The sequence below is a fragment of the Muntiacus reevesi genome, chromosome 7 (genome assembly GCF_963930625.1).
Source record: "Muntiacus reevesi chromosome 7, mMunRee1.1, whole genome shotgun sequence".
In the NCBI taxonomy this organism is placed as follows: domain Eukaryota; kingdom Metazoa; phylum Chordata; class Mammalia; order Artiodactyla; family Cervidae; genus Muntiacus; species Muntiacus reevesi.
In genome coordinates this window covers 32,981,201-33,125,379 of record NC_089255.1, presented here as the reverse complement: position 1 = coordinate 33,125,379, position 144,179 = coordinate 32,981,201, and the positions used below count along the sequence as shown (strand labels likewise).

The 144,179-nt window shown below is 42.4% G+C and overlaps 1 protein-coding gene across 2 annotated transcripts; it reads left to right on the top strand.

Moving 5' to 3' along the window:
• Nucleotides 1-61,411: 61,411 nt before the first annotated feature.
• RASGRP1 (RAS guanyl releasing protein 1) lies at nt 61,412-137,933 on the top strand. 2 transcript variants are annotated; one of them, XM_065941186.1, is made up of 17 exons: nt 61,412-61,642; nt 65,883-66,067; nt 102,775-102,880; nt 112,340-112,402; nt 112,827-112,958; nt 114,848-115,001; nt 116,048-116,221; nt 117,255-117,371; nt 119,571-119,846; nt 121,284-121,364; nt 124,522-124,626; nt 125,416-125,525; nt 126,297-126,441; nt 127,165-127,201; nt 127,927-128,079; nt 128,878-129,263; nt 135,380-137,933. In XM_065941186.1, the coding sequence occupies exons 1-17, from the start codon at nt 61,608-61,610 to the stop codon at nt 135,512-135,514; spliced, it is 2,394 nt and encodes a 797-aa protein (XP_065797258.1). In that variant the 5' UTR covers nt 61,412-61,607; the 3' UTR covers nt 135,515-137,933. The 2 variants fall into 2 exon arrangements, with proteins under 2 accessions (XP_065797258.1, XP_065797259.1); XM_065941187.1 differs by lacking the exon at nt 124,522-124,626.
• The last annotated feature ends 6,246 nt before the right edge of the window (nt 137,934-144,179 follow it).

Below are 144,179 nucleotides of genomic sequence, written 5' to 3'. Positions count from 1 at the left end.
AGAATGTATTTCCAGTCTGATGGGACTAAGTAGATAGCTTATTGTTACTTAGATGCATGCTACTAGTGATGTAAACTTTTCTTTAGGTATTTGTTACCATTTTGATTTTTCCGTAGTGAATTGTTTCTTCCATACCTTTTACCTTATTATTGTTAGATTATTTGCCTTTATTAATTTATGAGAGCTCCTCAAATATTATAAATAAAATCTCCTACATTGGAATGACATTTTTCCATATTTATTATTTGTTTCTTGATGTTATTTATGGTCTCTCTTCATTTCACTGTTATTTCTCTGTGTGCATATGTATGTATATATATTCTTATACTCTTTTATCTATTTTTTTATAGTCTCTGGTTTTCCTGTTTTAGTTAAGAAAATGTCCTGTATCTGAGATTATTCATGAAGTCTAGGTTTTACTGTGTTTCATTACACTAATTTTTTTGCATGTACATCTTTAATCATCTGAAGTTTATTTGACTTTCTGTAAGATAGAGCTAATTTTATCTTTATCCAGATGAAGAAACAGTTGTGCTGGGACCATTTATTTAAAAAACTATCATTTCCTCATTGAATCACCTTTGAAGTATATTAAACCCTCCATATATTTTACTTCTTTTCTAGTTTCTTTATTCTGTTATGCTAATCTATTTCTCTATTCTGAAAAGAACATCATTCTATGATTACAAAATGTTCCGATATCTTATAAAGTGAAACCAACTCAGAAAATCCCCCCTTCTTTTTATTCCCCTTTTTATTTCTATTATTGAACACTTATTATTTTATGTGATATTTAAGATTGCTTTATCCAGTTCTAAGAGGAAGGTTTATTGAGATTCTCATTGAAGTTTAATTAAATTTTTACATTAGTTCAAGGGAGATTTATTTATAGTTCTAAGCTTTTTTTAAAAGGAAAAAGGTATGTCTTTATAAATCTTTCATAATTATCATTGCTATTAAAAATGAAATATTTTCTCTGTTTATCTTAAGGATTTATGGTAATATGGAGAAAAGTTTATGATCTATATACATTTATCTTATAGATAGCCACCTACTTAATTCTTTTTTGAATTCTAGTATTTTATTACTGGATCTTCTAATTTTCCAAGTATACAATTGCATGGCCAGCAAAAGAGATTATTTTTTCTTCTCTTCCCAAAGTTGTTACAAATAATTTTGGTTGTTTTTAGTATCACTATACTAACTGTTAATAGAATCCTTAAGCCAATATTTAGTAATATTTTTCTTTATTCATTTGACTACATCAAGTCTCAGTTATGGCACATGGGATCTCTGTTACATCATGCAGGATCTTTTGTTTTGGTGCAAGAGCTCTCTCGTGATGTGCAGGTTCAAGAGCACACAGACTTGAACAGTTAGGTACACAGGCTTAGGTGCCCCATGGCATGTGGGATCTTAGCTCCCTGACCAGGGATTAAACCCACATCCCCTGCCCTGCAAGGCGGATTTTTAACCACTAGGGAAGTCCCCTTACTAATATTGATGGCAGGCAATCCCACTTGTTTCGAAGTTTACTGGAAAGGTTTCGGCAAGCTTGTATAATTTCAGAAAAGCATTCTGTCACTGTCTAGGATCTCGTTTCCTAAGTTCTCTTTATTTGCTGAGAGCTGCCCAGGGATTTCCTGGGGAGCAGCATATTGCTGCATTCCTGTAGGTGCATAGAGAAGGGAGACTCGAAAGGCAAGCAGAGGGAGCACCAAGAGTGGTGGAAGTCCTCCCTCCCTAAGAGAAAGGGTTCCTTTAAGGAGCATCACACTGTAAGCAGGAGAGAGAGCAGAGGCTCTGACCTGTGAGCATGAAGCCATCTGTGTCCCAGTAAGGAACTCTCTGCCAGCCACCACGTCACCAGCTTCTCCCCTTCCCTTCTTTACAGGATCATATTTTCTAGCAAACTCTTTCTTCAGTTCAGTTCAGTTCAGTCGTTCAGTCGTGTCCAACTATTTGCGACCCCATGAATCGCAGCATTCCAGGCCTCCCTGTCCATCACCAACTTCCGGAGTTTACTCAAACTCATGCCCATCGAGTCGGTGATGCCATCCAGCCATCTCATCCTCTGTCGTCCTCTTCTCCTCCTGCCCCCAATCCCTCCCAGCATCAGGGTCTTTTCCAATGAGTCAGCTCTTCGTATGAGGTGGCCAAAGTATTGGAGTTTCAGCTTCAGCATCAGTGCTTCCAATGTACACCCAGGACTGATCTCCTTTAGGATGGACTGGTTGGATCTCCTTGCAGTCCAAGGGACTCTCAAGAGTCTTCTCCAACACCACAGTTCAAAAGCATCAATTTTTCAGCACTCAGCTTTCTTCACAGTCCAACTCTCACATCCATACATGACCACTGGAAAAACCATAGCCTTGACTAGACAAACCTTTGTTGGCAAAGTAATGTCTCTGCTTTTTAATATGCTATCTAGGTTGGTCATAACTTTCCTTCCAAGGAGTAAGTTTCTTTTAATTTCATGGCTACATTCACCATCTGCAGTGATTTTGGAGCCCAAAAAAATAAAGTCAGCCACTGTTTCCACTGTTTCCCCATCTATTTGCCATGAAGTGATGGGACCAGATGCCATGATCTTAGTTTTCTGAATGTTGAGCTTTAAGCCAACTTTTTCACTCTCCTCTTTCATTTTCATCAAGAGGCTCTTTAGTTCTTCTTCACTTTCTGCCATAAGGGTGGTGTCATCTGCATATCTGAGGTTATTGATATTTCTCCCGGCAATCTTGATTCTAGCTTGTGCTTCTTCCAGCTCAGCATTTCTCATGATGTACTCTGCATATAAGTTAAATAAGCAGAGTGACAATATACAGCCTTGACGTACTCCTTTTCCTATTTGGAACCAGTCTGTTGTTCCATGTCCAGTTCTAACTGTTGCTTCCTGACCTGCATATAGGTTTCTCAAAAGGCAGGTCAGCTGGTCTGGTACTCCCATCTCTTTCAGAATTTTCCACAGTTTACTGTGATCCACACAAAGGCTTTGGCATAGTCAATAAAGCAAAAATAGATGTTTTTCTGGAATTCTCTTGCTTTTTCGATGATCCAGCGGATGTCGGCAATTTGATCTCTGGTTCTTCTGCCTTTTCTAAAACCAGCATGAACATCTGGAAGTTCACAGTTCACATATTGCTGAAGCCTGGCTTGGAGAATTTTGAGCATTACTTTACTAACGTGTGAGATGAGTGCAATTGTGCAGTAGTTTGAGCATTCTTTGGGATTGGAATGAAAACTCTTTCTTAGTTCACTCCAAACCAAACTTTTTATTTCACAAATGTGGGCCAGGAAAGCCAAGCCCCCTCCAGTTTGCCATAGGCTTTCCCTCCCATCACCCTCTGGACTCCTGATGTTTCATTTCTTCCCACAGGTGAGACACCTTGAGCATGGGTGTCACCGGTCCCTCCATTTACTATCCACCATTGACAAGTTCCTGCAGCAACAGACATTTTACTACAAATCTGCATGTAACAGCACCTGGCCACACAGGCATTGCACAGGAGGATATCTAATCATCATTAAAGAATTAAATCCCTAGATTTGACCACTGACAACTGGATAATTCTCTTCTGTAGAGGTCTTTCCTGTGCAATGTAGGATGTTTAGGCCCTTTAAACACCAGTAGCATACCCATTTTCAATAGTGACAACCAAAGATGCTTCTAAGCACTGTCAAATGGTCCCTGGAGGTGGGGGCAAAACCATCCTCAGTGAGAAAATCACTGCCCTAGGCTATGTGTCCTGAAGCATGCTACCTAGAGTTGCCTGTGTGTGAAATAGCTCATTTGCAAATCATTGCCCATAAGTTGAAGCATCTGCCCTTGTCACTTTCAATTTGAAACTTATTTGAAACTCCTGCTTCTTTCCTCTCTTAGAATCATACTGCTTATAGCTTGCTTCTCTCAACTGGCAGCCACCCTGGCCTCTTGTCAAAGGATGATGGCTCAGAGATCCTGAAAGTTAATTTTGTGTGTGCCACAGTGTGGTCAGTTCACAACAATGTTCTCTATTTTCAGTTGCTTAGTAGAGTTATTTTTATTTAGCCTGCTGGCATTATCACTCAGCATGAAGTATGCTTACTTTTGTTCCTATTGATGATAGAGATAAAATATGTGCAGCTTTCAGAATTGCAATTTTAAAAAGGAAATTAGCTTTCCCCTGAGTAGCCTGACACTGCAGTTTGGCAGATGACATCCCAGTAAACAACCTACAAACAAACTCTTGACTCTAGAAATAAGTAAGAACTATTTATAGGCAAGAGATGATTTTCAAGTGAGTAGGTCAAAGGGAAAAACAGGCCGAGAAAAGTCAGCAAGGAAACTCCCATTCACCCAACACCTTGAAGTGAGACACTTTAAGGCCATTCGCCAAAATGGAAAGTCTGCATCATTATTACTAATGGAGGAATGATGTTTCAGTGAATTTTCAACTTGTTGAAAGGGTCAGCCTAATTTTTTTTTTGACACAACCATAGGCTCAATTTAAAACCTAAAACATGAAGACATATCCTTAAGACAAAGGAAATAAAAGGATTTCATATGGGATCTTGAAAACATCAATCAGATGACATGTATCCTAGCAACAGGGATGCTGGTAAAAGGCTGTCTGCTGCGAACATAAGGCTCTCCACTCTAAGGCTATTGGAGATAGGTCTCCATGTGTGTGCATACACAAAGGCCATCAGCATTGTGAAAGGCTGTCATGTCACTGTTGCACTCTTTGCTAAGGAAAATCAGAAAACTTTTAATTGTGCTTTGAGGAAGAATTAATACAATCTGGGACAAGCAAGCAGCTCTGAGGTGGAAGGAGGCAGTGTCCTGAAAGGAGGGATCTGATGGGCTCTGCAAAGGCAAAGGTTGGTTCTTGAGGAGGTAGAGCTGTTCGGTCATTGGCCACAGACAACAGTCTCCATCCCAATCAGCCTTTCAGAACTGTGTCTCTTGGTGCTGACCCTATGACTCCCAGCTTCCCTAGAATTCAGGACAAAGCTCAAGGCAAAGAGCAGCAGCTGATGATGGGGAAACTGTGGCCCTTGGTTCCCAGACAACAAGGACAGATCTTGCTCTCTTAAGATGGCACTGAAATGAGCATCTGCGACCTCTATCTAGAATATACAGATACTGTCAATCTTGACCACAGGTCAGCTAACTTTTCTGTGAAGAGCGAGGTAGTAAATATTTCGGGCTTTTCGTGCCATAAGCTGTCACACTCAACTCTGCCACTGGAGCACCAAAGCAATGCTAGACAATACCTAAGAGAACAGTGCGTCTCCAAATAAAACTTTACTCGCAAAAATAGGTTAGTGGGCAGGATTTGACTCCCAGGACACAGTTTGTGAAAGTGAAAGTGTTAGTTGCTTGTCAGTCGTGTCTGACTCTTTGTGACCCCATGAACTGTAGCCCTCCAGGCTCCTCTGTCCATGGAATTCTCCAGGCAAGAATACTGGAGTGGGTTGTCACTCCCTTCTCCAGGGGATCTTCTTAAATGATTCTTTATCTTGATGAAAGACATCAAGCACAGCTTGATCTTCATCTGAAAAAGGTTCTCCTTCAAACCTGTCTGACCCCTGCCCTAGTTCAGGTCCTTATCTTCTTTTTGATCCCAGTCTTTCCCTTCTCCAGCAAATGTTTTCTGTTGCTGACAATATTAATATTATCCTCTTAGAATAAACAATAGGCCCTTGAACAACATGGGGGTTAGGAGTGCTGACCCTCTGCATATGCCCTCATCCCCAGATTCAACCCGCCACTGGTTGGATAATATGCTAGTATTTTCTATTAAAAAAGAAAAGAAAAGAAAGACTACACCTGTAAATGGACCTGCAGAGTTCAAATCTGTGTTGCTCAAGGATCAGCTGTATTATGAACCCATTACTCCTACCTCAAAACCCTCTACTAGCTCCCCAAGGCTTAGATTAAAAAAATCCAAATTTCTCCATACAATCTTCAAACCTTCCACAACCCACTCCTCTTTCCCACAGGCATCCTGAGTTCCCACCATGATGGCCAAGGTGCCTGTCCCCAAATATGCCAGGCAGCTGCTGCCTCCAGACTTTGTCCACACATGTTCTCTGCCCTGCAGGACCAGGCCCACAGTCCCTGCCTGCCTCATCCTTAAACCATCCTCATCCTTAAGTCATCCTCATCCTTAAATCATCACTTCTAACTCACCTTCCCAGTGACACCTTTCCCGTCTGCCTACTGTGTATGATTTACTCCCTTCCATGGGCTCCCATAGAGTTGATTTTATCCCTCTCTTAAACAGCATGCCTGGAATTTGAGTTCTTGCCATCTGTTGTTCCCTGTTCCATAAATCATATGCTTCTTGGCCATACCTTTTTACCCTCTATATAGACCACAGTATGCTCAATTCAGTTAGTCCATCGTTGATCCATAGACAGGTGTATTTGTGTACCTGCCGTATATTTTGTGACATTTTCAGTGCTGGGGAGAAAGCCACAAATTAGATGATATCTCTGCCCTCAGGCTTATAAAATAGTGGGGAAAGACAGATCAAAAGAGACAAACAAACCAATATATTAGGTCATTTCAGATTGAGATAAACACCACTGAAAAAACGCAACCCAGGGTAATTTGTTAGGCAAAGTGAGGGTGTCGGTGGGCACAGAGCTATTTTTGCTATAGGGGTGCAGGGGAGGTCCCTCTGGGAGGATGATATTTGAACTGATAACAAATATTGATGATGTCTTAAATGCTGAGCGAGGGGAGGCAACCACTTACACTAAGCTCTGCTGAGAGAGTATAATTTTTAATATCCTTTAAATAAATAACACATTCAAGTATTTCTAATATTAAATAAGTTATATTCATTAAAAAGTGAGGTAGGTATATGCAGATATGAAAAGATGTCTAAGATGTACTGTTAAGTGAAAATAAGAGCAACTTGCAGAAGGGTGTAAAATTTTAACTTTTCTTTGAAATTAAATAATTCATGTATACAGATGTTAATCCATGCCCCAGAGATTTCTAGAAGGCACAGAAGTCAGGGTTGAGAGCGGTAACTTCTAGGGGTGATACCAAAAGACTGTGATATACTTTTGCTATCCTTTCCACACCTGCCTAAACCATTTGAAAATTCTACAAGCAAATAACCCTTCGATAATTTTACATACAAAAAAATCTATTTTTTATGGAGAAAATTTCCCTTTATGAAGCCTTCTTCAGTTTTTGTTTTGTTTTGTTTTGTTTTTTAGTCTGTAAGTTTTGGGGGAATTTTCTCCTGACATACTGGGAGAATTCTTCTTGTTCTTCTTACTGTTACTGAAGCTTTTGTCTCTTTCTCCTCACGCCCAACAGCAAACAACCGCACCCCCGCAATACCCTTTATACACCTGCACATGTGCACATACACACACACACACACACACAAAGAGATGCTCAACCTCATAATTCACCACAGACATCTTTTTAGATATGCATGGTGTCCTGTAGAATTGAGATTTTCCCCATTTTAAACAGGTTAGTGTTGTCAGATAAAATATAGGACCCCCAGTTAAGCTTAAGTTGCAGATAAGTAGTGAGCAATTTTTTAATATAGATATGTCCCAATTATTGCATACTAGAAAATTATATTAAACAATAGCTCTTTGTTTAGCTGAGATTCAAATTTAACTGAGTATTCTCTATCTTTTATTTGCTAAATCTGGCGACCCTAAGACAGGCACATGTGCTGAATGAAAGATGCCGAAATCTTGGATGAAGGACACTAAATCTTTTCCATGAACATCTTTCCACTGAGTTAGAGGTGCGTTTTTCCAAACCCTAATTCTGTCTGAATATAGTCCCATTGCTCCTCTTTCATGGCCTCATCAGAAAAAGATCTACACATGACAAGACTTGATTGTTAACTTCAATATTTATTCAGTTGTCTCTCCTTGAGACTCATCTACAACCACACTGCTTTAGTTACAGAGTCCAGCAGAGAGCCCTTGTCCTCACACCCGATACGTGTCTTCATGATGGTGGACACAGCCAGGCCTCTACTTCCCCTCAGGCAGTGGTGCTAAACCCTGACAACACAGTAGAATCACTTACGTAGCTTTGCAGTGTACCCATGCCCATATCCACCCCAGATAAAGGGATGCAAAATCTCAAGCAGTGAGGCCCAGCCTTTAACACATTCTCAAGTTCCCCAGGTGACTCTAAGATGCAGCCAGCATTGTGAACAATTGCCATAATACATAAGCAGTCTGTACCCCACCCTCAAGCTTTAAGTTCCATAAAATAGTGCCTCTCAAACTTTTATGCATGCAGATAAGCTCAAGTGAAAGTGAAGTCGCTCAGTCGTGTCCGACTCTTTGCGACCCCATGGACTGTAGCCCACCAGGCTCCTCCGTCCATGGGATTCTCCAGGCAAGAATACTGGAGTGGGTTGCCATTTCCTTCTCCAAAATAAGCTCAGGATGCTGTTAAAATACAGATTATGATTCCATTTTTCTGGGGTAAGGCCTGAGACTCTGCATTGATAACAAGTTCCCAGGTGATACTGCTGGCCCTTGAGACACATTTAAGAGGTAAGGCCATTAATAATAATAGTGATAAAAAACAACAGGATTAAACCACTTTCAAATCATAGTCATTGCTGTCTTTTACTTTATAACCCATACTCTGGTTTCTCTTCAGATCTTATAAGTCTTTCGCCTTTTACTTTATAATCCAAATAATAAGCAAAATTTATGAGACTGGTAATGAAAACTTTCTTTGGATCCACAGTAATCCTAAGACTCGCACCATATGTGCACTCCAGTTTGAAGTTGCAACTTCTCTGGATTCATTTCCTATCCGTGGGAAGCGAAAGAGAAAATAACAGTGGTTCAAGTTTCAGCACACAGATTTTTTTCTAGACGCAAATAGTCACAAACCTCAGGCTGACATTTCCCGTCTACGGGTCATGAAATGCAATGCTCGGCTGTGCAATGCCTTAACTCACAGCCACTTACAAAAAGGACCCACCACGTCTTAGCGGACCGGCCACATGATACGCTCTTTGCAGGCAGGGAAATGGGCTAAGTGGCACAGAAGGGCCCTGCAGCCCTCCAGGAGCCGTAACTCTGCCTTTCCCCCTGGAATAGCCCCAGCTGGCTTTTCAAGGGAACTTTCCATCGGAGTAGGTGGAGCGCCCCTGGTTTGAATCTGCTCTTTCACTAACCTCTGTGATTTAGGACAAGTTACGTCACTTGCTTTAAGCCTTCGATTCCTAGATATCTTCTGTAACAAATGAATAAAGATTATAGGCTACATTTTTGGTTCACACAATGCATGGCACACTAGTAACATTAAATCCTAGCCATTTCATGTCGAGTTCTCCTCCATCTTTAAGTTACATGGAAATACAAGCCTCTCTGTCCCTTACAGAGAAAATTTGAAATCACTGCCTTCAAGTACGGCACTCACTGCCCTCAGTCCTGGCTTGAGTTCTAGCCTGTGTGAAGGACAGCAACTTGTGCCCACAGAGAAATACAATAATAGCTACATCATATCTGCGCATACTAGGAAATCCTATCAGGCTTGAACGCAAACAAAATCCAGCAGATTTTTCTCCCACTTCATGGAGAAGGAAGTTTGTCTTGTGACCAGAGCTACTTCCTTTTAAGGCCAAGGAAGAGAGAACTAAGGACAGCTTGAGTTACCCCTGTGCATCTTTTATAAGAGCAGAGACTTACAATGTGATGCTATTAGTGGGGTCTACAAATGGCAAGAGAGAGGAGCCAGTGAAGAGAAAAGTGCCATAGGCTTTTAATATGGATGAGAAGCTGCCTGCTCTTTCCTAAGCAAATGAGGAACAGAAGAAGTGAGGAATTCAACCCTATTTACAGAGAGTCTCTGGAATAAAGGGGTAAATGGGAGTGGTGATGTTCAGAACCATGTTTCAATGCAAAACCTACTAGTATAAAGTCTGGCTTCTGGAGGGCAATGTGTGACTTGTTTCAGCAGAGATGATTAAAATGTAAAAATAGCAGATAACCCTTGAAATGCCAGTGTCAGCCCCAAAGAACAGTTTCCAGAGATGTGAAGTGGGTGGACTTCCAGAGACACAGATTCAGAATCTAACTTTAGCCTGAACTTTCTGAAGCTGCTCAGCAGTACTGGGGGAAAGATTTGCTGTGAAGGCAGCTAAGAATAGCAGCTCAAATCAGACTATGGAATTAGATGAGTTTCAATCAGCCACATGTCCCCCCTGCCCCCCACCTCCCCATCTCTTACCTACTCCCAGGCTCAGTGGGACGTGAACACCCATAGTGCTGGAGAGTTAGGACTCCAAGAAATGGTACTCAGACCCAGAACAGTGATGACAAGAGCTGATATTTACTGAGTAATTTAAATTTGCAGGCCTTATGTTAAGTGCTTCCTGGAGACTGGTGCATTTAATACTCACCCCAGAACTAGAAGTATCTTCATTTTACAATGAAGGTACCTCATTTTACATGTGAGGACATTTATACTTAGAGATGTCAAGAAACTAATCCAAGGTCACTCGGCTTGGCAAAAGAATAATAAGTGCTGGGAAATGGAAAGAAAAACTGAAAGAACTGGAAGATCCAGGACTTTGACAAGGCAGGAGAGAACTTCAAGGAGAGAAAGGGCTAGATAACAGAGACATGCATTGTCCTTCCATTCTATGAGAAATGAATAGAGACATCTTACACTGCAGCAAGGGGTCAGGAATTAGGTTAGAGCTAAGGGAAAAAGATTCTGGATTGCACAACTGTGTAACATAAGAATTCATTGTTGAGGGACAATAAGAAGCTAGCTGAGTTTATTTAAAAAAAAAAACAAAACAAGGTGGTTTTGTGTTTCTCCAAGTATGCCCCACTGGAGAAGGAAATGGCATCCCACTCCGATATTCTTGGCTGGTAAGTTTCCCGGACAGAGGAGTCTGATGGGCTACTGTCTGTGGGGCCACAAAAAGTCAGTTGGGGCCGCTAAGTCAGACATGACTTAGTGACTAAACAACAATAAGTATGTCCCACAGAACACTAGTTCTCTAAGACATCAAATACTCAGGAAATATTGTGCTATATTTGAACAGGTTTCTCTGCTGGAGGAACTCTTAAGAGCTTCGAATTAGCTAATATATGTTGTGAGTCTCTAGTAGCAGAATGGAGTAGGTGGTGTTCCCCAAACTTATCTGACAAGAACACTTTTCTTAATAGTCTTTACTCAAACATGCATGGGAAAACCCTGGGTTTTCTAACATGGTCGAAGTATGGAACTTCCTGGAGGTTAGGAACTGGCCTTGCCACTCAAAGTATAGTCCATGCACTCTTGTCATTGGTTTGCATATCACTTAGGAGCTAGTGAGAAATGTGGAATCTTTACCCCACCCTCAACCTACAGAATCAGAACCTACCTTTAACAATTTGCCCTGGTGATTTATTTGCATACTAATGCTTGAGAAGCTCCAAATTTCTTCAAGCCTCAGAATTTAGCTGACAGCTAAATAACAAACCTGCTGCGTAACAAACCTCACCCAAGTTTACGAGGTCTTGAAACACTAATGATTTATTCCTCATGACTCTGTAGGTTAACTTGGCTGAGTTGGTAGGTTCTTCTGCTTCAGAAGTCATGGGCTGCATTTACAGCCTGAACTGCAGGGTCCCTTGTTTCACTCATGTACCTGGTACCTCGGTGCTCTTCCCTGAGACTTCTCTACGTGGATAGCTCAGGTTTCCTCAAAGCACAGCATTCTTGGGGGTACTGGCCTTCTTACATGGAAATTGACTCCCAAAAAGGATGAAACAGATGCTGTCAATTGTACCAGGCCTGGATTTAAAAGTCCCAGAATATCACTTCTGCTGTATTCAATTTATTCATCAAAACAAATCATTAGTCCAATGGGAATCAAGGAGTGGGGAAATGGCTTATACCTTGTGATGTGCGAAGTGGCATCTATATGTAAGGAGGAAGGAATTAGTGGAGGCTCTCTTTGAAGACCACCATACTGCCCCTCTTAGGTGATATTAGATGCTTTGCATGAGCTCCACCTAAAACTAAGTGCTTCAAGTGTGCTAATGTGTGTCCTGGACTGGCCCTTCCTCCAAGGTCAACAGACATTTCAACCCCCTTTACAAAGGAAAGGTATGTCCCATCCACGGAACCTGTCGGTACCAGAGTTGGAGTGGGAGAATGGGTTAAGTTTCATCATTTATCAACACCAACTATTTATTCTGGACCTAATTCGTGCCAGGAACTTAGCTCTCAATACATAACAGTGTACAATGCAGTTACAAGCCTGTTCTCTGAAACTTTCAGTCTAGTGTTAGAAAACAGTGGATAAACTAGTGAGTCATTAAATAAACACAATAATCTTAGGAAGTAATAAGGACTGTTAAGAAAATAAAATAAGGCAATGTGATCGTGAGAGACCTCCCAAGTTCACTTAGATAGGAGGTCACAGAAGATCTCAGGGGAAGTGTCATTGAGCTGAGACCAGGAGGATGGGAAGAAGGCAGTCATTCAAAGAACTGAGGTCAGAGTGGCTGAGGATACGAGTACAAAGCCCCTGAGGCAGGAACTTGCTCTGCATGTTCAAGGGACAGAAGAAAGGCCACGTGCCCAGAGCACATTCCTGAAAGAAAAAGGAACCGGGACGAAGCTGGAGAGGTGGGTGAAGGCCATGGCTTCAAAGAGCTCTGCACACAGAGTAGGAATATAAGAACCAGACCAGAGTAAGATAGCAATGTGCTCACATTTCCTGAATGCAGTGGAAAAACACTGGACAGCTTACTGCAGGAGCTGACATAGCTTGTTGTGCATTTTTATAAGAAGGCTCTGGCTGCTCTGCGAGAAACAGATTGGAGAGAACAGCAGAAGCTGGGAGGCTTAGGAGACTAAGGCAGCCAAACCGGATGAGAGGAATGGGCAGCTGGCCCTCAGTGGGTGGGCTGTGTGTGCTGCAGGGCCCTGTGGAGCATCCCTGCCCTTGCTACCCTCCTAGCATCAGGAAAGTGCAGCCAGCCCTCCTCCCAGCCTCTGCGGTGCCACTCCAGACAAGTACATCTTAACTGAAGCCTTCACAGAGTAGAATATTGCCCTGGATGTCTGTCTGTTTCATTTCATTGTGTTCAGGTGATGAGGATTAGAATGAAATTTTTCTGAAGGCTCTTCAATACCCAGAAAAAGGTACTGTGAGATGTTCCATTTTCTTCCATCATCTTCTAGGATCCTAACCCTAAAGCCCAGTTGGTCAGAAATAGCAGAAAGTGAGGCTGAGACAACAACAAAATGGCCAACTCTTTGCTACCCCGTGAACTATAGCTCGCTCCCACCAGGCTCCTCTGCCCATGGGATTCTCCAGGCAAGAATACTGGAGTGAGTAGCCATTCCCTTCTCCAGGGAATCTTCCTGACCCAGGGATTGAAACTAGGTCTCCTGCGTTGCAGGCAGGTTTTTTACCATCTGAGCCACCAGGGAAGCCCCCAACAGTTAGCTTCCCTAAGCTGGCAACACCAGCTTACTAATATGAATTCTGTTTGTTCATGCTTCACATACTTTGGTAGGGTCATCCCCTACAGCCACCTGAGACTAAACAGAAAGAAACTTCTATATGATTCCTGCTTCCAGCTGGAACAAAGTTAGCTAGTGCCCATGCCAATCCCGCAGCCATTCCTGAGTTGTGACTTCACTAAGTGACAACATTTGTATTTGCTTCTTCTAAGACATTACTTTTAAATCTTTTATGTGTTGCAGCCTCTGATTCTGCAAGCCATGAGCATGACATTACCTGTTCAATTTTCTGATATCACCCCAATTTGTATATACATATTCTTTTCAATAAAGGTGATCCACTTAATGCATAACAAAGCAACTTTTATAGTTATACTTTCATAATTTCTTGTAAGTTCCCAAATCAGAAACACCTACATGTCAAGGGTGTCTCCCAGTGTTGTTTCTAAAATACAATTATCATCAATAGCCTCTGTCTCTGAGGAAGTTGCAAGGAATGTATCCTTGTATATCAGTGAGTCCAAAATAAAATGCTCCCTGCGTACCCGCTATGTCCCAGGCCTATGCAATGTGCCCTCGAGAAGCTCGTAATCTAATGCAGCTCCAAGCATAATGTTCTAATCAATTAAAAATGTAATAAATGACCTTTGGTCATCACAAGCTTATCTTTCTACCCTGTTGGGTAGAAGTTGTAACAAACAGCCCAGGTAAACTGTGTGACAAGGAGAGAGGCCTGGAGAACAGAAGGATCTGGCAAAACACAATTTATTTCTGCCTTCCTTTATTTGCCCCAAAACCTTTTAAAGTTCACTGCTAAGAGGAAAACAAGCAGATGGATGCCCACTTGCTCAGGAACTGGTAAGAGAAATAGGTCTCAGTTCCAGAGCTTGGAATAACAGTTATATTTTGTGGACTGTTTTCCAGAAGCTATTTCTTGTATACTAAGGCCATGGGGTTAATGGTAGACTAGGCTGATCAGAGTAGGGGGAGGGAGAGAAAGAAAAGAAGGACAGAGAGAAGATGGTTAAATGAAGAAGAAGGGAAAGAACAGTGATAATAGAATATGAAAAGAAAGTGAGGAAATCAGGATCACAAAATCCCAAACCAAAAATACAAACTCATTTTCCCAACCCATTCTGAAAACAGAGCGACTGAGGGCAAAGTGCCACAAGGGGGACCAAAAGCCGGCTCTTCTGATGCTCAGAGCTTTTCCTCCTCCACGTTGCAGTTTGGGGGATTTTGTGAAAGCCTCTACTTAGAACTACATGCAAATAGCTCCTTGCAGTGTGTGGAACTTCATAAATATTTAATGGCACTCAGCCAGGTAGTGATGATAAGGGCAATCATATCAGTATTAGCACAAATGTTTCCCTGGGTCCCTCAGTAGTTTTCAATAGGGAAAAGTCAATGTCAAGGGCAACAGGCAGGGTACAGAGCCTTGTAAAAAGTCTGTGGTTAATTTTTAATTTGGAATTCCTCTTGGCCTCAGAGTTCTTTTCCCGTGGGATTTTTCTCCCTAGTAGTTACTGTGTGTGATACAGGTGGTTCTTAAGAATGAGGGAGACTTCTAGAGAAGAAGATAGAATGATTCTCAGCCACTCAGGGCTAATGGCATAGGTAACAAGTGAACCACTGGCAGCTCCTTGCTGAGTAACTGGACGCCTAGAGAGGAAAGTGCCTGGCAGAGGGCATTCTGTAAAATTTTGATGAGCAAATAAACAACCCTGCCTCCTGCTCCACCTCTCCATGATTCTGGGTACAGAGGAAAGGTTTAAACATACCGAAGAAGAAAAAGAATAATGTGGCAGTTTCTCTATTGCCTGTATGTCCCACTCAAAGGAGATCTATTTTTAATATTTATTTTATTTATTTACTTGGCTCTGCCAGGTCTCAGGTGTGGCACACAGGATCTTCCATCTTCATTGCAACATGTGGGATCTTTAGTTGCGGCATGTGAAATCTAGTTCCCTGGCCAGGGTTTGAACTTGGGCCCCCTACATAGAGAACACAGAATCTTGGCCACTGGACCCCCAGCAAAGCCCCAAGATCTATTTAAAAGCTAGGAGTGTCCCTCCTAAAACTGCTATTTAAACATCCAAGAACTGATGGTTAAGTACCCAGTGGGTGACTGAAGGTAAGTTCCAGCTATGACATGCAGGCAGAGTAACAAACATCAGATGAGTTAAGCCAAAGATAAAACACAGGAAAGAACCACTCCACATCTCCTGAGACCAAGGGATTCAAGGCCAGTAGTGAACTAAGGGCACCTGGATAAGAATTCCTGGCCTCAGTGGGGAAGAGGAGGAGCCAGTAAGGAGTTCCCTTAATCCCAAATCAAGATGCCAAGGAGAGGAGCTCTGCACCACAGTCAAAACATTGGCTAGAGTGCAGTCTCTGATACCTAGACCCACACAGAAAGGAGAGTGGAGGCTTAAAGGAGAAGGAAAAAAGGCAGAGAGCCGTGATTTGTACACAGAGATATCAAAAAACTCACTTCTGGCCCCTTTAAAAAGAAGGGGCTTGTCCAGTGGAAATGTGGCTATTCTTCCTTAGCACTGACATCTATTAATATAAGAACACATAGTCCTCTTGGTAATGCATCTCTTCTATGAGACAGTAAGTACCTTAAGGGTAGTTTAATTCAGTCTCTCAGTCATGTCCAACTCTCTGCGGCCCCATGGATTGCAGCACGACAGACTTCCCTGTCCTTCGCCGTCTCCCAGAGCTCGCTCAAACTCATGTCCATTGAGATGGTGATGTCATCCAACCATCTCATCTTCTGTTGTCCCATTCTCCTCCTGTGTTCAATATTCCCCAGCATCAGAGTTTTTTCCAAAAAATATGTTCTTCCCATCAGGTTACCAAAGTTTTGCAGCTTCAGTTTCAGCATCAGTCCTTCCAATGAATATTCAGGACTGATTTCCTTTAGGATTGACAGACTGGATCTCCTTGCAGTCCAAGGGACTCTCAAGAGTCTTCTCCAACACCACAGTTCAAGAGTATCAACTCTTTGCCTCTCAGCCTTCTTTATGGTTCAACTCTCACATACATGACTATTGGAAAAACCATAGCTTTGACTAGACAGACCTTTGTTGGCAAAGTAATGTCTCTGCTTTTTAATATGCTATCTAGGTTGGTCATAACTTTTCTTCCAAGGAACAAGCATCTTTTAATTTCATAGGTGAAATTACCATCTGCAGTGATTTTGGAGCCCAAGAAAATAAAGTCTGTCACTATTTCCATTGTTTCCCCATCTATTTGCCTTGAAGTGATGGAACCAGATGCCATGATCTTAGTTTTTTGAATGTTGAGTTTTAAAACAGCTTTTTCACTCTCCTCTTTCACTTTGATCAAGAGGCTCTTTAGTTCCTCTTTACTTTCTGCCATAAGGGTGGTGTCATCTACATATCTGAGGTTATTGATATTTCCCCCGGCAGTCTGGATTCCAGTTTGCGCTTCATCCAACCCAGCATTTCACATGATGTACTTTGCATATAAGTTAAATAAGCAGGGTGACAATATACAGCCTTGACGTACTCACTTCCCAATTTGGAACCAGTCCATTGTTCCAGGTCCAGTTCTAACTGTTGCTTCTTGACTTGCATACAGATTTCTGGGGAGGCAGGTAAGGTGGTCTGTTATTCCCATCTCTTTTAAGAATTTTCCACAGTTTGCTGTGATCCACATAGTCAAAGGCTTTGGCATAGTCAATAAAGCAGAAGTAGATATTTTTCTGGAACCCTCTTACTTTTTCTAAGATGCAACGGATGTTGGCAATTTGATCTCTAGTTCCTCTGCCTTTTCTAAATCCAGCTTGAATATCTGGAAATTCTCAGTTCACGTACTGTTGAAGCCTCTCCTGCAGAATTTTGAGCATTACTCGGCTGGCGTGTGAGATGAATGCAATTATGCGCTAGTTTGAACATTCTTTATTGGGTTCATCTTTGCATGAAATGTTCCCTTGGTATCTAATTTTCTTGAAGGGATCTCTAGTCTTTCCCATTCTATTGTTTTCCTCTATTTCTTTGCACTGATCACTGAGGAAGGCTTTCTTATCTCTTCTTGCTATACTTTGGAATTCTGCATCCAAATGGGTACACCTTTCCTTTTCTTCTTTGCCTTTAGCTTCTCTTCTTTTCTCAGCAATTTGTAAGTCCTCATCAGACAACCATTTTGCCTTTTTGCATTTCTTTTTCTTGGGGATGGTCTTGATCACTGTACCATGTCACGAATCTCTGTCCATAGTTCTAGGCACTCTGTCTAACAATAGAATGGGAAAGACTAGAGATCTCTTCAAGAAAATTAGAGGTACTAAGGGAACATTTCATGCAAAGATGGGCACAATAAAGGACAGAAATGGTATGGACCTAACAGAAGAAGAAAATATTAAGAAGACGTGGCAAGAATACATAGAAGAACTATACAAAAAAGATCTTCATGACCCAGATAACCACGATGGTGTGAAATGCTGGGCTGGATGAAGCGCAAACTGGAATTCAGACTGCCAGGGGAAATATCAATAACCTCAGATATGTAGATGACACCACCCTTATGGCAGAAAGTAAAGAGGAACTAAAGAGCCTCTTGATCAAAGTGAAAGAGGAGAGTGAAAAAGCTGTTTTAAAACTCAACATTCAAAAGCTAAGATCATGGCATCTGGTTCCATCACTTCATGGCAAATAGATGGGGAAACAATGGAAACAGTGACAGACTTTATTTTCTTGGGCTCCAAAATCACTGCAGATGGTGACTGCACGCATGATATTAAAAGATGCCTGCTCCTCGGAAGAAAACTTATGACCAACCTAGACAGCATATTAAGAGGCAGAGACGTTACTTCACTAACAAAGGTCCATCTAGTCAAAGCTATGGTTTTTCCAGTAGTCATGTGTGGCTGTGAGAGCTGGACCATAAAGAAAGCTGAGCGCCAAAGAGTTGATACTTTTGAACTGTGGTGTTGGAGAAGACTCTTGAGAGTCCCTTGGACTGCAAGGAGATCCAGTCTGTCAATCCTAAAGGAAATCAGTCCTGAATATTCATTGGAAGGACTGATGCTGAAACTGAAGCTCCAAAACTTTGGCCACCTGATCGGAAGAACCGACTCATTGGAAAAGACCCTGATGCGGGGAAATATTGAAGGCAGGAGGAGAAGGGGATGACAGAGGATGAAATGGTTGGATGGCATCACCAACTCAATGTACATGAGTTTGAGTAGGCTCCAGGAGTTGGTGAAGGACAGGCAAGCCTGGCGCGCTGTAATCCATGGGGTCACAAAGAGTCAGACAGGACTGAACTACTGAACTGAACTGAACTGAACTTGAACATTCTTTGGCATTTCCTTTGGGAGTGAAATGAAAACTGACCTTTTCCAGTCCTGTGGCCACTGCTGAGTTTTCCAGATTTGCTGGTGTATTGAGTGCAGCACTTTCATAACATCATCTTTTAGGATTTGAAATAGCTCAACTGAAATTCCATCACCTCCACTAGCTTTGCTTGTAGTGATGCTTCCTAAAGACCACTTGACTTCTCATTCCAGGATGTCTGACTCTAGGTGAGTGATCACACCACTGTGGTTATCTGGGTTATAAGATCTTTTTTGTATAGTTCTTCTATGTAGTCTAGCAACCTCTTCTTAATCTCTTCTGCTTCTGTTAGGTCCATAACATTTCCTGTCCTTGAGGGCAGACCCATGTCTATTTCTTCTCTGTATCTTTTAGTGTGGAGCTCAGTTCAGGAGTTTTGTACACAGAGGCCCTTTGTCTATTAAATGACTCATTTAATAGAGGAAGGCTGTTTCTGTAGGTTTTGTAAGAAGTCTCTCATCTTTCCCCTAGTCAATCCATATGTTACTCTGAAGCCAGGTTAATCTTCATAATACATGATTCTGAGTATCTCACATCTGCACTCGGATCTGCCTGTGGCTCTCTGGTGCACAAACTACATCAAGCTTATTGTCCCTGGCTGATGTGCACACCCACTGTACCGTGCCAGCCTTGTCTCACCCCATTACCCTTTAAACCCTCTGCTTCCCACCCTCTACCTGCAGCATTCACTATGTTCCCAACTCTCTCCATGACTTTCCAGGGTAGGACCTTCATTCACACCTGCCATCTGCCTGGAATCACAGCAGGAAGAAGATCAGACTTGAGGTCTGGACATCTGGCTTGAACTCCCACCTCTACTAGTTCTCTAACTGTGTGACCCATGGCACGATTTTTTAAACCACTGAGTCTCATTTCTCTACTTTTCAAATGAGGATCTTATGAGCCTTGCAGAATTGTCATAGACTGAGACAAAACTCAAATAACATTCGTAAAAGCAGCTAGTAGGCATAGTAGGTACCCAATAAATGTTTACTCTTCCTCTTTATGACCCTTCAGTTCTGAGTATAAGTGACAGCTCATTCCTGTAGGCAGAAGAGTCCCTCCTCCCTGGCCTGGGCAAGTAGTTATGGAGGATTTTCATGTCACAGTGAGGAAGGTGTCATGTCTAAGTCAGATGCATCCTCCTTGGAAACAGACAGGCTGGCAGATGACACAGCTACATGTCCTCAGATACAGATACCTGGAGTCGTGGTGCTAGAAAGTCCTTGCAGACTAACCAGTTTTCCTGAGTTATATATAAGGACATTGAAACACAATGAGCAGCTCAGCCTGGCCACCTACCTTTTCTCTTGAATCATCACCATGCTGTGAACAGGGGTCAGTACTCACTGAACCAGCCAGATGTGCAGGAGTGCCCTGGACTGAGCCTGGAATCACAGGCCAGAGAACTTCCTAACCAGGGTCTAGCCCACTGCAATATTCCAGACAAGCAGACACCTTCCACTCACCCAGCACTTACTGGTCACCTACAATGTGTCAGGTCCACACCTGTGAGGAGGATGTTAAGATTCCTGAGAGAGACACCATCCCTCCCTTAAGATTCACAACCTAGCCAGGGAGGAGTCACACGTTCTGATAATCCCCCTGCATCATAAGAACTGTGTCCACCCAGCAAGCATCACAGGGCTGGGCTGTGCTCCCTGAGAGAGCAGAAAACTTTCACAAAGGAGACAGACAAGTTGGGCCTTAGAGAATGAGCAGCTCACTGTGGGTACCAGTGTTGGCCAAGGCATTCCTTCTTGGTCAGTTTTTCGCTGTGCAAAGAGGTTCAACAGCACATGCTGGAGGGGAGGCTATACACCCATGTCCACTGGTGACTGTCCCATCACAACAGAAGACCTGGTTCCATGAAGGGCAACTCGGGACACGATCTGTGCCAGGGTCAGGGGTGTTTTTGAGCCAAATGACAATTACCCAGTATTTCCCCTCATTTATTTGTTTTACTCTGATTACTTGCAAAGGTCCCTTTTTACTCCTTTACTGCTGGAATTGAGGCGGGTCTACATTAGAGAAACCAGAGTCTCAGATATGGAAGTCTTCATTCAGGGAAAAGAAAGTGAAAATGAAAGTCGCTCAGTCATGTCCGACTCTTTGTAACCCCATGGACTGTAGTTCATGGAATTCTCCAGGCCAGAATACTGGAGTGGGTAGCCTTTCCCTTCAGATCTTCCCAACCCAGGGATCAAACCCAGGTCTCCCGCATTGCAGGCAGATTCTTTACCAGTTGCGTCACCAGGGAAACCCAAGAATACTGGAGTGATACCCTATCCCTTCTCCAACAGATCTTCCCGACCCAGGAATCAAATGCAGAAGTCTCCTGCATTGCAGGGGGATTCTTTACCAACTGGGCTATCTGGGAAGCCCCAAGTTGTCTTTTACCAGGGAAAAGAAAGACAGAAAAAAAGTTGTCTTTTATCAGGGAAAAGAAAGACAAACACAATTGGGAAAGCTCTCCAGTGATAAATAATAGGTAAACCTCTGAAGAGACAAGGTATTTTTGCACTGTGGGCTGGATGGGTACTCCAGAAACAGATACCTAAGACAGAGTTGAGAGTCCAAGAAATCTGTTGAAGGTAAGACCAATGAAAGAGAAAGAGGGCAAAAGGCTTCAGACAGTGATAGAGGTCTGACCCCCGACAGGAGAGGAACAGAAGAGAGGATTGGGTAGAATATTTGGGAGCTGACAGAGGTGACAGATTGCTGACAGAGGAGACATGATTGGCACTTGTCCCTGATGAGCTCAGTGATGGCTCAGGCTACCTGGCCACTGCTTAATTGGTTTCAAAGCTGAGGCAGATTGCAAAGGAACCTGCCATAACAGCATGTCTCATTACAAGTTCTCCCTTAAAGAGAGACCTGAGCAACACATCTCCATGGCTGCCAAACACATGTGTCATCCTGACATGAAAGAAGTTAGAGGGGAATCTGCTGTCCAGATAGGTGGCAGAAACTTGTTCTTCATGTGTGAGGACTAAACTCTGATCTTAAGATAACATATTAATTGTAGGTTCTATTTGTTAGTTAATTATTGGTGTAGCTGAAAGGAAAAACTCAATCACTAGTATTTCTGGCTGGACAGTTGAGGGTAGAGCTTTGCTCCTGGGGCTTTTAGCTCTCTAGGAACCGAATACTTTGATTGAGCAAGTCACTCAACTATCTGATTACTAAATGAAAAGAAGTGTAAACAATGCTCTCAGCCAGATAGAATAGTGAGAGAAAGAGGAATAATCCATGAGACTTTGAACACCATGAATATGGGATTCCATTGTCCCCCGCCCCACCTCTCCAGTGAATGGCTTGCTGATCCCAGTGTCTGGGATATGAAAGACCTCAAAAAATATGGGATGAATGAATCAATGGATGAAAAGATGAATGTTACCCACCTCCTCTAGATGAAACAGTTCTCTCTTACACTTATTCCTCCCCATCTTTAGTTTCTCAGACATATTTTGACTGTTTTTTTTCCTTATTGTTTTTTACATGCCATGCCGTATTCATCTGGGGTTCAGTGGTAGAGAACATAGTCCTTTCTAACTAGTTCAAGTAGAAGGGTATTTGTTTCAAGATAGTAAATGGCTTGTAGAATCACAGTGTGACCTGAAGAAACAAACTCCAGGGTAAGCTGTCAGGAAAGACTCCAGAGGTACACTGCAGAACCTGCCCATCAAGGGAGCTGCCGCCTCTTCTACAACCAGGAAGCTACCTCCACCAGAAGTACACTGCTGCCACAGCAACCAAGAGGCTTCTAAGACCTGGAATGCTCCACTACTGCCAGCCTCGGATTACAACACACCTGCTACAATATGAATAAATGCCCCATCCTCTGCCTTTCAGCACCCATGAAAGAAATAGACTCTGAAAATGTCCACATACTTTTTGGCCCTCAGAACCATGGCTCCTGACCCATGACTGCCTTCCAGATCTGCATGAGTCTCACTAATTCATCAAATTTGAATCCCTTCAGGAAGCCTACCTTCTAGGGAGTTGAGAAAATGTAGTTTTTAGACACTCAGCCTCTGCAGGATAGAAGAAAGCCCTGTAGGAGGAGGGCAGAATGAATGGATGAGCCATCTCACCATAATCTCCTTCGATGAAACCTCAGAGGTCTTATCCTCTTATCTTCTATCAATTGCAAAGTAAGCATCTTCAGGCCAACCCTGAGGTAGCATTGTATCCTTACTTGTGAAGAGATTTCAAACATCTGTTGTGTATTTTCTATAGACGTGGAAGAGCAGGAGTTATTGTTAGTTGTCTTCCACAAAGGAACATCATATAAGGATCTTGACTCCCTAGATACTCTACTCAAAGGCCACAAGGTCACTGATGGCACTCTGTAATCATGACTTTTTGAGGTCAGATAGTTAACAGCCCTTAAAGAGTTCATAGCAGCTAAAACACAACTTCTAGATTTGACTTTTGGTGCTCTTGTGATTTCTATGTCTCCATGTAGAGAGTTCTGGTACAATCAAACCTTTTGACATTACTCAGTAAAAAGATACCTATTGAACACTGGATGCAAGCCACGCACACTTTGCATATGTAACAGGCATGTTGAATAAATACTTATAATGTATTCAGAATTGGTTTTGTCTCTATTTTGTTGTTGTTGTTGTTGTTGAAGTATAGTAGATTTACATTATTGTATTAGTTTCTGGTGTAACAAAGTGATTCACATATATATAGATATAGATATATAATTTTACAGGTTCTCTTCCATTATAGATTATTATAAGATATTGAATGTAGTTCCCTGTGCTATATAGTAGAACCTTGTTATTTATCTTTTTTAAATACAGTTGTTCGTGTCTGCTTATCCCAAACTCCTAATTTATCCCTTCTACCTGTTTTCCCCTTTGGTAACCATAAGTTGATTTCTTTGTAAATCTGTTTCTGTTTTGTAAGCTCATTTGTATCATTTTTTTTTGGATTCCACATGTAAGTGATATCATATAGTATTTGTCTTTCTCTGACTTACTTCATTTAGTATGATAATATCTAGGTGCTTCCATGTTGTTGCAAATGTCATTTTTTCATTCTTTTTATGACTGTGTAATATTCCATTGTGTATGTGTGTGTGTGTGTGTATACCATATCTTCTTAATCCATTCATCTGTTGATGGACATGTAGGTTGTTTCCATATCTTGGCTCTTGTAAATTGTTCTGGTATGAACACTGAGTTGTATGTATCTTTTCAAATTAGAGCTTTGTCTGGATACATGCCCAGGATTGTTGGATCATGTGATAGTTCTATTTTTAATTTTTAACGGAAACTCCATACTGTTCCCGTAGTGGCTGCACCAATTTACATTCCCATTGACAGTATAAGTGTCTCCCATTGTTGCTTAATGGTTTTTCAGTGGGTTAACTTTTCCTGCCTCTAGATAAAAGCCTTGTCAAGTATTGTGGATTTTCTGCTCTCTCCTAGAGAACAGAACAGCATTAGAGTCACTTTAAATCACAAAGACATTCTCATGATAATGTCGTGATAATGTCCAATTCTCTGCAATAATCAAGAAGTTGAACTCGACTTAGTATTGAACCCCTTCTCATTGGGTCTGTCTCAAGCTGGGAGCCCAGAGTGGGGAAAGAGGGTGACACTTCAGCCTTCCACTTCATGATCTTCCTCACCCACTCACCCTCGTACCTAAAAGAGAGGAGGGAGTGGGGAGAGGTATGGGATAGGACAGTGTTTACTTGACGGGAGGGCTGTGTTCTCTGGGCCTGGCACTTGGCTAATGTCGGTGGCCCTGGGTAGGAGACCTCTCTCTCTTGGTTTATCTCCTCTCAGCCCCGTTTGACCTGGTGAATACATCTCTATTCTCGGTGACCTCTCACAGCTCCGCCCTCATCCCCTGGGCATTGGGCAATGCATCTCTGGCTGCTTTCAATGGAATTTGTCCTCTCTTCTCAAGACAGGACCTCTCTAATTGGACAGGAACTGAGATGGCTCCATCTCATCTCTCTCCCAAGTGGCATTCATCTGGTCCATAGGGCACAGGGCAATATTTACAGCAGACTGAAAAGTCTCTGATCCAGCTAAAGGAGTTGAAACACACGAGACACATCCTCAGAGTTATTTCTTCTGTACAGAGTGTGTGGATGTGGCAGGTTTGTTTCTTACTCCCTTTGGCAGATGATAGTTATTATGTTGGTACTTCATCACAACAGAGGTAGGGACGGTCCCATCGTAACCTCCTGTAACTATGCTTTCTAATGTCCCTTCACAGAGACCTGCCCTGACCCTCCCTTTTACAGAGTTCCTCAGCGATAGAAAGCACGCTTGTGTTGTGCCTCTCTCCCAAGGTCCATCTTGTCTCCCATTCCTTTGGTGAAGCACAAAGTCTTTCTGACCGTATAATGTTTCTTAATCTTTCTCATCTTTCTCAAACTTTCACGTGTTCCTGTCAAGTTTGCCTCTTGCATAAAGCACTGATCCACCTGCATGCCCCCTAACACATTTAACTCCCTCCTCAGACTCCCTTTGGACCTTTATATATATATATGTTACTACATTATAGTTAGATGGTTAGATAGCATCACCAACTCAGTGGACATGAACTTGGGCAAACTCCAGGAGATAGTGAAGAACAGGGATGCCTTGTGTGCTGTGGTCCATGGGGTTGCAGAGAGTCAGACACAACTTAGCCACTGAACAACTACATCATGTATTTTTCCCTCTATTATTTGCCTTGCGTAATTGCCTGAGAACTCTTCAAGCATAGCACCCACATATTACCCAATTCATACCTCTAGTCAACTCATACCTCCAACACCATATTTGGTCCACCAAAGACAAACAGTTCATTTATCCAACATGTGTTTATTGAGCAACTGCTACAAGTACTGAGGACACCATGATGAACAAGACAGATGAGGCCTTCACCTTCATGGCTCTTCACAGAAATTACATGCAAGGAGCATGTAGCGCCTCATAGAATGCCCCTCAGAGGTCGCATCTGTGCTGGGCCCCTCAGGGATGGGACCCAGTGAACTGGCACAGTGAGATTCTTCACTGCTTATCATGGAGGTCCACTGCACTTCTAAACAGTGCCACAAATACTTCTGGAGAACTCTGACTTGTTTTACTAATGTGGTCTCACTCATTCAGTGATACAGTTTATTCAAAAGAAGGCCTGCTATCCTGTAAGTCTAATATTGGGGACTATTTCATGCTCCATGAGAAAGGTGATGCTCCCTAAAGGGATGTTTCCTCCTCATGAGTTACCTGAGTACACACCCAACCTAGGGCTCCCCAACAATTACATCAAGTCTGTGCACATAGAGAGGAAGGAAAAAATATCTCTCACATACCAAATATTCTTGTCTTCACTTCTAGTAAGAGAGCATGGCCCATTGAAGTTCTCAGTCACAGGACTACTGTTTTGTTGCAGCTCTTTGTGAGGGCTGGGGAGGACAATGACAATAAGGCAGATCACACCTGGACATCGGAGGTAAAGAAAACCTGAGTCTGGATATGTTAGTGTTGACAAACACTATACATCAAACTCATTGACAGCAGACTCTTGAGAGTCCCTTGGACAGCAAGGTGATCAAACCAGTCAACCCTACAGGAAATAAACCCTGAATGTTCATTGGAAGGACTGATGCTGAAGCTGAAACTCCAATACTTTGGCCACCTGATGCGAAGAACTGACTCTTTGAAAAAGACCCTGATGCTGGGAAAGATTGAAGGCAGGAGGAGAAGGGACATCAGAGGATGAGATGACTGGATGGAATCACCGACTCAATGGACATGAGTTTGAGCAAACTCTGGGAGATGGTGAAAGACAGGGAAGCTTGGTGTGCTGCAGTCCATGGAGTTACAGAGTCAGAAACACTGAGTGACTGACAACAGCTCCTCACAGAGGACGACCTAAAGGCTACAGGGCCTGGAAGGCCCTCTACTGAGAAACCATTTCTCCCCTCCCTCCATATCACAAAGCAAGATAGCCTCACTGTGGGACTTCAGCTAAGGCAGGATATCTCTAGGCGCTCTGTGTTAAGACAGCCATGAAGATCAGTGAATATCAGAAATTCTAATCATGGTTGATAGTGTCAGTCCCTGGGTCCTCAACACTTTGATTCAGAGAGCAGTCATAGCCCCAAACTCTGTAGAATTTGCTATAACCTTTGCTATATTTGCCATAGGGCTTACTCTGCATAGATGTGATCTGAGCTTGATCTCAAATAACACAGGATAGGTGGGACCTGACAAGGGAAAAGTTGAAAGACCGTGTCCAAGCTCTGGGATAACACATAGAAGAGCACAGTGGGCAGAGCTGCGGGAGGCCAGGTCCCAGAGGAAGAGGCCCCTCAGAAAAGACAGACTCCACGTCAGACCAGCACACAGGTGGCTGGTCCCTGGGAAGAGGGGAGTCGGTAGCCCTGTGTTCACACAAAGCTATGTATAACAAAGACAGAGGGCCAGTGTTTCTGTTAAATATGTTCTAGCTTCTCAGAAGCCTTCCTGAGCTAAGACTCTTGTGTCCTCCATAAACCTGTCCTGTAGAGACTGTCAGCCCCACAAAACCAAGTGAGTCAGCTGAGCTGCCAACTTCCTGGAAGCCACCACCAAGCCCGAGGCTGGGCTCACATTGGCCTGAAGTGACTTTTCCGGGTATCTTGAACCAGCTAATCCAGAACTTTCTTGCAAAGATGAGGTAGCACTGCAGCTAACACCGCTGGTCCCCTTCTCTCACTTGGAGCTGGTTTTACTTTATGGCACAGACAGCAGAGACCAAGAGCAGAAATGAGACCTCCTCAGAGCTCACTCGAGGTTACCTCGCTTTACCACCAGGGCCAGCAGGAGCGCTGCTCCACCCACCTCACAAAAGGCTGCAACAAAAATAGGCCAAGATGGTGCTGACTCGGCAAATGTAAATGCAAAACGTAAGCATGCCACTCCACCTCAGTGGTTCTCCCCTTTGGGCCTGATGCTTCTGTTTCATAAGTCTTGTTACTTCATCCACTTGCCAGCCTTTAACAGGCACCGTGAAGAGGCCAAATTCCCTGCATATGCTCCTGCTTTTCTGGAATCTTTCCCTCTTTTATTTCTCTAGCTCACATCTTCTAAGATCCAAGTCTAACTTTCAACCTCCTATCAAGACATACTAGACAACTCTGAACCCCAGAAAGCCTAACTGTTTACTTCAACAGTGCTTCTGAATTCCAGGGCAAAGCAAATTTCTCAGAGGAGTTCTTTAAGTATTTATTATCCCCCTCCTCAGATTGTTTGGACTTGAAATTTTGGAAGTGAGGATGGGAAATATTGTCTTTTTCGTTTGGATTTGGATTTGCCTGTTTCTTAGTGTACCTGTAGACCTTCATTTAAGAATCGCTGGTCTCTAAAGAATCGTGTTGTATTTGATAAATACTGTCATAAGGGTTTTTATTGTTTGGAATTTGCCACTTTAGTTTTTCATACCAACCCATCAACTCTTTTGGCCAGAAACAGGGCTTCTCTCTCCCTCCTCTTCTCTCTCTCTCACTCACACATACACACACATGTGTATGTGTACACACACACACACACACACACACACACACACAAAGTCCAGTGAAGTATTGAGTACACAGTGAGGATATAATAAATCACTGATACTATATTGCCATACCTGATGAGGAAAGATGGAGATGAAGTGGAGGGAAGGTGAGTAACTTATATTGTCATCCTTTTATTGTGATTCTTTTTTTTTTTTTTTTTATTGTGATTCTATGAAGAACAAATCCTATACATGCCCCAGACCGTATTCTAAAGAGCTGATCTTAAAAGCGGAGGGTTGTGGCCAAATCCTTGACACTGACGTGATAAAGATGGAAATTAATAGGAGCTCTCTTCAGTACTTGTGGGAATGCAAAATGGCACAACCACTTAGAGAGATAGTTTATAAGTTTCCAACAAAACTAAACATACTCTTAGCACATGATCCAGCAGTGGTACTCCTTGGTTTTTACTCAAGTAAGTTGAAATTTTATGGACACAAAAACCTAAACGTGGATATTTATATCAGCTTTATTCATAATTTCATATGAGCTAAAGAGCCTCTTAATGAAAGTAAAAGAGGAGAGTGAAAAAGTTGGCTGAAAACTCAACATTCAGAAAATGAAGATCATGGCATCTGGTCCCATCACTTCATGGCAAAGAGATAGGGAAACAGTGGAAACAGTGACAGACTTTATTTTGGGGGGACTCCAAAATCATTGTAGATGGTGACTGCAGCCATGAAATTAAAAGACCCTTACCCCTTGGAAGAAAAGTTATGACCAACCTAGACAGCATATTAAAAAGCAGAGACATTAGTTTGCCAACAAAGGTCTGTCTAGTCAAGGCTATGGTTTTTCCAATAGTCATGTATGGATGTGAAAATTGGACTATAAAGAAAGCTGAGCACTGAAGAATTGATGCTTTTGAACTGTGGTGGTGGAGAAGACTCTTGAGAATTCCTTGGACTGCAAGGAGATCCAATCAGTCTATCCTAAAGGAAATCAGTCCTGAATATTCATTGGAAGGATTGATGCTGAAGCTGAAACTCCAATACCTTGGCTACCTGATGCAAAGAACTGATTCACTGGAAAGGACCCTGATGCTGGGAAAGATGGAAGGTGGGAGGAGAAGGGGATGACAGAGGATGAGATGGTTGGTTGGCATCACCAACTTTATGGACATGAGTTTGAGTAAACTCCGGGAGTTGGTTGGACAGGGAGGCCTGACATGCTACAGTCCATGGATCACAAAGAGTTGGACATGACTGAGTGACTGAACTGAACTGAATTATTCATAATTACCAAATCTTGGAAGCAACCAAGATGTCCTTCAGTAGGTGAATGAATAAATAAACCATGTTACATCTTGAAAGTGGAATGTTACTCAGTGCTAAAGAAGGAATAAGCTATTAAGCCATGAAAACACATGGAGGAAGCTCAAACACGAAGAGAAAGAAACCAATCTGAAAAGACTTCACTCTGTATGATTCCAACTTCCTGACATTCTGGAGAAGACAAAACTATAGAGACAAAAAGATCAGGGGTTGTAGGGAGGAAAGGATGAATAGATGGAGCACAGACAATTTTTAGACCAGTGAAAGTACTCTGTATGACACTATAACAGAATAAATACATGTCATTATTAATTTGTTCAAACCCATAGAATATAAAACACCAAGAGTGATCCCTAATGTAAACTATGGACTTTGGCTGGTGATGATGTGTTAACATGGGTTCATCAGTTATAACAAATGTGCCACTTTGGAGGAGGTTGGTAATGGGGAACGTTATGCATGTGTGGGGGAAGAAATATATGGGAAACCTCTGTTCCATCTAATCAGTTTTGCTGTAAAAATTAAGTTTGTTTTTGAAAAATGAGATAGAAGGTTATTGCTGTGTTCCTTGACAACTCATGCATTTCTATCGTCTCACTCTAGTAAAAGGAGGGTTATGATAAGTAAACAAGAGATGATGGAATCTTAGAAAATGAAATTAAGGCAAGCTTTAGGAGAACTGAAAATCCATCAGAAATAGTAATAATAATGATAATACCTGTTCTTTTGAGTGCATATCCTGTGCCAGGCACTGTGCTGAGCAATTTGCCTGATGCAATACCATCACTCCTATAAGATGAGGAAATTGAATCCTAGAGAAGCTAGGCAATTTGTCCATGTTCACAGATAACAGAGTCCAGAGTAGAACCCTGGCCTGTGAGACCCCAGAGTTGGAATGTTTAAGCAGTCTTGCCATTTCTTAGCTTCACATGGCTCTTTCCTTCTTTGCCTTGCTCAGTGGAAGAGCTCCTTCTCCTTTCTCATCTACTGGCTGCCTGATCCCTAGAGCTTTGGTGGATACGCCTATCTCTATGACTCTCAATCCAAATTCTTGAGTGTCTATGACTTGCCAATGAGTTGGCTGTGTTTGCATCAGGTATCTATCCAGGAATCAATTGACCATAGCCAGGAGAGTCACCCCAAAACTATGGGTAGCATAGGTCAATTGCCAGAAAGGTCCATCATTTGGGGACATCACTTATTATCCTTGGAAACAGAGCCCTGGAGAGGGCATCAGAAACTTGCTACTCTCCTCATGTCTAGAATCAGGCTAATAAAGGCACACCCCATGGTGCTATGCTGAGATTTAAAGGACCTAAACTATGGGAAGTGCATAGGACAGTGCCTGATACAAAGTAATTGCCATGAATGGCATTATTATTCAAGTTGTGCTACAACCATATTTGCTCTGGTTTTCTGGTATGCTATGCCCTTGACTCGCAACTTTGTTTACCTGACCCTCCTCTTTCAAGAACACATGCTACAAGAATTGCCAAACTCAAATGTCTCTGGAAACACATCCTGTTCCAGTGCAGGTTTGATGATACCCTTAGACAGCAGGGCTTCCCAGGTCCCGCTAGTGGTAAAGAACCTGCCTGCCAATGCAGGAGACATGAGACGCAGGTTCAATCCCTGCGTCAGGAAGATCCCCTGGAGAAGTAAGTGACAACCCAATTCAGTACTCGTGCCTGGAAAATCCTATGGACAGAGGAGCCTAGGGGGCTATGGTCCATTGGGTTGCAAAGAGTCAGACAGGACTGAAGTGACTTAGTACTAGTGTATTAGACAACAGAGGTGGATGATTTCCCATCTGAAAACATCCAGGGCCATTCTTAAGTGACCCAAACCAATGCTATCTTTGGGAAAGTAGTTACAAAACCAGATCTTGAAGGAAGAAAGTTGAGTTCACAGAAGTGATAGGCAGATATGCCTGATATCAAATTCTGCTCCTGAAGGCACAGGTTTTGCTCCACTGGTCCATTTAACAAGTAAATCTTTCATTAAAGACCATAAACGACAGGTGGAAAAAACCAGCAAACTTGTCCAGACAGGCAGAATGAGTTATTCATTTGTATTTGCATGATACCCCTAATTGATGACACCACACCCAGCTAGGGAATTTAAGCATTTCCAGAGGACTGCATAGCTCTTTTAGGTTCAGTGCAAACAGTGCTTTATGCAAAATAAGTATTCTGACTTCTGTTGATAATACAGAGTAGATTAAGAACAGAAACAGGCAGTGTTGCCCTGAGGCATCATCAAGAAAAAACAAGATAAGTGATTTCTCAGCCCAGGCACCACAACTGCCACCAATTTATGTTTGTGTTATTTCAGATTTTTCATTTGATTCCCAATCCCAACAAAAAAAAAAGTAAAGCCTCTACTCTCCAATTTTACAGATGATAAAATTGAAACCTAGCAAATTAGTACTCTTGCCCCTGCTGGTAAGAACTAGAAGGACTAGAAGCCACATCTCCTGACTCATGTGTCAATTCACTGCCCCATGATATCTCCCTGTGGTGTGCTCCTGGTTAAAATTATTAATATAGAAGTAACCTTCCAAATAGTGAAATCCACCTGCAGAGAAATAACCAGTCTATCTTAAAACATGTTCCTTATATCACTTTTGTGTCATGAAACTCCAAGAGTAAGCTTGGGAATTACTGTTCATTAGGTAGATCATCTTGGTTTATATAATACCCATCACTTTAATTAAAGGCCCTGAGCAATCTTACCACAAAGAAACCTAAATAGTTCATACTAACCCTGTATTCCTCAAAATTTGACCATATTCTGGGGTATGTTATTTATTAATATCTCATAGTGGGATATTCTTTGGAAAATGTTTTAGACCATGTTAAAAAACAATCATTCAGTGACATATGTAAGTTAGCAAAGGAAGTTGTGCTTCATTCTATTTTGCTTGAATCCTCTCTTAGTGTCAATCACTCAGTTATATCTGACTCTTTGCAACCCCATAGACTGTAGCCTGCCAGGCTCCTCTGTCCACTGGATTTCCCAGGCAAGAATACTGGAGTGGGTAGCCATTCCCTTCTCCAGGGAATCTTCCCGAGCCAGGGATCAGACCCAGGTCTCCTGCATTGCAGGCTGTTTCTTCACCATCTAAGCCAGTTGGGAAGCCCAGACTGATTTCTAGAAGTAATACTAGTTCTCAGAAAGATTTCTGGACAGGCAGCATGCTATTAGGAAGCTTATAAAGGGGGTAGGTAAAACTTGAAAGATTTGAAGCAGGCATTAAGAGGGCAGATTAATACAGAAATAGAGCTTCTATCTCCAACTTCTGGTGGAAAGTCCAGGTAGCCTTCTGTCTTCAGTTTTCCCCTCCACCTACATATTTTTCATTTATCTAGGTTGATGTCAGTGGTGTGAGCAATGAGATGATTCTCCTTCCTTCCTTCATCTTGTGCCTCCCCACCCCGCCCCAAAGAGAACTTTCTCTAATCCCCTGGGAGAATTGGCTTTCAGGAGATCAACAGCTACTTAAGATGGAATGGCCACCCTGTGATTGCCAGAAACAATGATGGTGGCGTTAAGGAAAAGGGGACTGTTAATTCACCAACCAACTGAAATCCACAGCACATGCAGAGGGAGGCCTTCTTCATCACACTACTTTGTCACAAGTAGTGTGACAAGTGGCATGACACTTATCAGTGGAGGGAGCTTCCCAGTTATCAACGCAAACAACTTCCCTCAGAAGAATTAATTTTGACATCCCTTGGCCCTACCCCTTTTACATCCAGATCAAACTCATTGATCCAATTTACTGCACACATTTCCCACTTGGGGAAACACTTGATCTTCCATGCCTGTGGCCATTCCCAGAAGCAGTCATATTTTAAGATGCTTTTTCTCATCTCTGTTCTCACCCTGGGTGGAGGGAGGGTGTAGGAGACTGGCTGCTTTCTGTAATGTGTTTTCCTTCTCACAAGATCCAGAATGGCCCGGGCCTCCCAGAATTTTTCTCCCCATCAGGTTCTCATCTCTAAAGGTTTCTTCTGTACTCTGGGAGCGGTTCTTCTAGAAAACAGTCTCAGTGTTTAAGACATTGAGGGCAGAGGGCAGCCCCTTCTCCCGCCTGCAAGCTTCAGACATCACTTCCTCAGTGGTCCAGACTGTCCTCCACAAACCACAAATGTGTTTCTTCTAGGAGGGCTTCTCAAGAGTGAGATTGCTTAGTACCCTCCTGAGTGCCCGCTGAGAGATGGAAAAGGGATTCCCCCTTTCCCACCACTTCCACCTTTCCCACCTCCACTCTCTCCAGGGCTCCTGAAGCAGATGTTTCCCAGCTCCACAGGATTTCTCTTGGGGAAACTGGCTGCCTGACGACTTCCCACTCCATCATTCGGTTGGCACTTTGCGGTTAACCCTGAGCACTTCTGAGTCACCTTACTGGGAAGTCCAGTCGGGTACCATCTCTTTTACCTCTCTTTTTTGCTCAGAGGAAGAGCAAAATTAACTTGCTAGACATTACAGAGTAAAGGATGCTTTCTTTTTTTTTTTTTTTTTGAAGGATGCTTTCTTGAGGATTTAACCACTCAGAGCAGAGAAAAGCACCTCTCCTCAAATGATTACCATTCTTCACTGCTTGTGATGTCCTTTGTACCATTTATATCACTCCACCTAGGTTAGAAATATTCATAATAGTTCTCTTAAAGAGTAAGAAAACACCTTTAACTAATAAATAGTTACTTAATAACAAAACCAAACATATACATGAAATGCACATACATACTTCATACATACTAATGTTCATATTTCATAAATATATTATTAATAAACTCACATAACAATGCTATGAGATAGGTACTCTTATTATGTCCATTTTGCAGTCTAGAAAACTGAAGAAAAGAAAGGTCAATTCCCTATTCAGCTAGTGTAGTGAGTGGCAGAGATGGTGTTACTTTTTTTGTCCCAGACTCTTTGTTTTGGTGTCCCCCTCACTGAGAGGAAAGAAAGAGCTTGGAGTTAAGAAGTTACACATCACCTGGAAATGGAACATAAACCTGGGTGGATGCTACCCTACCTCCTCCCCCTGCATTCTTTCTCAGTAGGGTGAGATGGGCTGCTGGGTCTGTTGTGCTCAGGATCAGTGGGGACTGAATCCAGGAGGGTCCATTGGATGGAAAATTAATAAGAGGAGATATCAGAGGTAGGGGTATTCTTGCTAAACTGGTCTAACAAGATCCTTACTTGGTCAGGCAGGCCAGTCACTTAAACATCAAAGATGGGGGATGAGGCACACCAGATAACAAGGATGTCAGGGGTTCTTGCTCAACTGACTCATCAGGATTCTTGCTAAAATCCCACCAAATAGGCCCGAGACAGGACGAGGTCAACACTTCCTAGAGAAAGGGACTTGGAGAGAGAGGTACCTGGCCAAAGTTTGGTCAAAGAGAGTCTTGGTCAACACACACACACACACACACACACACACACACACACACAGCAGGTTTGCCTCCTTGCACTCCCTCTAGTAGTACTTCTTTTCTAAGAAATTCGGGTAAGTTTAGTACTCTTGCCTGGAAATTCCCATGGACGGAGCAGCCTGGTAGGCTGCTATCCATGGGGTTGCTAGGAGTCAGACACGACTGAGCGACTTCACTTTCCCTTTTCACTTTCATGCATTGGAGGAGGAAATGGCAACCCACTCCAGTATTCTTGCCTGGAGAATCCCAGGGATGGCAGAGCCCAGTGGGCTGCCGTCTATGGGGTCGCACAGAATCGGACACGACTGAAGTGACTTGGCGGTGGCAGCAGTGATCAGAAGACTTGAGTTCGAATCAAGACTCGAGTTGCCCCTTGTTCTCCCTTTTCAGCCTTGAGCTCTTTTTCGTGAACTCCCTGAGAAGGTGCTGGTTGGTCGGGGAAAGCAAGACAGAACCATCTCCTGGGGTCGGGTCACTAGCATTAGGTCTCAGTGGCTGGGACAGGTGGACAAGAAGCAGGAAATGCAGAGCAAATACCAGTTTCAAGGAGAACTTAAATGGCAACCCACTCCAGTATCTTGCCTGGAAAATCCCATGGACAGAGAAGCTATAGTCCCTGGGGTCGCAAAGAGTCGGACACGTCTGAGCAACTTCACTTTCACTTCAGTGTTCATTTTAACATGTTTTCAACTGCATAACAATGTGGCAGAGAGAAAATCAGTGCCACCAAGAACTTCCTGCCGTGATTTCAAAGGATGTTCAGCATCCCTATAGATCTAAGCATACAACAGGGTCAAGAAAAATGGAAAAATTCTGAATGTGCAAGATTATTGAGTATTCTCTCAGTGAAATGCAAGATAATGTCTTGAAGACCCTCCTAGGGTTGTCTGATTCTTTAGAGGCCTGTCCTTTCTTGATCTTCAAAGATTTTGCAACTCTGCAGAGACGGACTTTAACTCATGGAAAGCTGAGAGTGATGCAAATGATTCCTATCCATGAAAAATCAAATGAATTTTCTCCTATATGTGTTGGGCCGGGGAGGGGGGGTGGGCACTGATTTTCACCCTGTGGAAGAGGTTGTTTTTGTATCTAGTAGCAAATTTAAATCAGCATTTCTGATTACCTATATGCATAACTGGACTTTGGCTTTGCCTTTGAACTAGTTATGATATCTTATTTGTTGTTGTTGTTATTGTTTAGTCACCAAGTCATGTCCAACTCTTTTGTGACCCCATGGACTATAGCCCACCAGGCTCCACTGTCCATGGGATTTCCCAGGCAAGAATACTGGAGAAGTTTACCATTTCCTTCTCCAGGGGATCTTCCCGACTCAGGGATCAAACCCACATCTCCTGCTTGACAGGCAGGTTCTTTATCACTGAGCTACCAGGGAAGTCCAACATCTTACAAGTTCTCTCAATATTCATGAATAAAGTGTTTGACGCGTATTCAGTTTGTGTGAGAGTCTTAGTTTTACCTTTTTAAAAAATTATTCTCTGACAATAGATAGCTAATAATAAAAATCCTTTCTTTCTCTTCTGTTCTAGGGTATGATATTTAGATTAGACCAGATGCCAGATCATGCTGACTCTTAAAAAGAGCTAGCTTTAAAAGTAAATAAAGTATTTAGAGAGTCCTTGCAAGGGGACTAGGGATTTATTTATTTCCTTATTTATTTTATTGAAGTACTGTTGGTTTATAATGGTTGTGTTAATCTCTGCTGTATAGCAAAGTGACTCAGTTATACATAGGTTGTTGTTGCTGTTCAGTCACTCAGTAGTGTCTGACTCTTTGCAACCCCATGGACTGCAGCACACCAGGCTTCCCTGTCCTTAATTATCTTTTTTTTTCCCTGTCCTTAACTATCTTCCAGAGTTTACTCAGACTCATGTCCATTGAGTCAATGTTGCCACATTCCTGTTTATATTCTTTTCCATTATGGTTTATCTCAGAATATTGAATATGGTTTCCTGTGCTGTACAGTAGGACCTTATTGTTTATCCATTCTAAACGTAATAGTTTGCATCTATTAACCCCAGACTCCCAGTTCATCCCTCCCTAACCGTGGGACTAGGACTTACAAAGCACCTTTAATTCATTGGTAGAGACTTCCTGGAGCACTAAGATGTACCTGAGCCAACAGGAAAATATCAATTAGCAGTGAAAGTCCAAAGAAAGGATATGAGAGGTATGTCTGCAAGTACACCATGTGTACGCTAGATCTGCACTAGTGGAGTTTGGACAAAATCTTTTTAAGAGAGGGATGGAGAAAACTAATATGGAGAGAGTTCTAAATTCTATTAAGATACTTAAGAACTGAGATTCTTTTTAGTGTACTTTCATAATCCCATTTACCTATTCTTACTTTTTTTTGCTTGCACTTTTGGTGTCATATATAAGAAATCATTGTCAAGATCTGTGGAATATCATTCAGTTTTTTCGAAGAAGGAAATCCTGCTGTACTGTGACAACATGGATAAACCTAGAGGACATTATACTAAGTGAAATAAGTCAGTCACAGCAGGACAAATGCAGCATGATTTCACTTATATGAAGTATCTAAAATCATCATAGAAATGGGAATAAAATGGTTGCCAGAGGCTAAGGGGAAGGGAAAATAGCATTACCATATAGTAGGTGTTAAGTTTCAGTTATTAGAGATACGCTGTACACCACTGTGTCTAGAGTCATCAATACTATATTGTACACTTAGAATTTTTGATAAGAGGATAGATCTCATGTTAAATGTTCTTACCATAATCAATAAAAGTAACAAACTTTAAAAGGAAAAGAATTAGGGACTCTTTAGATTCCAACTTCTCTGTTCTTAATTCACGCATGGCAACATAGACCAAAATGTGGCTGTAATGATGAGGGGGTGGCTGCTGACATTACCAAGCAGCTGTTCCATTTCATGCTCTTGATTTTTGGTCTCCTTTATCCTACTTTACACGAAAAAAAAAAAAAAAGATTGGAGGCAGTGAACAGTGGCTAGAGCCACCAACTGCTGACTCTCAGCCTTGCTTTTCCCACTGCCCCTGATCTTTTCTACAGACAAAAGCAGACCAGAAATATAACCACCAGGGTAACTAATCTGCTGTCACTAAATAAGTGGCTGAAAGGAACCCCAGGGCTCAATCGGCCAATCTAAAGTCCACTTGCATCTAAGTCACCTGGAGGACTTATTAGAAATGTAGATTCATTTTCTCCTAAAGGTTGTGAACCAGTGGTGATTCAAATATGCTTCAAAGTTTGTAGGTCATTACATTTCAGCCCAAATAGCAAAAAGAGGGGAGGATGGTGCTTATCCTTTATGGGTCTTAAACATAAGTCAGGACAGATCCAAACTGGACTTCGGGTATCTCGACATGTGGGCCCTCCCCACGGCCCCACTGCCTCTCAGGCACAGTTAAGATGGAGAAATGAAATGAGCTTGATCAAAGTGTTTTGCTCTTCACCATCTGCTTACCATTTTCAAACCATCTGTTCTTCCTCACGAACAATCTTGGCTATTAAGGCACTAGAGAGTGGTGAATAGAGCTGGATTCTCAACCAGGATTTAAATTCTGAAATAGCTTTGAAACTTCCTAGCTTTGAAACCCTGGGTAAGTTGCTTTGTATCTCAGTGCCTCAGTTTTCTCATCTATAATAGTGGCATCTACTATTATTATTGTGAGAGATATTCTAATTAATAAAAACTGTGACAGTTTAACACAGCTTGTGTGAATTCAAATTACAATATACAGAGAGTTCATCAATGATTTTGGTAAAGTTGCAGGATACAAAATTAATATACAGAAATGTGTTGCATTTCTACATACTAACAACAAAAGATCAGAAAGAGAATCTAGAGAAACAGTCCTACTTACCATCACATCAAAAAGTATAACATAACTAGGAATAAACCTTCATAAGGAGACAAAAGACCTGTACTCCAAAAACTGTAAGACACTAATAAAGAAATCAAAGATGACAAAAACAGATGGAATGATATGCCATGTCCTTACATTGGAAGAATCAACATTGTCAAAACAATGATACTGCCCAAAGCATTCTATAAACTTGATACAATCCCCCTCAAATTACCAGTGGCATTTTCCACAGAACTAGAACCAAAAAATCTGAAAATTTGTGTGGGGACACCAAAAAACTCCAAATAACCAAAGCAATCTTGATAAAGAAAAATGAAGCTGACAGAATAAGTTTCCCTGACTTCAGACTATACTACAAAGTTACAGTCATCAAAACAGTATGGTACTAGCACAAGGACAGACTTACAGACCAGTGGGACAGGATAGAAAGCCCAGAAACAAACCCATGTAGCTATGGTCAGTTAATCTATGACAAAGAAGGCAAGGCTATACAATGGAGGAAAGACAATCATTTCAACAAATGGTGCTTAACAGCTGCAAGCAAAAAAACTGAAATTAGAACCATCTTTAACACCATACACAAAAATAAACTCAAAATGGATTTAATACCTAAATGTAAGATCAGATAATGTAAAACTCTGAAGGAAACATAGGCAGAACACTCTGAATAAATCACAATGTCTTTTCCTAGCCATCTCCTACAGTAATGGAAATGAAAACAAAAATAAATAAATGGGACCTAATTAAAAGCTTCTGTACAGCAGGAGAAAACTTAAGAAAAATGAAAAGACAACCCTCAGAATGGGAGAAAATGTTTGCAAAAGGTGTGACTGACAAGGGATTAGTCTCCACAATTTATAAACAGCTCGTGTGGCTCAGTATCAAAAAAAAAAAAAGCCCAATCAAAAAGTGGGCAGAACACCTAAATAGATACTTCTCCAGAGAAGACACATGATGACCAAGAGGCACATAACAAGATCCACAACATCACTAATTACTAGAGAAATGCAAATCAAAACTACAATGAGAGATACCCTCACACCAGTCAGAATGGCCATCATCAAAAAAATCTACAAACAGTAAATGTTGGAGAGGGCGTGAAGAAAGGGGAACTCTCCTACACTGTTGGTGGGAATGTAAATTAGTACAGCCATTGTGAAAAACAGTATGGAGATTCCTTAGAAAACTAAAAGTAGAGCTATCATACGATCCGGCAATCCCACTCTTGGGTGTATATCCAGAGAAAAGTATGGTTTGGAAGGATACATGCACCCCAATGTTCATTGCAGCACTGCTTACAAATAGCCGACATGTGGAAGCACCCTAAATGTCCATAAACAGAGAAATGGATAAAAAAGGATATGGTGTGTGTGTGTGTGTGTGTGTGTGTGTGTGTGTGTGTGTGTGTATACATATATACATATCTCCAATGAAGTATTAGTCAGCCACTAAAAAGAATGAAATAATGCCATTTGCAGTGACATAGGTGGACCTGAAGATTACCAAATGAAGTAAGACAGACATAGAAAGACAAATATCATATATCACTTATATATGCAGAATCTAAAAAAAAAAGGATACTAATGAACTTACTTATAAAACAGACTTACTGACTCAGAGAGTGAACTTAACCAGTGAGGAAGGATGAGGGAAAGGTATAGATTGGGACTTTGGGATTGACATGTACACACTGGTATATTTAAATAGGTAATCGGCAAGGACTTACTATATAGCACAGGGAACACTGCTCAATATTCTATAACAACCTAAATGGGAAATAATTTGAAAAACTATAGATATATATAGATGTACACACATATGCATAACTGAATATATTTGCTGAAACTAACAGAACATTGTTAACCAACTATGCTGCAGTGTAAAATAAATATTTTGAAAATTACAATTCATATATATATATATATATGTATATATATATATGTGACTACCCCCACAGCACAAGCAGAGAAAAGGCCATGTGAGGACCCAAGGAGAAGGTGCCCATCTACAACCCAGGAAGAGAATCTCATCGAAACTGCTGCCATGTTGATCTTGGACTTCTGACCTCCAGAACTGTAAGATAACAAATTTCTGTGGTTTAAAGAAAAAACAATAAATGTATAGAGTTTAAAACAGAGCTTGATGTGTGTTATGTGCTCAGTAAGTATTAACTGTCACCCTTATTATTACTAGCTTCTTGCCTATGATTATTTCTTAAGGTACGAGGAGAGTTTAACAACAAATTTGGCAGTCATGGGTATAATACTGAGGCATTTCCCCAGCTACAACCTTAGCCCACTGGCCCCTAACTTCCTCATTTGGCCCTTTCAGTCAAGGTCGCTGTCCTTGAAGTTCTACCCAGGTGCATGTTCAGTGGGGCTGAGCTTGGTTGGAGCTTGGCAAGAGGCAGACACACAAAGTGATCCCAGCCAGGCCTCTGACACTGTAGTGTCAGTGCAGTGCGTCATTGCTGGTTACTTTCCCTTGGTGAGCTTCCAAAAGAATTAAAGGTGTATTTTGGTATTCTATCTGCTGACGAAAATCAGAGTGGCATCTATTAAGACATGACACAGACTCCTCAGATAAGAAAAATCTGAGACATCCCCTTCCCATTGCAATTGGATCTCATTTTTCTATTACCCCATCCCAAGCTTTCCTACCAGATCCGCAGGTGGAGGACTCTAGAGTGGAGATAAACATCAAGATCAATTCACCACAATTTACAGCAAAAAAGGAGACCTAGACTTCATAAGTCTTTATAGTATGAATCTCATCTTTTTAAAAGAAGATGACATTAAGAAGTGCTAACTACCAAACCAAAGTCTATCATTTAAGTAAAGAGCAATCATTACTTATGACAAAGCTGAGTGTGTTGAAGTATGCCCTGGAAGCAAGAATCACTTTAGATAATGACTCTTCTTGCTTTTTAGAGAACTCGTGAGACTCGCCATGCACACTGCATTGAAATGTCATTAAAACCTCCCAAGAATGTCACATTCCCTGCTCCTGGCCACAGAAGTCTTGGACCACCTGCAGGTAAGGCAGACTGGCAAGCATCAGGAGTCTCTGAGATGCTACCTACTCATTAAACAACAGTTATTGGCCCTGTGATGTCCTTGGCCCTGGAGGCCACAGGGGACGTAGGACATTGCTCTGCAGGGCCACTTGCTATCTGCCTGACTTGGAGTAAATAATGCAAATCCCTTTGAACTTCTGTTTCCTTGTCTGGGACATAGCAAGTTAAATAACTTTTTGTTAATTAGTTAAATTATTCACTTATTTTTTGGCTACACTGGATTTTCACTGCTATGCATGGGCTTTCTCTAGTTGTGGCAAGCAGAGTTACTCTCTAGTTGCAGTGTGTGGGCTTCTCATTGCGGTGGCTCTTGTTGAGGAGCATGGGCTCTATCAGGCTCCGTAGTCATGACACAGAGGCTTAGCTGTTCTTCAGTATATGGGACCTTATTTCCTGGACCAAAGATTTTACCTGAGTACCCTGCATTGGCACACAAATTCTTAACCACTGGGCCACCAGGGAAGTCCTGGGAGCAAAATACTTATGTATATTAGTGTATTATTATTAGTGTATTATTTTTGGTGGCACAAGTTACAGAAAAAGCATGACTCAAGCGCTTTATCATCTCACTTATCACCAAGTACACAGGTGTGCCATGAACTGGGGCCTGTCTCTGCTGGCTCTGGCCTCCTCCATCTGTGTTGGCTTCCTTTACATAGAAGTACCAGGCAAACGTCCAGGCACCACAGCAACCAGAGCAGGGAGAAGGAATATCTCTTCTTGTGCACGCGTGCTAAGTTGCTTCAATTGTGTCCAACTCTGTGCGACCCTATGGGCTGTAGCCCACCAGGCTTCTTGGTTCATGGGATTTCCCAGGCAAGAATACTGGAGTGGGTTGGCATTTCCTTCTCCAGCGGATCTTTCCAACCCAGGGATCAAACCTGTGTCACAAAATCTCTTTTTCATTACTAAGGAAGTCTTCCCAAACCCCTTACTCCCACCTTCCAGGATTCTCTCATGCCTCACTGATTTGAATGTGATCACATGACCATCTATGGCCCAGGCACTGGTGACAGATGTCATGAATGGTTTAAAGTATTCTGCACTCACCCGTGGACTAAGGGCAGACTCACCCTCCCCAAAGATAGGGTGATAGGAGGACAAAAACCTAAATAATAGGTTTATATGGATGAGGAAGAAGCTGTAGCTGGCTGGTGTGGCCACCAGTGGTGTTTACTACATCACCCCACCAAGTTCTTGGGATAAACAGATGAGAGGGATGAAAATGGCCTACTCAGTGCTTGGCACATGGAAATAATAGCAGCTGACATTTCTGAGGACTTAAAATGTGCCAGGCACTTTATTTGAATTCTCTGATTTAATCAGTGCCCTGTGAACTAGGAACCATTATTGTGCCCATTTTACAGATATGGAGACTGGAGCCCAGGTGAGTTAAGTAACTTGATCAAGGCAGACAGAGTCTGCATTTAAACTTGGGTACTCTGACTTAAAGTCCTGCTCTCATGCATCCATTCTCTAAGATTTACTGCACTGAAACAAAAGTCAAATTCATCACCACACCTCTGCCTTGATCTCAAGATATGTGTACACTTTGAGTTCAGTGGGATTCACACACATGAAAAAATTAAAGAGCAATGTAATATAGCAGCTAGAGACAGTCTCTGAGGTTTAAGAGAGGAAGGATGTAACTGATGCACACAGAGAAAACGGCAGAGGGTGATGCTGCCAGGAAGGCAGCAGAAGACAGGCCTCTATGGAGGTGTGAGTTTGGGAGGCAATGGAAAGCATTCCAGACTGATGCAGCAGCTTGGAGTTTTCAGAAATAAAAGGCTACTCTTACATGACCTAAGCAAAGGACAGTGGAATCCAGAGTGAATCCACTCTGTGGAGGAATGGAGAAGCAGAGCAGGGCTCTGGCCACAATATCTGCTGTAGATTTGGGCTGCACCAAAGGAGGTGCTAGGGTTCAAACTCAAGGAAGCAGTGCACCTATCCTGGCCTCCACAACCCCTTCTCTCCCCAAGAATTACATCCCTGTGCCTGCACTTTGGGTACCCAAGCCTTCTGAATGACTGGAGACCTATACCTAAACCTCACATCCTTATGAAGTGTACCATAGGTTCCTGAGCAGAGAGGCACTGTTGATGCAGTGCCATCCTCTGAATGGAATTTCCAAGAGGAATCTGACTTGAAGGAGAGGATTTCTCTGTATTTCTTATACCACTTCCTGCAGCACCAACTTTCATGCCAAGAAGAACCTCCTAAGATCATGTTCTAGGCAGTGTGTCTGGTCACGTACTCCTGAATTGATGTTTTTGAATCAAATCACTGTGTCTACATCCTGTTTAGAGTCTTGTTGCTAATTGTTCAGCCACTCAGTTGTGTCTGACTCTTTGTGACCCCATGGACTGCAGCACACCAGGCTTCCCTGTCCTTCACCAACTTCTGGAGTTTGCTTAAACTCATGTCCATTGAGTCAATGATTTCATCCAGCCATCTCATTCTCTCTTGCCCCCTTCTCCTCCTGCCCTCAATCTTTCCCAGCATCAGGGTCTTTTCCAATGAGTTGGCTCTTCACATCAGGTGGCCAAAGTATTGGAGCTTCAGCTTCAGCATCAGTCCTTCCAAGGAATATTCAGGGTTGAGTTCCTCTAGGACTAACTGATTTGATCTCCTTGCAGTCCAAGGGACTCTTAAGAGTCTTCTCCAGCACCACAGTTCAAAAGCATCAATTCTTTGGCACTCAGCCTTCTTTATGGTCCAGCTCTCATATCTGTATATGACTACAGGAAAAGCTATAGCTTTGCTTATCAGTTTCTTGTTTATTGCCTTTTACCTTATTTAGCCTTCAAATTACTCCCCAAATTCCTCTGCAATCGATATGTAGGCAACAGCTACCTTTCTAGCTTAATAAAATAGATTAAAGTTGGGACAGAATGGTCTTTGGAGTGAGAAATTGAGTTCAAATTGCAGCAAGGTCACTTACCCCTGGGTGCCTATGGAGCGCAGAATGAGCTTCTGAGGCAAAGACCACACATGCACAATAGCACAATAAATACCCTATCCTGACACTGAGCAAAGTATAAGGAAGGAGTCTAGATCATTGGTGTTGGTGTTGTCACACAATTGGTGTTGTAAATGTTAGTTTTTTCTTCCCCTCTGTCCTTTTCCCTGTATAGGGGGTGGGAAGAATGATCAAAGGAGTAAAAGCAAAAGAGCCTATGTGTAGTTTTCAGGACACCTGCTTATACCGCCAAGTTGCTGAATATGCCCTGGAGTGAGATGTCTACCTTCCCTGGTTCCATTTTCTCATCCACAAAAAGAGAAGGTTGGAGATGATATTTCTGAGATGATATTTTTATTATATATTAATCTGCATTCCCCAAGTGCAGAGTCACAGGGATTCCCCTAACTCATCTGTCTCATCTTGGTTCCAGACTCATCTTCCCCAAGGGGGTGTGCCCCGGTTTCTTCCCTTTCAACGTGGCCTGCAGGATCCTTCCTGCCTCATATCAGCTGTGAACTGGCTATTATAAAGACTAACTAGTACCTACTGCCCACTCAGGGAGAGGGCATGGCGGGCCCCGGCAGTGGTGATCTCAGACCCGTCTAGACATTGACAGCAAGGCACCTGATAGCAAGATGTCAGGGGAAAGGAATGTGAAGTCACCTCGCCCTGTGGTTTGCAAACTGTGTACCCCAGGGACCCGGAGGTTCCTCAGTTGCCCCTGGCATCTGAGAGGACGGGGAGACAGTAACAAGTGGGCCTTTCAACCCAGAGTGGGTTCACCTCCGATTCATTCACTTCCCAATTTTCAGCAGATGTTTCTTCTGGAAGAAGAACCTAGGGGCGAAAAAGAAAAGAAATTCTTGAAAGTCATCAATTTCATCTTACCCTTTCATTATATAGATAAGGAACTATAATTCATATTTCAAAAAGCTCAGAATGAGTCCCATCCCCTTCATATCCAGATCTTCCACTTTCAGGCAAGTTATCCTAAGAAAGTAATTGTGAGTTTCCGAGTTTCAAGAATGTTCATACTACTATGGTTTAAAATAGGGGAAAAAATTGGAAGCAGCAGCAAGAGAGGGGTAGTTGGTACATTTTCAAACATATAATATTGGGATATCCCATATATCATAGAAGGAAATTACTTATATGGAAATGTGCTCGTAATCTATTGATAAGTGGAGCACGCACACACACACATTTGTTCCGCCTCTGCCTCCATGTCATAGGAAGGCTTTCTGGGAGCCTCTGAATGGGGCTTTGTTTTGCTCGTGATGGTGCACGGTTGATGTGCACGTTCACCCGTCCCTTCTCACTTGTACACTGCCACTTGCTGTACATAGGAAGTCTGCTGGGTCCTTGGCTAAAACAGGTAACTCTAGGTCACATTTCCCCCTGATCCTTAAAGCAGCCCTCTGTGTGTCCAGAGCTACACAGTCTTTCTTAAATGATTCCATCCATTTCTGACCATCACTGTCTATCCAGCAGGTCTCAAGTTCAGTTCTTCAGCCAGAACTAGAATAGACAACCCAGAACCTTCCATTCTCTCTTTCTGCTTTTACTTATCCTGCCTCTCATTAAAAAAGAAAAACTGAGCTCCTCACTATCTCTCAATTTAAAGCAATAAGTATTTGCGTGTACAGAAATCAAGGAAATTGGGAAAGGAATACGTCAAGTCTGTATATTGTCACCCTGCTTATTTAACTTATATGCAGAGTACATCAGGCAAAATGCCAGCTGGATGAAGCACAAGCTGGAATCAAGATTCAGTTCAGTTCATGAGAAATATCAATAACCTCAGATATGCAGAAGACACCACCCCAATGGCAGAAAGTGAAGAGGAATTGAAGAACCTCTTGCTGAAGGTGAAAGAGGAGAGTGAAAAAGCTGGCTTAAAACTTAACATTCAAAAAACTAACATAATGGCATCTGGTCCCATCACTTCATGGCAAAAAGATGGGGAAACAATGGAAACACTGACAGACTTTATTTTCCTGGGCTACAAAATTACTGCAGATGGTGATTGCAGCCATGAACTTAAAAGACACTTGCTCCTTAGAAGAAAAGCTATAACCAACCTAGACAGCATATTAAAATGCAGAGACATTACTTTGCCGACAAAGGTCCATCTATTCAAAACTATGGTTTTTCCAGCGGTCGTGTATGGATGTGAGAGTTGAGCCATAAAGAAGGCTGAGCACTGATGCTTTGGAACTGTGGTGTTGGAGAAGACTCTTGAGAGTCCCTTGGACTGCAGGGAGATCAAACCAGTCAATCCTAAAGAAAATTAACCCTGAATATTCCTTGGAAGGACTGATGCTGAAGCTGAAGCTCCAATACTGATGTGAAGAGCTGACTCATTAGAAAAGACCCTGATGCTGGGAAAGATTGAAGGCAGGAGGAGAAGGGGACGACAGAGGCTGAGATGGTTGGATGGCATCCCTGATTCAGAGGATATGGGTCTGAGGAAGCTCCAAGAGATGGTGAAGGACAAGGAAGCCTGGTATGCTGCAGTCCATACGGGTCACAAAGAGTCAGACATGACTGAGCGACTGAACAACAATATCAAGGAAAACAGGTAGTGGAATGTGTTTAGGGATTGGGAATGTGTAACAGACAGAATATTGCCCCCCCCTTAAAATGTGACTGCTGGAATCTGTGAATCTGCTACTTTACATGGCAAAAGGGACTTTGCAGATGGAGATGAAAGGTCTTGAGATGGGGAGATTAACCTGGTTGGCCCTGTGTAATCACAAGGGTTTTTTTAAGAGCAGGCAAGAGGGACAAAGTCAGAGGAAGTGGATATGATGGTGGAAGTAGAGATTGGAGTGCTGAACTTTGAAAGTGGAGGAAGGGACCACAGCCAAGGAGTTCTGGCAGCTTCTAGAAGCTGGAAAGGAAAGAAAACCCGATCTTCCCCTGGAGCCTCCATAAGGAAAATAGTTCTATCAGCATCTTGATTTTAGCTCCATAGGGCTCCTTTGGAGCTCCTTTCAGCCTTTTTTGGGGATTTAAAAATTCATTTATTTTGCTTTCTTTTTTTTCTCAAGGAAAATTTTCAAAATATGATTGAAGTATAGTTGGTTTACAATCTTGTGTTCATTTCTGCTGTGCAGAAGGGTGACTCAGTTATCCATATATATTCTTTATTCATATTCTTTTACATTATGGTTTACCACAGGATATTGAATATAATTCCTTGTGCCCTGCAATAGGACCTTGTCTTTTTTTACCCATTCGAGGTATAGTAATTTGCATGTACTAATCCTGAACTCCCAATCCTTCCCTTTCCCCACCGCCTCCCACTTGACAACCACAAGTTTGTTCTCTGTATCCATGAGACTGTTTCTGTTTTGTAGATAAATTCATTTGTGTCATATTTTAGATCCCACATATAAGTAATATCATATGGTATTTGTCTTTCTGACTTACTTTGCTTGGTGTGATAATCTCTAGTTGCAGTCATGTTGCTGCAAATGACATTATTTCATTCTTTTTTATGGCTGAATAATACCCCCTTCCCTGGGAGCTCAGTGGTAAAGAATCTGCCTGCAATGCAGGAGACCTGGGTTTGATCCCTGGGTCAGGAAGATCCCATGGAGAAGGGAATGGCTACCCACTCCAGTGTTCTTGCCTGGAGAATTTCATGGACAGAAGAGCCTGATAGGCTATAGTCCATAGGATCACAGAGTTGGACACAGCTGAGCAACTTACATTTAATATCCCATTATATATTTTTACCACATCTTCTTTATCCATTATATGTTGATGGACATTTAGGTTGTTTCCATGTCTTGGCTATTATAAACAGTGCTGCTATAAACATAAGAGTGTGTGAATCTTTTTGAGTTATAGTTTTTCCTGGGTATATTTCCAGGAGTAGGATTGCTGGATCATATGGCAACGCCGTTTTCAGTTTTTTGAGGAACCATCGTACTGTTTTCCATAATGGCTGCACCAATTTACATTCCCAAAAACAGGGTAAGAAGGGTTTGCCATACCCTCTTCAACTTTACTACTTGTAGACTTTTTAAGGATGGCCATTATGATCAGTGTGAAGTGGTACCTCACTGTATTTTTGATGTGTATTTCTCTAAGAATTAATGATGATGGGCATCTTTTCATATACCTATCGGCCATCTGTATGTCTTCTTTGAAGAAGTATCTATTTGGGTCTTCTGCCCATTTTTTATTACGTTTTCTGTTTTTTGATATTGAGTCACATGAGCTATTATTTGTATATTTTGGAAATTAAGCCCTTGTTGGTCACATCATTTGCAAATATTTTCTTCCAGTTCATAGGTTGTCCTTTTGTTTATGGTTTCCTTTGCTGTTCAGAAGCTTGTAAGTTTGAATAAATCCCATTTGTTTATTTTTATTTTATTTCTGCTGCTTTGGGAGACTGATCTAAGAAAACATGGGTACAATTTACGTCAAAGAATGTTTTGCCTATATTCTCTTCTAGGATTTTTATGGTGACATGTCTTTTATTTAAGTCTTTAAGTCATTTTGAGTTTATTTTTGTGTATGGTGTGAGGGTGTGTGCTAACTTCATTGATTTAAAGTTGGCTGTCCAACTTTTTCAACACCACTTGCTGAAGAGACTGTCTTTTCCCCATTGTATATTCTTGCCTCCTTTGTCAAAGATTAATTGACCATAAACATGTGGGTTTATTTCTGGGCTCTCTATTATGTCCCATTGATCTATAAGTATATTTTACAAATATCATTGTACTTTGATTGCTATCAGTTCAGTTCAGTCGCTCAGTCGTGTCCGACTCTTTGCAATTCCATGAACCGCAGCACGCCAGGCCTCCCTGTCCATCACCAACTCCCGGAGTTTACTCAAACTCATGTCCTTGATTCCTATAGCCTTGTAGTATTGTCTGAAGTCTTGGAGGGTTATGCCTCCTGCTTTCTTCTTTTTTCTAAGTATTACTTCTGCAATTCTGGATCATTTGTGGCCCTGTGTATAAATTTTAAGATTATTAGTTCTAGTTCTGTGAAAAATGTCATGGATAATTTGTTAGAGATCACATTAAATTTGTAGATTGCTTTGAATAATATGGTCATTTTAACAATATTAACTCTTCCAATCCAAACTTCCCTGACGGTCAATGGTTAAGACTCCGTGCTTCAATTGCTGGGGACATGGGTTTAATCTCTGATGGGGGAACTAGGATCTCGCATGTCACGAGGTGCAAACAAAAAAACACAAAAAGACTCTAGTTAATTCTTGAAGTCCAAGAACATGAGATATCTTTCCATTTCTTTGAGTCATCTTCAATTTTCTTTACTAATACTTCGTAGTTCTCAGCATATAAGTCATTCACCTCCTTGATGAAGTTTATTTGTAAGTATTTTTTCATGTGATTTTAAAAGGAATTGCTTTTTACATCCCCTGTTATTTTATTGTTAATGTAAAGAAATGCAACTAATTTCTGTATGTTAATCTTGCATCCTGCTTCCTTGCTGATTTCGTTTATCAGTTCTAGTCATTTTCGTGTTTTTTATATATAGTATCATGTCCTCTGCATGAAATGATGACTTTACCCCTTTCGTACCAATTCGAATACCTTTTATTTCTTTTTCTTATCTGATTGCTATGACTAGGACTTCCAGTACTATGTTAAATAGAAGTGAACATCCTTGTCTTATTCCAGATTTTGGCCAGAAGGATTTTAGCTTTTCATCATTGAGTATTATATTGGCTGTGAGATCGCCATAAATAGCTTTTACTATGTTGAAATATGTTTTCCCTGTGCTCATTTTGGTAAGAGTTTTTATCATGAATGTATTTGAATTTTATTGAGTGCTTTTTCTGCATCTGTTGAGTTGATCATGTGGTTTTCATCTTTTATGGATGTGGTATATCACACTAACTGATTTGCGTATGTTGAACCATGCTTGTGTCCTTGGGATGAATCCAACTCAGGTATGGTGTGTGATTTTTCTAATGTGTTGTTGAATTCTCTTTGCTAATAATTTGTTGAGAATTTTTGCATCTATATTCATCAAAGATATTGGAATAATGTTATTTTTTGTTTGATTCGTTCCTGTAGCAATAGCCACGCCCTTCATGAAACACAAGGAGCGAGTAAGCGCAGATAAGACAGGAAAGGATTATTGATTTCTTCCTTTTCCAAATGAACTTTATGGCAAGCAACTTTTTGGCTCCTCTCCTATGGTGGCTGACCTGCAAATCAGAGTGTACTTGGATGAAATCCTGAATACCAAGGATAGAAAGGACTTTTGTTTTAGACAGTCTTTTGAAACCCTAATTTCCTTTAGCCCTGGTCCTATCCATGTCACTCAACAATGACTTGCTGTTCAGAAAGAGCTCCATCTGCCAAAAACACTGGGTCTTGAGAGTCTGAATCAAAAGCCAAGCCCAGACTCTCAGATGCCTACCAGCCTTAGTAAAGTCATGGTGTAACAAATATTAAGACTGCTGTCAACCTTGGGTGGCTCAGCCCCCTGCCTCCAAGTGACAAGAGAAAAAACACAAGACGGTTCAGAGGAAAAACTCTTTCCCCAGAGGATGAAATAGGATGGGGCATAGCTAAGCTTTCAGGAGACTGAACCTATCATGCTTCTTTGTAACAGAAGCTGGAAAGTAGGCAAGGCTTCCTACTTGATATGTCTCCATGTACTTCCTTATCTCCAGCCCCCATTTTATAGGCATCTTGGATGGTTTGCCTTCTAACCCTTCCTGCATGGGTTCCAGTGTTTGCAAGGGCAGGATTTGGCATGCCCTCTTGGGGCTGGCGGGCTTCCTTAGTGGCTCAAATGGTAAAGAATCCACCTGCAAAGCAGGAGACCAGGGTTCAATTTCTGGGTCAGGAAGATTCCCTGGAGAAGGGCACGGCAACCCACTCCAGTATTCTTGCTTGGAGAATTCCACGGACAGAGGAGCCTGGCGGGCTATAGTCCATAGGGTCACACAGAGTCAAGCACGACTAAAGTGACTTAACATGCACACATGCCCTTGGGGCTGGCAGAGATCCTAGACATCACATTAGATAGAAGAGTAAAATAAGAAGTGGTCCTCAAATGTCTTGGAAGAGTAAAAGGAAAGGTGAGACACTGATGGAAATAGCAAGGAAGGGAAATTGATGTGTCACCTGTGAGTCTCCCAGAGACGCTGAGAAACAAGAAAAGCAGCAGCACCACTGAGTCAGGAACTTTCCAGCAGGCAATTGCTCTATGTTGAGAACAAGGCAGGCAAGGGTCCCTTCTTCTTCAGTGTCCAAAACTGCATCAGAAGCTGTAGGCATACTACATGGGACAAGGAGGGGGGATCCTGGGAACCCTGGGTTTCTGGGATGTTCCAGGAAAGGATGAGAAACTGAGGAACTAGACAAAATAATCTAAACACCAGAAGTCAGAGTCAGTCTTCACTCCCAATTTGACAGGTTTAGACCAAACGACTAAACTCGTATTAGCACCTCAGAAAGATATTCATACCTGTTGAGGGTAAATTTTAAGACTGGAGTACAGTTCCATTAGTAACTCAGTTATGAGATTTTTATTTGAAGTACAATGGTGAGCTAAAACTCTATTTGCACAAGTGAACAAACAAGCAAACAAATCAGAGCTCTCAGGTTGTAGTAGGAAAGCCAGAAGGAATAATGCTTGAATCACTTGATATAACAATTCACCGTTTTTGGTTTGTTTTTTTTTCCAGGAAGACCAAAGCCTCTAGAGAAGGAATCATGGGGAAGAAATCATAGTAGGAACTGCATTTTTAGCCCAGTCTGCTAAGGAAACATTTACAGGTGCAGACACACATGTATATAAGAGGTGTAGTACATGTTATCTGAGAAGTGACATAATAAGGTAACAAGGCCCTGACCAAGGCATTAATAGCACATTGACAATAGTTATACTTTCACTTTTCATATAACTCAAAGTGAAAACATGAGCCTGAAGAAGTCTTAAGTCAGTGGCTTTCCCTCCCCTAACCAATGGCCAAGTCTTTTCAGAGGCAATTCTAGTTTGAGCTCTAGAGGAGCACTGTCACTCAACCAAAATTTTGATCCTCTAATGCTCTGTTTTATAACTTGTGGTTGATAAGACAGCTAAAAGCTCAACACTTCATTGAGGCCATGAACAATATGGTTAGTTCTGGTTACTGATCCTTTTTACCTGTCCCAGAATTTTCTAATAGGTTATAGCTAACGAACTCAACTGTTTTGGGTGCAAAATCTAATATATCATGAGTGGGAGGTGTAACAAAATGGTGATAAGCTTGGGCTCCAAAATCACACTGAATTGAAACCCAGCTTCACATTTCACTAGTTGTGTGTTTTTGGGTGAGTCACTTAACCTTTTTCAGCCTTAAACCTGCCGCGACCCCACCATCTGTATAAAGTGAGAACAACCATGGTAAATCATCATAAAGTCTTTTTCCAAGGATGATGTGAAATAATGTGTATTTATTTCTTGGCTCAGTGCTTGACATGTAGGAAGTGCTCAATATGTCAGCTCATGGAATCAGCGTGAGGAATCTAAGATAAACAGAAAAAAAATAAAAAACATTCTGTTTGATCGTAGAATCCAGCTCAGCGTAGCTTAAGTTGTAAGTCGGCCCCTTTTGGTTTAATTGGTTGGTTGTTCTCTCTGCCGATCCATTGTTCCTGGTAGTCTAACCTGCTTTCTGCAATAGACCAAGGACTGCCAGATCCTTTCTGACTGGGTCTCTGAGTACCCTAGTACCAAGTCCAGGTCTAACATGAAAGCAGTAGGTACTTTCTGGCACAGAACTAGTATTTGTTTTTCCCTACACCAGCAGCCACTTGGTCAGTAAGTACTATGTTTTTGGTTCCTCCAAGCTAGGCCCTGGGGGCTTGAATGACCCTGCAAAGCCCCTAGTTTTATTTCTCACCCCCAGGCAAACCTCCACTTTCCACGCCATTTCTCACCTCACTGCCCTACAGGTCACCTTCCATATGCCTGCCTATTGTATGTTCAAATGGGACAGAGGGAGCCCCTCCTTGAAACTCACTTTTCCCCTTATTTTAAACCAACATCTGCCAAGAGCCAGAAACCACTACTCTCTCAGAGCCAGGAAAGAGCACTCCATCTTTCATGAAGGCCAGGCTCACTCCCAGGGCCGACTTATCCAGGAGATACGGGGCTGAGAGCTTGCAAAACTTAGAGGTGCCCACAGAAAGGTTTTCATTTGTTTTAGAAAACCAAAGATTGATGTATAATAATGAATCTGATCTGGATTCTATTCATCTTTGTGCCAACACAATCATAAAATTTATTTTAAAATATATTTGTATGGAGGAAGGAGCCCCCAGATATCACACTGTGGCCCTGCCACTCCTGCTTTGTTTAGAGTGGTCCAAGGTGGGGAGAACCTGGGGCAAACTCACCCACCTGGACGCCACCTCCTACGTGACCCATGTTCTTCCTCTGGCTGGTACAGAACAAAAGTCACGGCAATTTAGATTTTTAAGAGGGTTTTTATTATATAGCACAAGGAACTATACTCAGTATTTTGCAATAACCTATAAGGGAAAAGAATCTGAAAAACATATATATGTATATATATTGGCCTATGTATGTACATATATATGTATATATACATTGTAAATCAATTATACTTCAGTCTTTTAGAAAAGAGGAATTTTTAAACAATTGCAACATTGATAATATACAACTTGTCTATTTCCATAACAAGTCTAACCCAGACTTCACACTTCCATCCAAAGACAGGCAATGTCAGAGCAATAACACTGCCTCAGGAACACACCTGCATGAGCCAAATTGAGAACCAGCATGAGGTAACCTTCCTCAGGAAGCAAAGCCTCATTTCTGGGGACTTGAAAATCACACATAAATGGGCACTGATTGGATTTATCACAACATATGGCAATCTTTTTCACTGATTGATTTAATTTATAAATCAATTAAGCTGAACACTTGGTTGACAGTTAGGTCTTTATTTATACTTATGAAGCCACCAGGCTGAATCCCCCAGCTGCACACACAGTTCAGAGGGAACTTTTCTCAGTTTGATGCAAGGTGCAGAAACAAAACAACACAAAACAGAAAGATAGTTTCCTTTTACAGTAAATTTTGGCTATCATTTGAATGAATGCCAAGAAACTACTTCAATCAAAGTGTTTTGAGTCTGTTGCCAATTAGACATGGTGGCAGATCAATCTTGATCAATACTTGGAGGAAATGTAAGCCTTCACCTTCACCTTTGTTTTTTAATCAATGAACTTCTAATTTTCAAGTTGCTCTCTGAGGTGTGACTTGATTATTTGTGAAACACCATCTCTTTAGCCGGGGGACCCAGAGGTTAAGTCTGCCTACAAGATTAAGTCACACTCTTCTGAGTTGGGCTCGCTTCCCACCTCTACATCCAGAGGCAATGTCAGAGTCAGGCAAGTCAGACTATTCCATCCCAATTTACACTTTCCTCGGCATGTTATCTGCCTATGAAAGTTTCACTCTCTATTCCCACAACAGAGAATCCGACAGAATAAAAAGACACAACACCCCATGTGGGATGGAAAACTAGGCTTTGGCATAGGGGATTGGCCTGGGATAACCAACACTGTCAGATCAATGTTTGTAAGTTGTGTGTGAAGCAGCCTACTTTAGTATTTCTTAAATATGACCCATTGTAAAGGGGGAAAAAAAAGTCTTCTAGACACTTAAGGACTAAGGATGTGTCTGCTGATGATCCCAGTGGGAGAAGCACCCACCCATATTAATTTACAATGATTTTCTCCATTGCTCACATGCAGGTGTCTTTATTAATACTCAGGAGTTTTCATTTCAATACTATGCTTATCGCAGTACTTTTTTGAATACATATTAAACAGTTTTTGTACTTAGAAAACCACATCCTTTGGTTGGTCCAGGCCTTTTGAATCTTTCTATTAACTTTTTTTTTCAAGCGTTTACCTGTGTCTCTGTAGGTGTTAAGTGATTAAGTAGTATTAGTGCTACGGTGGTGCTGGGTGCACAATAGGGGTTTTAAAAATAGCAGTTGCATTACTAAACTAGTTTTAGCTTTTCACCTGTTGCTTTTCTGATTGCAGGGCAGCCATTTGAAAAGAAGCTCAGTGTTGAATGGTAATTAACTCAGCCCTCTGGCGTGGTGCTCAGCTCAAGCACCCAAAGGCAAACTTGGGAAGTACCCTTAATTGAATCACATCTAAAGTGGAGCAAGGGATTCAAGGAGCCCACAGGGGATTCTTCAAGATGACAAGCCTCTTGGTTTCTGCAAAGGCAGTAGGATTGTCAGACTTGAGAGCCTTGTTTATGTATTGGCAGGGAGTGGGGGAGAATGAGAGTAAGTTCCTGTGTTTAGTTAAAGCAAAGCCCTCAGCTCGGCTTCTTCCTTTTCTCTGAAACACCGGCCTCACCTCACCTCTTCTTGCTCCTCACTCCTCTTTGTCTCACTATTCATCTCATCCTTTATATCTTAACCCACACCTCACTTCCTTTAAGAAGTCAGCTCCCCATCAACCAAGACAAGGGCAGGTATCCCTTCGATGAGGCAAAACACTTACTAGGTTCCTGAAACATTCACCTCGTGTCCCTGTAACCAGGCACTAAAAACATCAATGTGTCCGCAGTGGTCAGTCCATGCCAGGCATAAACCATGTCATGTAATCATTAGCAAAATTGCATGAGGTAGGGCTTGTTTGTACCCATTTTTACAGATATGGAAACTGAGGCTAGAAAAGTTAACTTGCAAAGGAAGCTTGAGGACTGAAATTCAAAATCAGTCTAACTCCAGAGCTCACACTTTGAACTGCTATGCCATTCTGCCTCCCAAGTATTTGTGGAAAACATACTATCTGATATTTTTTTACATATATATAAACTTGAACAAATCAGTTTCACTGACAAGTTACCTTTCCTGGTCTCAGTCTCTCTCTTTTTTTTTTTTTTAAGCCATTTGGGCCAGCATCAGAAAGCAAGAAATTCTACGCCAAAATGATTCAAAATAGGATTTATTGATGGACTAGATGCTTGTACACAATACTAAAATAAAAGTTACAGAAGGGGAAACAATAGAAAGCGACAGCCCCCTACTCAGTTACCTAATTCCCTTTTCCCAGAGATAACTATTGAGATGTATTATTATCATCAGAGGAAGCCTTGGAACTGCATTTTGTATAATGTGAACCCATCCAACTGATGGATCAATTTTACGGGTCCTGATCTGCATTTGTTTTTTAATACCATTTAAAAAAATTTTGAAGGGATTGTGTTTCACACAACTTGTGTTTCAGTTTGACGCATAGCACAAATGTACATCTGAGTCACAGAGTGTAAAATGTGATATTACACTTCTCACCATGGAGTAATACTAAAAACTGTTTGACAGCCACCAACTGGGCAGACCCAGAAGCTGAAAATTATGAAGGTCACTTCCACGGAGAAACTCCTGCCCTTACTTCCCATGAGTTACTTTGGAATTCAGCAGCCAGACCCAGTAAAACACAATTTGGGTCCCTTCCCTCCTCTGTTCAAAGTTTTCTAGGGACCCCCATCTCCCTGAGACCAAAAGCCACGAGACAACATACATCTCTATTTGTTTGTTAATATCCTGAAACAATTCCGAAATCAAATGAAAAATATGGGCTCCATGATGTAAAGAAATATGACTTGTAAGGGAGGTCGGGCCTCTGGGAAGGGACTTCAACAAAGACAAGCAGCCTCCTTCAGCTGAAAACAAAAGTGGATATGCACAGAGTCTAGGTATGGGGTTATTTATCTTAAAATATCATTTACATGACATCCATCAGACTCCCTATGGAGAATCCTGGGGATACCTGAGGAAGATAGAATGCTCTCCAGAAGAGCTGGCCCGCGGATGGAGAGACTCTCAGAAAAGCATGGGCTGCATCCACAAGAAGATGCTGAAGACAAAGAAACATGCCGGAGTCCAACCACAAGGCGCCAAACTACAGGCCCCACAGCAAATGAAGCTGCTTCTCACACGGGCAGTTTCTCTAGCTTTGGTCCAAGGTGAGCAGCGACAGGAATGCAGTGTTCACTGTGGGGCAGCCAGTCACAATCATAAAATACTGAGGCCAACTCTCCTGTCTCAGAAACACGAGCGGCACTCAGCAAGGGAGGAAATGACGGTGCCACATCCCCTCCCTCCTCTTCTGTCTCCATCTCTCTTCACTCTCCTGTAGGGCTATGTATCCCTAACTGTGGCAGCTCTGTCTTCACTGATGCACGTGGGTACCTCAACCGGAAGAGCTCATGGTGTCCCATGAGGGCAGGGGCAGCTTCTGGAAATCAGGATGTAACATCGTGGCATATTTGGACTTGGATACTGTCTATTTATTCGACGTGTAAGCTCTTGTGAACAAGGCTCTTGTCTGTCCTGCTCTCCTTCAGATTCTCAGTGCCAAGCATTGACACTTAAGTAGGGACCCCGTGAACGTATCTCAAATGAATGAAAAAAATGTTAGACCACCTAGTGGAAGCTCTGGCGGACAATAGGTTCTCCAAGCCTAACCAGTCGTCAGGCAGATTCTGCAAGGTGGGTTTTTATCCCTCTGCCCTTGGGAAGCAGCCCCGTGTGTGTTCTGTAGGGTGAATTGTCAGTTTGACATGAGTTCAGTATAACTGTGCCTTTGTGCACCTAGGTGAACAGAGATGACAGGTGGGAGCAAGTACGCGAGCAGAAGCACTGCGGCTTGCAAGGGCACCCCAATACTGGCAGTGACCAGGGCATGACCTAAGAGGTCAGGTGCCTGGAGGGCATAGCTGGAGGCCAGGCAGAACAGGTTTGGTTAGTTGTGAAGGTGAGCAATGTTAAGAAGTTTGTCCTTTATTCTGTAGCAACAGGGAGAGGAGACAAAGAAATGACATGATCAGGTAATTCTGAAAACAACATGAAAAGCGGATTAGAGAACTAAGAAGGCCATTTATGAAGCTATGACACATGTTCAGGTTAGAGATAACTGGGGCCAAGACATGTGGCGGTGGAGATGGAGAGGAAGCCCTGGGGGACAATTCAAGGAAGCGACCAGTTGGAAATGTGGTTTTGGATGTTAGATATCAGGGTTAGATATTCAGACTCAGGAGTCATCTGGGTCCTGTTGAAGTCATAGAAGAAATTTTAAACGCCTACTTTGAAGAAAAACACACACACACACACCTAATTTGAGTAGTGGGTCATTTAGAAAATCTGACGAAAGCAGGCATTTTTAGTTGCAGAGGCTTCTCAGATACTCACAAAAAGCTGAGCAAAAGGTCCAGGGATATCACTGAAGAGCCTCTGGTTGAGAGAAAGACTATCAGAGAAAGGATCCGAAGAAATGACCTTACCCAAAAGGTAAGCAAAAGACGACAGTGATCCCCAACCTTTCTCAGCTGTTACAGAGACATTGACTACTGCCCATCAGAGGGGTTTTTTGGAGAAGCAGAAGAGAGGATAAGAGAACATAAGTAAAGAAGGAGTGCTTTGTTCCTGAGGTCGGAGGCGCCTCAGACAAGACCAGGGAGACTAACCACATGGCTGAAGATGAAGAAAGAGATGGAGCTAACGTCTGATTTTTAAGGTGTTTGGAAAAGACAAATTGCTCAAGTAGGAACAACCAGAAAGCCTCTTCAAAGAGTTCAGCTGGGCCCAGAAACCCAGTCAGGTGCAGGCGGAATGCACAGCTCTCAGGAAGCCTAAGAAAAATCTGCTTCCTAGGCAGATGCAGGCCTCTTTCTTTAGAAAACTCAGCAAGACTAGTTTCTCGAGTGAATTAATAGCTAATCATTTCTGTACTTATTACATAATGAACTGCAGGCGTATAGCTGTATGCAACTGCCTGAAACTGGGCTCAGTATTATGTGTATATACCCAGTAGTCTATCTGTCTATCTAAACATATTTACATAAAATTATGCATTATATAAAGGCATGTGTTTATCATCTTGGCATATATACATATGCATATTCAGTGTAAGTCTGGAAGAGTGTCATAGTTTAATATTAAATATCCAAATATTCCTTCAGCCGTGTATACAGCTGTGATTGAGAACTTGGGTCTGTTACCCAATGTTCATGAACATTCTCAAACTTCTTTCTGGTCTCAATATCAGAAGAGTTGATCTCATGAACAATTGTTTGTTCTTGTTGGTTTTTTTTTTTTTGTCTTGCATGTGACAGAAATTGAACTTTAGGCAAGGCCTCCTTTTTGAACACGACTACGCGAAATCCAGGAGAAAAGTCTTTGGTCCCACTTGTTCTATGGGATGCATTTAAAAAAACAAATGACCAGCAACCTTTCATTTCTATTTTATGTACTTTAATTTCACATTTCATTTCATATGCTTGGTGAATTACGGACCTTTGTAAGCTATCTTGAATTTCCTTTTTAGGATAAGGTGACATATACATAAGAGGCTTTAAGGTCCAGAACATCATGGCTGAGAAGGAACTTACTAATGTGGCTGGAGTTAAGACATGTGACCCTGATAATAGGTATGTTATTAGGACAGGCCTGCAGCCATTACAGGGAGTCAGCCAGATCTCAGCCCAGGTCGTGGTTCTCTCTGGTGGGTACTAGTTGTATGATGGGAAGCATATTATGCTCTAAACCTTAATATTTTTCATCTTTAAAACAGTGACCTCTTGGTATTTGGGGGAGACGGTGTAAATGAGGAAAGCACTTAGCACAAGGTACTCAGTCAACATTTGCTATTGCCATCACTATCTTTTTTACCATTCATGATCAGATCTGCCGTCAGAAAGTTCTCCCACTCCTCCCCAGCTCTGTGCCCTTCACTCCCATACCCAACAGAGGCCGAGCAGCTGTGTCTCCCCTGATATGGATCGTATCTGGAGTGTCCCTCGGGGTGCAGAACAAGTCTCTCCAGCCCAGTTGCTAATTACGAACAAGATGATACTCAAAAGCACAGGCTAAGGCGGACCTACAACTTCGTTTTCGTTCCTTACCCCACCCTCGACTCGGCGCTCTGGTGTACACAAGAGAGGCTGGCAAGGGGCTAAGGGGTCTTCGGGAGCCTGGACTGAAATTCGGGAAGGCGAAGGAGGTGGGGATTGCCCTGAGAGCCACCGAGCGAGGCCAGTTTCCTCCGGCTCCCACCCGAACTCCTGGCGCGGGCTGGGTGGGATCCAGGGCATCTGAAGCCTCCCCGCCCCTCCAGCTCCGCTTCCGACCTCAGCCCCGGGCCGAAGTAGGCACCGGGAGCAAAAGGCGAGAGTGGAGGGAGGCGCAGGCCTCCGGGGCCTACGGAGTAGTGAGGGCAGGTTTCGGGGAAGAGCTGAAGAGCGCCACACATTTCCTCGGGCGATAACCATCAGCGCCCGTCAGGTGGTGGTGCGGCGGGCTGTGCGCGCGCGCAGGGAGGAGGGCGAGGGGGCGCGCTCACACAAAGTTTGTGCTGCGGTGCGCCGCGCTCGGGCTCGCCCAGCTCCGAGAGCGGCGGGTGGGCGGCCCGGACGAGCAGAGCCGGGGCGGAGGAGCTCGGCAGGCGGTGACGGCGGCGATGCCCCGCGCCCCGCCGAGCCAGTCCCGCCGCGCTGGGTGAGGTGGCTCGGGGAGCACGGCTGCGGCCATGGGCACCCTGGGCAAAGCGAGAGAAGCTCCACGGTGAGTAGGCGCGCCTGCTTCCTTTCTTGGGGCGGGGGCACGGCGCGCACGACCCCGGGACCTCGCCGGGATGGGGAGTGCGGCGGCTGGCACGGCGCCACCTCCTCTGGGAAGCTGCGGGCCCGAGGTGCGGAGGGCGGCGGCCCCCCGGGGTCTCGGGTTAGTCCGGGGCGACGGGCTCGAGGGACAGACGCGCCCGGGTCGCCCGGCGCATCTCGCCCGACGGGCTGGGTGCGGACGCGCGCCCTGAGTTGATCCGGCGAGACCCGGAATCGCGCTAAGCGACTGGATCCCGGGTCCTTCAGCGCAGGGCCCAGGGGACTCCCACTCGTGGACCTTCCGCGCCCCGCGCACCTGCCGCGGCCCCGGCAGCGCCACCTGGCGGTCCGTACGGCCCCGCGGAGGTCTGGAAGGCCAACTGCGTTAGACGCGAGCGCGCAGGAGTCGGCGAGCCGCGCAGCCGCTTGCGTGGAAACCTGCACTCCCCTCACCCAGCGTGATCCTAGGGACATGTTTCAGGAGGGACTTGGGGTGACAGAAAATGACGGAAAAGTGACCGTGAGTCAAAAATCTGTTGGCAGGGTAAAGGGGCCGGGAGAGGGCGGCAACTTTGAGTTTGTTCCCCAAAGGGCCAGAACCGGACAACTTCCTGAGCTCAGCATAGGGCCGGGGCAAGCTGGGCTCTTCCCACCTCCATCCACGCAGATTATGTTGCGCCTGACGTGCCCCGTCCAGCAGGAAGCATTGCCCTGCTGGACCTCTTGGAACTAAAAGCTCTTGGCCCCTCATGCCCTCACCCGCTCTGCCCGTGAAGGTCCAGCGCTGTTCTCTGCATGGAATTGACAGGCGGGGGCTCCGGTAAATTAAATTCAGCCTGTGTTATGGGAGGAGGGAGAGGACAGGACTGGAAGAAATCCTCCCTAGAAGCCGATAAAAGCCATCTTTCACTGCAAAGAAAACTGTGGGAGTTTCCCTTCGTTCTCTTTGTCAATTTCACCCCTCACTCTTCTGGCCTGAATTTCATAAAAAGTTCAACCCGAAATTGTGACCTCCACGGAGGTACCTGAGGCTGGAGAGAATTGCACCTGAATCAGTTCAGATTTTTGAAAATCTCCTTCAGCAAACTAGATGGGGTCTTAATCAGTTGTAGCCTCAGGGCATGCTTACAAGTTGTTTCTCTCCGGCTTTTTTTTTTTTTTTAAGCTGGTGAGGAAACATTTGCCTACTATCCTTTAAAAATACATAAGCGTTTGCAGACTTAGGGGCTATTGGTTCTATAGATTGGAAAAACACCCTTAGACCTGCCTAAAAGAAAGTGGTTTATAAATTCCTATATCTAGCCATGTCACCAGAAAAGACAGAACAATTTGAAGATTTATCACAAAGCAGCCAGTCAAGAGACAGCACAACAAAATTGCCCAGTTTCCTAATTTATGGTGCACATACTTCTCATCTTCCCGACCTCTCTGAATGCCGTCTGGGTTTTAGCAGTTTCTCTTCTCCCTGGTTTCTCCTGCCCAAGCCCTCTGAGTCTCAGCAGCCTCTCTGCCAACTGCATCTCTCACCTTCCTTTTACTTTCCTCCTCCGTAAATACTCCCTTCAAGTCCATTTGTTTTCGGTAAATGTTACCAGCCCCTCCTAGTTCTGGTAAAAGCATCTACCTTTGAGAATCACCTCCTGGACCAAAGTGGTTTCCCCTTCAGGTGACACTGGGAAGCATTACTCGGATTAGAGTCAGGGCAGTCTTTTGAGTCCTGAATGGTTGATGCTATCAACTGAGGGAGAAAATGGAATTTTCCCTGGATTGGCCAGTTGAGAGGCAGAGGTGGACACCCGCCTCCCAGTCCTAGCGGCAAGAGCTGCCTATGGAGACCGCCTCATTGCCATGTCCTCATCTTTCCAAGTTAAGAGAATGTGGAAGGCATATGAGAAAAAAAAAGAGAAAAAGACTTCTAACCAGAAAGACTTTGTTTTCATCTTTCCCAACTCTGCCTTGGGAGGAGGTCTTAATGGTGAACAGCAGCTAAGGCTGAAAACTGACTGATCCCAACAGTGGATAAGCAGTGCCAGGTTTGGGATCATCACTGCTTCTGCGGTGGGAAGAGAGCATGACGTGGGCAGGGGAGGCCTGGCTTCTAGCTGGCTCGGCACTGGTGCCCCATCCCATTGTCTTTCCAAGCCTGGACTGCCACAGGCGTGGTTGAAGGGCTTGGAGAATGACCTCAGAGGGGCTATCCAGCTTTTTGCTAATTCTGAAATAGTGAAAGATGCACCGTTCCAGGCACAGTAAATATTTTTTAAACAGAATCAGAGAGGTGCCAAGTACAAGTCCCAGATCTAGTACATATGAGTTATACAACCTTGTCTATGTCACAGAGCCTCTTTTAAACTCAGTTTCAAAATTGTGAAATGGAGATAACATCTTGGTTGTAAGCTTTAAAGACTATGTAAATCTCCATCACAGAGCCTGCTGTTATCAGAGGTACTAGTTCCGGTGGCCATTATAGTTTCCTTTCATTTTCAGATACTGGTCTGATCTTGGAGCCATCACAGGGCCTGGGTGAAAATCAGTAGTGGCCAGAAACTTGATCAAGTCCTATAATACCAATTTGATCTTTCAGAAATCACTGGCTTGGGCTAGCAGCAGATCCTAAGAGCCAGTTTCTGATTGGACTCGACTGAGCCCATCCTAGGTCAGGACAGGTGACAGCAGCCAATGCCAGACCAGCTTCTGGAGCTACTTTGAAAAGGAACTCGAAGGGCCTGGTGTTCCCTCCACAAGTCTGGCTGTGCAGTAAGTGGTCCCATTGTCTTTTAACAGGGTGGTTTCGCCAAATCCACGTGTGCATCAATGTTTTATTTTGATCCAAGTATTTCTTCAGCCCCTTCTGGGTGATATTACATCTTGTCGGTTACAGCTTTCCCCAACATTCCACCTGGAACCAGTTCTCCCTCCTCTGAGAACATCACACTTCTTGCCCTTGACATTCACAGGCCAGTTATTTAAGATTTGTAGAGTTATCTTTTCTTGGTCTGGTTCTCATTCTCCAGCTAGATTTTTGTATTGAGGAGCTTGGCAGATGACCTTCATACTACAACAACTAACATGCAATGAGTGTGTTTTATAGTTTGCTGAATACCTTCACAGACTGTCTCACGGGTCCTCTCTGGTCTTTCATACATGTGTTACTCATAGAATAAGTACTTATTGATCAGTTGATGCCATCATATGTTTATCAAGTATGTAGTAATTAAAGTTATGGATCTGAGGTATATTTCTCTGGTAGTAAACATGATAGCCAGAGGCACAGTAGGAAGGGGAGGATATGCTCAAAGGAGTTACCAGCAACAATACCTATCGCTAGTAAACCTTCAGAGATGATAGATATGTTTCTGTGTATGTTATGTTTATTTTTTTAATGGAAGAAAAAATGCTCAGTTAACCTATTGATATCATTTTGCCACAACTTGACTTTTACTCCTGAGGTCATGACCAAAGATAAAGCTAAGTGAAAGTGGATGAAACTGACCTTTTGGGCTACTAAGCCATTTCCAGATTCAGACTTCTCCTTTTGCATTCACATCTGGAATAAAGCTCTCATAATCAGTAAGGACTTGATAGAATGATGCTTGATGATAAAAATGACTCAATGACTATCAATAATGAAAAACAGAATCTTAAAACCCACCAAGATTTAGCTTATTATCTAAACACCACCTCCATAACCCTCACCCCCTGCACACAGGTCCCCACATCCTTAAAGATGTTTTTGAGGCCACCTGACTTTCGACAGTAACTCTGGTATTGCTCAAGATGGATGAATTTAGCTGAAGATGGGACCAAACTGAAACAATTCTTAAGACCCAAGTCAGTGGTCTCTGGGCTAAAATAAAAAATTTATTGCTGGAGCTAAAACCTGCCAGGATGGTCTTGTGTCTGCCTCTCCCCTTCAAGAACTGGAGAAAGCAGGCCAAACCAACCCCAGCCTCAGGCTGAAGAGCCCTGCTTGCAACCCTGAAATCTCACCTTGCTATTTGCTTGAGAGATATCCCTTTAACAACCAACCAGTCCGCTTGGTGCCTTTACCAAGTGGGAGGGGTATGTCTTATCAGCCCGACTCCTGGGATTAATTGTTTTATCTCCTTTTCTCCTCTATCTGCCTACAGAGTGCAGAGCTGTCAGTGTGGTCTGTCCCCTGGCTGCTCTCCTCTCATTCCCTGCCTTTTCTCTTTCCCTAGGAAACCGTCTCATGGCTGCAGAGCAGCCCCTAAAGCGAGACTAGAGGCGAAGCCCGCCAGCAGCCCCCTCCCCTCCCATCCCAGCCTGGCCCAGATCACCCAGTTCCGAATGATGGTGCCTCTGGGACATTTCGCCAAAGGAGCCAGCCTGGATGATCTTATCGACAGCTGTGTTCAGTCTTTCGGTGAGTTGGCGAACTGCCCACATGCATAAATGGGGCTCTTCTACTTGTTCTTCCTTAAAAAGTGCTTTATAGAATAGAAACCTACATTGCATTTGGGGTTTAAAAATAGCTTTCGAGCCTTTGAAATGTTAGAGACAGTGTGCAGTGCCTATGGCACATGACTGTGTGGGTGTAATAGGTCGTGATGAGAGGTGCGATTTAAAGCGAGAAAAGTTACTGAGGAGAGTTTGTGTTTCCAATTTTCTCAGGATGGAGGTTTTTCTCGTGATGAAAAATATCATAAAATGCAATGGTGCATCTGGCGCTTTTCTGTTCTTAGGTTCTTGGGGCACACAAAGACTAGCAAACGCTGTTACCAGACAGCAGTTTGGATGATTGGATGGCAAAGTCTGAATAATTCCCCTCACAATCTCGAAGGGTGGTTGAGGTGGAATAGGAAAGGGCTGAGTAAGGCCAAACTGTCTGTGCCTGAGAGATACTGGCAAATGAGCGGTGTGATTGAAGATTGGGGATCTATGAAAGGAGCAGCCAGACGTGTTGGCAGGGAGTTATCTAGATGCCGCACTCTGTCATCACCCGACACACCATGAGGGGTGAGCAGCTTAGTGCAGCTGACAAGGGTTATCGGCAAAGATGCCCTATTTAAAAAAAAAAAAAAAGATTGTAGGCACTCTCTTTTGATTGTTATATATGAAATAGTGATGGAAAAGGACTAAACATTTGTTCCCCTCCCTAAAAAGGAATGATGGAAAATTCATAGAGTTCCGTTATCACTGGTACCCACTCTGCTCCTTTGGGACCTCTCTGTCTCCCACTGGGAAGCTGATGAGCTTGTGTGGCTCAGCTCAGAAGCCCCAGACCACCCCACCCTGGCACCTTCTGGGGAGCATAAGGAAGACTTGATCAGATTCCAGGTGCTTGATAGGATCCCAGGTAGCGTGACTATGGGATTGTTAAAACTCAGAATGAGGGATTTATTCATTGGCTGGATCTGTGTTCCCTTGTGGCTCAGCTGGTAAAGAATCCACCTGCAATGCGGGACAGCTGGGTTCAATCCCTGGATTAGGAAGATCCCCTAGAGAAGGGAAAGGCTACCCACCCCAGTATTCTGGCCTGGAGAATTCCATGGACTGTATAGTCCGTGGGGTTACAAAGAGTCAGACACGACTCAGTGAGTTTCACTGGCTCTGCATAGTGCTCGGTCAGACCTTATTTGTAGACTTAGGAAAGCTGGACATTTTGGGGTTCTCCTTTAATTGGATTTAACAAAGCATTGAATAGTTTCCATGATTCCAACATTGATTTAAAGCAGCGGTTCTCAAATGTTCCTGCGAAATCATGTGACGGTTTTTGTGGTAACACAGATTGCTGGGCCCCACCCCCAGACTGGCTGTTCTCAAAGGTCCAAGGTGGGGCCCGAGAACTTACTGTTCTATCAGTTTCCCAGGTGATGCTGCTGCCGTTGATCCAAGGACCTCAGTTTGAGAATCACTGCTTTTTTGTTTTAGATTTTTCAACTTGGAAAAGAAGGAGCATATTTATTTTTTAACTAATTCAGCATTAAATTTTAATTGAATTGTTATTTATTTACACTTTAGTATTTCAGCTCAGGATGAATTCAGGAGCAAAATAAATGGTTTTCTACTTAACCTCTTTGGAAAATAACCGTACAAGGAGATAGACTAGAAGCCAGGGGGGTGGAGGGAAGCTTGGTGGTGATGAGCCCTTGCTCATCGCGCACTTGACTTTCACCTGGTTCTCCGCTCATAAGCTGCAAAGCTTCTCACACAGTCACGGTCCTCTTACTTACCCGTCTTTGGCAGGGTACTGTGACTATTTCATGAATAAGCATTTTTATCCCCTTTCCATTTCACTGTTGAGGAAATAGGACCCAACAGTCCTGCCATCTTTCTTCCTCCTGTGCCAGTCATCCCGTTGCCCTCTGGGTTCAGGGCTGTTTTTCTAACCTTCAAATCGTCCAGCCGTCAACCTGAAAAATACAGGAGGGATTCTGAAGCCCTGCAGAATAAGCAAGCCTAACCCACTCCCCTCAATGAATGAATCGTAAGAGGGCTAAAGATACTTTCTTTCCTGGATTATATTGAACCGAAAAGTACCTTAAAATCCCAAAGGTATAAAAATCCCATTGAATCTCATGGTCTTTTAACCATTATCATGAAGCATAGATAGTCCCTAATTAAGCCCCTAACTGCACCTGACTGGCTGTTGCATGAGGAGAATTACAGTGACCGAACCCCTCTTCCATTATTCAAGCTTAGAATTCCTGAGAAATGCACTGTTTACAGGGTGGGGGTGGAGGGGGGGGAATGCAAAAGACAGGGCAGTGATAAGCTAAAGCATGCAGGAAGAATAAATTCCTTAAACCATGAAGACTTGGAGTAAGTCCACTCTGGGGTTGAGAACGCATATTGGGGAGAGCAGCCACCCTCTGTTCAAATCTCTGAGCAGGACTGTGAGAATGCTGCGGGAGGCAGGAGGGTGCCTTCTCAAGGCGAGGCTGTGCAGGTGATGTCCTGAAGGGCTTCCTGCCACAGAATTTACATGAAAGAGGCGTGTCTGGAGGGAATGGGAACCAGCACTTTCATCTGTGATTTTGACTCAGGTTATCGGTTGAGTTGTCCAGTGGAGGAGGGGTGTGGAGCTGGAGGGGGGTGGGGCTGGGGATTCAAGCAGGACGGTGACAGGCAGCCAGCCGTGTCACTTCTGCCTTTGTAGGTCTCCTCGGAGGTGATCAGAGAATAGTAATGAGCGAGGTTAATTTTTTTTTTAATTTTTTTGAGACATCTTAGTGGTTATTTTCTCTGATTAGTATAGAAGAGTTTTGCTTTAGAATAAAACAGTCTGGCTTAGTTTTTCTTCATGAGTTTAGAAGTCTTCTTATTTGAATACCCATGAAAAGAGGAAAATAGCACTGTTGAAATGTGGGAAAAGTTTTCTTTTTTTGGTAATCTCTCCCTTTAGACTCCGGTTTAGCCACTCCTCCCACCAACTTGCCAAAGAAGGTGGAGGGAAAAAACTCTTTTGAATGTAAAGACTGATTAGTTAACTTATTAATGTATCTTTTACTACTTTCTCAACCTCACTTTGGTGTAGATGCTTTGAATTGGCTGTAGCTTTGCTGTCCAATATGGTAGCCGCTACCCACATGTGACTATTAATGTAGACATTTTAATTAAAATTAAATCAAATGTAAAATTCAGTTCCTAAGCCTTAGCAGCTACATTTCAAATGCTCAAGAGTCACGAGTGGTACCTGCTGCTGGACAGAGTAAATAGAAAACATTCCCTTCTTTGCAGGAAGTCTGTTCAATGGTGCCAGCCTCGGTGGATGGTTGACTCAAAGGGGAAAAGCAATGTGGGATTTACTTTCTTCTAGCAGCTCCAGCTACTAGACTCTAAGGCATCCTGGGCATTTGGCAGTCTATAGAGATGGCTCCCCTTTTAGTATTATTAACCATTAATTACCTCCCATACTGTTCTCAGAGGAAGGACTTACTACAAGGCTTTTAAGGGTGAATGACCAGCACGTGCAAATTAAGGGTACTCTTGAAGGTACTGGTAAGCCTCCCAGTGTCACACACAAGGTTACAGATCTGTGATTAGAAATTCAGAGCCTTGAGTCATCGTGTGTTGCTTTCACCATGAAAGAGCCCACTCCCACCTTCTGTTTTAAGCAGAGGTCATGCTTTTACAGCCTCACCGTATTATTGCTGGGATCGTATTATTGCTCTTCCACTGAGCATAATGAGGCAAATCATCACAACCTGGTACATTTATGGCAAATGTATGTGAATCACACCATCTGTTTCAGAGGTAGGAAAGACCTATGAGATCATCTGAGCTCTTTATAATGTTTTCACTTTGTAAGAGGGCTGCCAGCTTTGAGAGTCAAAGGGAAGGTTTCAGATATCCCAATTCTGCCCCCCTCTGAACGTAAGACAACTGTGACAGCATCAGAAAGAAAACTGCAGGCACGTCTCAGTAAGGGACCCTCAGCAAACAGTCCTCCTGCTCCCAGATGGGGCATGGGAAAAACCTCAGGGTCTTTGTCTTACATGTCAATGAGAAAGGAAACATAGTAGTATCTTACTTATCTTGTGTGTGTGTGTGTGTGAAGGCTATATGTACTGATTTTCTTTTAAACTAAAAACAACCGTGAAATAGGTCTGGTATTACTATCTCCATGGACAAACAAGAAAATAAGTAAAACCTATGAGAATTAAAACAACCTCCTTCATGTCTCCCCTCCCAGAAGCCTCTTGCAACCTCAGCCGGGCCATGCTTGGGGTTCTTCTCCTAGGGCAGGCCTCCCCTCACTCAGGGGAGCCCTTCAGGCCACACAGAACATGTCTGTTCTCTGTGCCCACAATCTGCAGGCTTGGTGTCCCCCAGATTAGAAATTAAATTCCATTCAATGTAGGAAATCTTTATTGAGCCCTATCTACATGCCAGGCATCTGCCTGAAATTCTCTCTCAAACAAATTCTGAGTTAATTAAAATTAGTGTATGCATCGTGTCTCCCAAAGAAGAAAACCCCAAGAATAGTAGGTTTATTTCCCATACCACTAACAGGTATATTTCCTGCAGCTGGTTGTTAAAAGCACTGTATAGACATCGGTTGTTAAAAGCATTGTATAGACCTCAGCTAGTTAAAGATAAAACACTACATCGATTTTTAAAGTTAGAACCAAAAAAGCACACACACACTTGGGACTCCAGTTCCCTCCATGGCAGAGGCAAGACTCAGGGTTCCTCAGCACTCTGCCGCTTTAGTCCGCACCAAAGCCAGGCGTCCAGAGGCAACAGAGGCACAAGGCCAGAAGCCAAGGGCCGTGACATTGAAGGGCACTCGGGCCCAAGAACCAGCAACTCCAAGGAACAAAACCAAATGTAGGGTCAGGAAGGCTGGCCGTCATGAGCACAAGCCCTTTGTGAAGACCACAGCGGTACCAGTAACCTCCTCGGTGGAAGTCCCATCTCTGGGAGTCATAGCTACAAGATTTCACTGTAGAGGATGGTCCTTAAGGCACCCACGTCCTGAAGCTTCTGGGCATTAGAGCAGCTCCCAGGTATGACCGTTCTTAGTCCCCTGGAGTGAACTCGTATTGTGTGATGGGGATGCTATGTGCTCCAAGGGGCCTCTTTGCTGCATTTTGCCAGGCTGGCATGTCTGCCCTGTCCGGGGTGTGAGACACAGTGGCTGCCAGGCCTGAGAAGGGAGGAGATGGGACTCCACTCACATCTGTGCTCTGTTGGGCAATGGTGTTTACAGCAGACCTCCATCTGCAACAGAGAACAGAGGCGCTCCTCCCAGTGTACATGCATAAGGTTGACAGTGTTCGGGAAGGCTGAGCATTTTAGTTCAGTAGCTCCAGCCAGAGAAGTGAGGTTACTGAGAGAAAGAGAGAGACAGGTAGACAGGAGACTGACAGTGGTTGGACACTTATTTACTGCCTGTTCAGTAGGGCGCTGGACCTTTACCTGAACTGGCCTCATCCATGTTCACAACACCCCTGTGAGGTGGATATTATTTTTGCTTTTTTAATTAACGGGCATTTGAAGCTCAGGAACGTTGTTAACCTGTGAAGAGTGGCCTCCCTCATGAGTGGGAGAGCTGCTGAAGTCTGGACACTGGTCTCAGGTTCCTGTTCTCTCCACTCTACCAGAGGTTCTCCAGCTGTAACAGGAACAGTCATTGTTGTGGGGTGTGTTCAGCATTCAGATTCCTGGGGGCCAACTCCAGGATTTTTCGTTAAGCCTACAGTCACTGTGGCTTTGATGGAGGTGACCCACACACTGATTTTGAGGAATATCATCCTACAGCACACATGCCTGCTTCTTGGACATATCCGAGCATTTTCTCAGGCTTTCTAAGGAAACACGGAAAGCTTGAAGAATACAAATCCTTTGAAAAACGATAGAGCAAATAGGTTTTCAGCTCTGTGAACCGGATTGAAGCCAGCCTCCTGGGCATGTCTGAAGCAGTCAGTCCAGATCTAGCAAGAGAAAGGCCCCTGCCCCTGAGCAGGTTTATAACACTGTGCCCGCTTCCGTCAGATTTACCTGCATTTCTATCCCTTCTCAGCTGTAGGAACTCTTGAAAACTCCCGCCTGTCAGTCTTTTGGCCATGGAATAAACAGAAAGTGGGTGTCTGTCATTACTGCAGTTTGGCTCCTGGCCCGCAAAGGCAGCATTCCCAGCCTGCATTTCCACCTTTAAGCCACGCTCAGCCCAGTTCCTGCGGCGCTGGAGGGCCTGGCTTCTGAGAGTGCGCCTGCTCCCCGCAGGTCAAGACTCGCAAGTAGTGGCTTAGCTGGGGGGACTGGAGCAGTGCCGCCTCTGAGCACTGCTCCAAAAGCGCTGCTTTGCCAGCAGGCTTCCTAAGGCCCTGTGTTGACATGAGGGTTATTAAGTTCATGGTAGAAACACGTTAGGAAGTAGCGTGAAAGCAAAAGCAGTGTGTTCAGGGGACTTCTCTGATGGTCCAGTGGATTAGACTGAGCTTCCAATGCAGGGGGCTCGGGTTTGGATCCAGGGTCAGGGAACTAAGATTCTACATGCCACACAATATGGCCAAAAAAAAAAAAAAGCAATATGTTCTGTTCAGTTGTTGGCTGAACCAGCGTGATGGGCGGTGAGGTCACCGGGGAAGGCCATCTGAAGTGCAGGCCTCACCCCTGGCCCAGCTCCTGAGGGTAGGGCCCGCCTGTTTCTTCCTGGAGCGGTAACGGCTGCTGGACTTGGTGCCTTGGTCTGCAGATAGTTTGAGCTGCCAGCGGGTCGTGTTGTCCTAAAGTGTTATGAGGAAGACAGCGGGGGAAGAGTGAGAGTGGAAGCCGGTGAGCTTCACACGGCCTCTGCAGATACGCAGGGCACCACGCTCGACTGGATGCTGTCACAGTCTTGAAAGCCTTACTCTGTGAGAGCAGGTTGTTACATCTTCAGGAGTTTGGCCGGCCAGTTGCTCAACACAACCATCAATAAAAATTAAATTATGTAAACTTACAATTATATTAAAAATAAGCCCTCAAAACTCATCATTTCCTAATATGTCATCCCATTTCGCTGTCACCCGTTACCTTGAGATGATGTTCATTGTGTCTGCATGGTACGAATGCTGTGTGCTCTGCTCAGCCACCCAGTACCGTCTGACTCTGTGACCTGTGGACTGTAGCCTGCCAGGCTCCTCAATTCGTGGGGTCCGCCAAACAGGAATGCTGGAGTGGGTACCGTTCCCTTCTCCAGGGGATCTTCCCAACCCAGGGATCAAACCCAGGTCTCTTGCATTGCAGGCAGATTCTTGACTGAGCCATCAGGGAAGCCCATGAGTGCTTTGTAGCAGTATGATATTCATGTATAGCACATACATGTCATCCATGTATTCATACATATAGTGGGTAGACACACCTGCATCTCTTCCCAGCTGCATGGTCATGAAGTCATGTCAGGAGTTTGATGTTGCCTGCTTTGGGAGTATTTACACCAAGGAAATGGGCCATAGCTACTAATCAGGGCTTCTTCTCAACCCACCCCCGAAGAAGACATTGTTAAACATTTACTAGCACTTTCCCCCAGCTACAGAGGATGCTTACATGGCAAAGGGCCAAGGTAGGAAGCTGAAAACTGGAAATCTTACTTTGTATTACCTGGTTAGGAGAAATATTATTTGCCTTTGTTTTACTTCTTTCTTTCATCTAAATATCTTATAGAACAACTCTCCATGTGTTCTTCAAAGAAAAGGAACAACATACCTTAGAGATAAAGAGTTATGTATCAGTGAAGTTGAGAAATTTTCTTAAAGAAGTGCCAGTTCTGTGGTCACGAGAGAGGAAGGGGCCTGGGGGTTGGAGGAAAGAGATGCAGGGGGTCAGTTGTATGGTAACAGGTGGTAAATAGACTTTTAGGGGTGGTCACTGTGTAGTGTATACATACACTGAATTATAGTGCTATATACCTGAAACCTATATAACATTAAAAAGATGTCACAGGGAAACTTTAATACTGAGACATTCGCGTTCCGGAGTCAAAGTTATCACTCTGTGTTTTGTTCTCTTAATTTACCTCCTCTAAAAATTCTCCATGATTAAATTTTCCCTTATTTCTGGTCAACTAAACCTCAATTTTGTGACTCTGTTCTTCATGTGTTTATATATTATATGCTGTCACTCTTTGTTTCTGATTCCACCTGTTTAATCATTTGCCTTCGTATCTCTCCATATGGTAACAGGTACTATTGATACATAAAAGCAAGCTTTTGTTGAATATGTTTTCATAAGTTTATTGCGTACTATATTTCTAATTTTGTGAACTGTTTATATCCTTTGCCTATTTATCATTTGTTTAATGTTTTTCTTATTAGAGGTTTGCTTTTTATTATAAAGCTTTATATTATATATATAATAAAGCTTTTTATTATTTATTTTTTTTAAGCCTGCTAACCGTTTGATTGGTATTTGTTACTGACATTTTTTTCCTCACTCCTTTCCGTTTTTATGTTGGTTTTGAGATATTAATGAAGTGAAATTTTACATTTTTATGTAGTTAAATTGTCGATGTTTTCTTTTATCTGTTATCTTTTCCTGTATTAACTCTAAACTTGAAAAAAAAATCTCTGTTCTAAAGATTTGGTGACTATTCCGTTGTCATTTTTGTTATCTGTGCATTTATTTGGCTGCTCTGACCCTAGTTGCAGCATGCGGGATCTTCCTTCTGTTGCGGCGCGCGGTCTCTCTAGATGTAGCTCAAGGGCTCAGTAGTTGTGGCTTACGGGCTTAGTTGCTCCGCATCATGTGGGATCTTAGTCCCCCTACTGGGGTTGAAACCCAGCCCCTGCATTGCAAGCAGATTCCTAATTACTGGACCACCAGGGAAGACCCCCATTGTCGTTTTAATCTAAGTTTTATTAAATCCATTGTATGATGAGGGCTTTCTGGTGGGTCAGAGGGTAAAGTGTCTGCCTGCTATGTGGGAGACCCAGATTCGATCCCTGGGTCAGGAAGATCCCCTGGAGAAGGAAATGGCAACTCATTCCAGTACTCTTGCCTGGAGAATCCCATGGACAGAGGAGCATGGTAGGCTACAGTCCATGGGGTGGCAAAGAGTTGGACACGACTTAGTGACTTCACTTCACTTTTTAATGATGTAATTTCATATTCCACTGTTGTGGATGTTTGGTATAAGTTTGTTGGTGGTGTTCAGTGAAAAAAAAAAGAAACTTTCAGTTTTGTTTTTGAGGTTGTCACTGGCTTAAATCCAGAGCACTTAGACTTGCCATTTTGTAACTCAGAGCCTCAGTTTCCCCTATTGTCATATTCCTGAAATGATTTCTGAGACTGAAAATGCCATAATCAGGTTTCAATTATGATGTTGAATGTGAACTTGAAAGTCCTTTGGGAATTGTATACTTTTGATTATTAGAAGAGTCAGTATCCTTGGAGTGAGGAATTAGAAGGCCAACCAAATTTAAATCCATTTTTCCCTAAATTATTAATTAGACCAAATCTGTGTTGTACTTGCATAGGCTTTTTTATTGTGGTAAAGTATACATAACATAAAATTTGCCACTTTATAAGTTATTGTATTTACAAAGATCTGACTAACTCAACTCACATACTTACATTTTTCTAGTTTTTTTGAAAAATAGACATACATCACTGTGTAAGGTTAAGGGGTACAGCATAATGGTTTGATTGATATATACTGTGAATTGGTTACCACAGTAAGTTTAGCTAACATCCATTTTCTTGTATTTACAAAGATCTAATTGTAACTAAGTTCTCATGCCTTACTTTTAAAATTTTAATAGCTTTTTAAATTATTTTCACTATAGAAAGCTTACAAAATACAGACTTGCAAAAAGAAGAAAATTGCATGCATCCATTCTACCACCATAAGCAAGATAAACACTATTGACACAGTTGGGTGTGTCTTCCTAGATTATATTCTATGCATATTTATGTTCTGCAATCATATTAACTTTTTCTGGTAGGTTGACTATAATTAACTCTGCTTTTCATAATTCACATTGTAAACAATTATGATCTTAAAATAATATTTATAAAGAGGTGTACTAGCATACAGAGTTGCTACTCCATCCTAAAATTGATTTTAAAAAATAATTCTGGCATAATCTCTTCATGTATGAGACATAAAAGTGAAGGTTGCTTGGCAACTAAAATGATTCTAATGAGGAATTGAAGACATTACAAGAAAAGAAGAGTAGTTACTCATTTCTTTTCAATGCTAAATGCTAATTAAGTTATGATAACTATGACTGATTATAGTTAAAAATGAAGGAAACAAATGCTCCCATTAACTTAAAAGTCTTGAGGTGAGCTTTTTTCCCCCTAATGAATAGGAAAAGTCAGACCGGTTTTGCTGAAGGGAAGCTTTCCTTTCAGAAACCGGGAAAAATCTTAGGGCCTTGTTAACTTTCTGACTCTTAAGAAATAACAACTGGGAAAGATACCTAGTAGGAAGTCAGAGATGCTACAGTTTGGTACATCTGTGAATCTTCTGCAGAGTAGAAGAGATGGCTGGCAGTGGTGTGGGGTAGGCCATGTTGTCTGCTTTGGTTTTTCCAGAGAGTGGTCCAGGGCCCTAGGGAAACTGCTGAGGTTCTTACCAAAGTCTTCAGGCAGGAGATGCTGCCAGGATGGAGCTTCCATTGTAGAGACAACAGTGGTTAATAGACATGAACAAAGAGAATAGGGACCAGAGGCACTGTTCTTCAGGGGAAAGAGGAAGCAGAGATTGGCAGTTCTAGAGCGGAGGTGAGAGTGGGATAACCGGAGCAGTAAGACAGCCAGGGGTGAAATCATTTGGGAATTTCTTGGGTGAAGGAGCAAAGGTCACTATGTCTGGCTTCCCTGTGTTGATATCTCTTAACCTCTGTCCTCCAGGACTTGTTTTTGTAATCTTGTGAACAACCCCATTTTAAGGGGGGGCCATTTAAGAAGCCAGGAAAGGTCCCAGCATTATGATTTATGAGTCTGTCTTGTTAGAATGTAGTTACAGCCTGCAGAGCATCCTTAAATCTGATGAGCAGTTAATTATTTTGGTTAATTCTGAATTCACTTATTTAGTGCCAGATGCACAGGGATGTTTTCATGCTTCCTTCCCCTCCTTCTCCCTAGCTCACTAGCATCCTAGGCTCCAGATTTATTCCATCCAAATCTGCTTTGGTGGGTTCCTCATTGACCCCCACTCCCAGGTGTTTTCAGGCCACAGTGAGTCACTCTGGCATCTGATCATCGTTTCCCAGAAGAGAGCTATAGTTCCCACACTCCTGGCTGCTGGACTTTGTCCTCTGTTATTGCCAAGAATGAGCCAAAGCACTTGCTTGGTAACTGGACTTCACCTGATTGGTATTCCTTTAAATAAACCTGGAAGGACCCACTCCCTGCAATTACTGTGCCCATGACTCGGCCAGCCTCTCTGTCCCCATGGCTCAGAGTCCTGTTACCTGGCCAGCAAGCCAAGTCTGCCCGAGATAGACTTAGCTTCAGTTCACTGAGAAAGTGTACCCTGAAGACAGAGGGGTCTTCACTGTAAGGGGTACACTGTAAGAAAGACAGAGGAGGATTCTCTGGATTAAAAGAGATTTAAGGATATGTCAACCAGTCATGATCTGTGAACCATTTTTCTAAATATATACACACATATATTCATAATTATTTTATAATTATATGTACTTGGAAATTTATATGCTAGTGACTGGATATTTGATGATATTAAGTAATTACTATTGATTTTATTTTAGGCAGATTAATGATGCATTGTTTTTTTTTTTTCCCTTAGAAGTTCTTTTTTAAAATACATACTGAAATAGTTACTAATGATGTACCATGTTTGGGGTTTGCTTTTGTAAAACATGAGAGGGAGAAGTGAATGGGGGTATAGATGGATTGGCCATGTACTGATCATTGTTGAAGCTGGGTAGGTCCATAGAGGTCCCTTATGTTGTTTTTGCTTACTGTGGTATATGCCTATAATTTTCCATATCGAAATCTTAAAGAGAAAAGTATTTTCAGAGCTAAGAAAAACAGATGATTAAGTTCCAGAAAATTCAAAGGAATCTAGTCTCATTTCTTGGGTGATGAATTAGAGTGCTGTGTCTGTCTTACAGAAGGAAAAGAGGAGAGTCCAGAATAAGATACTTTGGTTACACAGGGTTCCCTCGTGGCTCAGTGTAAATAATCCACCTGCCAGTATAGGAGACATGGGTTCTATCCCTGGGTTGGAAAGATCCCCTGGAGAAAGAAATGGCAACCCACTCCAGTGTTATTGCCTGGGAAATCCCATGGACAGAGGAGCCTGGTGGGCTATAGTCCACGGGGTCCCAAAGAGTCAGACACGACTGAGTGACTAAACAACAACTTTGGTTACACAGCACTGAAATACTTATTCACATCCTGCACATGACATCCCACAACACTCAGCCCATTCCCTGTTCAACACTGACATGCTGATTTCCAGGACTTGGAGTTAAGTGACTGAGAGAATGTATTATTCTCCAACACACACACACACACACACACACACACACACACACACACACACACACACACACACACACACACACACACACACACACACACACACACACACACACACACACACACACACACACACACACACACACACACACACACACACACACACACACACACACACACACACACACACACACACACCCCTACCTCTTTAATCCCAAAGTGAACAGATTACGGAAGAGGCCACATGAGGCCACACCACATCGTGGTCTTTGGAATCCATTCCTAACTCTTCTATTTACCAATTGTGGGCCTTAGGCAACTTATTTTACTGCAGTTTTCTCATCTGCAAAACAGATAATAATGGTGAAGGCTTTTAAAGGTCATTTTTGTTCAGGTGAAAATTAAATGTCTTAGCTTGGTTTTCTCAGAAGCAGATCCTGAGACAAGAGTTTAAATCTTACTTCAGAAGATGATTCTAGGGAAAAACTGGGAAGGCAGTTTATGAAGGGTGCTTTGTAAAGTGGGTTGTTACTCTGGGAGTAGGAGGTTTCAGAACTATATTACTTAAGGCAAACGAACTGGGGTACTTACATACTTAAGGACTGCTTCTAGGGGATCTTAATTCTCCACCACATCTGAACTGCCTTGCACACAGGTGAGGATGGAAGGGGTCTCCCAAGGAAGCCGTCAGGCAGGTGGAAGTTGGGTGGGCATATACTATAATGGGAAGGCCTAAGAGTCTATGGGTGAGGCACTAATGGCTCTGCTGAAGTCAAAACTAAATTCTCAGTAAATGTCAGATGGGCAAATACAGGCTGCATATAGATCCAGATAGATTCAGAGCTGGTTAGTCATTAAAATCAAAGTGTGTACATACAAACATGGGTATGGATGGATGTCATTCTGCAGATGTAAACACTTATGAGTGGCTCTGGACATTTCATCAAATTTAAACACAGTCTGTGGTTTTGTTAGACACACTGATGGAAATACTAAGTACATTAGATAAAAACCAAAGTTCAGGAGGATCAATAAGGAAAAACAAAGAACTTGGATGACACTTCAATAAGAATAAATGTCTTACACTTAGGTTTAGTAATATTGCTTTGTATATATTCTGGATGGAAAAAAAATAGATTGTCATCTTATGAAAAATATCAAAGGATTTTAGTAGATTATTAATTCAGAATGAGCCAGTAGTGCCATGTGACTTCTCAAAAAGTTAACATAATCTGAAATTGCATTAATAGAAATAGACTTTCCTGGTTAAGGGACTAATACCCTGATTGAATTATGAGTTCTAGTCCTAATGCTCACACATAGGAATGTTTTTGCCTTTAGCAGGTTTTTTAACATTTCTGAGACTCAGTTTCTGTCAACATGAAATTTAATACATAACCTCTGTTTTGTTGTGAAGTAGATATCTTTAAGTAGAAAGAAATCATTTATGTAAAATATAGTTAGAAACTATTATAGTAGACGGGGCTTCCCTGGTGGCTCAGATGGTAAAGAATATGCCCACAATGCAGGAGCCCTGGGTTTGATCCCTGAGTTGGGAAGATCCCCTGGGGAAGGGAATCTTCAGTACTCTTGCCTGGAGAATTCCCTGACAGAGGAGCTTGGTGGCCTACAGCCCACGGAGTGGGAAAGAGTCACACATGACTGAGCAGTTAGCATTGTTGTTACAGTAGATAATCAAAAATAGTAGATAAGCAAAATGTTGGGGTTAGGGTTTAGGGTTAGTTTATAGACTTGAACATTAGTATATCATCTTCCCAGATTAATAATGCAGACTATCAAAGGATCCATAATTGCATCGTGGAGATACAAGATGGAGATATCTGGTCAAAATGGCTGGGTGTTGTAAAAAAATTACCAGGTGTTGTCATAATAGACACTTGTAAGTATGAACCTAGCAGGTAGTATAAATTGTACATGAATATGAGCTGCATTAATAGGTATTTAGTCAATAAGACCCAAAAAAGTTATTTTTTCATTTTTTCAAAATATTAGGGCAGTGATAAATCCAATATGAACCCTTTTATGGAATTTATTGAAGGAATACAGGTATTTGATGTAACTGAAGCACAGAAGGAGTAGAAGATACCTGTAGGCCTTGGAAACCTCTAGAATTAGGGACTAACTAGAACATTATCATGAGATACCAGAATGTATTTTCTGTCTCTTTCTTCTTTCTCTGACTTGCTTCTCTGCTTATCAGCTTAACATTTTCTTTCGCTAAAGATTCCCCAGTCAGGGAATGTGGCACTTAACAGCTACAAATCCTGTATCTTTAACCATTAGAGATTTAATGTTTTTTTCCTCAAGTTCAGTGAAAAAAATTACTCAGTGAAAAACTTTGATTGGTTCAGATTGGGGTAGATGTCTACTACCTAAACCAATCAATTATGGCCACAGGGGTGGAGTCATTTAAGAGTAGAACATGATTGAATTTGGGGAAGAAATTTTTACTACATGTTTGCTGATGTTCTGGGCACTTTGAAACAGTATCTGTCTATTACAGCAAGATCTGGTCAAACAGTATAGAGTGTAGGGTATTATTAAATTTAGGTTTAGTCTCTGGGTTTTAAGATAAGAATGGAAGGCTAGAAAGAGTACAGAGATTATAAATAGTTAATAAATGATATAGAAATAAATTCTATGGGGCTATAAGATAACAACAACTGAAAAAAAAAACAAATTACTGTTTTTTTCTTCTTCTTAGTCTTAACAGTGTTAAGCATTTATTTGTCTTGATAATGTTATGCATAGAAGAGTTAGTATGAGTTGTTTACCTCCAGAAGAACAGATACAGAGTCAATGAACTAAAATTTCACCAAAGAACTACAGCTTCCCATTTATAGAAATATTAAATATCAAAACAGTTCTGGCTCTAATGGATTACTGAGTATTGGATGTATATTTTCTGCTGTGAACAACTATAAAACTGGACATAACATGCGAAACAACTATTTTTAGGTATTAGAAAACAGGACAGACTTGTGATTATGGATAAAAGGGAAAGATATGCAGAAACCTCAAAACTCATCTTGACATTCTCCTGGAAGCACTTTAAAAATTATTACACAGAAGACTGGAAGTCAGCATCTTGCCTGGCAGAGGAAGTAGAGTTTGTGTTCAGGGCTTCTGGGGTGGTTGGAATTTATGGAGTAGGGTACTGGAAAGAAGGGATCTCCTTTCATCTTTTGCAAAATGTTAAATTGTGTACAAATGTGGTAAGACTCCATACTACCAAATAGTTACTGGGGTTCTGTAAGTCAAAGGAAGTCTTATAGTCTGTGAAATATTGCAGTTTGGAACCAGCCAGAATGTAAAGAGGAAACACCTGAGGCATTCAGATGAGACATGGAAAAGATGACACCACAAGAGGAGGAGCACTAGAGCCCTGGAATAGATGCTACTCCTGAGCCACCCTAACAAAGCCTAAATCCAAGCCTTGACAGGATCAGTTTTAAAGCCCTGGTAAATTAAATGTGGCTATAAATTAACATGATACAGATTCTCAACATTGTATCCACAGTGCCCAGCATATAATATAAATTTACAGGAAAATTTAAAAAGCAGGAAAATGTGACCCATAACCAGAAGAAAAAAAAGTTTAATAGAACTCGACTCAGAATTGATGCAAATGTTGAAATTAATAAGTAGGGGATTTAAAATAGCTGTTATAAATATGTTGAAGGATTTAAAGTAAGGTAAACAGAAGAGTAACTCAATAGATAAATGGAAACAACAAAATCAGAAGACTAACAGCATCAACTGTAGGGGAGGATGTGGAGCATCTAGAACTCTTAAACATTATGAATGAGATTATAAAATGACAACATCACTTTGGAAAACTGTTTAGCCATTTCTAATAAATATACACCTACCCTTTGACCCTTCAATTCCACCACTAGGCATTCATGCAAGAGAAAGGAAAAGTATAAGTCATATCATGGACTTATGACTTATACAAGATATGATCTGACTTATACAAGAATGTCCATAATATTAGGTTGATGAAAAAGTAATTGCAGTTTCAGACTGTGAATTTTAAATCATTATATTAATTGCTTTTGCCATGAAAATCCAAAATTGGAAACCACCCAGATATCACACAATATCATAAAGAATAAAAAATATGCCGTGTATACAACACAGTATCTACTCATCAATAAGGATTGAATTACTGAAAGAGTCAGCATTGGTTAATTGCAGAAATGTTTTGCTTCGTGAAAGAAGCATTGCACACAAAAATAAATACTGTATGAGCCCAATATATGAAGTTCTAAAGTAGGTAAAACTAACATGATTTAAAGAGAAAAAGAAAAATGGTATTATGGTTGGGTGAGTAGGAGGAACTAGCCACGAAGATAAGGGAACTTAACTGGGTCATAGAAATACGGTAAATCTTGAGAGGGGTTTGGGTTATAAGGATGTAAGTATTTGTCAGAAGACATCAAACTATATGCTAAAACATATGCCTTTCACTGTACCTCAATAAGATAGAAAAAGTTATTTAAAAAAATACCCAAACTGGCTAGCATAAAAAGTTCCTTCTGTAAGGACTTCAAGTGAGAGGAAATCTTTTCACAATCCAATCCCGTGTGGTAGAGCTTGCTAGAAGGCAAAGCCAAGACTTTTCAGTGCCTACCAGATAGCAATGACTAACTTCTCTTTCACCTCTGGTTTAATCCTTTGGGTTCTTCTGTGATTGTGTGTTGATCAAATAAGTGAGGGTCAAGATCTGAGGAACAAAATGTCTACTGACTCAGAAACCAGAGCCCCTCCTCCCCCGCCCCCCGCCGCTTCTGATGAATGCTGGCAGGGCTGGGGAGATAAAGAAAACTCTACCAAGGACATCCTTGTTTACTCAGGTGATCTGGTGCTAGTGAAGTGCTCTGTGGAGCTCCACGAGAACCAAAGAGGGGAAATGGCAGGCTCCTTGAAAGTTAATTCATGAAACAATGCTGGTGCAGAAGAGAGGTTCATTGAAACTGGACCAAGAGCCCACACATTTCATTTTAATCATACTTTTGAGTCTGTTCCAGCTGTTTTACTGGAGTGGCTGAAATAGTATAAAATGACTGGCGTTCAATGCCTCATGGGTCCTCTCTCTGGCAGAAATAGTATGAGTGGTAAAAGGCCCCAGAATTGGATGGTGGAGAAGGGAGGAAAAAACACGTTTTGCTACTGACTCAACACCAAAGAGCAGGGTCATCCCTACATTGATGCCGGAGAAGTGATGACCCTGGTGGACACTTCCCAGGGTTCCAGGGCAGAGGGTAGAGAGAAGATGTCCCAGATAGGCAAAGACCCTTAATCAGCAGAGCCTGTGAAGGGCCTGGGAGGATGGAAGTCTTTATGTTGGAGTGTGTGCACAGCCCTGATCTCTGGCTTCAGAGATAGAATATCCCCTTAGACTATGGTTGTGCAAGCCTGAGGAAGAAAGGGGTTTGCTAAACAGTAGGAACTCCCTTGGGTCAGAACAGTTTCATGGTCCTCTGGTTTACCCCAAATTGATTTCTTTCATTAAAATATATATGTATATTTATTTATTTGGCTGTGGTGAGTCTTAGTTGTGTCACATGGGACCTTTGATCTCTGTTGCACCATGTGGAATCTTTAGTGGAATCCATGTGGAATCCCACATGTGGCATGTGGAATCTAGTTCCTTCACCAGGGATCAAATCCAGGTCCCCAGCATTGGGAGCACAGAGTCTTAACCACTGATCCACCAGAGAAGTCCCCCAGATTGATTTCTGATCTGCTTCTGATTGCGCTTTATGAATTAGAACTAACCAGTCCTCACTGAGGAGTCTGTAAATGTTGGCACCAGATCACCTGTTTGTTAAGTACTTCCCATGCGTAGCCCTGATGACACCTGGAAGACCTCACCATTGACTCCTGAAATTGGGAATGTCTTCAAGGGTTATTTAGTAGCTTGCAGACCTACCCCTTCCTTAGCAAGGAATAAACTAGGTGGTCTAAAGCAGTCTAAGCAAACTTGAGTGACCATCATACTTTTGGAGAGATTTTTAAAAATATAAATTCTGTGTCCATCCCTGAATATTTTGATGGAATAGATAAGAGATAAGACCTTGGGATTTATTTTAAGGGAGGTCGTTTGGTTTGTTTTTTTGTTTTGTCTTATTTTTAAGCTATTTTCACTTGAAATGTGAGTCAGATTTAATATATTCATTTGCTTCTGGATAAGTCTGAACATACTCATCCTAGGATAGAAAACCTTTGATTTTTTTGTTTTTTTTTTTTGCCCTGAAACTCTCCATTAACATTAAGGCCACCTCACTAGAAAACCAAAACAAAAGTCACCCACTAAAGCCGAAAATTTGACCTGGTGTGGATTTTTTTCATTATGTTATCTTCTCTCAGAATGACAAATTATTATGCAAATATGGGTGAAGGAAAATTGAAGTCTTCAATACCTTAATACAGATAGATCTTTCCTATGGTTTCCCAGGTAACCAGGTGTGTGGAAAGGTGGGGGGCAGAGGGGAAATACACGCTGAGTGAGGAAAGCCTTGAAGTGCTTCCTGCTTATCCGTCTGCTCCAGACTTATCCAGACTGGCTGTGGGATCATAATATTACCTGAATCACGAGTATGAATCAGGGGCACAGTTGCCAGCTGGTGCCTAGGAGGGGACAAAGATGAAATAATGATATTGACCCTGCTGTGACCAAACTCTTAATCAAGCATCTAAAGCCAAAGCCTTGCCAACTTTCAGTCCCATCTTTGCTGATGTCTTATACATTTTGGGGTCTGAATTTGTTTGAAAGTGACAGACCCCAGTACATTTTGGGGTCTGAATTTGTTGGAAAGTGACAGTCATGGCTCTCTTGTAATCTTGGATGGCCTTCCATATGGTTCCTCGACTTCTAAAGTAGTCTGGGAAGGCTGATGATGAGGAAGGAAATTGAGAGTTAAGATGCTCATGCTGGCAAAGTGTGGGAGGAAAATTAACTTCAAGTAACTGAGCTTGCTGAGTTACAGCAAAATTAGGCAAAACCAACCTTTATTTCATGCTCTGATATGACCTCACTGTAGCAGCAAGCATGCATACATGCCCACATACACACTCACACACCCACTCACACACTCTCTAGCATTCCCTTGGTAGCAATGCAATTAGGGAAAAGATGCAAGAAGAAATTATGGTTCTTTAGAACGTCTTTAGAAATGATCTACCTTGAAACGAGCCTTTAGGGCTCAGGTTGTAAGACACAACCACCTGCAGTTTTAAAAGATTACTCGGTGAGAGGCTGCTGCCTTCTTCTTTGTGTGGATAGACCATCTGCTTTTGCAGAATTTTAAAGATCAGAGTAAGGGCCCCTCCCCAGTTTGATATATTAGGTCCCCAACATTTTGCCCCTGACCCATGTTTCTATACCTCCTGTCTACTGGTGCTTTCTGATTCAACCCAACTGGCCTCACAGTCCTTTCCTGAATATACTTTTAACTCTCTCATCTCCAAGAGTAGAAACCATTTCTCCCCTCACCCAGAATGTCTTTACCTCCATCTTAGTCTGTCAAGGTTTGCCCCCCTCCTTCAAGACCCACCTCACATGCCGCCTGTCCATGAAAGTTAAGTCATTTCTTCTAGTCAGATCTGGCCTTCCCCTTCCCCCACACTGCATTAGTATTTCGTTCGTGCCTCCCTCCAGGCCCTTCTTGTGTTCTGTTATAGCTGGAAGCTTCTGGACAGTTGCTAGAATAGGACCTTGGTTATCTGCACCTCCCTCAGTACCAGGCACAGTTCTCTTAGAACAAAGATCCTGGGCTTGTGATGAGAACATCTGAGCTTGGAGCACCAACCCTGTCACTGTTGGTGCTGTTGTCCACGGGCCAGTTGTTCATCCAGGGTGATATTCAGTTATTTCCTAACTGGTACGGCATAGGCCCATCTGTCCACACAGAGACCACTTGGACAGACTGAACATCAGCCCTGTGTTTTTGCCTTTCTCATCTGCCAAGTGGCTGTGTCCCTCCCCACCTCACAAGGTGGCTGTGATGGTCAGCTGTGACCGAGCATGTGGAAGCACTGTGTGATGGAAAGTGCTGTGTTTGGCTGTTTGATGGTGTTTTCAGTGCCGTGTGGGGCTGGTGACCCTGCCGTTGGCGTTCCCTCCTGCTCTGCTCTGCCCAGAGCAGGCTTCAGAGCTGACCACAAGCTGCTGATCAGTTGTCAACATAAGCCAAAGAAACCTTGGCCATCAGCCTGTTAGATCTCCCAAACACTTAGGATATCAGCTTCTTCAGGCATCTTCCTGTGCCATTTCAGTCCCCAAAATGTCAGTTTTTCAGTGGATAATTTGGGAATTTATTTCAAGATTGCAACCCCAGGAAGCCTTTTTATGCTGTAGTCTAAGCTTTTCTCACTCGAGGAGGCTTGTTCTGTTGTACAGTGACCTTAAAGTCCAGAACCCCTAAAGATACCTGGGAATCTCTGATTGTCACCGAGTCAAGGCGTTGCTGTGTTTAGATCTGTAAATGGAGTTAAGTGCCAGCGGCGTTAACACAGGTTGAACGAAGAGCCTGAACCTTGGATCCTGCTTTGTCCTTATAGTTCCTTAATTTCTTTTCACCCTTTCTTCTAAAAACTGTGGTCATTCCCTTACCATCACCTCCCTGCATTCTCTCACATCTCCAGAACACAAACCCTCACTACATCTTTCTTCCAAAGACATTTAACTCTTCCTATAAGTGCACAGCCACTTCTGTGTTTATCATTGTGTAAGAACAGATATTGACTAGTAACCAGAGCAGTCCCCCCTTATCCAAGACTTTGCTTTTTGAAGTTGCAGTTACCCACAGTCAACCACAGTCTGAAAATATTAAGTGGAAAATTCCAGAAATAAGCAATTTGTAGGGGTTTTTTTGGTAGGTTTTATTTTCTTATTTTTATGTGATATTTTTAATATGTGCTTTTTAATTTTTTTATTTACATATAGTCGATTTACAGTATCTTATTAGTTTCAGCTATACAGCACAGTGAGTTATTTATATATCTACTTACATATATGTATATTCTTTTTCACATTCTTTTCCCTTATAGGTTATTACAAAAGACTGAGTACAGTTCCCTGTGCTCTATAGTAAATTCTTATTGTTTATCTATTTTATATATGGTGGTGTGTATCTGTTAATCCCAAATTCCTAATTTATCCCTCCTCCTGTTTCACCTTTGGTATCCATAAATTTGTTTTCTATCTGTGAGATTATTTCTAAGTAAGTTCATTTTGTGTCTATCTTTTAGATTTTATGTACGTGATATCATAGGATACTTGTCTTTCTCTGACTTAACTTCATTTAGTATGATAATCTCAAGGTGCATCCATGTTGCTGCAGATGATGTTATTTCGTTCTTTTTATGGCCAAGCAATATTCCAGTGTGTGTGTGTGTGTGTGTGTGTGTGTGTGTGTACACAGTACATCTTCTTTATCCATTCATCCGTCAGTGAACATCTAGGTTGCTTGCATGTGTTGGCTGTTGTAAATAGCGCTATGAACACTGAGGTGCACGTATCTTTTCAAATTAGAGCTTTCTCCAGATATATGCCCACGAGTGGGGTTGCAGGATCATATGGTAACTCTATTTTTAGTTTTTTAGTTGCATGCCATTCTGAGCATGATAATGAAATCTCACACTTTGTCCTGCTTTGTCCTGCCCGGGACATGAATCATCCAGCAGATCCACACTGTAGACTCTACCCACTTGTTGGACTACTAAAAGCATGCGTGGTATATATAGAGTTTTGTACTATCTTTGCTTGCCGGCATCCACTGGGGGTGTTGGAACATATCTACTGTGGATGTAGATAAGGCTACTGTCCTGCGATTTGGGTGAAAGAAATGGCCCAGTCCTCGGCACAGCAGGAGATGGGGACTGCAGGGAAGTAACCGGAAATCAAGAAGCCTTTGTCCTTATCCTCAGAGGATCGCCATTTAGAAGGCAGCGCAGGCCTGCGAGACTGCAGCCCGGACTCAGAACACAGGGCTGAGTCCTGTATTTATATCGATATAATATTATATTTTATATTAAATATAATAGTACCATTGTATTTCTGGAGAAGGTAACCAGAGCAATCATTTGTAGCCCCTTCCCGCCACTTCCTAACTGTGAGACCACCGGTGGATCGATCATTTTTACCTTCTTTGAGTCTGTTTCTTCACGTGTGAAACAGAGCAGCGTGAGTGTGGCAAAAATTAGAATGCGTGTGACACGGCTGTTTTGTGCGTGTCTCAGCCTGTCAGTTACCAGTGTCGTGGTTGGGCCAGCCTTTGTGGTTCTTATTATGATTACAAGATACCGTTCAGTAATAGCCATCAGGAAACTTTGAAAAAATAAAAGTTTATTACTGACAAGACCTGGAAATTACACAGCATACCAGAGGCAGTCCACACAGCAGGGTGGGGGGAGGGAGAGAGAAGGGGGAAATGGAGGGAAGGAAGGGAAGAAAAAGGGGAGCAAGAGGAAGGGCACACAGGCCAGGGGTTCTGCATTTATTGGGGTTGAGGGTGGGGGCAGAGCTCACTCTCTGTTGGTGAACTTTAAACATAAGGGCAGGAGTTTAAAGCATGATGAAAGGAAAAAACAGGTAGCTCAGTGGTCAGTTGTTGAAATCAACCACAATCTCTAAAACCAAGGAGCCTGGGGTGGAGAGCCAGTCGAGAGCCTGACTTTTTATCTAGTCTGTGGCTGGCAGTGCGTTTATTTGCGAGATAGCCATCTTTGAAGGTCGCCTCTTTGAAATGGATGCCTCGGCAATCAAAGCTGAGGTCAGGCACTTGTATTACAAAAAAGAAAAAAACAAAACAACTCTCAGAGCTTACCCTGCCGTAGCCTAGCCCACCCACAGGCGTAGGGGATGCTCAGCTACTTTCCCAGGTGGACTGGCCCCAGAAACCCTCCAGAGCTGGGACAGAAAGGAGGTGCCTTTAATCTTCACAACCCAGAGTGAGGGCCAGCAGGGTACAGTGGCGAGGGTGGGGCTGAGTCGCAAGACCTGGACTCAGGTCAGGCCCTCACCACTTTTAAGTCACTGTGCGGTTTAAGCAGCTCACCTCACCCTTCTCTGTTTCTTTATCTATCAAATAATAAAAGTAACACTTGTCCCAAAGAGTTGGTGTGAGATGAGCTAACCTGTGAGGAGAGAAGGCGCTGTAAACGTGCACTGTCTGTCCTTCAGCAGTGCAGTGAAGGCTCCTCTGCTACGTGACTGCTGTCAGGCAGCCTAGGTATTTGTGACCTTCCAGTCAACCAGATATCACAGTGGTTTGGACTTAGTTCAGGACCTTGTTCTCCCCCAAAAGATGTCACAGCGCTTTCCTTATCTTGATGGATCTCCTGACTATCTCTCTGCTGAGAGGGATAGAAGCAAGATGCTATCAAGTTCTTCCTCCGCAAGTGAGCGCATGGAGGCTTGGAGATGACAGAGCTATCCCAGGGCCAGGAGCTGGGTGCAGATCCCAGGACTGCTGTTTAGGAGCTGGACTCCAGCAAGTTACCGTACCCCGGTTTCTTCATCTATCAGATGACAGTACCGCCTATCTCACAGAGTTGACACATGTGAAGACTCTGGGGACAGTGCCTGGTACCCAGGAAACACACCATGTATGTTTAACAAAAAGAGAAACAGAGAGACAGTGAGCAAGGGAGAGACAGTCAGGTGAGACTGAATGTGTAGTTCATCCGTTCCCATTAGATGCTGTATTTCCTCCAACAGTACCAAACACCGCTCCTGGCTCTTGCATGTTCCGATTGACACCAGCCCTGAGGGTTTCAGTGTTGCATTTTTGCTGTCTGTAAGTCGGTGACACAGCCCTGCTTCGTGCCTGGAGATGTGTGAAACATTTTCTTTTTTTTTTTTTTAATTTTTTTTTTTTCAGTGGGTTTTGTCATACATTGATATGAATCAGCCATAGAGTTACACGTATTCCCCATCCCGGTCCCCCCCTCCCACCTCCCACTCCACCTGGTTCCTCTGGGTCTTCCCAGTGCACCAGGCCCGAGCACTTGACTCATGCATCCCACCTGGGCTGATGGTCTGTTTCACCACAGATAACATACATGCTGTTCTTTCGAAACATCCCACCCTCACCTTCTCCCACAGAGTTCAAAAGTCTGTTCTGTACTTGTGAAACATTTTCTTATTTGGCTCTTGGCACCTGAGTGAAGGGCAGTTTTTTGTTTTGTTTGTTTTCCCCTTTGCTTCAGTTTTAGTAAGCGATTCCTTACCCACCTGTGAAGTTCTCTGTTGCAAAGTCATTCCTGGGTCCTCATGCAGATTTCCCTCTAGTACCTCAGTAAACCCTGAGAAATCCTTCTGCCTTGAGGGCCTGAGGGGTGGGTTGCATTTCGAACCTAGAACTGGAAAGAAGTTCGGATGCCCCTGTTGCCTCTGCCATGGATGGGGACCATGCTTAGAGGAAACCATGTCCCATCTCATGGGCATGGACAGTGTGACCAACCACTGTGGACAGCCCCTCTTTCAGTTTTGGTTATAAAGAAGTATTTCGTGAAAAATCATTGTCCCACTCTGGAATAACCAAAGCCTAACAGGAGCAAAGAGAAAAACAAAATATTGTTCCAAATCCAGCAAGAGAAGTAAGAATAGTTCACCACGGTTACAGTGGTTAATGGATTACTAAGCATTTTTCTATCTTTAACCAAAGGTAATCTAATCCTAACTACAACCAACGAAGGGGCGAGGAGGCTTTCAGAATAACTTCTATCTAATTACAAAAGGCTTTGTTCAGTTCTCTTGACTACATGGTGGTGTGATGATGGATTTTGTCCAGGACTGTTCACTGCGGAGAATTATGAGCCAAGGACAACTTCTAGGGTGAAACCACAGTTTGCGGTGAGACTGTGTTGTCAGCCCTGTTGTACAGGGTACACTGGAATGAGGTTATCTCGGTGGCTGTTAGGATCAAGTCAATATTGAGAAAAACTTTCTAAAGAAGGCTGAGTTTATGGCTATCCAGTAAGTCTCAGGCCTTGTATTATTTCACTGGGTCAATGTTTGGAACATTCCTAAATTGCTTCTTAATACCTATTCAGCCTGTCAACAAACATGCCAAAAAAAGGCCCAGGGTTTAGCAAACAAGACTGAAGCAATACGAGCATGCTCCAGTAAGCAAGAAGAGCAGAGTGCGCTCTGCCCCAGATTCCTCCCCGGTTGTGTTGTGTCTTTGTCTTGGGTCTACCCCCTCCCGGGCTGGCCTGCCTCCAGCCATCTGTGAGCAGCTCTCTGCATCCTCCTTGGGAAGCTGAGCTGGGGCCCTACTGCCGTCCTCTCCCCACCAGGCACATTCCTGGGGGGGACAGTCACCCCGTGAGCCAAGTAGGCGGCATTGACAACAGCTCACCAAGGACTCAAATCCCAGCGTCTCTACCTAGCCAGATAATCCGATTTTCCCCAAGCACTTGGATGTTCCCTGGAGGAACAACCACCCACCCAGGGTATTCAGTCGGCGCTGTCTTCCAAAGCGGCTCTTAGAATATGCAGTCATGGCTTCATCCCAGAGTCCCATCCCTGTGTCCGCCCAGCACCCATCACGCATCCTTCCAGCCCAAGACTGTGTCATTTGCAGAAGTGAAGAGGACAGCTTCCCTCACTTTTCTCAGACCCCTCATTCTTGAGACGTGACGGGCCGGATGGAGGCTGCAGTCCCCAGGGAAGGCCATTGGCTGGCTCAGTTGAGGCAATAGAGCTAAAAGCTCTCTTCCACTTCAGGCGATTTTGTGCGCATGGTTAGACATTTATAGATTGCAGTCGCTCATCCAAGAAATCTAGGTCATCCTTTACATAGAACTTCATGCTTCGAGAGAAGAGCCATGCCCAGGGAGGACCGTCCCCGGGGCTGTCTGGTTTGGCTGAGGGAGGGGAGAGTGTTGCAGGAGGAGGGAGAGGTGGGCCACACGGGGGCGATGAGCGCTCAGGGGACTGGGCATTTTCATCTACGCAGCCACTGGCCACAGGCTCTCCAGGGTCTGGTCATCCTAGCCTAATGGTGCTCACGATAGCCCTCGTGTTGTGATGACAGGCGGTGGGTTTAAGGGTTCAGGTCTCCAGGGAGATGTCGGTACTGTGACTGCAGTGAGGACAAGGTTGGTCTGCAGGCGCAGGGCTTCTGAGGGAGAAAAAGAGAAGTGGCTGTGAGCAAGAGGCTTATTTAGCTTTGTAGCTTGGATGGCTGAAAGGCAGAGCTCCTCGCAGGATACCCAGGTTTCATCCTGCTCACCTTCCAGCAATCCCCCAAGGAGAGGCAGGTTCCTCGGATAGAACCTGGGCTGGGTCCCCTGGGCTCCCTGGGTTCCCTGGGCTGGGTCCCCTGGGCCTCCTGGGTTCCCTAGGCTCCCTGGGCTGGGGGCCAGAGGGCCGATCCTGTCTGCCTCCACTCACCAGCCCTGAGACTGCGGCCAACGCGTGCTACCCCAGTGTCTTCATCTTTAAAATCATGTCGGGATGGGGAATACATGTAACTCCATGGCTGATTCATGTCAATGTATGACAAAACCCACTGCAATGTTGTGAAGTAATTAGCCTCCAACTAATAAAAAAAATAATAATAAAATAAAATCGTGTCCTCGTGCCTCCCCCTCACAGATCTGCACAGCTCACATGCTCAGCAGAGCTGATTCTGTTTATTGAACATCAGTGCTGTGGAAACACAGCCTTGCTCTAGGTGTTGCACTGAGGGAGAGTTCTCTAGCTTCTGGGCGTGTCAGGGGCAGCTGTGTATGCACGTGTTGTGCATGTACATGTATTGTGCGTGTACATGGATGGGTGTGTGTATCCAGATGCTAGACAACTTGAACGCCCTCTCCACCTCCTGCTCCCCATCCCTGACCCAACAGGACGGAGAATAAATTCAAAAACTCATGGGAAGCAGATACAGTCCCTTTCCTTTACAACGTGCCTCCAGGTCGGCCTATCTGGGACAGTAGTTGAGAGAAGCCTGATTAGACGAAATCAAGGGTCCATGAGCCAGGTTTTTCTGTCCTCTGTATCCCTGGCTTTGACTGTCAGCAGCCCCACTGAGAAGACTAGCCCACCCAGCCCTTTCCCACTGGGGTGGGATCCTGCTTGAAGGCTTGTTGCAAAAGTGTGAAACTGCAGGTCACGTTTCAATGGAGGCCTTGTATTGTCCTATATCGTGGTATCCTCCAGCCAGTGCAAATAAATAATTAAAAGCTACTTGTAACCAAGATCTTCAGAGCTCCTGGACCGTGTATTGGGCCAAGGAATAGTAAATATTCCAACTAGACCTACATTTTCTCGGTCATGTGGTCTGGGTACTCACCATGGGTCTGGGTATGATGTACCAAGTTCCCCAGAGCGGCCCGGAACAAGGCGTGGGCAGCGGGGCACTTCCCTTGTCCCAAATTCCCACTCTACGTTAAGATGCTCATCCTTGGGTGAGAGCGGTAAGCACTCCAAGAAGTCACTGTTACAATGAAGACATCTGAAAGGGTGCTCCCAAATGTCCTCCTCTCCTCCCAGGGCCTTTAATGATAGGGATTAACTGGTCAGTTACACCAGGCAAGCCCAGAGGGCACGAGACCAGGATTGAGGGGAAAAGTGAACTTGGGAGCCCTGGGAACGAGACGCCCAGGAGGGAAGGAAGCCGACCCCAGGTGCATGGGTGCAGTGGCAGCCATGGCATCCAGGAGCAGCCGCACCCGGCCTCAGCCAACTGCCAGCACCGCCTCCCAGCTCCCCACTCGGACTTCATACTGGTGGCTTGGAATTGGCCATAGTGGGAGCGTTAACACCACAGAAATCTGCAAACACTGCAAATCAGAGTCCCCCTCACTGTCCAAGGAGAGCTATTGTTTAAACTCTTACCAGTGCATCCCCAGCAGCAGCCACGCTGGTTGGCACACCTGCCCTGTGAAGTGAGGCTCTGTTCCTAGCAAATCACTTACTTTCTCTTAACTGTAATCTTCCCCCAAATCTGGAGGGGCTGAGGACCAGAAAAAAACCAGGATTAAGGTGGTACTGATACACGTCGTAAGCTGCTCAGGTAGTAGAAGCTCTGAGAGTTCAAAGTCTGTGTGTGTCACCACATTCTTTCTTCACATGCACTTCCTGCCCCAGCTGCAGCTGTAGGCTCTAAAACATCAATCAGCCAAGCAAACAGCACACCAGTAAGCTTGTTTTCAGCTTGCCAGTTTCTCTACACTCTCCAGACAGGATTTGATGAATATACCAGTCTTGCTGTCAAGTAGGGTTCATTTCTTTGGGACATTTATCGCCTTGTAGTTCATTCAGAACTCTGGGTGTACCTGGCAGGTTCTATGTGGAGCAGCCTCTTCTGTTTCTGGACTTACTGATCTGCATTGGCAGAGGCAGTCCTGCTGTAGGCTCTAGATCCAACCATGCCCCCCCAGCTTTCTGGTACAAGCTTTCCCATTACCGTCTTCTGGCCTCTGGTTTAGCTTCCCTGGTAGCTCAGCTGGTAAAGAATCCACCTGCAATGTGGGAGACCTGGGTTTGATCCCTGGGTTGGGAAGATCCCCTGGAGGAGGGCATGGCAGCCTCCTCCAATATTCTTGTCTGGAGAATCTCCATGGACGGAGGAGACTGGCGGGATATAGTCCATGGGGTCTTAAAGAGTCGGACACGACTGAACTACTAAGCCCAGCACCCCACCCCCACCCAGTGTTGACAGCTTTCTTAACCCTCGTATACCAATTTCTGACTTTCTGCCTTTGAAAGTGAAAGTTGCTCAGTTGTGTCTGACTCTTTGCAACCCCTTAAACTGTAACCTTCCAAGTTCCTCAGTTGATGGAATTCTCCAGGCCAGAACACTGGGCTGGTTAGCTGTTCCCTTCTCCAGGGGATCTTCCCGACCCAGGGATGAAACCCAGGTCTCCTGCATTGCAGGCAGATTCTTACCAACTGAACCACCAGGGAAGCCCAAGAATGTTGGAGTGGGTAGCCTATCCCTTCTCCATGGGATCTTCTCCACCCAGGAATTGAACCAGGGTTTCCTGCATTGCAGGCAGATTTTTTACCAACTGAGCTACCAGATCCTTTCACAATCAAGAGATTTCCATGGTAACCAAAACAGAGGGGAACAAGAGACTCTGCTCTGGAGTTTCTGTGTTGTGGACATGCTCTATGTCCATCTTGCAATGAGTCATTCCCACCTCACCCCCCAGATAAGCCTTCACGTAAGGAAAGTCACCCCCACCCCTCGTCAGCAAGAAGTGAGGCCTAGAATGCAGCCCTTTGCAGGTTTTTTGTTCTCACAGGAGTCTCATCACCAGGGAGAAGATAGTCACCCTGTGAGGCAAACAGCTTATTTAAGATTAAACCACAGAAAGGAAGAACAGCGTCTACAGGCCAACCAAGAGGCAGAGGGCTGGACCAGATAGCCTCTTGAAATGCTGGGTCACCTTGCTTCAGATATCAAGAGATGCTTCCCGAGTCACCACGACTGGATAGGGTTTCTTCTTCTCCAGAACTTTACTACCATTCAGCATGGTCTCCACGGGTTTCACCTCTAGCATTAACCCCCCGAGATGATGTTCAAGTATCTTGAGTGTGTGTCTTACTCCCCCACTAGATTGTGGGCTCCTCAGGGACAGGGGTTTTCTTGTAGCTCTTCAGACCTCCTTTGGTACCTCGGACGGTCCCTTGCACTGAGTCAATTAATGATAAAATGTTTTTAATTGAAGTAGAGTGAAAAGTTGCTCTGTAGAGTAGTTAGAGAGTTGTGTCCTGTCATTGGAAGGGTACAGGCAGAGCCTGTTACCTGTGATGCCTTTAGGGGAGGGGGTCATGCATCAGTTAGAAGGTTGAGGTGGAAGGTAGCTAAGGTCATTTCCACCCTGAGATGCTTTGATCCAATGAAGCGTGGCTGTTGCCAGCACTGAGTCGAATGATGGAAACCCAGCCATCGGCTCACAGAGAGATGCCGTGGCTTTCCTGTCTGTTCTGTGGAGCAGATGGACCGCAGGTCGGGTGGGTCTTTGACTAGCAGCACACATTGCTCCTCAGGTCACGTGACGGAGTACGTGAGGTTGACATTTTATGTCCCACTGAGGTTTTAACCTTTTAAAGCAGGCTTCCTCTGAAGTAGAAGGAGAAGCAGATGGTAACGAGAAAATATGCACATTTTATTATGCATTGCACATTTTACTTATTAGAATTTTTAGTATGACACCCTGTGTTTTTCAAAAGCCTAAAGCTGCAAACAAAATTAAATTATTCACTGAAATATTTAAATCAGTTTACAGCAGTTATACCAAATTATCAACATAAAATCCAGAAGACTGGAAGGTAGACTTCCCTGGATCACCCACTTTGAGATCTGCCTTTCAGAGGGAGGCTCTTCCCCTCAAGAAGGAAGAAGCGCTGCTCTCTGAGATGAGGGCAGGAGGCGAGTGCCTCCTTGATGCGGTCATACAGATGTTGAAGGTCGCATCGGGGAGAGGCAGTGGTGGGAACGAGGGCAAATGCACACACCGGGACGTTCTCCTGTGGAGAAGGGGGCACCGAGGAGGGGTGTGGACTGAGATGCCGAGACGCACCTTCCCGCCTCTGCCTCTGCCTCCCTTTGCTGGGTGAGTCACTCCCTCCCGGCCTTACCATTTGCCAGCCCGCCCTCCCACAGAACATGTGAGGATTAGCATGCCCGAAGTTGGGGGGGGGGGGCAGTGCATCACAGAACCCAGGGGAAGAGGGGAGTGCAGGGTAAAAGTGGAGGGTGACTATGACTGTGAGTCTTAGGCACAGCATCCTTATTTTAAAGGCACCTTGAATGATCAGTATCCGTCCACCAAGGCATCTAGGAGAGTTTTTCAGAAATCGTACGATGCAAAAAGCTGTCCTTTCAAATGTGCACTAATCGGTTCCAATCCAATATGCCAGTGGCATCTCTGTCTTGTAGCCTTCAGGACTGGAAGAGATCATAAAGCTTATCTACTTTAGCCGTTTCCCCTATTTCATACTTGAATTCCCTGTTCTGACAAATGGCTGTGCAGTGTCGTGGAGAGCTGGGGATCTGGAATCAAACCGACCAGCAGCCAGATCCTAGCTCCTCCACCCGTTGTCTCTTTGACCCAGACAGAACAAAGGAACTCATCTCTCTGTGTGTTGATTTTCTCAGCTATAAATTATAAGCAGGACCGACACCATTAGAAGTGTTGTGAGAATTAGAAGTAAAATTATTAAAGTACTTAGCAGTCCCTGGTATTGAGTAGCACTTCAGGGCTCAGACAGTAAAGTATCTGCCTGTAATGCAGGGGACCTAGGATCAATCTCTGGGTCGAGAAGGTCCCCTGGAGAAGGAAATAGCAACTCACTCCAGTATTCTTGCCTGGAGAATCCCATGAACAGAGAAGCCTGGCAGGCTGCAGTGCATACAGTCCATGGTGTCGCAGAGAGTTGGACACAAGTGAGTGACTAACACTTTTACTTTCATTTCAGTAAATAGCAGTTGCTAAGCCAGTTACAATAATGTGATTAAATGTCCTGGCCCACCTCCTCTTAAATGCATCTGTGATGGGAATGGTTCCACTGTTGGGCAGGCTTAAGGATTAGAATTTTTTCTACCATATGTTCTGCCCAGTTCTCTTTCCTTCATTTTTTTTCTGTTCATCCTCTCTGGTTCCATGGTTTGTGGCCCTACAGAAGAAGTCTAAACCTTCTCCTACACATAACATTACAAATATTTGAAGATGATTTTAATATCGCTCCTGAGTCTTCATAATAAGCCTGTTTTGGTCCCTGTATCTTTCTATATGCGACTTGGTTTTGGTCTCACTCAGGACACTTCTAAGCCCCTTTCCCTAATATGTGAGCATCCTTGGAAAGATGCTTGCCAACCACAAAGAACAGTTGAGATAACCGGTTTTAGATTCTGTCCATACTGAGTATGTCTGCAATTGTGTCCATGACTCCTATGAACATTCTGATGCATACCCTACAAATAAATTTCAGATTCTCCTGCTTTGTGCCATAATGTTTGGAGGTAGGAATACTACTGCTTCTGTGAGGAGAGGTGCCTTATAAAAACTACATTGTCAGATTCTGAATTGAAAACTTACATCCCCATAATTGTGGTAGAGTGGATTGTTATTGTCCCCTCCTCCAGTTTTTCACCTTCTCCATGTCAGTGGTCTTTTCCATGTGACTTCGAGGTTCCTGTTCTTTGCCTTGAGGTTCAGTAGTGACTTTCTTTGACCAACAGAATAAAGTGGAAGTGACAGCATGCTTGTTCCAAGCCTCGGGTAAGAGGCCTTGGATAGTTCCAGTTACCCTACAGCGCCCTGCCATCACCATGAAAACACTCCATGGCTAGTCCGCTGGTCCAAGGAAGCTGGGGGCATGTAGGGGAGGAGCCCCAGCAAAGCCCAGCCAATATCAACCAGCCACTCGCCAACTTACAGACACTTGAGAAAATAAAAGATCACTGTTTTCAGTCACTGAATTTTGGGATGTTTTGTTTTACAGAATTTTTGTGGCAGGAGATATATATTACAGAAATTATGTGGGCCAGAAAACAGAAAGCTAGCAGTACTAACCCTCTCTCACCAGAGTGTAAGTTTAGAATAAGTAATGAAAGATTTACAAAACTATAACAGGCTAGATAAATACTTCTTAAAAATGATTTATCAAGTTATAACTTTGTTAATTGTAACTTTATAAGCTGTGGCCAAGAAGAAAATAAGTGTATATATTATATATCATTGGGGATTCCCAGGTGGCTCAGTGGTAAAGAATTCTGCCTGTTAAGCAGGAGAAGCGGGTTAGATCTCTGGGTTGGGTGTACTCCCTGGAGAAGGAAATGGCAACCCACTCCAGTATTCTTGCCTGGGAAATCCCATGGACAGAGGAGCCTGGTGAACTACAGTCCTTGGGGTTGCAAAAGAGTTGAACACAACTTAGCAACTGAACAACAACAACAATTAAATATCATTAATTAAATAGCTAATGAAAAAAGCAAACACACTATCCAAAGAAACATGAAAAGTTAAGGGGTCTCCTATTTGGTATAGTTCACTCACTCACTCTGTAAATGTTTAATGAGTAACTGCTTGTATCAGCACTGTTCTGGACCCTAGAGATACTGTTGTGGAAAAAACAGACAAGGTCAGATCTCATGAAGCTTATATTCTAGTGGAGACTCAGAAAATGAAAATTAAACACATAAAAAAGATAACTTCAGATCATTGGTAAGTGCTATGAAGAAACTCAGGCAGGATCATGGCTACAGAGGTAGTTTAAGGATCACCATTCTGAGGACATGACATTGAAACTGAGACGTAAATGGTGTGAATGGTCCACGGGAAGAAAGGCCACATTGAAGGAAAGAACACAGGCAAAGTAGGAATAAGCTTGGAGCGTTTGCGGCATAGGCAGGAGTATGGAGGAGAGTAATATGGTGTGAAATGAAATGAAAGCCTGGAAGGACCCAGAATGGGGAGAGCTCTGTGGGCTATAGTCAGTAGTCGGGCTTTATTTCAAGTGTAATGGGCTCACTGAAGCACATGCCCCGATTTGTGGGTTTTAGGAGCTCACTCGTGGCTGCTTCGTGGAAAACAGATGGTGGGTAGGTGGATGAGAGTGAAAACAGGGAGGTCAAATAGGTCTCCATGGTGATGATTGCAACTAGAATGGTGGCAAGGATGGGGGAACATGGAGAGGTTTGAGACATATTTTGAAAGTAGAATCAAGGCTCACTAATGGATTGGATAGGAGGAAAAATGAGAAATAAAGGGTAACCCCTAGGTTTTCTGTTTGGGTAAGTGAAAGGCTGACTGTGGTGCCATTTCTTGAGATGAGGAAGAATGGAAGAGACGTGAACTGGAGAAGGGAGAGGTCAAGAATTTTGCTTGGACGAGTGAAGTCTGAAATTAGACATCTGTATGGATTCACCCAGTAAGGCTGAAGATGTCTGTTGGGCAGTCACGAGCATATCAGTGGTATTATAGCCCAAAGGACTACAGATGAGTTTCCCTGCCTGATGAAATAAATTAATTTTTTAAAGTTAAAAAGTTTTAACTTTTAAAAATTGTTAGAAAAGAAAAAGAAGTGGGAGGACTAAGCCACAGCATGGTGACATTTAAGAGCTCAGCAAAGGATTAGGAGACAGAACAAGAGCCACAGAGAGAAGCTGAGCGAGTGTGATGCTGAGGAGGCCAAGAGGAGAAAGTGTTCCGGGAAGGAGGAGAGAGTTGTCAGCTTGGGTTGGGTTGGGTTGAATGCAACTTGAGTCATAAAGTAAGATGAGGACAGAGGAGTGAATTCTTGGATCTAGCAGTATGGACCTGATCAGTGACCTTGAAAATAAAAGATTTAGTGGGATAGTGGACGTAGAAGTCAAAAATGAAATGGTTGAAAGGGAATGGGAGATGAGACATAGATGACAGTGAAGTTTTACTGAAAGGGGGAGCAAAACTGAGAGATGGCTAGAGAGGGCAAGGGTTTCAGGTTTTGCTTTACTTCATTTTGTTTTAAATAGGAGGTTCTGGTGCATATTTAAATGCCAATGGAAGTAAACCAGGAGAGAGAAAAGTTGATATTGGAGGAGAGAAAGTGGACAAAGATGGTGTCACTGTCCTTAAGAAAAAGACCCTCAGAGCTCAGTGGAGGCATTGGCTTCTGAAGTGCTTTCCATGGTAACAGGAAGGCAAGAAGAGTAACACAATGCAGGTGAACTGGTGGATTTGGTGAGGGGAAGGGGAGTGATCTCATCAGGGTTTCTTACGTTTCTGCAAGTAGTTAATGAACTATGACCTTAGGTCATCATTTGAGGATGAGCCAGGACTTCTGAATTCTGAGCCCAGACGGACTGTGTCCTTCATTTACGATTTGGTACACTTAGAAAGAATGAAAGTGACAACCCTTTTTGTATAATGTGCTTTAAAGAGCAAAAAATGATTTTAAAAAAACAATTCATGTATATTCTTTAACTTGATATTTTCCACTGAATCATTAAAGTTCCCAAGAGGGAACAGAACTCACATGGTTTAAGAGAAGACACTTTAATGAAGGGTCACTACTTACAGAGAGTGGAGTTGAGATACTGTACCCAGATACGCAGAGACTGTCAATAGCCAAAGGTTGCTACCATCCTTAGGACTAAAGAGTCAAGGGAGAGGAATAGTTTTAGATCCCAGTGAGAGCTGGAGCCCTGAAAGAGGGGCCAAGCAGTGTAATCATTTATCAAAAAGACCTGTAGCAGCTGTCAGGAAAGTGGTACCAAAGCAGAGAGGGAAGAAAAATATCCCAACTTCCCTCTCCTCCCATCTCTTGCTGATGCTTCCCAATGGCTGAACCCAACTGTAAACTAACTGGCAAGGGAACCTGGTGATGCAATCCATGGTGAAAGACAGAGAATAGATGTCTGTGAACAACCAGCCCCTAACACTTTCTGCCACAAGTGTTAAAAGATTTTGAAAACCGCTCTAGGGGGAATCTTTATACCTATTGCCAATATATGGAAAAAATCTTGTTATCTGGTACCAGTGGGATTTGGAAACCCAATTAAGAAGCTAATCATGGTCTTTGATACAAATCATCATAGGTACTTGTAAACCCACCCATAATCTTCCAAAGTCACATTTGCCCATAGTCTTCCTCCTTTATGCCCATCCAGAGACGCATTGCCCGTGAAACTAGGGAGACTTGCATTTTAGGTCCCCTCACTGGCATGAGTCCTTCCAAGATCATGGGCCAGCCCTAGAAATGTATTCATATGGTCATATGTTTTTGTGCAGTTTACAAAAGCAAGGTATTTTTACTGTGATCTATTAAGACTATAACTCGTTTCACTGGGATCCTAGAAGGACCTTCTCCCTCCCCCCACCATATGCCCTTTGGGAGCCACAAAACCTGGATCTGCTCCTGCTTTCAACAGACTCACATGTACTTGTGCAAATGGTACCACTTCCCCACGATCCTACCACCTTCTGGCTGGGTGATTAATGAGCATCAAAACAGGCATTTGGGGAAGGGGAGTATGCAGCAAGAGGGTAAGAAAAGCAAAGAAGGGAGGGGTGTGCAGTGCCAAAGGCCATGGAGGAGGCACTGTGCCTGCAGAGCCTGTGCTCTGTTCTCCCCCCCGAGTGATGGGAGTTGGCAGGTAGTCAGGTAACTAATTCCTCTCGAGGGCCTTGCTCAGATGCTGCTCTTTGTGTTTTCAGATGCAGATGGAAACCTGTGTCGAAGTAACCAGCTGTTGCAAGTCATGCTGACCATGCACCGAATTCTCATTTCCTCTGCTGAACTGCTCCAAAAAGTTATCACTCTATATCCTTTAGCACAGTGCCTGGCGGCAGTCCACAAATAGGATTGATTCAGAAACATCTTGAAATTTGAATGATGCTTTCGTTTTGGTTGGTGTGGCATGACCCTGAGTTGTTAATGGGTTCACGTGTCCTTTCAGGGAATGGCATGCATGTCTGTGGATATGTGTTGTGTGTGTGTGTGTGTCTTCTGTTGGACAAGGCAGAGTTATTGATGCTGATTTTTCTGGGAAGAGGTCAAAGAGATCAACATTCAGACACAGTGTTCTTCGTTCACTCTTGCTTGTGAAAAATACTTTTCCTGTAGATTAATCAAAATTCATATTCATCGCATGCAAATTGACAAGGGTGCTGCATTCTGGCTTTCCTGTCTAATTATTCAACCTTCCCAGGTTTTGAAGAGAGCTTTCTGACACCAGGGCAGCTGGTGCCTTTCTGCTTTAGAGGGAGGCACTGCCTGCGCCAAGCAAACCCTGCTGGATTCTGACCTTCTTTGGGGTGTAAATTGAGTGGGGTGGCACTGCTTTCTCTGTCTTTCTAATGCCTGATGACCCCGTGGGCTGTAGGTGGGCTGAGACTGTTTAGCGCCTTGAAGCCCAGGTCCTGAGCACTGAGTCACGCTGTGTAGCTCATCTAACCCTTTACCGCTCTCCCCAGGCCTCCCTTTTCATCTCATGGCACTCAACAGAAGCGTAAAAGCCATCAGGACTGAATCTATTCCCTAAGTCTCCTTATAAACACTCAGAGAAGAAGGTGTTTTCAGTGGCATTTCAGTGGCCTTAGGAGGCGTCCACGTGATGAAAGGTACAGGTAATAAATGGATGTCTAATCTACAGAGTGTTCTAAAACCATAGTAGAACTCCATGTACCAGCAGTTCTCAATAGTGTCAGTAATTAAATACTCAAAGAAAAAACTGTGTTCTCCAAGGACTAATTTGTACCTGGGGTACCTGTCTTATCACCCCAGTGGGTACCTGCCCCCACTGTGGACCCAGAGTCCTCTTTCCTGTCCTTTTAAACCCTGCGTCTTCAGTGGCACCTGCCCCTCAGTCTAAAACTCATTCACATCTCCCTAACCTAAAAATAAACTCTCAACCCTGCCTCCCCTTCATTCCGTTGTTAGGGTTAGAAATGTGATGCACAAACTTCTTAAAATAGTCCATGCTCACTATCTCCCATCTCTCAACTCCCACTTACTCCTTCACCCAACTGTGGCCTCCACCCCTGTACTCAGACTTTCCTCTGATGTCACCAGTGACCTCCTGGTTGTCAAGCTTATTTTCCATCCTTGTTTATAGCGACCTCCCTGCAGAAGCACTGTTGACCGCACCCCGCCTCTCCAGACTCCTTCCACAGCTCTGGACTACACCTTCCTGGGTCTCCCTTCTCCTGGGACACCCGCCTCCAGCTCTCCATCCAGCCTTTTCTTTGGGAACGTCTTCAAAATGGGACAGCATCCTGGCTTTCTTCTCTGTGTATTTTCCCTGGGTGATTTCTCACCAGGATTTCCACCACCATTCCTCTGATGACCTTCAAGTCCATATTTCTCTAACTCAAACCATTTTTTTAAGAAATGTTTGGACTACTATGTCCTATAGACACTTCAGTCTTAATATACTCAAAACCTAACTCACCACCTCCACTCCTACTACCCCGTTAGTTCTGCTTTGACACCTGTATTTTCATTTTCAATTTCAGTTCATGGTGTCGTTGCCCATCTGATGGCCTAGAGCAACAACATCAAAGCCCTCATAATCCTGTCTGCCTTTCACCTCCCACAGAGCCAGTCACCTAATCCCAGGGTTCCTGCTTCAGAAATGACTCTTAGCTCTTCTTTCCGTTCCATTCCCATGCCTCTGCCTTCGTTGGGGCCCCAGAGTCTCTCTGCTCGGTCTCTGTCCCATGCAGGGCTGCTCCTCTGCACAGCCAGCTCCTCCTTTATCGCCCAGCCCTGCAGTTACTTCCCTAAGTGAAGGAGACCATGCTTCAGAGCCTCTGCAGATGGAGGGGGGTGGTAGCCCCTCAGCTGACCCAGTGTGCCCTGCCTGCTCCGTCCTCAGCTCTCTCAGAAGCCCTCTCCCCTCCATGCCACGCTTCTCAACACACCAGGCTGGAGTGGGTCCTTTTTATTGGAAGGGAGGATGGCGGGGAGGAGGGCTCTGGGTCCACAGTGGGGGCAGGTACCCAGTGGGGTGACAAGATGGGTACCCCAGGTACAAATTAGTCCTTGGAGAACAGTTTTTATTGGTGTTTTTCCATGGTTGAGAGAGAAAAACGTAACAGCGTGCCTTGAATAGTTTGGATGCCTGAAAAGCACAGTCAGCACTGTGCTGGTACTTTGTTGCCACAGCACTGCCTACGGAGATGCGGCACCTGAAGCTTCCAGCGAACAGTGACGGTTGCGCCTGCAGACGCCCGAGCCTCGGTCCCGGCCTGCACGCGCTGCTGCTTGCTTCATCTCCTCGAGTGAGAAGCAGGGCCTGCCTGGCTCAGGCGGCCTCCACATGGCGCGGTCTTGGTGACCTTGGGAGGCTCTGCCCTCCTGAGTGATGTTCTGTGTGCCCACTGGCTTGGCCCTTAGATGAAGAGCGACGGGTTCACAGACCCTGCCACACACGCTGCAGCAGCCCCTGTGCACCCATTCACTTCAGGAAATTGACCTGGGCTTATTTTTCATATCGATTACCTTTGTTGATGTGTGTTTGTGTGGGTGGTTTTATGTTTCGTGTTTCTGTTTGGTTTTCATGCCCTTAAGGATAGATTTTATAAACAGTAAGTCTATCAAAAGTTAGGTTTTTTTAAATTAAACTCATTTTATGAAAAGTACAAATTTCACAGTCATAGTTTTTCTTTAGGGGTTCAAGTTTAGCTTGCAAATCTTCTTGTTCTTTCCATAGGTCTAGAGTGTCCCTCTAAGCACTTGTAAGGGAACTTTAAAAATGTTTGGTTAATTAAAATAATGCCATTAATTAAATACTTGCAATGGTTTTAAACTGCAACTTGGATTTTATTTTTTATTCCAGGTTTCTTTTTTTAAGATAAAGTTGACTTAAAGCACTATAAATGTTTAAGGTTTGAAGCATGATTCGCAAGTTTAGTGAACATCTGTCATCTCAAAATACAAAATTGAAAATAGATACAAAATTGAAAATAGATAAAAGTTTTATTGTGATGATAACTTAAGAGTTTTTCCTCTTAGCAACTTTCACATATACTATAGAGCAGTGTTAATTATATTTATCATGTTGTACATTACATCTCTAGTACTTATTTGTCTTATAACAGAAAGTTTGTACCTTTTGACTGCCTTCATACATTCCCCGCTTTTTCCACCGCCTACCTCTGGTAACCACAAATCTGATTTCTTTTTCTTTGTTTGTTTGTTTGTTTGTTTTTGAAGTATCATTGACCTATGACATTATGTTAGTTCCTGTCACATAACAGTGATTTGATATGTCTCAGATGGTAAAGCACCCACCTGCAATGCAGGAGATGTGAGTTCAATTCCTGGGTCAGGAAGATCCCCTGGAGAAGAGAATGGCAACCCACTCCAGTATTCTTGCCTTGAGAATTCCATGGATAGAGGAACCTTGCAAGCTATAGTCCCTGGAGTCCAAAAAGTCGGATATGATGCAACTAACACACACACGTATATTTCAAAATGATCACCACAATAAGTCTAGTTATGACATGTCATCATACAAAGATACTATATAATTATTGACTGTATTCCCCATATAGTGCATTTCATACCCATGACTCATTTATTTTTACAAACGAAAGTTTGTACCTCTTAATCTCCTTCACTTATTTCTTTTCTCCCCTCTGGCAAACACCTGTTTGTTCTCTGTACACATAACTCTGTTTTCATTATATTCATTTGTTTAGTGTTTTTAGATCCTTTGTATAAATGAAGTACAGTATTTTTCTTTCTGTTTTCACTTAGTGTGTGCCCTCTGGGTCCATCCATGTTGTTGCAAATAGCAAAATTTTGTTCTTTTTTATGGCTGGGTAATATTCCATTGTGTATTTGTGTACACCAAGTATTTATTCATTCGTCTCTTGATGAACACTTAGTTTACTTCCATACTTTCGCTATTGTAAATAATGCTTCATTGAACACAGGGCTCCAAATATCTCTTCTCATTAATGTTTTTGTTCTCTTCAGATAAATACCCAGGAGTTCTATTTTTAATTTTGTAAGGAACCTATTTACTGCTTTCCATAGTGGCTGCACCAATTTATATTCTTACTAGCAGGGCACAAGGGTTTCATTCTCTACACATCTTCAGCAACACTTGTCATCTGCCATCATTTTTATAATAGCCATTCTAACAGGTATGAGTTGATCTCTTTGTGGTTCTGATTTGCATTTTCCTGGTGATTAGTGATGTTGAGCATCTTTTCATGTGCCTGTTGGCCATTTGTATGTCTTCTTGGAAAAATGTCTATTCAGATCCTCTGCCTGTTTGATAATCAGGTTTTTTTTAATGTTGTATGAGTTATTTGTATATTTTGGATATTAACCCTTTATTGGACACATTGTTGGCAAATATTTCCATCATTTAGTAGGTGGCCTTTTCTTTTTGTTGATAGCTTCCTTTATTTTGCAAAAGCTTTTTAGTTTGATATAATCCTACTAGTTTATTTTTGCTTTTGTTTTCCTTGCCTGAGGAGACATATCCAAAGAGCATACTTTCTATGTTTTTCTCTATAGGTTCTATGGTTTTGGGACCTTTAAGTTCTTAATCAGTTTTGAATTTATTTTTGTGCATGGTATGACTGCATAGTGCAGTGTGATGCTTTCACATGGAGCTGTCCAGTTTCCCCAGTAACATCTATTGAAGAGACTGCCTTTTCTCCATTGTATATTCCTGCCTCCTTTGTTTTAGATTAATTGACTGTGAGTTTCAAAGTTATTTTCTGGGTTCTCTCTTCTGTTCCATTGATTTACACGTTTGTTTTTATACCAATACTATACTGTTTTGATGACTGTAGCTTTGTAGTATGTCTGAAGTCAGGGAGCATGATAGGTCCCCTGTGTTGTTCTTTCTCAAGATTGTTTGGGCTGTTCAGGGTCTTTTGTGTTTCCATAGAAATTCTAGAATTATTTGTTTTAATTCTGTGAAAAATGCCATTTGTATTTTGATAAGGATTACATTGAATCTGTAGACTGACTTGGGTAGTATGGTCGTCATAACAACATTCTTCTAATCCATGAACATAAGTATCCCTTTCCATCTGTCATCTTCAATTTTCTTCATCAGTGTCTTAACGTTTTCTGAGTATGAGTCTTTTACCTCTATAGTTAGATTTATTCCTAGGTATTTTATTCATTTTTGATGTGATTGTAAATGATATTATTTTCTTAATTTCTCTTTCTGATAGTTCCCTGTTAGTATATAGAAATTCAGCAGATTTCTATATGTTAATTTTGTACCCTGCACCTTTACCAAATTTATTGATGAGTTTTAGTAGTTTTGGGTGGCATCTTTAGGCTTTTCTATGTATAGTGTTATGTCATCTTCAAAGAGTGACAGTTTTTTATTTTTTTTATTTTTATTTTTATTTTTTTTATTTTTCAGTGGGTTTTGTCATACATTGATATGAATCAGCCATAGAGTTACACGAATTCCCCATCCCGGTCCCCCATCCCACCTCCCTCTCCACCCGATTCCTCTGGGTCTTCCCAGCCCACCAGGCCCGAGCACTTGACTCATGCAACCCACCTGGGCTGGTGGTCTGTTTCACCACAGATAATATACATGCTGTTCTTTCGAAACATCCCACCCTCCCCTTCTCCCACAGAGTTCAAAAGTCTGTTCTGTACTTCTGTGTCTCTTTTTCTGTTTTGCATATAGGGCCATCGTTACCATCTTTCTAAATTCCATATATATGCATTAGTATACTATAATGTTCTTTATCTTTCTGGCTTACTTCACTCTGTATAATGGGCTCCAGTTTCATCCATCTCATTAGAACTGATTCAAATGAATTCTTTTTAATGGCTGAGTAATATTCCATGGTGTATATGTACCACAGCTTCCTTATCCATTCATCTGCTGATGGGCATCTAGGTTGCTTCCATGAGAGTGACAGTTTTAAATTCTTCCTTTCCAAGTTGGATTTCTTTTATTTCTTCTTACTATCTGATTGCTGTGGCTGGATTCTAATACCATGTTGAATAAAAGTGGTGAGAGTGAGCATCTTTTGTCTTGTTCCTGATCTTAGAGGAAATGCTTTAAGTTCTTCAGTCATTGAGTATGATGTTAGCTACGGACTTGTCATATATGGCATATATGTTGAGTATGTTCCTTCATTACTCACATTGTGGAGAGTTTTTATCATAAAAGGATGTTGAATTTTCTCAAATATTTTTTCTGCATCCATTGAGATGGTCATATGATTTTTATTCTTCAATTTGTCAACAGGGTATATCCCACTGACTGATTTGTGGAGATTGAATTATCCTTGCACCCACTGGATAAATTCACATTAATCGTCATATATAATTCTTTTAATATACTGTTGAATTTGATTTTCTAATGTTTGTTGAGGATTTTTTTTTCATCTGTATTCATCATATTTTTATCAGTGATGTTGGCCTGTAATTTTCTTTTTCTGTGAACTCTTTGTCTGACTTTGGTATCAGGGTGGTGCTGGCCTCATAGAATGAGTTAGGAAGTATTCCTTCCTCTGGAATTTTTTAGAATATTTGAGAAGGATAGGTGTTCACTCTTTTCTAAATATTTGGTAGAATTCACCTGTAAAGCCATCTGGTTCTGAACTGTTGTTCATTGTATTGTTTTAAATTACTGATTCAGTTTTATTGGTAATTGGTCTGCTCATATTTTCTATTTCTTCTTAATTCTGTCCTGGGAAATTGTACATTTCTCAGAATTTGTACATTTCTTCTAAGTTGTCAATTTTATTGTCATGTAGTAGTAATCTCTTATGATCGTTTGCATTTCTCTGGTGCTCGTTGTAATTTCATTTTCATCTCTGATTTTATTGATTTGGGCCCTCTCCATTTTTTTTTAAGAGTCTAGAAAGGTTTACCAATTTTATCTTTGCAAAAAAACAGCTCTTAGTTTCATTGATCTTTCCTATTGCTTTTAGTCTGTTTCATTTATTTATGCTGATCTTTATAATTTCTTTCCTTCTACTAACTGGGTTGTGTTTGTTTTCCTCTTATTCGTTTAGGTTTAAGGTTAGGTAATTTATCTGAGATTTTTGTTTGTTTCCTAAGATGAGCTTGTGTCACTATAAACTTCCTTCTGGAAACTGCTTTTGCTGTATCCCATAGATTTTGTGGTTTTGTTTCCATTTGTCTCCAAGTATTTTTTGATTTGTTCCTTGATTTCTTCAGTGATCCATTGGTTGTGTAGTAGCATAATATTTAGTCTCCACACATTTGTGATTTTTGAGTGGTTTTGTTGTTTTTTTTTTCCTATAGCTGATTTCTAATCTTACAGCATTGTGGTCAGAAAAAATGCTGGGTATGTTTTCAGTTTTCTTAAATTTACTGAGATTCATTTTGTGGCCTAGCCTGTGATCTATCCTGGAGAATGTTCCATTTGCACTTGAAAAATGTATGTATTCTGCTGCTTTTGGATGGAATATTCTCTATATATCTTAGCACATCTAGGCTAATGTTTCACTTAAGGCCAGTGTTTCCTGATTTTTTTGTTGGATGATGTTCATTGATATAAGGGTGTTAAAACCCCCTATTACTATTGTTTTATTGTCAATTTCTTGCTTTGTGTCTGTTAACATTTTCTGTGTATGTTTAGGTGCTCTTATGTTTGGTGCATATATGTTTACAATTATTATATCCTCTTCTTGGACTGACCCCTTGGTTACTCTGTAATGTCCTTCTGTCTCTTGTTACAGTCTTCATTTTAAAGTTTAATATAAGTATCACTACCATGGCTTTCTTTTAATTTCCATTTGCATGGAATACCTTTTTTCATCCCCTCACTTTCAGTCTGATTCTGAAGTGCATCTCTTGTAGGTAGCATATATGTGGATCTTACTTTTGTATTCATTCAGCCGCTCTGTGTCTTTTGTTTGAAACATTTATACCATTTACACTTAAAGTAATTATTGATATGTATATATTTATATAATTATGAATTTTATATTTTAGATTTTTAAACTATTTCAAGGACCTTTTTGAATTCTAAACAGGCTTGTAACTTCAGTAGATTAAAATTGTAAACAGTAAACTGACATCTTAGGTGTTTCAAAGCTATGCATAAACTTAGTAAGGTTTGAATTTAAAATTTAAGTGTAGAGCCTTAATTATATATTCCAGATAGAAGTTTCACAGCTATCATTCTAATGTGCTCTTAAGTACTACAATATGTAAATTTCAAAATACATAGACTCCTTCCTAATTAAAAAAAAAGTCAGTAATAAGCTTTGGACTGTCTTTTACTTTACTATATCTCCACCTGTGTTTTGCAGGGGTTAAAACATGCATACCCAGTGAATGAAGACTGCTCAGCCCCGGTTAATTGAGACATGTGCTGGCTGCTCAGTGGAGTCCTCTCAGGGACCTGCTGGAATTCACAGAGTTCTGGGTGGTTTTTAAGAGGAGAAAGAGGGCAGTGGCTTGTATAGCACACAGCCCGCATAGTATTCCTCAGTATGTTGACAAAACAGAGTACAACCACACAGCTTCATCACTGGATTGGATTTTGCATTTCTTTGACCTTTGCAATAAGCGTGTATTCTTTCCGTACATCGCTAGAGACATGTAAACTTGGTGGACCTTTGCTGTTCTTTCCTGTTCTTAGGATGGCATCATTCTTGTGGAATACTCCCAATGATACTGATCCTTCACATGCTTTCCAACTGTATTTGGGTCATTCACATGACTTTTTCTGACTTGCATTACAACCTGTAAGATCAGTCTGACGACACCCTCTATGCATATATTATCATTTTCCTATTATTGCATAAATTCTCATTATAATATATCTGAATATTTATTCCTTGCTTTTCTTCTAATTCACTGCATAGGGTGTTTTTTGTTTTAAATCAGTTGCTGGAAAGAAAAAGGGCTCTTCTTTTTAGCTTATTTTCTCTGGCAGACTAGACTCCTAGTCTTGGATGTGGGCAGAGGCCCCTCTTCACTTCTTACAAAGATCATTTTCCTGGGGCCTTGCTGTGCTGGTGACTTCCACCTTCTGTAGAGGAGATGCTGTGGCATTCGTCTATAAGCCACTTCAGCATGGGCTAGATAAAGTCACAATCTTCGCCCTTCTAGGTGATAATAAGCATATAGCTACATCCATCAAGTTGGTTTTATCCTAGGTCCAGAGACGTAAGAAAACATTTTAATTAAAAGAAAATTTTAGGAGGGCTGGGGGAGGGCAGTTTTAGCAAATCTTCCAAAGATAAGCAGTTGCTTGGTTTTTATAACAGAGGCTTCCATTTCCCTTAACCACAGCCCTACCTATAAGGATGCCTTGGCAAAGAATTCACCAGGGCTTTGCCTGAAGATCTGCTATTTTGTAAGGTAACGTTTCTGCATACATTTGGGACTTTGTGGGGTGGGGTGAAATGAAAATGCCACATGTGGTTGTGCCAAAATCTTTTGTCATGGCTTCTCAGATTATGATTCACTTTAGCATAGCATAGCATTTGACATGGGCAGATGTGATGGCTTCTCAGATTATGATTCACTTTAGCATAGCATAGCATTTGACATGGGCAGATGTGAGGGCCCACAGATGATTGTCACTGGGTGGTTTTCTTCTCTGCCCCCAACTGCAACTCCAGCTCCTTATATTCTGTACAGAGAAGTATATAGTCAGTATTTCCAGGAATACAGGACAAATCAGCCCCTGTCTTTTTCTGAGTCCTTCTCGTGGGAAGAACCTACCAAAATGTGAGTCCTTGGCTTCAGTTTTGACTTATGTTTTGTGACTCCCACCATGCAGGTACTGGATAACAGAATTCTGGATCATGTTTAAGATGGATACCAGCTTGGCAAGCACCATGGAGGAGTTTCAGGAACTGGTGAAAGCAAACGGCGAGGAGCTCCACCGCCGCCTGATTGACACAACGCAAATGTGAGTGCCCTGTCTTTGGAAACCACCTCCCTCCTGTAATACAACCCAGGCTGCTCAGCAAGCCTCTGTGTCCTGCTGTGACCTCTGCTGTGTCCCGCTGCGACCCAAGAAGCCTTCTGGCAGGTTCAGTGGCTTTACCAAAGAGAAAAGCTTGCCTTGTACCAGGAAAGCAGAGAAGTCCCTGGTGATAATGCTGTATGTGGCTTCTATCTGAGAGCAGGAAAAAAAGTCTCAGTGAAAAAGAAATCAGGTAGCAAGACGCTGATTAAGATTTATACAAATCCCAAGAAACTGAGAGTGCAGTGACTAAATTGGTGCTTCTTCGGCAGCCAAAGTCTGGAGGCACCCTGAACTTACAAATACAGAAGGCACTGCTGGAAAATGGATCCTGTAGACGGTTTATAACACACATGGACATCTGCAAGAGACACTGCAAGAGATCTGTGCAGAGGTGGAAAAGTACTCAGGAATATTTCATATTGTTCCTTGGGATTTCTTATTTATGAGATGGTTCCCAGTCTGAAAAAATGATTGCCTGTCCCAATTTCGGGGGAGGAGAGTACACTCGTTGTCTGCTAAGGCTTTCATAATGCGGTTGCTTTATTTTAGAATAATACAGATCCCTAGGACATAGAATTCTAGGGCTGAAATATATTTTAAAGATGCTTTTATCTTGGGAAACTGAGACTCAGTAAGACTGGCTCATCTGGGGATACAGAGCTAGTCGAGTTAGTGACAGAGCAGAAGCTGGACTGTGGGAGTCCCTAGTGCCTTGTGCCACGCCACATAGAAATGATTTCCAAATCACGTGCCAGAGTCCCACTTAAATCTCCTTCACAGGTTGGACTCTCTGAACTTCTTTCCTTAGAACTGTAACAACGTGAAACATAAAAGAAGGTTTTGCAATAGCAACATCTTCATTTTTTAAGATGCAGCACACAGGACCTGGGACAGTCTGGAAACCCTGACTTCCTTGTCCCAGTACACCCCTAGCTGACTTTCCTCTACCAATGCTTTCCACAGTGTGTTCTTTAGGGATTAGTCAGTGCGATGTTGCCTGACCAGATATACTTGAGAAATAGTGAACTGAACTTCCCTTTTGCGAGGCATCTCAGAGTCTGTAATATGCTCTTTGGCTAAGGGGGCTGCAGAATTTGTAGCATTTCCCAAACTCGTTTGACCAGAGAACCCTTTTGTCAAGAGACAAGGTTCTCAGGAATTCCCGTCTGGGAAACACAGTCTGCAGCCTGCTGTCTTTCTCTTTGCTTCCTTAGTGAAGGAAATTGGAAAAGAAATATGTGGATTGATTACAAGAAAATGTGTGTGGGGCCAGCTCTAGAGTCAGCTAGGCTTCCTTGGTCATTTCAGTTCCTGGGGACATTTGAGGAAAGTGCCACAAGTCTGCCCAGAGGGACCTTGTGTTCCTACACATGATTCCCCAGCTAGCACCTCCCCTCTGTGCCCTTCTGGCGTGGAAACTGCCCCCACACCTTTGATAGAATCCCCATCACCCTCATGAGATGAAGGAACACACGGTAGACGTGGAGAGAACGTGTGTGACAGGGCTACGCAGAGGGGCCAGCACTTGAAGGCAGGACGCCGTAACCAGGGCTGTGTCCTTCCCACTTCCTTAAGATCAACACGTTTTACCCAGTCCCCACAGCGCACTCAGAAGGCTCATGGGAACCATCAAGGCTTCCTAGCTGTCACCACAGGAAAAGCTGCTTAAAGGACACTGTTAATGCATTGTTTTGGCCCCAGAAAGTTAGCTAATGGCGCTTTGCATATTCTTGTGAGATGCGTTCATGGATTTACTTGCATTAGAAAAGCAGTTTTGATTTATTCTTTCCCCCCCCCATCTTCTCCCTTTTCACTTTTACTCACAAAAGCAATGCCCGTGACTGGTCCAGGAAACTGACTCAACGGATAAAATCGAACACCAGCAAGAAGCGGAAAGTCTCCCTGCTCTTTGACCATCTGGAGCCAGAAGAACTGTCTGAGCACCTCACTTACCTGGAGTTCAAGTCCTTCCGGAGGATATCGGTAGGTACCCAAGGGGCTGGAGAAAAGCGGCCCTGCGACAGCTCTGAGAGGAAGCAGAGGAATTCAACAGGCCGCCAGTCTCCTGCCCCTAAAGTCCCCTCTGGGCTGGCGGGCTTTCCGTCAGCCTGTGTGTAGTTGGGCAAGTCAGGGCACACTGCCGGGCTGTGTTCCTCCTGCCCTGCTCCCCGCTCCATCCTCCAAGTCCGCCTCCCCCTCCCCACTACTCCTTCAGGTGATAGTACTGTGCACACACGATGCCTTGTGCACATGAGTGTACACACAAGACATGTGCGTGTGCACACACACATACACACACATTTTCCCCCTGATTAATGATTGTCTTTCAGAGTTTCCTTTAAAATTTTCCTCCCCCAAAATGAGGATAAGTCCTGTAAGAGTTTGAATTCATTCTAGAATAGGCTTTGGATGGCTGGGGGAAATTTCAAAATAAATCAGATGCTACTGGTCTAGTTCAGAACTTACCCAAACTCTTGAAGTGCTGCTGACATGGCCCCATAGTCACCCCTGATCCTAGAGATAAACTCTGCTCACCGAGACCTTGCTCCTTCAAACTCTATATGTGATACCAAAGAACAGCAGCTCCATGCAAGAGAACTCGCTGCCAGTGAAGCGAACAGAGCTTCGTTGGAGAAAGAGAGAGAGAGAGTGACATAATAGATTTTGTGAGATTATCTTTGTTTCTCCCCTTCAGCAGCAGGGCTGGAACTGGTACTGGGATTTTTCTTCTATACTGTACTCTTTAGAGTTTAAATGAGATCCTATCCATATCTGCTCAGCATAATATTTGGGTAACTAGTATGTGTACACATCCATTTATGCCTGATTGCTTCTGATGTAGAGGGGCATGCTGTGGGTGGAGTAAGTAAGATATCCTTCCTGCCATCCTTGTCGGCAGGAAAGGAGAGGAGACCCAAGAGCTCCTCTGTCCCTCAGCAGCTTCTGCTCACCAGCTCAGCAGAGGTAGCATGCCCCTCGTGTCTCCAAGAATGCTGGAGCACAGTCCTGATGAGTTTTTTTTCCCCCAGTTCTCTGATTATCAGAATTACCTTGTGAATAGTTGCGTGAAGGAGAATCCCACCATGGAGCGGTCCATTGCTCTGTGCAACGGCATCTCCCAGTGGGTACAGCTGATGGTTCTCAGCCGCCCCACCCCCCAGCTCCGAGCTGAAGTCTTCATCAAGTTCATCCAGGTGGCTCAGGTGAGTGACTGGATGAAGACTTGAGGCCTGGTAACACCAGGTAAATGACTCCCTCTCCCCTCAGCCTAGTCTGTCCATGAGAGCTGCTTTCCCTCATGAATCTCCTGGTGGGGTTTGTGCATCTTCACCTGTCCCCAGATCTCGGTATGATGACTTTTCTACATCCCACAGGAGATCAGGATGGAGAGGGCCATGTAGGCGATCTTCAGAGTCAGGGTACAGCTTTAGTTCTGTTTAAATCTTTAACGCGTTTGTTAAAGTTCAGAAACTTTAACAAAGTTTCAGCCAACTTTGTTTTACCTGTTGTGGTCCACTTAGCAAAGAAAAGGGTAATTCAGATTTCAGTATAGCTGGGCCAGCTTGATTTAGGTCTGTGAGCCCAAGTTATGTTGAATGGCTGGGTTTAGTGTTTGAGGAGTAGGTTTTAAGCATTTGATGAGAGAAAAGCAGATACTATCTGAAATTTCACAGAGATTCTAGTACTGTATCTCAGGTAATTATAGTCCTATTTAAGCCATGGTGTTGCCCGCAAAAATAAAAGTCTGGTTACTTTGGGGTAAAGAACATAAAAGATTATACTGAATGATATATTTTTCTAGCTTTAGATGTTCTAGACCAGTGTTTCTTAAAGTGTGGTACATGGACCACTTGCTCTGATATTAACTAAAGGTATGTTAAAATCGTAGATCCCTAAAGCTCAGCCCCAGATCCAGGGAATCTAAACATCAGGACTTGGGTCCAGAATCTTTGTGTTAAACAAGTACTTTGGGTGTTTCGTAGAAACCACTGATGTAGAGAGTGGTCTACAGACCAGCTGAAATGAAAGGAAGAAGATGGGATGCTTTGCTAGATTTGGGATCTGCTGGTCTGGAATAAGCCTGAGAAAAGAAATATTTGGAAAACTGCAATACCTGATGACTAGCCTTTGGCCAGAATTAGGAATACCCATAGCACAGAGACAAGAGACAGCCTCAAGCTCCCACGTAACTGACATGTACAGTGACTCTGCTAGCATCTGTTTTCTGTGTCACAGAAGCTCCATCAGCTGCAGAACTTCAATACATTGATGGCGGTGATTGGAGGGCTATGTCACAGCTCTATTTCCAGGCTCAAGGAGACAAGTTCACATGTCCCGCATGAAATCAATAAGGTCAGTGCTCCTGTCTCCTCTAGGGCCCTTCAGCAGCATTCCTAGGACCAGTGTCAGCATTTCCTCCTTGAGGGGCAACCTAGAGAGCATTTCCAAGCCACACCATCCCTTTTTTAATCAGGCAAAATACCCAGGAGAGAACCCCTTAAGAAAACCCACAGGGTGGGGACGTCACAGATTTGCAGGTGACTGAGTCAGTCTGGCCAGTGTTACTGCCCCCATTCCCGCTGGTGATTTGGAACAATATGTGCCTCTTTTCCATGCTCATTGGCCACTGAGTGTCCAGAGCCACCATTTTAGTACTGATTCCCTTGCTTGAGCAAGGAATAGTGGTGGTTCAGTGACCATAGTTCAGTTTGCATGTCAAGTGAGGTTATATATTGACACATTAGAAATCTAACTAGCCAGACACCTTGGAGAGTGACATTCTGGAAAGTTGAATTTTCCCAGATAGTTGGAAATAAGCTTTTCAGGTACGATTTTGTAATAGGTGGTATTTTATTGAGAAATATTATTCTTAAGTGTCCTATGTACTTTCCTACATTAGATTTTATAGAGACTTTAATCCTTTATGATACAGGACTATTATTATACATATAAACCATTATGATATAGTGCAGATATAAATGCAGCTACATATGATATGGGTTTGATGATGACTGCTCAGAGTATTTCATCTCATCTGGCCTTTCTTACTAAACTCAAAACCCCAGCCCCCACCTCCAAGCTGACACAGAAGGAGGCTCTCTTCTTAGGGAGGCGATATCTTAGCCTCCTTGCCCCATCTGCTTTTCCCAGGTGTTCACCCGTCTTTCAGGAGGTCTCTTATTAACCATCCCTGCTCTCACAACACTGGGGTTGGAGGATGCCACTCCACCCACACCTTCCAGTGGTCTGATCACCTTATAATTTCTTGATCGTGTTGGCTGAGACCAGGCAGAACAACTGAAGAGACTGCCTGCATCACAGAGGTGACACAGGGAGAGAATCACAGAGACTGTGCCTTCATGTCATATTGACAAGCTTGCTCCTCTGCCATGCTGCTGGACCTTCAGGGTGGTCTGCAGGGTGAATTCCTAAGTCCAGGGTTAAAACTAGTGTCCCCCAATAGTTTATTTCACTTTCTAAGGGGAGCAAAAAGTTCTCTACATCTTTGCTGCTCATCTCTCGTCTTGTGAGCCTTTCCCCGACTCCACACTCCCCAGCCCAATTTGCTCAGGTGTGTGCTCTCTTGCAGCCTTGTGACTATGGGAGGCTGACTCTCAGACCTCAAGTAACTTCATCAGGGAGAAACGGTGCCTCTTAGGCCACAATTTTATGACAGGAATTTCCAGCACAGCGTTTAAAATTGTTATTCTGTGTTGTGACATGATTGGCAGGGAGTCTCTTCTTCCTGTCTTGGCTTCTGAGAAAGCTGGTCACCACACATGGGGATGGGCTCCTGGGAACCCCATGCTGACTTGAAGCAGGTGTGTTGGAAGGAGCAGCAGATGTGGCTGCACCCTTGCCTAGCACCCTTCGGCCACAGCAGAGCACAGGCTCTAGTGCAGAGTCCCCAGGCCTCCGCCTCATGCCTATCTGGTCCTTTGCCAGGAATTGGTCTGCTCTGTTCAGTCTCCCTGTCCAGGGTTTCAGTCTGAGTGGACTGTCGCCTGCTTCCTAGACATAGGCCCATCCTGAGACCCGCTGAGTGAAGGCCCACAGAGCCCAGCATAAGAAATACGAACACTCGATAGACAACTGACGTGTCACACTGGAAGCACACCCTTCCCTATGCCAGCTGTGGGCAGCACACTTCACTTGTCTCTGGAAGACACAAGGGAGGGGGACTGCGGACGGCGTTCAGAGGGACACTTGCCATGCACTGTATAATCTTGTACCTTAAAAAAAAAGTTTATCATGTGCTCGTATCACATTTTTTAAAAGAACAACTTTAGCATAAAAATATTAAAACCTTACTTAGAATTTTCCAGCTATGAAGTAAAGTACACCTTGCCCTTGGTAAGTCTGCTCTGTGACGTGTAAGTTGGCGCTGTCACTGGAGAGTCAGAATCTGCAACTTGAGATGGCTCACCCCATGCCTGACTCATCAGGGGCCAGGTGGTCATGGTAGGGGCTGAGAGTAAACAGGTGGCTGCTGCAGACAACAGAGCCCGCCTGGAGGGTGCCTGTGACCAGCTCCCCTCTTCTGTTTTGTAGGTTCTAGGTGAGATGACTGAGCTGCTGTCCTCCTGCAGAAACTATGACAACTACCGGCGTGCTTATGGGGAGTGCACCGACTTCAAGATCCCCATCCTGGGGGTGCACCTCAAGGACCTCATCTCCCTGTACGAAGCCATGCCCGACTACCTGGAGGAGGGGAAGGTGAACGTCCCCAAGCTGCTGGCCCTGTACAACCACATCAATGAGTTAGTCCAGCTACAGGAGGTGGCCCCACCCCTGGAGGCCAACAAGGACCTGGTGCATCTGCTGACGGTGAGGCTCCATGGGAGACAAGTTACTAGCACTTCCTTATCAGATACCAGCTCAGTGAAGCCTCACAAAACTCTGTGAAGTGGATACTGTTGTTACATCCGTTTTATGGATGGGGATTCTGAGGCAAAAATACATAACTTGGCAGAGGCTGCACGTTATTAAGCAGCAGAGCCTGGTCTGAGACCCACGTGGTGGGACTCCAGGTCTGTGCTCCTTGAACTTCTAGGAGTATTCCCTTCCTCGTAGAAAAGCCAGTCCTAAGCTCTCTGGGAGGAGCTGATAGCAAATCAGGATACAAGACTTGGTAAGAGATGGAGACAGTGGGTTTTCATTAAAAAAAAGGGGGGGGAGGGGGAGGGATGGCAGTGAGTTAAAAAAAACAAAAACAGGGTCATTATTTGGGTCCTGCCACCACTGGCTTAGATTCCAGAGACATTCAAGCCCAGGGTGGGCGAGCACTTGTCGTGGTGCGGGAGACCAGGCTGTGCCTTTGGGTGTGCTGTGAGAGCAGATGAACTCCCTTCCAGACTGTGGTTTTGTAGTTCACCAGTTGTGCGCTATGAGCACAGAACTCTGTTTCCTTCTCTGTGAAATCAGAGGGGTTCATCTCTGTGATGACTTCTCACTTCTCTTTCAGTACTAAAATTGTACAATTTTTAATGTGCTTTTTTTTTTCTTTTTGCAACATGGAATAATCACTGTAGCCTCTTCCTCCCTGAGGGGACTATTCTGATAGTTCCTCAGGCTTTGCATTCAGCTGGTATCTAATCCCAGCCTTTTTACTAATTGGCCAGGTGACTGGCTGGTCTCATCCTTAAGACAGTAACATCTGAGAAAAGAGGCTCTGAATCTTCATTTTCTTGGATTACAAATTTTGTGAGGAAAGCAGTGAACATTCTTCTACCCAAAACATACATAAACTGCACTCAAAAAAATATGCATGTTTTTGAGTTCTTAATCCCCTTAAGCCCATCCATAGAATCAGGTTAAGAACAAGATTATTTCTAAGACTGCTGTCCTCTAAAATTTTGAAGTTCTGAGATATATAAAACTCTTAATATCATTTGATAATGTCACTTAAATGGAATTCTGTTGCTGGAATCAAATTTTAATAGTATCTGGCCGTGAAAACTGTCCTTTCAGTCTGCTTTGGGAGAGAACACCTGAGGTGTGGACTGTCTGACAGATAGGGCCTTTGGTCTAAGCTCTACATAGAAGCTTAGTTGTTTAACTATAGTTTAAAAGAAACTTCTCCAAATTTAAAAACATTTTAAAGAACTATTATTGCCCTACTCCAGTAGTAGATATTATATCCCAAAACTTTGTGAATTTTTAACAACAAGTAAAGTAACTTACAGCCTGGAAGAGGGAACCCCAGGGAAGAAGCACTGGCAAACAGCATCCTAGCAATTAACTCTGTTCTGCTTTGCTTGGCAGTTATCCCTAGATCTCTACTACACTGAAGATGAAATCTATGAACTTTCCTATGCCCGGGAACCCAGGAATCACAAAGCCCCAGTGAGTTTTTCATATTAAGCCTCCCATATATAACAGGTGCTTTACAAGTTGCTCATCAAGGTCATTAATCTTGGAACAGACTTTAGTTCAGTTTAAGAAGCATATTATGTTTCTATTATGTGCCTAACATTGTGCTAGGAATAAGGAAAACTTCAGTACATATGAGGAATAGTTCCTGACCATAAAGAACCTGCATAGTACTCACGGGGATAAGACTCCTATGTGAACAGCAAATAACAACATGCCATGGGTGTCAGAAGTGGGAGAATCAGTCAGTGGTTTACTGGCTAGAGAAGGGATATAGCATGGTGGGCTGGAGTAACCTTGCCCTCCTATGGATTATAAAGCATCCTCACATCAGTTGTTTCTCTGCATCCATTCATCTGTTCATGGATATTTAGGTTGCCTTCATGTCTTGGCTATTGCAAACAGTGCTGCAGTCAACACTGGGGTGCATATATCATTTCAAAGTATGGTTTTCTCCAGATACATGCCCAGGAGTGGGATTGCTGGATCATAGAGTCGTTCTCTTTATAGTTTTTTAAAGGAATATCTGTACTGTTCTCCATAATGGCTGTATCAATTTACACTCCCACCAGCAGTGTAGGAGGGCGTCCTTTTCTCCCTACCCTCTTCAGCATTTGTCATTGGTAGACTTTTTGATGATGGCCATTCTGACCAGTGTGAGGTGATAACGTCAAAGTACTTTTGATTTGAATTTCTCTGATAAGTGATGTTGAATATCTTTCCATGTGCTTTTTGCCCATCTCTGTCTTCTTTGGAGAACTATCTACTTAAATCTTCTGCCTTATATATGTGTGTGTGTGTGTGTGTGTGTGTGGTTTGTTTTTACAGAGAGCTGCAGAGTTGTTTGTATATTTGGAGATTAATCCCTTGTCACTTTGTAAATATTTTCTCCATTTTCTCAGTTGTCTTTTGGTTGTTTTGTGGCTTCCTTGCTGTGAAGAAGTTTTTAAGTTTAATTAGGTCTCATTTGTTTTCATTTTCATTACTGTTGGAGGTGGATCAAAGATACTGCTGTGATTTATGTTAAGAGTATTCTGCCTATGTTTCCCTCTAGTTCTACAGAATCTGGACTTACATGTAGGTTTTTGATCCATTTTGAGTTTATTTTTGTGTATGGTGTTCTAATTTCATTCTCTTACATGTAGCTATCCAGTTTTCCCAGCACTACCTACTGAAAAGACTCTCTTCTCCATTATTCTTTCTCCATATATTCTTGCCTCCTTTGACATAGATTAATTGACCATAATTGTGTGTGTTTATTCCTGGGCTTTCTGTTTCATTGATCTGTTTGTGCACCAGTACCATACTGTTTTGGTTACTGTTGCTTTTGTGGTATAGCCTAATGTCAAGGAGTCCAATTCCTGCAGTTCAGTTTTTCTTTCTCAGGATTGCTTTGGCTATTTGGGATTTTTTGTATTTTCATGCAAATTTTAAAGCTATTTATTCTAGTTCTGTGAAAAATGTCATGGGTAACTTGGTAGGGATTGTGTTGAATCTGTAGGTTCCTTGGGTAGTCATTGGAAGAATACTGATTCTTCCAATCTAAGAATACGGCATATCTTTCCATCTGTTTGTGTCATCTTCAGTTTCTTTCATCAGCATCTTACAGTTTTTGGCATACAGGTCTTTTGTCTCCTTAGGTAGGTCTATGCTTAGGTATTTTACTCTTTTTGATGCAATGGTAAATGGTTATTGTCTCCCTAATTTCTCTTTCTGAGCTTTCATTATTAGTGTATAGGAATGCAAGAGATTTTTGTAGTCTGAAACTTTACCAAATTCATTGACGACCTCTAGTTTTCTGGTAGAATCTTTAGGATGTTCTATGTATAGTGTCATGTACTACTACAGTGATAGTTTTACTGATTTTCCAATTTGGATTTTTTTCTCTTTTTCTTCTCTGATTGCCATGGCAAGGACTTCCATAACTATGTTGAATAAATGTGGTGACAGTGAACAACCTTGTCTTGTTCCTGATCTTAGAGGGAACCAATGAGTGAAAATGATGTTAGCTGTGCATTTGTCATAAATGACCTTTATTATGTTAAGTTCCTATGCCCACTTTCTGGAGAGTTTATGAGAAATGGGTGTTGAATTTTGTTGAAAGCCTTTTCTGCATCTGTTGAGATGATCATATGGTTTTTATTCTTCAGTTAACATGATGTGTATCACATTGAGTGATTTGTGGATACTTAAGAATCTTTGTATTGCTGCTATAAATCCTACTTGATCATGCTGTATGATCCTTTTACTATATTGTTGGATTTGGTTTGCTAGTATTGGGTTGGCCAAAAAGTTTGTATTTTTCCATAAAATGTTATGAACTTTTTGGCCAACTCAGTATTTCATCTAGGATTTTTGCATCTGTATTCAATATTGACCTGTAATGTTTGTGTGTGTGTGGTATCTTTGTCTGGTTTTGGTATCAGGGTGATGGTGGCCTCATAGATTGAGCTTGGGAGTCTTCCTTCCTCTGCAATTTTTTAGAAGAGCCTCAAAAGGATAAGTGTTATCTCTTTTCTAAATGTTTGATAGAATTCACCTGTGAAGACATCTGGTCCTAGACTTTGGCTGTTGGAAGTTTTTTAAATCACCATTTCAATTTTACTACTTGTGATTGGTCTGCTCATGTTTCCTATTTCTTCCTAGTTCAGTCTTGGAAGATTGTATCAAAGAATTTGCCTATTTCTTTTAGGTTGTCCATTTTATTGACATATAGTTGTTTGTAGTAGTCTCTTATGATCCTTTGTATTTCTATGGTGTCAGTTGTAACTTCTCCTTTTTCATTTCTAACTTTATTGATTTGAGCCCTCTCCTCTTTTTTCCTTGATGAGTCTGGCTAAAGGTTAAAGGTTTATCAATTTTATTTTTTCGTTCTTTCTCTAGTTGCTTTACAGGGAGAAAATCTAAATGAACTACTACTTTACTCTGTCAATAGCTTCAACAAAAAGTTTAGTGGAGAGAACACTATTCTAGATTTCAATTACATGTGGGCCCTCTGCTCCCTGCTACTGCATAATAGTTGAGGGTTATCCATAGATGCAACTACCAGGTAATGGGAAAAGAAAGAGCTGTAGATTATTATAGTTACTGCATTATAGTTACTGGGATTTCTCTAAATATTTCATTTTAGCCACTAACACCTTCAAAGCCACCAGTAGTAGTGGACTGGGCCTCTGGAGTATCTCCCAAACCTGACCCAAAGACCATAAGCAAACACGTCCAGAGGATGGTGGATGTAAGTACAGCCATGTTTCCATGCAGGCAAAAAGTAAGGTACTGCGTGGTTTAGTTCTGTGTGTGGGGATAGGGGAGTACAGCAGTAGAAACAAAAAGGGTAAGAAATTTGAAACTTTCCTACATGAGCAAGGGGAACCACTTCTCATATTGTGGCTGCAGAACAGTTCAGAAGTTACATTTTGCCAAAACACTTGGGCCTCATGGAGGGAAGTGTACCTCTTAAAAGCCTAGCAAGAGAGCATACATTTAAAAGCTGTCAGTTGATTTGCAGGCAGAGAGGGGTTAGAAAAGCTTTAAGTTAAAGGTTATAAGGAGAATTTTAAAAGTTTGGCACTGCTTGATTGAATTCACCGTGCTACATGCCTTCATGTTACTGTATTTATCCTGTGGACTATTCCAGTGTAACAAGAAAAGTACAAGCCAGCAAGTGATGGGAGCACTTTGACTAGGCTGTTAAAAGCTACACTGCAGTCTGAGCTGTGCAGTGAAGGGAGTGTGGAGGGGGGAACGTCCCTCAGGGTGGTGCACTATGGACACAGTGAGCTGGGGCGGGGGCTAGTGACGTGCTAATGGAAGTGAAAGCACCTAGCCACCCTCCAGGTGCTGGTGCCTGCAAAGACCTGGGATGTGACCTGCTGAGTCTCTGCAGCAGCTTCAGGAGCAGGTTTCCTTGTTCCTGTCACTCAGGACTGAGGAGAGGCTTTTTTCAGGTGTTCCAGCCCCTTCGTCATTTGGCTATGATTGATTTCTCTCTTGGTAATCACTAAAGAAACACCTTTGTCCACAGTCTGTCTTCAAGAACTATGATCATGACCAGGATGGATACATTTCCCAGGAAGAATTTGAAAAGATTGCTGCAAGTTTTCCATTTTCCTTCTGTGTGATGGACAAAGACAGGTGAGAGTTGATGCATGGGAATATGTGGTTATGAGCCTGGTGATGAGAATGCCTCATGGATGTTCTGCTAGAAGAATCTGTAAACTCAGATATGTTTACATATGCTACTGTGGTCACTGAATGAATTTTGGAACTAAGAGAGCATCATCAAGCAAATGCCTGTCTGGCTTCAGTTTGGACCACAATGCACCATGAGAAAATGCATGCTTTTTTAAATGCCTGAGTTGAAGATTCCATAACTGCTGGTTTAGGAACAGTCAACTCAAAACTCAAAAAAAAGTAAGAAAAAATTTAAATCCCTTCTTAATTTCCTTTCAGATTATGAGAAACAAGTAATATTTATGAATATTGTGCATATTTACTTTTCTCAAGATTACATAAGTTCTATGTGGGTGGTTCTCTGTGTGAAACCAAACGTTTGATTGGTGGGCTCCAGTTATGTAGAGGTACTGTCTAAAGCCAGAAACTACAGCATAAGGTATTTGTCTCCCTAAACCCACATTTCCACCACTTCTTTTAAAGTCTTAATGGAGAGCAGTTAAATTCGTTAGGAGAATCTGGTTTAGCCAAAGAGTAACTGTGGAGATAAGTAGTGTCATCTTACCTAATTACATGCAACTCACACATCCTTAAGAGGAGGGCTGCTGGAAGTAACTGTCAGGTAATACATACTGTACTACCCATCAAGGATACAAAGAGAGTGAGTTTCTAAGGGTAGAAGGAGCCTTGTGACCCAGCCCCACTCACACCTCATCTCTCATTTGCTGGCAGGGAAGGCCTCATCAGCAGAGACGAGATCACGGCCTACTTCATGAGGGCCAGCTCCATCTACTCCAAGTTGGGCCTGGGTTTTCCTCACAACTTCCAAGAGACCACCTACCTGAAGCCCACTTTCTGTGACAACTGTGCTGGATTTGTGAGTTGTTCTTAAGAGTGCTTCAGGGTTTTACTTGGGGAGGATTATGAGCTAGTTTAAGAGATTAACCAGGCACAGACCTCACATGCATTTTACCAACTCGTCCCAGCCTAGAGTCTGAGGAAACACCTATGGTAACCTTGTTCTTAAATGTGTGGATTTTACTCTTCACTCATCTTTTCCCATTTCTTCCTGACTTACTTTTCTCTCTGGTAGTTGGGGCCTCAAATAAAATTGTAAGGAAATGTTAAATTGAGGCTGTACTTTTTAAGTATTGTATCCATATGCAGTTTTAGATGTTAGAAAATAGAAATATGAGACATCTTTCCCGCTTCAAAAGAAGTCACCTGGGTGGCTGCCCCATCCCTGGCCAATAGTTTCCTCCTAAACTTATCCCCTGACCCCAGGATTCTATATTCTTGCTGTTTAGTTTGGAGTCTCAAGAATCCTATTTGTCCCGTGATCTATCCACTTCAGACCTGGGTCATAAATCCACTGTAATAAGAAGCTTCTTGAACACTTAACTCTGATTGGCACAAACTTTTTCCTGTTTTCAGTTTAAGACCAGGAGGGATAAAGACACATGAGAGCTAAATGAGGTTTCCCTCCCACTTGAGGTAAAGAATGCAGAACAATAAAAGAATGGATCTTAGTGTCTAGGTTCATACCAGGTAAGATGATGGACATGGAGCACATTCTAACCATCTCCTCTTTGTCTCACAGCTCTGGGGAGTGATCAAACAAGGGTATCGGTGTAAAGGTAAGGCTCAGCTTTGTCCAACGTGTTGTCTTCCCTGATCCTAGGAGCTTTCCTGTAAGGCATGTTTGACCCATTCAGCGCACAGTTTCTCAGCAAGCTCAGAGCCTCATCTCTTCCCTAGAGCACCCCTGAGAGTGACTGCCACCACAAAGGAGAGGAATCCCTAGGTGACTAGCTATGCACTTCTGTTTCAAGATCCTCTCTTTGCCTGGGTTGTGCTGGAAATTGGGGTGACTGGTAGATTATGTGGTCATGGGTCCCCAAAGACAGGCACAGAATCACTTCTGAAACAGAAGATAAGTGATTACCAAAGGCCATTGTCAGCTTTCCTTTTACCATAGTTGTCCTTGGGACTAGAAAAGTTCAAGAGTAAAGGAGCAAAGACATTTAACTGGAAGGAAGAAAGATTGAGACCTAACAGCTGGGAGCGTCTAGAGGTCTCCTTAGGGTGGGCAATATGTGTAGGAGGACTAAAAAAGATACCTCTTTTTCCACCCAAGATAAGAGGATGCCACTTCTGATTCTCAGACTCATGATAAGGGCTGTGACAAGACTGAGATCCAGGGTTGACCCAGTAAGAAGAATGCTAAGTTCGTTAGCAATGTTAGGTGCCCTAGCTCCAGAACTTAGGAAGTGCATATGTGACAAGACCAGTGCATGGGTGTGGTTTTGAGACGCTGGAGGAGAAAGTGAAGGACTTCCTGACTAGGGTGTCTTGTCCACAGACTGTGGGATGAACTGCCACAAACAATGCAAAGACCTGGTTGTGTTCGAGTGCAAGAAGCAAGCCAAGAACTCAGCAGCTCCCACAGAGATCAGCACTTCTGTGGGGCTAGCATCCAACCTTTGCTCCCTGGGAGCTAAGGATCTGCTCCACGGTAAGCAGGCACTGGGAACATTCATTTTGGAAAACGAAGTCAGAAGAATATAGTTTTCGGGAAGGAAAGATTACCTCTATCCTTCCTACTCGTAACGGAAACCACCACAAATGCCCTTGTGAAAGACATGCCTGTATATTAGGCACTTTGTATTATTAAGAGTTCCTTGTCACCTGTGGGTACCAAACAACGCAGGCATGCTTAGGAGAAAGGTCGCAGAGAACAGCAATGAAGCCTGGGAGGGGGGTGCACCTGCAGGGCATCTTCCCCAAAGCTTTGTCCAGTAGTGATGCAGGACTTCTGAGGCTTTCCTAGAACTTCCAGGAAGAATGGGTAGGTTAAACATGGGTGTACTGTGGGCAACAAATGAACACTGATGTAGAAGTGCTGTAAGACAAGGTCTGCTTGTAATGAAAAACTGACCACCAGTTAGTAAGGTAACAGTGATGCCCAGCTAACCCTTCTGTGATTTAGATCAAATTCCTAGACATACAAAAAGCTCAGGATGGAATCTTAGACACTCTGCCTTTTGGGGAACAAAAGCAAGCAACAGGAAAGGAGTCTTTAAGGATGGCCTTTTCTCATGGTGGATAAAGCCTGACACCAACAGCCATGGCTTGGCCAGCAAGGCCTCTGAATTTTAGCTGCCTCACCCCCTGAACTGGCTGCCTGAAAGTTAATTCCACTTTGGGCTTATGGACTCCTGTAGCAATAAGAAAAGCCTCATTTGATACTCATGTGTGAATTTCGAGTGCCTGCTTTTCTAAGGTGAAGTACCAACATGTCTTCTTCCTACAGCACCTGAGGAAGGACCTTTCACATTCCCTAACGGGGAGGCTGTGGAACATAGTGAGGAGAGTAAGGATCGGACCATCATGCTCATGGGGGTATCCTCACAGAAAATTTCTGTTCGGCTGAAGAGGACTGTCGCCCACAAGGCCACCCAGACTGAAGCACTGTCTTGGCTTGGCAGTGAAGGCCCTTCCAGTCACTTTGTGCTGTCGTCCCCAAGGAAGACAGCCCAGGATACTCTGTACGTGCTGCCCAGCCCTACGTCTCCATGCCCCAGCCCAGTCTTGGTCAGGAAGCGGGCTTTCGTCAAGTGGGAGAACAAGGAATCCTTCATAAAATCAAAGGAGGAGCTCCGTCACCTCAGGCTCCCAACATACCAAGAGCTGGAACAGGTACCTTCCTTTTTTTCTTTTTTTCAGACTGAGAGTGGGGCTAACAAGGTAAGAAAAGGATTCTGCTTTGTCGCAAAGAAAGCAGCAAGGACCCTGGTCCGCATTGCATGTTTAGGAGGGACAGGGCTCCCTGCTGCCGTGAGGCACGGTCTCAGATCAGCTTTACTGTGGTGACACCACACCCTTTTTCTAGACTTAAAAGCGAGTTGCCTAAATCTTCCCTCCCTAGCAGTCTTTGTTACACTATTCAGTTATGTTTGGGCAGGGGAACATCATGCTATCAAGAGAAGAGAAGAGACTAGCTCACTGCACAGAAAGCCACCTCCTCAATGTAAAATGAGGGAGCTTTCCTCTACAACTTAAGGAGATGTACTGATTTATATATTTACACATTAGACCAGCTAAATCTATTATATATAGCATTATAATCCATTAATTGGTAAAAAAAAAAAAAAAATCTGATACCACAGCTGTTTTTTCCTATTAGGCTCATAATGTCCTAATTGTAATGTACTTAATGGAGGCATGAGAAAAGACAAAATAAGGTTAAAAGAGAGAGAGAAAGGAAAGTAGGAGCTAGGCCAACTGGAGAGAGCAGGTCATTGTAGGGTCATCACGAATTTACTTGTTTCTGTGTAGAGTCCAGAGCTCAGAGTGAGAGTTGGTTAGACAGACCTCGTCATGGGACGGTAGTTTCTTATCAAAGACGGGCAACTTAGTCATTTTAGAGATGGGGAAGAAGGCCTGTCTGCCTTATACCCCCAGAACATAAAGGTCAGCAATGTGTTTTTGGAGGCCTGTCAGTACAAACACAAAACCAACATCCAACTGGCTAGAATTCCTTACATAATTCTACACACCACATAGTAAAATGGCCCAGTAGGGTCTCAGGCCTCCCTACATGGTCCTCAGCGTTGCACCTTCCCTGTTAGACCCCCAGGTATTGAATCAAAGAAACAAGTTAGATGATGCATGTGAAACTCTTGGTTTGGGGCCTAGAACAAAGAACATAATATGAGGCGGCACACACCTGCTAAAATAACAGATTTCCCAGATGAAAAGTACTGTCTCACTCAGAATATTTAGGACATGCTTTAAGAAACAGAAGGTGGCACAGTGTCGGCTACACAGAGCTCTCTCTCGGGGTAAAAATGACCAGAACCAACTTTTTTAAGAACAATGAATGAACCTTTGAAAAGTGACCTTGAGAGAGTAGGAAAAACCTCAGTCTTGGTGACAAACACCTGTGTTCCTAATCCGAGCTATTTCTTACTGCTGCTATTACAGTCTGTGACCTGTTTGGTCTGCTTTAAAGTAGAGAGAGCCAGAAGCTGTCCATGCTCTCTACAGCTTGCTTCAGATCTTGGCATAGGAGTAATGTAGTTGGCAGCAACTTCTTGCTGCAAGGAGTGAGTGGTAGAAAGAGTTCAGATAAGTGAATTAGGTCCAGAACTAACTATTCCAGTAATACCAGAGCATGTAAACTCTTATTTTTATCCTTGTCTTAGAGTATTTAATATGTAATATTAAAATAATATGATACATATTAATATTGTAAATGTTTATACCTCTAAACCAGCACAGGACAACAGGAAATACAATGCCTCTTAGATTCAAATCGCCAGTCTGATACTATACCCACCTGTATCATCATGTAACAGTACCTGGGGTTTCCCTGGTGGCTCAGTGAAGATCCACCTGCCAATGAAGGAGATGCAGGTTTGATCTGTGGGTCAGAAAGATCCCTTGGAGAAGGAAACTGCAACCCACTCCACTCCTCTGTCTGTTGGCTTTCCCAGGCAAGAAGAGTCTGGCAGGCTGAAGTCCCATGGGGTTGCAAGAGTCAGACATGACTAAACAATACAGTTACCTGGCACATGGCAAATACTCAGGACTACACAGTAGCTAATAGACAGCTATCTGGGTAATTTATGTTGAGAAGTAATTCATTAATCAGTATAGTATAAGCAAGCTAAGAACACAAGATTCAAAGTCTCAAAACCCAGGGATGTTGGCATCATGGTAGTGTGTGTGACTTTTTAAATCTTCCCTTTTATTTACAACCAGATTGGTCATTCATAAACAAAAGTGACTGTGCATCTTATACCAGAACACCCAGTAGATTTCTACCCTCCTGTGCTTCAGAAAGTACTACATAGGACCTCAGAGAGGTCCACCAAGGGAGTTGGTGAGCCTATTCCATGCTAATTCACTGCTATCAGGAAGAAAAATAGAGACCACAAAAAGAAAAGGTGAACAAAATTGATAATTGTGAATAATCATTTAACCAAGACTGTTTGCCTTAAAAAAACAAACAGTTGCACCATCATGAACCAAAACTTCAGGCCCACTAACAAAAGGTGAAACTGCCAAACCTTTATTCACACTAAGAAAAAATGAGAGAAGTCTCAATATGTAAAATTAAAAAAACAAAAGGCAACATTACAGCTGTTACTACCCAAATCCATAGAACCATAAGAAACTTATGAATATGCCAATACATTAGATAACCTAGAACAAATGTGTAAATTTTCAGAAATGACCAAGACTGAATCCAGAAAAAAAAGAAAATCTAAACAAACCAATAACAACAAGCAAACTAATAACAACAAGCAAAGACATTGACTCAGTAGTCAAAATCCTCCCAACACAGAAAACCCAGGATCAGACAGCTTCACTGGCAAATTCTACCCAACACTCAAAGAATTAACACTGGTCCTTCTTAAAAGCTTTCTAAAAAGATAGAATACTTTCAAACCATCAGGGTAGTTTTACCCTAATACCAAAGTCAGATAAGGACACTAAGACAAACTATATAGACCTATGTTACTGGCAACTATACATGCTAAAATTCTCAACAAAATATTAGCAACCTGAGTTTAAGAACACATCAAAAAGATGCTATACACTATGAAAACTGGGATTTCTTTCTTAGGATCCAAAGACAGTTCAACATATGCAAATCAATAAATGTACTATATCACATTAGTAAAATGAAAGAAAAATCATGTGGTCATCTCAACAAATTCAAAAAAAAAAAAACATTTGACAGAATACAACATTCTTTCATGATAAAAACCCTGCTCAAACTGGAATAAAAGGAATATACCTCGACATAATAAGGTCCACATATAACAAACTGACAGTTAACATTATACTCAGTAGAGAAAATTTCAAGGCTTTTCCACCAAGATTAAGAACAAGATGAAGATGCCCACTCTCACCACTTATTCAAGTACTGAAAGTCTTAGCTAAAGTGATTAGGCAAGACCATAAAAAGCATCCAAGCCAGAAAAGCAGCAGCGAAAGTGTCACTACTTGCAGATGATGAGCCCATATATAGAAAAAACCAAAGATTAAACAACAAACAAAAAAAAAAACCGTTGCAGCTAACATTTTCAGTTAAACTGCAGGATACAAAACCAGCTTACAGAAATCAGTTGCATTTTTACACACTAAGGATGAAACATCTGAAAAAGAAAACTTCCCTGTTCCCAATAGCATCAGAAACAAAATATTTAGGAATAAATTTAACCAAGGAAATGAAAGATTTATACAAGGCAAACTACAAGACTTTGCAGAAAGAAATCGAAGACACAAATGGAAAGACTTGCTGTGTTCATGGATAGAAGAATTAAGACTGTTGAAATGTCTGGCAGAGGACCTAAATTCTTTCAAGGAGGACATAGATGCCCAATAGGCAAATGAAAAGATGCTCATCATGAGATAATTATTAGAGAAATGAAACTCAAAACTACAATGAAGTACCACCTTACAGCAGCACTACTTCCAAGACATGGAAGCAACCTAAGTATCCAGTGACAGATAAATGGATAAAGATGTGATATGGATATAGTGGTATGTGTGTATATATATGTATGTATATACATATGTGTGTGTGTGTGTATAAAAAAGAATGAAATAATGCTATTTGGATGGACCTAGAGAATATCATAGCTAAGTGAAGTCAGTCAGAAAAACAAAAAAAATTTCACTTATATGTGGCATCTGAAATATGACCTAAATTAATTTATCCATGAAACAGAAAAGACTTACAAACATAAGAGAACAGACTTGTGGTTGCCAAGGGAGAGGCTGGGGGAAGGATGGGATGGAAGTTTGGGATTAGCAGGTGTAAACTATTACATATAGAATAGATAAACAACAAGGTCCTACTGTGTAGCACAGAGCATTATATTCACTATCCAGTGACAAACCATAATGGAAAAGAATATAAAAAAGAATATATATGTGTATAACTGAATCACTTTGCTTATAGCAGAAACTAACAAAACATTGTAAATAAACTCAATCATTTTTTTTTAAAAGGAATGTTAAAATGCCCATACTACCCAAGGCAATCTACAGATTCAATCAGAATACCAATGGAATTCTTCACAGAAATAGAAAAAACAGTCCTAACATTTGTATGGAACAACAGAAGACTATGAATAACCTAAGTAACCCTGATGAAAGAAGCTGGAGGTACCACACTTCCTAATTTCAAGTTAAATACTACAAAGCTACAGTAGTAAAAACACTATGATACTGGCACAAAAACAGACACATAGACCAATGGAACCGACAACAGCCCAGAATTAAACCCCCATGTATATGGTGAACTAACACCTGACGAGAGCGCCCAGAGCACATCCAAGGCAAAAAGGGTAGTCTCTTCACAAATGGTGTTGGGAAAACTGGATCAGCACATGCAGAGCAATGAAATGCGACTCCCATCTTACACGTCTCATACAAATCAACTCAGGATGGATCAGAGACAAACATGAGGCCTGATACTATGAAACTCCTAGGGGAAAAAAAGTAGGGAAGAAGTTCTTTTTCATCAGTCTTTGGCAGTGAATTTGTGGACATGACACCAAAAGCAAACATCAACAAATGGGACTACATTAACTAAGCTTTTGCATAGTAAGGAAACCATCAATAAAATGAAAAGGTAACCTACTGAATGGGAGAAGATATTTGCAAATGATATATCCAATAAGGAATTATTTAAAATATGTAAATAACTCATACAACTCAATACCAACAACAAAATCTAAAAACCAGAACTATACAGGGGTTTTCCCCAAAACATACAAATGGCTGATAGGAACATGAAAAGATGTTCCATGTCACTAATCAGAGAAATGCAAATCAAAACCACAATGAGATATCTTCTTGATCATAGTCACTCTAACAGGTATGAGGTGATAACAAGTGCTGGTGAAGATGTGCAGAAATAAGGAATCCTTGTACACAGTTGGTAGGAATGAAAACTGGTATAGCCACTATGGAAAACACTGGCGATTTCTCAAGACTAAAAAAAGAACTACCATTTGATTAGTAATTCCACTTCTGGGTATATATCCAAAGAAAATGAAAACACCAATTCAAAAAGATACATGCACCCCAGTGTTTGCAGTATTAAATAGTTAAGTTATGGAAGCAACCTAAGTTTCCATCAACAAATGAATTGATAAAGATGCGTGTGTAAATGCATATACATATATCAATACATATGCACAATGGAATATTAGCCACATAAAAACTGAATTTCTATTTGTAGCATTGGAAATCAATGGCTGCCTCTATAACTAAATCATTGCAAGTTAGATAATTAAATCCCAGTTTAAGGGGATGGGATAAAATTCTCACCTTTATCAAGAGTCTGTTAGTTTTCAATGATTTGGAGAAGAAAATATGTAATATATGATAATGTATGTAATCTCCCATGTGAACTGTAATATCACATAGTATATTCCAAAGTCATTGCTTTTATACCTCAAACCTGACCAAGACCTTTTCTGCCACATTTAGGTCTGCTACACAATATTCAAAGATTTTCTTATTATCCATCTATTGTCCATGAATGGTTTATTCTGCCTGCTAGCCACTCACATCTTTGATAAACAAAGATGTGATATAACAAAACTAACTGATACACATGATCATTTGATAAGTATTCAACTTAGTTTTTATTCAGAGCAGAATAACTACCTTGAAAACAGTTTCACAGTTACAGTGAAAAGATGCCATTCAAGTGTAGTACTCCTGATGTAACTAATCTGCCATTTATTGCTGCTTTATTAACATACCTCATTCTCCTTTTCTTTTAGGAAATAAATACTCTGAAAGCAGATAATAATGCTCTAAAGACCCAACTGAAATATGCACAGAAGAAGATAGAAACCCTCCAACTTGCAAGAAACAATCATGTCTTGGCTCAGATGGAGCAGGGTGACTGTTCTTAGCCCAGAAACTCAAGAAACACAAACTGTAGAGTATATCAGAGATCTCATTTCCTAAACCTCAACACAAAGACCCGGAGAACCTTAGACTGACTGGCTTTAAAAAGGGTACTTTAAAGAAAAGGAGCTACTTTTTTACTTAAAAGATTCTTACTGTGCAGTAAGGTTTTCTCTTCCAGTCAGTTTGAATCAAAGGGAGGATAGCTGAAGAATGAGAAATATTTGCCATTCATTCCACAAACTTTTTCTCCCCTTGGGACTAATATCAAAAGCATGGTAAAACACATGACTATAGTTTTCTGACAAGGTAGCTTCTTCTACATGACCTGTCCAGCTGCTGCTTCCTTAGAACTAAAATCCCTGGAAAATGAATGTTTCCTTCCCTGGCTTTTGCTGAGGCATTGTTCCATCCAAAACTTGCTTATGATGGAAAAATACCCACATGCCAAAAGGAGAATCACTTCCTCTGTATTTCAGCATTCTTTACAAACCTGGTTCCCACTTCACTACCTCAGATCTAATCAATTTGCCTTTCCCCCTCCTTCCTCACTATATTCTTACACAAAAAAGGATATCTACCTAGAAGAGAACTTCTAGAGATGTAGCCATAAATTTGGGGGTGGGGGGGCAGGAAGGAGCTATTAAACAACATGACATCATCCAGTTACAAGTCAACTTAATTTTAGTCTCACAATCATGATAAAATAGCCAAATTAAGTACCTGGAAACGTGGCTATTACCACCTCATACATGGCTGGCTAATTAGCTAAAGTAAATATAACACAAAACATGTTTGTCTCTTACATAATCTACAATGGATAGAATTAAGAATTTATAGCTTTTTTAAAGAAGTCTGTTTAACTTACATGTGCCATTTTTTTTGAAGTAACTGTTTTTTGAATTGAATTTGTGCTTTTGTCTTCACTATTAATACTATTTAGAAATAAGCTAACTGGATGAGAGGTTTCAATAATAGCTGACAGCATGTACATATGTACATATTGTGTATATACAACATCAGACATGCATGTGGCTTGGAATTCTGTTTCCTCCTTCAGATGTGGAAGTGATTTAGACTTTTGGTCATGTATACAAATTCACAAAGTTCAGTTTGTTACAAGATAAGAAATTACTTATAACGTAAATTGTATTGTTTGGCAAAATCACAAGAGTCCTGTGAGTTTTCTATTAATGAAGGTTAATGATAAACGGGCTCATTTAATTATCTGGGCAACTGTTGACAAACTTCTCTGTCAGACTCTATTTCTCTAAAAAAAATTCATATGATCATTTTCTTTTGGCCGGGAACTTACCTTCCATGTTTGGATGCCTGATGCCGAGCTGACTTAAAATTCATACACAAGCTGACCAACTGCCAAGAATATAATCTCAACAACCAGAACTTCCAAACCGGCAACACCAAGTCTTAGTCAGAAACAAACTATATATGCAGTATAGTTTCCTGGAAGGATTCAGACCATTTAAGAAGTTTCTTTGATGAAAGACCAGTTCCCATTTGCATGCCCCCTTGTACTGAGCTTTAGTGAAAAAGCAAATGACTAGCTTTCACTTAGTGTTTAGTGTTTTAAAAAAATCACTGTACACACAAATTTACATCTTTCTACATCCAAACTCAGAAATCCCGATGGCAGGGCTGTTTAGGTCCACTACTTGGTATATAATCATGTAGGAAGTACTTTGCTACTTACCTTATATGGAACAAATGAGTTTACAGTCATCCTTAAAATTCTTCCCTTATTCTTGTCCTCTGATACAAACCAAAGACAGTACAGTTCAATTTCTTTATGTGGAGTTATAAAACACAATTGAATTTTTTTCACTCTTCTTATACGCCATCCAAAATACAGAGCCCAGGTTAGTGTACATAAATTTGTAATCTAGAGGAATTCAAAAGGTCACCGTCTCCTTAGTCTAATTAACATGGCTAGAAGGTCTCAGGCCTTCCAGAATTTATCACTGAAATGGACAGGAAGCAGTAGTTTCACTCCAGGTCTTTACAATCCAGCAAGGGCCAAAGAAGTATAGTGTATAAATCAGTATTATTTGCTCTGAGCGACGTGGGATTAGTGAAATCTACAGAAATAATCTGGAACAAATTTTTTGTCAAGCCTACAGTACAAATTTGTGTATCTTGTATCAACTTGAAATAAGTTTGGGCATATATTTATCCGTCAAAACAAAGACAAATCTTGTTTCATTAACAACAGTGTCACTTCTTTTCTTTGGTAATTGATTTGCTGTTTTACTTGTGAATTTCTGTTTAAAGATGTATAATGTAAAAGAACTGCAAGGAAAAAACAAATGTACAGATTGTAAAGGTGGGTTTTTTTTTTGATACCTAATGTAAGTTTTCATTGTGTAATATTTATATGATAAAAGACATTAGGATCCCTACAACAAAGATGTGCTGTGTTTCTTCTAGTTCATAAACATGTAGATGCTTCATCTGAATTTTTACTATAATCAACAGCTGAGACCACTCTCTAATTCTATTAACCAAACCAGTTGTCCTGAAAGGAAAAGCAAAGCAACTAATTACTCAGTATGAGTGTTAGTCGCTCAATCGTGCCTGACTCTTTGCAACCCCAAGGACTGCAGCCCACCAGGCTCCTCTGCCCATGAGTTTTCCAGGCAAGGATACTGGAGTGGGTTGCCCTTTGCTTCTCCAGGGGATCTTCCCAACCCAGGGATCAAACCGGGGTCTCCTGCACCGCAGGGAGATTCTTTACCGACTGAGCTACATTTTTCTAAATATGTAACATGAAGTACTAATATATACAAATATTCATTTACCATCTTATTTCATAATGATAGTGATCCCCAAATACGATTCCCAAATATTAAGTCTATAAACACTTAACACTGAAGGAGACAAATCTGAGGTTGTCATTTCTCTGTGGCTTTCATCTTTAAATCCACAATTCTATCTAAGAAATCTAGCAAGAAAAGAGAAACTTTGAAACTGTGTATGGAACTGGTAAAGGATCGCTCAATCTAGGGTACAGATCACCTAGAGCAATTTATTTGTGCTCACGATTAGTGATCATTTAGACTAATTAAAGATAGCCATAATTTTTCCTTAGTCCCCAGGCAACTTTTGTTTAACTAAACCAATGAAGGGGAATAGGGAGATAGATTCTAGTCACTCAAACTCCATAGTGGAATGCAGTCAATCAGTTCAGTTCAGCCGAGTCCCTCAGTCGTGTCCGACTCTGCGACCCCACAGACTGCAGCACACCAGGCTTCCCTGTCCATCACTAACTCCCAGAGCTTACTTAAATTGATGTCCATTGAGTCGGTGATGCCATCCAACCATCTCATCCTGTCATCCCCTTCTCCTCCTGCCCTCAATCTTTTCCAGCATCCAAGTCTTTTCAAATGAGTCAGCTCTTCACGTCAGGTGACCCAAGTATTGGAGTTTTCAGCTTCATCATCAGTCCTTCCAATGAACACCCAGGACTGATCTCCTTTAGGATGAACTGGTTGAATCTCCTTGCAGTCCAAGGGACTCTCAAGAGTCTTCTCCACCACCACAGTTCAAAAACATCAATTCTTCGGCACTCAGCTTTCTTTATAGTCCAACTCTCACATCCATACATAACTACTAGAAAAACCATTGCTTTGACTAGACAGACCTTTGTTGACAAAGTAATGTCTCTGCTTTTTAATATGCTGTCTAGGTTGGTCATAACTTTCCTTCTACAGAGTAAGCATCTTTTAATTTCATGGCTGCAGTCACCATCTGGAGTGATTTTGGAGCCCAAGAAAATAAAGTCTGTCACTGTTTCCATTGTTTCCCCATCTATTTGCCATGAAGTGATGGGACCGGATGCCATGATCTTAGTTTTCTGAATGTTGAGTTTTAAGCCAGTTTTTTTGCTCTTCTCTTTCACTTTCATCAAGAAGCTCTTTAGTTCTTCACTTTCTGCCATAAGGGTGGTGTCGTCTGCATATCCGAGGTTATTGATATTTCCCCCAGCAATCTTGATTCCAGCTTGTGCTTCATCCAGTCCAGCATTTCTCATAATGTACTCTGCATGTAAGTTAAATAAGCAGGGTGACAATATACAGTCTTGATGTACTCCTTTTCCTATTTGGAACCAGTCTGTTGTTCCACATCCAATTCGAACTGTTGCTTCTTGACCTGCATATGGATATCTCAGAAGGCAGGTCAGGTGGTCTGGTATTCCCATCTCTTGAAGAATTTTCCACAGTTTGTTCTGTTTCACGCAGTCAGAGGCTTTGGTGTAATCAATAAAGCAGATGCTTTTCTGGAACTCTCTTGCTTTTTCTATGATCCAACGGATGTTGTCAATTGGACCTCTGGTTCCTCTGCTTTTTCTAAATCCACCTTGAACATCTGGAAGTTCATGGTTCATGTATTGTTGAAGCCTGGCTTGGAGAATTTTGAGTATTACTTTGCTAGTGTGTGGGATGAGTGCAATTGTGAGGTAGTTTGAACATTCTTTGGCATTGCCTTTCTTTGTGATTGGAATGAAAACTGACCTTTTCCAGTCCTTTGGCCACTGCTGAGTTCTCCAAATTTGCTGGCATATTGACTGCAGCACTTTCACAGCATCATCTTTTAGGATTTAAAATAGCTCAACTGGAATTCCATCACCTCCACTAGCTTTGTTCATAGCAATGCTTCCTAAGGCCCACTTGACTTCACATTCCAGGATGTCTGGCTCTAGGTATATGATCACACCACTGTCGTTATCTGGGTCATGAAGATCTTTTTTTATATGTTCTTTTGTGTATTGTTACCACGTCTTCTTAATATCTTCTGCTTCTGTTAGATTCATACCATTTCTGTTCTTTATTTTGCCCATCTTTGCATGAAGTGTTCCCTTGGTATCTCTAATTTTCTTGAAAATATCTCTAGTCTTTCCCATTCTATTGTTTTCCTCTACTTCTTTGCATTGATCACTGAGGAAGGCTTTCTTATCTCTCCTTGCTATTCTTTTGAACTCTGCATTCAAATGGGAATATCTTTCCTTTTCTCCTTTGCCTTTTGTGTCTTTCCAATTCTTCACAGAAAATAATTCAATCCTTCAACACTTCATAGAAAATAATCAAGTTACACTAACAATCTGCCCCTTAAGAGGAGAGATTAAACTACCTCCCCTCCTCTGTCTCCAATTCCCATTCCAAATACTTCCACCCTGTGTCCCTGACAAGGTATAGATGACATTACTGCTCAGAACATTTTCCATCACAAATATTTTGGGTGTTAGCCATACCTTCTTTTTTTTTTTTTTTAATATTATTTTATTAGTTGGAGGCCAATCACTTCACAACACTTCAGTGGATTTTGTCATACATTGACATGAATCAGCCATAGAGTTACACGTATTCCCCATCCCGATCCCCCCTCCCACTTCCCTCTCCACCCGACTCCTCTGGGTCCTCCCAGTGCACCAGGCCAGAGCACTTAACTCATGCATCCCACCTGGGCTGGTGGTCTGTTTCACCATAGATAATATACATGCTGTTCTTTCAAAACATCCCACCCTCACGTTCTCCCCCAGAGTTCAAAAGTCTGTTCTGTACTTCTGTGGCTCTTTTTCTGTTTTGCATATAGGGTTATCGTTACCATCTATCTAAATTCCATATATATGTTAGTATACTGTAATGTTCTTTATCTTTCTGGCTTACTTCACTCTGTATTATGGGCTCCAGTTTCATCCATCTCATTAGAACTGATTCAAATGAATTCTTTTTAACGGCTGAGTAATATTCCATGGTGTATATGTACCACAGCTTCCTTATCCATTCATCTGCTGATGGGCATCTAGGTTGCTTCCATGTCCTGGCTATTATAAACAGTGCTGCGATGAACATTGGGGTGCACGTGTCTCTTTCAGATCTGGATTCCTCAGTGTGTATGCCCTGAAGTGGTATTGCTGGGTCATATGGCAGTTCTATTTCCAGTTTTTTAAGAAATCTCCACACTGTTTTCCATAGTGGCTGTACTAGTTTGCATTCCCACCAACAGTGTAAGAGGGTTCCCTTTTCTCCACACCCTCTCCAGCATTTATTGCTTGTAGACTTTTGGATAGCAGCCATCCTGACTGGCCTGTAATGGTACCTCATTGTGGTTTTGATTTGCATTTCTCTGATAATGAGTAATGTTGAGCATCTTTTCAAGTGTTTGTTAGCCATCCGTATGTCTTCTTTGGAGAAATGTCTGTTTAGTTCTTTGACCCATTTTTTGATTGGGTCGTTTATTTTTCTGGAATTGAGCTTCAGGAGTTGCTTGTATATTTTTGAGATTAATCCTTTGTCTGTTTCCTCATTTGCTATTATTTTCTCCCAATCTGAGGGCTGTCTTTTCACCTTAGTTTCCTTTGTTGTGCAAAAGCTTTTAATTTTCATTAGGTCCCATTTGTTTATTTTTGCTTTTATTTCCAATATTCTGGGAGGTGGGTCATAGAAGATCTTGCTGTGATTTATGTTGGAGAGTGTTTTGCCTATGTTCTCCTCTAGGAGTTTTATAGTTATGGAAATACAAAAAACCTCGAATAGCCAAAGTAATCTTGAGAAAGAAGAATGGAACTGGAGGAATCAACCTGCCTGACTTCAGACTCTACCACAAAGCCAGTCATCAAGACAGTATGGTACTGGCACAAAGACAGAAATATAGATCAATGGAACAGAATAGAAAGCCCAGAGATAAATCCACGAACCTATGGACAGCTTATCTTTGACAAAGGAGGCAAGGATATACAATGGAAAAAAGACAATCTCTTTAACAAGTGGTGCTGGGAAAACTGGTCAACCACTTGTAAAAGAATGAAACTAGAACACTTCCTAACACCATACACAAAAATAAACTCAAAATGGATTAAAGATCTAAATGTAAGACCAGAAACCATACCTTCTTTTGACACACAAAAAGGTAATGAAATAGTTTTGGTTTAAAACGTTTTTGATCTGCAAAAAACAAGGGAACGGGTTAAAAGGAAATACCTCATTCCATCTTTGAGAGCTTATGTGTAATGGTGCGATTGTTATGCATGGGTGGACATCAGTTACTTCTTTAATCTAGATACTACCAATAATATGTCTATGGGTGCTATCAGATACCATAAGATAGACCAAGGGAGGGAGAAAAACAGGGGTGGGGGGGAATGAGGTGGCAGGAAAAAAATAAATTAAGAACTAGGCAAAAAGAATGATAAGGACAGAAAAAGGTGTTAGATTTCAGGAAGCACAGAAGTGCCATTCACCATACTCTACATTTGACTGCACTCAATTTATAAAGCATTTTCACATTATGACCTTTAACATTAAGACCCCAAATTATGTTACTGCTATTCTAGATATTACTGAGTAGATATTCTACAAAAGAAGTTTCTGCTAAGAGAAGATTATCATGAAAACCCTACCCCACAGGAAAGAAAAAAATATTAGGGTCTAGACCACTCAGCTATTCATTCACGTAAAATTTTTAAGAATGTGCAAATAAGAGTGGTTCCAGATTTAGCATGATTCCAGGAGCAAGAGCTAAACTTGGATAAGATTTACAGTGAGAAGCAGATAGTCCAACAGCAAGCCTATGAAAGTACAAAGAAATCCTACATAAATTAATAAATTAATCTTTCTACCATTAGTGATTAAAAAAAAGGTGAAAGTACTTGTAAACCCATTCTGTATCAGCAACTAAAGCTCCTGAAAAGAAATGAAGCAGAAATCTAAACCTTTTAAATGAATATTTTAACTAATAATTTTTTGAAATATTTTACTCCAGCAGTCTTTGCTTATATATTTTCAAGTTATTTATTTTTCAGAGTTCATAGCTACTTATAAAAGTATTTCCTTATACGGAAAGACTTTTTCTTCAACTATCACAAATGAAATTCTCTCTTCAATAAATAAAAAAAATTGTTTTTAAAGTTTACAAGTAAACAAAATAATTTTATGTTTTCCTCTCCTGAACAAATTTCTTTGAAGGGTTAGCTTGAAAAAGACATGTCCAAGACTATGGTATACACAATATTTAAAGTTTTATCATTTTAGATTTCGCTATGGGGTTTACTGTAAAACAAGAGTAACACTGCCAAATCCATTTGTCCACAGGTACTCAGCTTTCGATCAGACTACAGAAAGTTGTTAATGCACCAGAAGTCTACAGATTTTAAAGTGGAACTGAAAAAATTTATATGACTATATCTTTTTCTCTTTATATAAGAAAAATGCATTACTTGGGCCACCTTTTACACCTTTCACAACAGGCCTCTATAAAACTCTCAACAAATTGGACTTGCACTTAGATCTTTATAAAACAACCTGAGAAGGCTCAAGTGTCACATTCCTCGTTTGACAAAAGAGGACAAATTAATCTCTAAGAGCTATGGCCATCTCAGCCTATAGCCCCCGCCCTGGGCTAGTGCCATGATTTAAATTCACAACTCCTGATTCCCAAGCCCTTGACTGCTCCAACCAATAAATCACATTTAAACATTCTCTAATCCTGTGTTTCCCAAATCTAGCTGTGAATCAGAATTACCAAGGCATATCATGGCCCTACCTTTGATCAGTAAAACTGGACATGTGTCCTAATCCTGCACAGCACAGAGCAGCCTGCCCTTTAATCTGTGGATACCTAAAGCAATGGCACAAATGAAGAAGAAACCAATTTGCA

Excerpts from the sequence above, each read along its gene's own strand:
- RASGRP1 (XM_065941186.1), top strand. The coding sequence starts at position 61,608 with ATGGGCACCCTGGGCAAAGCGAGAGAAGCTCCACG. Across the intron at positions 66,068-102,774 it reads CAGCTGTGTTCAGTCTTTCG|ATGCAGATGGAAACCTGTGT; the intron begins GTGAGTTGGCGA and ends TTGTGTTTTCAG. Across the intron at positions 129,264-135,379 it reads CATACCAAGAGCTGGAACAG|GAAATAAATACTCTGAAAGC; the intron begins GTACCTTCCTTT and ends CTTTTCTTTTAG.